At 41.2% G+C, this 113,721-nt stretch overlaps 1 protein-coding gene across 1 annotated transcript; it reads left to right on the top strand.

Moving 5' to 3' along the window:
- Positions 1–9,709: 9,709 nt before the first annotated feature.
- Positions 9,710–81,318, top strand: LOC147748898 (uncharacterized). Its single transcript, XM_086936495.1, has 54 exons — positions 9,710–9,832; positions 11,062–11,183; positions 12,413–12,535; positions 13,765–13,887; positions 15,117–15,238; positions 16,457–16,577; positions 17,807–17,928; positions 19,159–19,280; positions 20,499–20,619; positions 21,849–21,970; positions 23,201–23,322; positions 24,552–24,674; positions 25,904–26,026; positions 27,256–27,377; positions 28,596–28,716; positions 29,946–30,067; positions 31,298–31,419; positions 32,638–32,758; positions 33,989–34,110; positions 35,339–35,460; positions 36,690–36,809; positions 38,039–38,158; positions 39,388–39,509; positions 40,740–40,862; positions 42,092–42,213; positions 43,433–43,554; positions 44,785–44,906; positions 46,137–46,258; positions 47,489–47,609; positions 48,839–48,960; positions 50,191–50,311; positions 51,541–51,662; positions 52,882–53,003; positions 54,222–54,342; positions 55,572–55,693; positions 56,924–57,045; positions 58,264–58,384; positions 59,614–59,735; positions 60,966–61,086; positions 62,316–62,437; positions 63,668–63,789; positions 65,020–65,140; positions 66,371–66,491; positions 67,721–67,841; positions 69,071–69,191; positions 70,422–70,543; positions 71,773–71,893; positions 73,124–73,244; positions 74,473–74,594; positions 75,813–75,933; positions 77,162–77,284; positions 78,503–78,625; positions 79,855–79,978; positions 81,197–81,318. The coding sequence occupies exons 50-54, from the start codon at positions 75,823–75,825 to the stop codon at positions 81,259–81,261; spliced, it is 546 nt and encodes a 181-aa protein (XP_086792621.1). The 5' UTR covers positions 9,710–9,832; positions 11,062–11,183; positions 12,413–12,535; positions 13,765–13,887; positions 15,117–15,238; positions 16,457–16,577; positions 17,807–17,928; positions 19,159–19,280; positions 20,499–20,619; positions 21,849–21,970; positions 23,201–23,322; positions 24,552–24,674; positions 25,904–26,026; positions 27,256–27,377; positions 28,596–28,716; positions 29,946–30,067; positions 31,298–31,419; positions 32,638–32,758; positions 33,989–34,110; positions 35,339–35,460; positions 36,690–36,809; positions 38,039–38,158; positions 39,388–39,509; positions 40,740–40,862; positions 42,092–42,213; positions 43,433–43,554; positions 44,785–44,906; positions 46,137–46,258; positions 47,489–47,609; positions 48,839–48,960; positions 50,191–50,311; positions 51,541–51,662; positions 52,882–53,003; positions 54,222–54,342; positions 55,572–55,693; positions 56,924–57,045; positions 58,264–58,384; positions 59,614–59,735; positions 60,966–61,086; positions 62,316–62,437; positions 63,668–63,789; positions 65,020–65,140; positions 66,371–66,491; positions 67,721–67,841; positions 69,071–69,191; positions 70,422–70,543; positions 71,773–71,893; positions 73,124–73,244; positions 74,473–74,594; positions 75,813–75,822; the 3' UTR covers positions 81,262–81,318.
- Positions 81,319–113,721: the final 32,403 nt, after the last annotated feature.

The raw sequence follows: 113,721 nt of genomic DNA, 5'->3' as shown, positions 1-113,721 counted from the left end.
CTAATGGTGTACCATATCCTAACACAAATGAATTGAGAAGGGTTCACTGCCACTTGGCTGGCAAAAAGATCTATATATCTAGGTCCTAATGTATGTGCTACAGTTGTTTAGAGAGTGTTAGCAAGTGAGGCGTGGGATTCAAAAAAAGTATGGGATTTTAAAAACACAAATTGGGATTTGATTTTCTAATGAGCTGTTGATTTTCACAATAATATAGACTCCATACTATTGATCTGTTTACCCTTTATAAAAATTGTGCTAACAGTGGACTTTTCCATCTGCAGATTATACTGAATGGCCAGCAGTGGCAGTGTTTCACCACAGAATTTCTCTGCCTTGCCGAGACTGAAGAAAAAAAAAAAAAAGCAAGTCTTCCGGCATACGGCATCAATTCACCAAATTATATGGCAAGTAAAACTCACAATCATTCCTTTAGGCATTAAAAAGACGTTCACAGCATTTGAATTTCCTCATTACCTTCTAGTGGGAGCCTGTGCCTGAATATATTTTCTGTCAATAAGGAAGTAATATGGATCACATTGTGTTGGTCATGATAGTTAGCAAACCTTCAACACTACTAAAGCCTGCTTTAGATCCTGGTGCTAGCAATGTTCCCTTTGAGGAATTTGCTGCCTTTGAGGTTGAAATGCACTATCTCACTTTAGAACTATAGTGTTTCCTTCTCAAAGAACAAAACTCATTTAACCTTCCCCTGCACTTTGCATGTTGGGCTCTGATACTCCAGATGGATTGGTATTAGGGATAATCTCTATTTTTGTATCCCCAGCCCACTTTCAAAAAGGCCGCTATGCTTTAAGTGGTTCAGCATCCTTTACCATTCCCCCTCCTACTTGCCTTACAAACACGGATAGTAACCTACTGCATAACTTCTGAAATCTCATCCTCCTGTGTGGTCAGCTTCCACAAGGACAATTGGTCCACTGGTGCTCTGACGTCATAAATCTAAAGCAAGAATGTTGTCTGACCTGAGGGCCATTCTGTTGCCTAGCAAACGGACATCATAAAGCAAAAACAAGATGTTGTCTGACATGAGGGCCACTCTGTTGCCTATTCAGCAGTAGGATACATTCATCTTGGTAATTAAATGTGTAGTAGGGTAGACAGGATGCCCTACTGTAAACTAAGATGTTAAGATTAAAGAAATTGGCATTTTTTTAGACTTCTGAATTTGTGTGAAAGTGCGTTTGAGCATAAGGGTCTCAACTTTACTATTGCTGAACTGGTAGGAATTGGCTAAAATGAGGATGGTAAATATGCTATTCATCGTTTTTATTATTCTCATTAATTGTAACATAACCCTTCCGCTCTCAACTAATCAGCTGGCTTAATTGCTAATGGTGTACCATATCCTAACACAAATGAATTGAGAAGGGTTCACTGCCACTTGGCTGGCAAAAAGATCTATATATCTATGTCCTAATGTATGTGCTACAGTTGTTTAGAGAGTGTTAGCAAGTGAGGCGTGGGATTCAAAAAAAGTATGGGATTTTAAAAACACAAATTGGGATTTGATTTTCTAATGAGCTGTTGATTTTCACAATAATATAGACTCCATACTATTGATCTGTTTACCCTTTATAAAAATTGTGCTAACAGTGGACTTTTCCATCTGCAGATTATACTGAATGGCCAGCAGTGGCAGTGTTTCACCACAGAATTTCTCTGCCTTGCCGAGACTGAAGGAAAAAAAAAAAAGCAAGTCTTCCGGCATACGGCATCAATTCACCAAATTATATGGCAAGTAAAACTCACAATCATTCCTTTAGGCATTAAAAAGACGTTCACAGCATTTGAATTTCCTCATTACCTTCTAGTGGGAGCCTGTGCCTGAATATATTTTCTGTCAATAAGGAAGTAATATGGATCACATTGTGTTGGTCATGATAGTTAACAAACCTTCAACACTACTAAAGCCTGCTTTAGATCCTGGTGCTTGCAATGTTCCCTTTGAGGAATTTGCTGCCTTTGAGGTTGAAATGCACTATCTCACTTTAGAACTATAGTGTTTCCTTCTCAAAGAACAAAACTCATTTAACCTTCCCCTGCACTTTGCATGTTGGGCTCTGATACTCAAGATGGATTGGTATTGGGGATAATCTCTATTTTTGTATCCCCAGCCCACTTTCAAAAAGGCCGCTATGCTTTAAGTGGTTCAGCATCCTTTACCATTCCCCCTCCTACTTGCCTTACAAACACGGATAGTAACCTACTGCATAACTTCTGAAATCTCATCCTCCTGTGTGGTCAGCTTCCACAAGGACAATTGCTCTGACGTCATAAATCTAAAGCAAGAATGTTGTCTGACCTGAGGGCCATTCTGTTGCCTAGCAAACGGACATCATAAAGCAAAAACAAGATGTTGTCTGACATGAGGGCCACTCTGTTGCCTATTAAGCAGTAGGATACATTCATCTTGGTAATTAAATGAGTAGTAGGGTAGACAGGATGCCCTACTGTAAACTAAGATGTTAAGATTAAAGAAATTGGCATTTTTTTAGACTTCTGAATTTGTGTGAAAGTGCGTTTGAGCATAAGAGTCTCAACTTTACTATTGCTGAACTGGTAGGAATTGGCTAAAATGAGGATGGTAAATATGCTATTCATCGTTTTTATTATTCCCATTAATTGTAACATAACCCTTCCGCTCTCAACTAATCAGCTGGCTTAATTGCTAATGGTGTACCATATCCTAACACAAATGAATTGAGAAGGGTTCACTGCCACTTGGCTGGCAAAAAGATCTATATATCTATGTCCTAATGTATGTGCTACAGTTGTTTAGAGAGTGTTAGCAAGTGAGGCGTGGGATTCAAAAAAAGTATGGGATTTTAAAAACACAAATTGGGATTTGATTTTCTAATGAGCTGTTGATTTTCACAATAATATAGACTCCATACTATTGATCTGTTTACCCTTTATAAAAATTGTGCTAACAGTGGACTTTTCCATCTGCAGATTATACTGAATGGCCAGCAGTGGCAGTGTTTCACCACAGAATTTCTCTGCCTTGCCGAGACTGAAGAAAAAAAAAAAAAGCAAGTCTTCCGGCATACGGCATCAATTCACCAAATTATATGGCAAGTAAAACTCACAATCATTCCTTTAGGCATTAAAAAGACGTTCACAGCATTTGAATTTCCTCATTACCTTCTAGTGGGAGCCTGTGCCTGAATATATTTTCTGTCAATAAGGAAGTAATATGGATCACATTGTGTTGGTCATGATAGTTAACAAACCTTCAACACTACTAAAGCCTGCTTTAGATCATGGTGCTAGCAATGTTCCCTTTGAGGAATTTGCTGCCTTTGAGGTTGAAATGCACTATCTCACTTTAGAACTATAGTGTTTCCTTCTCAAAGAACAAAACTCATTTAACCTTCCCCTGCACTTTGCATGTTGGGCTCTGATACTCCAGATGGATTGGTATTAGGGATAATCTCTATTTTTGTATCCCCAGCCCACTTTCAAAAAGGCCGCTATGCTTTAAGTGGTTCAGCATCCTTTACCATTCCCCCTCCTACTTGCCTTACAAACACGGATAGTAACCTACTGCATAACTTCTGAAATCTCATCCTCCTGTGTGGTCAGCTTCCACAAGGACAATTGGTCCACTGGTGCTCTGACGTCATAAATCTAAAGCAAGAATGTTGTCTGACCTGAGGGCCATTCTGTTGCCTAGCAAACGGACATCATAAAGCAAAAACAAGATGTTGTCTGACATGAGGGCCACTCTGTTGCCTATTCAGCAGTAGGATACATTCATCTTGGTAATTAAATGTGTAGTAGGGTAGACAGGATGCCCTACTGTAAACTAAGATGTTAAGATTAAAGAAATTGGCATTTTTTTAGACTTCTGAATTTGTGTGAAAGTGCGTTTGAGCATAAGGGTCTCAACTTTACTATTGCTGAACTGGTAGGAATTGGCTAAAATGAGGATGGTAAATATGCTATTCATCGTTTTTATTATTCCCATTAATTGTAACATAACCCTTCCGCTCTCAACTAATCAGCTGGCTTAATTGCTAATGGTGTACCATATCCTAACACAAATGAATTGAGAAGGGTTCACTGCCACTTGGCTGGCAAAAAGATCTATATATCTATGTCCTAATGTATGTGCTACAGTTGTTTAGAGAGTGTTAGCAAGTGAGGCGTGGGATTCAAAAAAAGTATGGGATTTTAAAAACACAAATTGGGATTTGATTTTCTAATGAGCTGTTGATTTTCACAATAATATAGACTCCATACTATTGATCTGTTTACCCTTTATAAAAATTGTGCTAACAGTGGACTTTTCCATCTGCAGATTATACTGAATGGCCAGCAGTGGCAGTGTTTCACCACAGAATTTCTCTGCCTTGCCGAGACTGAAGGAAAAAAAAAAAAGCAAGTCTTCCGGCATACGGCATCAATTCACCAAATTATATGGCAAGTAAAACTCACAATCATTCCTTTAGGCATTAAAAAGACGTTCACAGCATTTGAATTTCCTCATTACCTTCTAGTGGGAGCCTGTGCCTGAATATATTTTCTGTCAATAAGGAAGTAATATGGATCACATTGTGTTGGTCATGATAGTTAACAAACCTTCAACACTACTAAAGCCTGCTTTAGATCCTGGTGCTTGCAATGTTCCCTTTGAGGAATTTGCTGCCTTTGAGGTTGAAATGCACTATCTCACTTTAGAACTATAGTGTTTCCTTCTCAAAGAACAAAACTCATTTAACCTTCCCCTGCACTTTGCATGTTGGGCTCTGATACTCAAGATGGATTGGTATTGGGGATAATCTCTATTTTTGTATCCCCAGCCCACTTTCAAAAAGGCCGCTATGCTTTAAGTGGTTCAGCATCCTTTACCATTCCCCCTCCTACTTGCCTTACAAACACGGATAGTAACCTACTGCATAACTTCTGAAATCTCATCCTCCTGTGTGGTCAGCTTCCACAAGGACAATTGCTCTGACGTCATAAATCTAAAGCAAGAATGTTGTCTGACCTGAGGGCCATTCTGTTGCCTAGCAAACGGACATCATAAAGCAAAAACAAGATGTTGTCTGACATGAGGGCCACTCTGTTGCCTATTAAGCAGTAGGATACATTCATCTTGGTAATTAAATGAGTAGTAGGGTAGACAGGATACCCTACTGTAAACTAAGATGTTAAGATTAAAGAAATTGGCATTTTTTTAGACTTCTGAATTTGTGTGAAAGTGCGTTTGAGCATAAGAGTCTCAACTTTACTATTGCTGAACTGGTAGGAATTGGCTAAAATGAGGATGGTAAATATGCTATTCATCGTTTTTATTATTCCCATTAATTGTAACATAACCCTTCCGCTCTCAACTAATCAGCTGGCTTAATTGCTAATGGTGTACCATATCCTAACACCAATGAATTGAGAAGGGTTCACTGCCACTTGGCTGGCAAAAAGATCTATATATCTATGTCCTAATGTATGTGCTACAGTTGTTTAGAGAGTGTTAGCAAGTGAGGCGTGGGATTCAAAAAAAGTATGGGATTTTAAAAACACAAATTGGGATTTGATTTTCTAATGAGCTGTTGATTTTCACAATAATATAGACTCCATACTATTGATCTGTTTACCCTTTATAAAAATTGTGCTAACAGTGGACTTTTCCATCTGCAGATTATACTGAATGGCCAGCAGTGGCAGTGTTTCACCACAGAATTTCTCTGCCTTGCCGAGACTGAAGGAAAAAAAAAAAGCAAGTCTTCCGGCATACGGCATCAATTCACCAAATTATATGGCAAGTAAAACTCACAATCATTCCTTTAGGCATTAAAAAGACGTTCACAGCATTTGAATTTCCTCATTACCTTCTAGTGGGAGCCTGTGCCTGAATATATTTTCTGTCAATAAGGAAGTAATATGGATCACATTGTGTTGGTCATGATAGTTAACAAACCTTCAACACTACTAAAGCCTGCTTTAGATCCTGGTGCTAGCAATGTTCCCTTTGAGGAATTTGCTGCCTTTGAGGTTGAAATGCACTATCTCACTTTAGAACTATAGTGTTTCCTTCTCAAAGAACAAAACTCATTTAACCTTCCCCTGCACTTGGCATGTTGGGCTCTGATACTCCAGATGGATTGGTATTAGGGATAATCTCTATTTTTGTATCCCCAGCCCACTTTCAAAAAGGCCGCTATGCTTTAAGTGGTTCAGCATCCTTTACCATTCCCCCCTCCTACTTGCCTTACAAACACGGATAGTAACCTACTGCATAACTTCTGAAATCTCATCCTCCTGTGTGGTCAGCTTCCACAAGGACAATTGGTCCACTGGTGCTCTGATGTCATAAATCTAAAGCAAGAATGTTGTCTGACCTGAGGGCCATTCTGTTGCCTAGCAAACGGACATCATAAAGCAAAAACAAGATGTTGTCTGACATGAGGGCCACTCTGTTGCCTATTCAGCAGTAGGATACATTCATCTTGGTAATTAAATGTGTAGTAGGGTAGACAGGATGCCCTACTGTAAACTAAGATGTTAAGATTAAAGAAATTGGCATTTTTTTAGACTTCTGAATTTGTGTGAAAGTGCGTTTGAGCATAAGGGTCTCAACTTTACTATTGCTGAACTGGTAGGAATTGGCTAAAATGAGGATGGTAAATATGCTATTCATCGTTTTTATTATTCCCATTAATTGTAACATAACCCTTCCGCTCTCAACTAATCAGCTGGCTTAATTGCTAATGGTGTACCATATCCTAACACAAATGAATTGAGAAGGGTTCACTGCCACTTGGCTGGCAAAAAGATCTATATATCTATGTCCTAATGTATGTGCTACAGTTGTTTAGAGAGTGTTAGCAAGTGAGGCGTGGGATTCAAAAAAAGTATGGGATTTTAAAAACACAAATTGGGATTTGATTTTCTAATGAGCTGTTGATTTTCACAATAATATAGACTCCATACTATTGATCTGTTTACCCTTTATAAAAATTGTGCTAACAGTGGACTTTTCCATCTGCAGATTATACTGAATGGCCAGCAGTGGCAGTGTTTCACCACAGAATTTCTCTGCCTTGCCGAGACTGAAGAAAAAAAAAAAAAAGCAAGTCTTCCGGCATACGGCATCAATTCACCAAATTATATGGCAAGTAAAACTCACAATCATTCCTTTAGGCATTAAAAAGACGTTCACAGCATTTGAATTTCCTCATTACCTTCTAGTGGGAGCCTGTGCCTGAATATATTTTCTGTCAATAAGGAAGTAATATGGATCACATTGTGTTGGTCATGATAGTTAACAAACCTTCAACACTACTAAAGCCTGCTTTAGATCCTGGTGCTAGCAATGTTCCCTTTGAGGAATTTGCTGCCTTTGAGGTTGAAATGCACTATCTCACTTTAGAACTATAGTGTTTCCTTCTCAAAGAACAAAACTCATTTAACCTTCCCCTGCACTTTGCATGTTGGGCTCTGATACTCCAGATGGATTGGTATTAGGGATAATCTCTATTTTTGTATCCCCAGCCCACTTTCAAAAAGGCCGCTATGCTTTAAGTGGTTCAGCATCCTTTACCATTCCCCCTCCTACTTGCCTTACAAACACGGATAGTAACCTACTGCATAACTTCTGAAATCTCATCCTCCTGTGTGGTCAGCTTCCACAAGGACAATTGGTCCACTGGTGCTCTGACGTCATAAATCTAAAGCAAGAATGTTGTCTGACCTGAGGGCCATTCTGTTGCCTAGCAAACGGACATCATAAAGCAAAAACAAGATGTTGTCTGACATGAGGGCCACTCTGTTGCCTATTCAGCAGTAGGATACATTCATCTTGGTAATTAAATGTGTAGTAGGGTAGACAGGATGCCCTACTGTAAACTAAGATGTTAAGATTAAAGAAATTGGCATTTTTTTAGACTTCTGAATTTGTGTGAAAGTGCGTTTGAGCATAAGGGTCTCAACTTTACTATTGCTGAACTGGTAGGAATTGGCTAAAATGAGGATGGTAAATATGCTATTCATCGTTTTTATTATTCCCATTAATTGTAACATAACCCTTCCGCTCTCAACTAATCAGCTGGCTTAATTGCTAATGGTGTACCATATCCTAACACAAATGAATTGAGAAGGGTTCACTGCCACTTGGCTGGCAAAAAGATCTATATATCTATGTCCTAATGTATGTGCTACAGTTGTTTAGAGAGTGTTAGCAAGTGAGGCGTGGGATTCAAAAAAAGTATGGGATTTTAAAAACACAAATTGGGATTTGATTTTCTAATGAGCTGTTGATTTTCACAATAATATAGTCTCCATACTATTGATCTGTTTACCCTTTATAAAAATTGTGCTAACAGTGGACTTTTCCATCTGCAGATTATACTGAATGGCCAGCAGTGGCAGTGTTTCACCACAGAATTTCTCTGCCTTGCCGAGACTGAAGGAAAAAAAAAAAAGCAAGTCTTCCGGCATACGGCATCAATTCACCAAATTATATGGCAAGTAAAACTCACAATCATTCCTTTAGGCATTAAAAAGACGTTCACAGCATTTGAATTTCCTCATTACCTTCTAGTGGGAGCCTGTGCCTGAATATATTTTCTGTCAATAAGGAAGTAATATGGATCACATTGTGTTGGTCATGATAGTTAACAAACCTTCAACACTACTAAAGCCTGCTTTAGATCCTGGTGCTTGCAATGTTCCCTTTGAGGAATTTGCTGCCTTTGAGGTTGAAATGCACTATCTCACTTTAGAACTATAGTGTTTCCTTCTCAAAGAACAAAACTCATTTAACCTTCCCCTGCACTTTGCATGTTGGGCTCTGATACTCAAGATGGATTGGTATTGGGGATAATCTCTATTTTTGTATCCCCAGCCCACTTTCAAAAAGGCCGCTATGCTTTAAGTGGTTCAGCATCCTTTACCATTCCCCCTCCTACTTGCCTTACAAACACGGATAGTAACCTACTGCATAACTTCTGAAATCTCATCCTCCTGTGTGGTCAGCTTCCACAAGGACAATTGCTCTGACGTCATAAATCTAAAGCAAGAATGTTGTCTGACCTGAGGGCCATTCTGTTGCCTAGCAAACGGACATCATAAAGCAAAAACAAGATGTTGTCTGACATGAGGGCCACTCTGTTGCCTATTAAGCAGTAGGATACATTCATCTTGGTAATTAAATGAGTAGTAGGGTAGACAGGATGCCCTACTGTAAACTAAGTTGTTAAGATTAAAGAAATTGGCATTTTTTTAGACTTCTGAATTTGTGTGAAAGTGCGTTTGAGCATAAGAGTCTCAACTTTACTATTGCTGAACTGGTAGGAATTGGCTAAAATGAGGATGGTAAATATGCTATTCATCGTTTTTATTATTCCCATTAATTGTAACATAACCCTTCCGCTCTCAACTAATCAGCTGGCTTAATTGCTAATGGTGTACCATATCCTAACACAAATGAATTGAGAAGGGTTCACTGCCACTTGGCTGGCAAAAAGATCTATATATCTATGTCCTAATGTATGTGCTACAGTTGTTTAGAGAGTGTTAGCAAGTGAGGCGTGGGATTCAAAAAAAGTATGGGATTTTAAAAACACAAATTGGGATTTGATTTTCTAATGAGCTGTTGATTTTCACAATAATATAGACTCCATACTATTGATCTGTTTACCCTTTATAAAAATTGTGCTAACAGTGGACTTTTCCATCTGCAGATTATACTGAATGGCCAGCAGTGGCAGTGTTTCACCACAGAATTTCTCTGCCTTGCCGAGACTGAAGAAAAAAAAAAAAAGCAAGTCTTCCGGCATACGGCATCAATTCACCAAATTATATGGCAAGTAAAACTCACAATCATTCCTTTAGGCATTAAAAAGACGTTCACAGCATTTGAATTTCCTCATTACCTTCTAGTGGGAGCCTGTGCCTGAATATATTTTCTGTCAATAAGGAAGTAATATGGATCACATTGTGTTGGTCATGATAGTTAACAAACCTTCAACACTACTAAAGCCTGCTTTAGATCATGGTGCTAGCAATGTTCCCTTTGAGGAATTTGCTGCCTTTGAGGTTGAAATGCACTATCTCACTTTAGAACTATAGTGTTTCCTTCTCAAAGAACAAAACTCATTTAACCTTCCCCTGCACTTTGCATGTTGGGCTCTGATACTCCAGATGGATTGGTATTAGGGATAATCTCTATTTTTGTATCCCCAGCCCACTTTCAAAAAGGCCGCTATGCTTTAAGTGGTTCAGCATCCTTTACCATTCCCCCTCCTACTTGCCTTACAAACACGGATAGTAACCTACTGCATAACTTCTGAAATCTCATCCTCCTGTGTGGTCAGCTTCCACAAGGACAATTGGTCCACTGGTGCTCTGACGTCATAAATCTAAAGCAAGAATGTTGTCTGACCTGAGGGCCATTCTGTTGCCTAGCAAACGGACATCATAAAGCAAAAACAAGATGTTGTCTGACATGAGGGCCACTCTGTTGCCTATTCAGCAGTAGGATACATTCATCTTGGTAATTAAATGTGTAGTAGGGTAGACAGGATGCCCTACTGTAAACTAAGATGTTAAGATTAAAGAAATTGGCATTTTTTTAGACTTCTGAATTTGTGTGAAAGTGCGTTTGAGCATAAGGGTCTCAACTTTACTATTGCTGAACTGGTAGGAATTGGCTAAAATGAGGATGGTAAATATGCTATTCATCGTTTTTATTATTCCCATTAATTGTAACATAACCCTTCCGCTCTCAACTAATCAGCTGGCTTAATTGCTAATGGTGTACCATATCCTAACACAAATGAATTGAGAAGGGTTCACTGCCACTTGGCTGGCAAAAAGATCTATATATCTATGTCCTAATGTATGTGCTACAGTTGTTTAGAGAGTGTTAGCAAGTGAGGCGTGGGATTCAAAAAAAGTATGGGATTTTAAAAACACAAATTGGGATTTGATTTTCTAATGAGCTGTTGATTTTCACAATAATATAGACTCCATACTATTGATCTGTTTACCCTTTATAAAAATTGTGCTAACAGTGGACTTTTCCATCTGCAGATTATACTGAATGGCCAGCAGTGGCAGTGTTTCACCACAGAATTTCTCTGCCTTGCCGAGACTGAAGGAAAAAAAAAAAAGCAAGTCTTCCGGCATACGGCATCAATTCACCAAATTATATGGCAAGTAAAACTCACAATCATTCCTTTAGGCATTAAAAAGACGTTCACAGCATTTGAATTTCCTCATTACCTTCTAGTGGGAGCCTGTGCCTGAATATATTTTCTGTCAATAAGGAAGTAATATGGATCACATTGTGTTGGTCATGATAGTTAACAAACCTTCAACACTACTAAAGCCTGCTTTAGATCCTGGTGCTTGCAATGTTCCCTTTGAGGAATTTGCTGCCTTTGAGGTTGAAATGCACTATCTCACTTTAGAACTATAGTGTTTCCTTCTCAAAGAACAAAACTCATTTAACCTTCCCCTGCACTTTGCATGTTGGGCTCTGATACTCAAGATGGATTGGTATTGGGGATAATCTCTATTTTTGTATCCCCAGCCCACTTTCAAAAAGGCCGCTATGCTTTAAGTGGTTCAGCATCCTTTACCATTCCCCCTCCTACTTGCCTTACAAACACGGATAGTAACCTACTGCATAACTTCTGAAATCTCATCCTCCTGTGTGGTCAGCTTCCACAAGGACAATTGGTCCACTGGTGCTCTGATGTCATAAATCTAAAGCAAGAATGTTGTCTGACCTGAGGGCCATTCTGTTGCCTAGCAAACGGACATCATAAAGCAAAAACAAGATGTTGTCTGACATGAGGGCCACTCTGTTGCCTATTCAGCAGTAGGATACATTCATCTTGGTAATTAAATGTGTAGTAGGGTAGACAGGATGCCCTACTGTAAACTAAGATGTTAAGATTAAAGAAATTGGCATTTTTTTAGACTTCTGAATTTGTGTGAAAGTGCGTTTGAGCATAAGGGTCTCAACTTTACTATTGCTGAACTGGTAGGAATTGGCTAAAATGAGGATGGTAAATATGCTATTCATCGTTTTTATTATTCCCATTAATTGTAACATAACCCTTCCGCTCTCAACTAATCAGCTGGCTTAATTGCTAATGGTGTACCATATCCTAACACAAATGAATTGAGAAGGGTTCACTGCCACTTGGCTGGCAAAAAGATCTATATATCTATGTCCTAATGTATGTGCTACAGTTGTTTAGAGAGTGTTAGCAAGTGAGGCGTGGGATTCAAAAAAAGTATGGGATTTTAAAAACACAAATTGGGATTTGATTTTCTAATGAGCTGTTGATTTTCACAATAATATAGACTCCATACTATTGATCTGTTTACCCTTTATAAAAATTGTGCTAACAGTGGACTTTTCCATCTGCAGATTATACTGAATGGCCAGCAGTGGCAGTGTTTCACCACAGAATTTCTCTGCCTTGCCGAGACTGAAGAAAAAAAAAAAAAAGCAAGTCTTCCGGCATACGGCATCAATTCACCAAATTATATGGCAAGTAAAACTCACAATCATTCCTTTAGGCATTAAAAAGACGTTCACAGCATTTGAATTTCCTCATTACCTTCTAGTGGGAGCCTGTGCCTGAATATATTTTCTGTCAATAAGGAAGTAATATGGATCACATTGTGTTGGTCATGATAGTTAACAAACCTTCAACACTACTAAAGCCTGCTTTAGATCCTGGTGCTAGCAATGTTCCCTTTGAGGAATTTGCTGCCTTTGAGGTTGAAATGCACTATCTCACTTTAGAACTATAGTGTTTCCTTCTCAAAGAACAAAACTCATTTAACCTTCCCCTGCACTTTGCATGTTGGGCTCTGATACTCCAGATGGATTGGTATTAGGGATAATCTCTATTTTTGTATCCCCAGCCCACTTTCAAAAAGGCCGCTATGCTTTAAGTGGTTCAGCATCCTTTACCATTCCCCCTCCTACTTGCCTTACAAACACGGATAGTAACCTACTGCATAACTTCTGAAATCTCATCCTCCTGTGTGGTCAGCTTCCACAAGGACAATTGGTCCACTGGTGCTCTGACGTCATAAATCTAAAGCAAGAATGTTGTCTGACCTGAGGGCCATTCTGTTGCCTAGCAAACGGACATCATAAAGCAAAAACAAGATGTTGTCTGACATGAGGGCCACTCTGTTGCCTATTCAGCAGTAGGATACATTCATCTTGGTAATTAAATGTGTAGTAGGGTAGACAGGATGCCCTACTGTAAACTAAGATGTTAAGATTAAAGAAATTGGCATTTTTTTAGACTTCTGAATTTGTGTGAAAGTGCGTTTGAGCATAAGGGTCTCAACTTTACTATTGCTGAACTGGTAGGAATTGGCTAAAATGAGGATGGTAAATATGCTATTCATCGTTTTTATTATTCCCATTAATTGTAACATAACCCTTCCGCTCTCAACTAATCAGCTGGCTTAATTGCTAATGGTGTACCATATCCTAACACAAATGAATTGAGAAGGGTTCACTGCCACTTGGCTGGCAAAAAGATCTATATATCTATGTCCTAATGTATGTGCTACAGTTGTTTAGAGAGTGTTAGCAAGTGAGGCGTGGGATTCAAAAAAAGTATGGGATTTTAAAAACACAAATTGGGATTTGATTTTCTAATGAGCTGTTGATTTTCACAATAATATAGACTCCATACTATTGATCTGTTTACCCTTTATAAAAATTGTGCTAACAGTGGACTTTTCCATCTGCAGATTATACTGAATGGCCAGCAGTGGCAGTGTTTCACCACAGAATTTCTCTGCCTTGCCGAGACTGAAGAAAAAAAAAAAAAAGCAAGTCTTCCGGCATACGGCATCAATTCACCAAATTATATGGCAAGTAAAACTCACAATCATTCCTTTAGGCATTAAAAAGACGTTCACAGCATTTGAATTTCCTCATTACCTTCTAGTGGGAGCCTGTGCCTGAATATATTTTCTGTCAATAAGGAAGTAATATGGATCACATTGTGTTGGTCATGATAGTTAACAAACCTTCAACACTACTAAAGCCTGCTTTAGATCCTGGTGCTAGCAATGTTCCCTTTGAGGAATTTGCTGCCTTTGAGGTTGAAATGCACTATCTCACTTTAGAACTATAGTGTTTCCTTCTCAAAGAACAAAACTCATTTAACCTTCCCCTGCACTTTGCATGTTGGGCTCTGATACTCCAGATGGATTGGTATTAGGGATAATCTCTATTTTTGTATCCCCAGCCCACTTTCAAAAAGGCCGCTATGCTTTAAGTGGTTCAGCATCCTTTACCATTCCCCCTCCTACTTGCCTTACAAACACGGATAGTAACCTACTGCATAACTTCTGAAATCTCATCCTCCTGTGTGGTCAGCTTCCACAAGGACAATTGGTCCACTGGTGCTCTGACGTCATAAATCTAAAGCAAGAATGTTGTCTGACCTGAGGGCCATTCTGTTGCCTAGCAAACGGACATCATAAAGCAAAAACAAGATGTTGTCTGACATGAGGGCCACTCTGTTGCCTATTCAGCAGTAGGATACATTCATCTTGGTAATTAAATGTGTAGTAGGGTAGACAGGATGCCCTACTGTAAACTAAGATGTTAAGATTAAAGAAATTGGCATTTTTTTAGACTTCTGAATTTGTGTGAAAGTGCGTTTGAGCATAAGGGTCTCAACTTTACTATTGCTGAACTGGTAGGAATTGGCTAAAATGAGGATGGTAAATATGCTATTCATCGTTTTTATTATTCCCATTAATTGTAACATAACCCTTCCGCTCTCAACTAATCAGCTGGCTTAATTGCTAATGGTGTACCATATCCTAACACAAATGAATTGAGAAGGGTTCACTGCCACTTGGCTGGCAAAAAGATCTATATATCTATGTCCTAATGTATGTGCTACAGTTGTTTAGAGAGTGTTAGCAAGTGAGGCGTGGGATTCAAAAAAAGTATGGGATTTTAAAAACACAAATTGGGATTTGATTTTCTAATGAGCTGTTGATTTTCACAATAATATAGACTCCATACTATTGATCTGTTTACCCTTTATAAAAATTGTGCTAACAGTGGACTTTTCCATCTGCAGATTATACTGAATGGCCAGCAGTGGCAGTGTTTCACCACAGAATTTCTCTGCCTTGCCGAGACTGAAGGAAAAAAAAAAAAGCAAGTCTTCCGGCATACGGCATCAATTCACCAAATTATATGGCAAGTAAAACTCACAATCATTCCTTTAGGCATTAAAAAGACGTTCACAGCATTTGAATTTCCTCATTACCTTCTAGTGGGAGCCTGTGCCTGAATATATTTTCTGTCAATAAGGAAGTAATATGGATCACATTGTGTTGGTCATGATAGTTAACAAACCTTCAACACTACTAAAGCCTGCTTTAGATCCTGGTGCTTGCAATGTTCCCTTTGAGGAATTTGCTGCCTTTGAGGTTGAAATGCACTATCTCACTTTAGAACTATAGTGTTTCCTTCTCAAAGAACAAAACTCATTTAACCTTCCCCTGCACTTTGCATGTTGGGCTCTGATACTCAAGATGGATTGGTATTGGGGATAATCTCTATTTTTGTATCCCCAGCCCACTTTCAAAAAGGCCGCTATGCTTTAAGTGGTTCAGCATCCTTTACCATTCCCCCTCCTACTTGCCTTACAAACACGGATAGTAACCTACTGCATAACTTCTGAAATCTCATCCTCCTGTGTGGTCAGCTTCCACAAGGACAATTGCTCTGACGTCATAAATCTAAAGCAAGAATGTTGTCTGACCTGAGGGCCATTCTGTTGCCTAGCAAACGGACATCATAAAGCAAAAACAAGATGTTGTCTGACATGAGGGCCACTCTGTTGCCTATTAAGCAGTAGGATACATTCATCTTGGTAATTAAATGAGTAGTAGGGTAGACAGGATGCCCTACTGTAAACTAAGTTGTTAAGATTAAAGAAATTGGCATTTTTTTAGACTTCTGAATTTGTGTGAAAGTGCGTTTGAGCATAAGAGTCTCAACTTTACTATTGCTGAACTGGTAGGAATTGGCTAAAATGAGGATGGTAAATATGCTATTCATCGTTTTTATTATTCCCATTAATTGTAACATAACCCTTCCGCTCTCAACTAATCAGCTGGCTTAATTGCTAATGGTGTACCATATCCTAACACAAATGAATTGAGAAGGGTTCACTGCCACTTGGCTGGCAAAAAGATCTATATATCTATGTCCTAATGTATGTGCTACAGTTGTTTAGAGAGTGTTAGCAAGTGAGGCGTGGGATTCAAAAAAAGTATGGGATTTTAAAAACACAAATTGGGATTTGATTTTCTAATGAGCTGTTGATTTTCACAATAATATAGACTCCATACTATTGATCTGTTTACCCTTTATAAAAATTGTGCTAACAGTGGACTTTTCCATCTGCAGATTATACTGAATGGCCAGCAGTGGCAGTGTTTCACCACAGAATTTCTCTGCCTTGCCGAGACTGAAGGAAAAAAAAAAAGCAAGTCTTCCGGCATACGGCATCAATTCACCAAATTATATGGCAAGTAAAACTCACAATCATTCCTTTAGGCATTAAAAAGACGTTCACAGCATTTGAATTTCCTCATTACCTTCTAGTGGGAGCCTGTGCCTGAATATATTTTCTGTCAATAAGGAAGTAATATGGATCACATTGTGTTGGTCATGATAGTTAACAAACCTTCAACACTACTAAAGCCTGCTTTAGATCCTGGTGCTAGCAATGTTCCCTTTGAGGAATTTGCTGCCTTTGAGGTTGAAATGCACTATCTCACTTTAGAACTATAGTGTTTCCTTCTCAAAGAACAAAACTCATTTAACCTTCCCCTGCACTTTGCATGTTGGGCTCTGATACTCCAGATGGATTGGTATTAGGGATAATCTCTATTTTTGTATCCCCAGCCCACTTTCAAAAAGGCCGCTATGCTTTAAGTGGTTCAGCATCCTTTACCATTCCCCCTCCTACTTGCCTTACAAACACGGATAGTAACCTACTGCATAACTTCTGAAATCTCATCCTCCTGTGTGGTCAGCTTCCACAAGGACAATTGGTCCACTGGTGCTCTGACGTCATAAATCTAAAGCAAGAATGTTGTCTGACCTGAGGGCCATTCTGTTGCCTAGCAAACGGACATCATAAAGCAAAAACAAGATGTTGTCTGACATGAGGGCCACTCTGTTGCCTATTCAGCAGTAGGATACATTCATCTTGGTAATTAAATGTGTAGTAGGGTAGACAGGATGCCCTACTGTAAACTAAGATGTTAAGATTAAAGAAATTGGCATTTTTTTAGACTTCTGAATTTGTGTGAAAGTGCGTTTGAGCATAAGGGTCTCAACTTTACTATTGCTGAACTGGTAGGAATTGGCTAAAATGAGGATGGTAAATATGCTATTCATCGTTTTTATTATTCCCATTAATTGTAACATAACCCTTCCGCTCTCAACTAATCAGCTGGCTTAATTGCTAATGGTGTACCATATCCTAACACAAATGAATTGAGAAGGGTTCACTGCCACTTGGCTGGCAAAAAGATCTATATATCTATGTCCTAATGTATGTGCTACAGTTGTTTAGAGAGTGTTAGCAAGTGAGGCGTGGGATTCAAAAAAAGTATGGGATTTTAAAAACACAAATTGGGATTTGATTTTCTAATGAGCTGTTGATTTTCACAATAATATAGACTCCATACTATTGATCTGTTTACCCTTTATACAAATTGTGCTAACAGTGGACTTTTCCATCTGCAGATTATACTGAATGGCCAGCAGTGGCAGTGTTTCACCACAGAATTTCTCTGCCTTGCCGAGACTAAAGGAAAAAAAAAAAAGCAAGTCTTCCGGCATACGGCATCAATTCACCAAATTATATGGCAAGTAAAACTCACAATCATTCCTTTAGGCATTAAAAAGACGTTCACAGCATTTGAATTTCCTCATTACCTTCTAGTGGGAGCCTGTGCCTGAATATATTTTCTGTCAATAAGGAAGTAATATGGATCACATTGTGTTGGTCATGATAGTTAACAAACCTTCAACACTACTAAAGCCTGCTTTAGATCCTGGTGCTAGCAATGTTCCCTTTGAGGAATTTGCTGCCTTTGAGGTTGAAATGCACTATCTCACTTTAGAACTATAGTGTTTCCTTCTCAAAGAACAAAACTCATTTAACCTTCCCCTGCACTTTGCATGTTGGGCTCTGATACTCCAGATGGATTGGTATTAGGGATAATCTCTATTTTTGTATCCCCAGCCCACTTTCAAAAAGGCCGCTATGCTTTAAGTGGTTCAGCATCCTTTACCATTCCCCCCTCCTACTTGCCTTACAAACACGGATAGTAACCTACTGCATAACTTCTGAAATCTCATCCTCCTGTGTGGTCAGCTTCCACAAGGACAATTGGTCCACTGGTGCTCTGATGTCATAAATCTAAAGCAAGGATGTTGTCTGACCTGAGGGCCATTCTGTTGCCTAGCAAACGGACATCATAAAGCAAAAACAAGATGTTGTCTGACATGAGGGCCACTCTGTTGCCTATTAAGCAGTAGGATACATTCATCTTGGTAATTAAATGAGTAGTAGGGTAGACAGGATGCCCTACTGTAAACTAAGATGTTAAGATTAAAGAAATTGGCATTTTTTTAGACTTCTGAATTTGTGTGAAAGTGCGTTTGAGCATAAGGGTCTCAACTTTACTATTGCTGAACTGGTAGGAATTGGCTAAAATGAGGATGGTAAATATGCTATTCATCGTTTTTATTATTCCCATTAATTGTAACATAACCCTTCCGCTCTCAACTAATCAGCTGGCTTAATTGCTAATGGTGTACCATATCCTAACACAAATGAATTGAGAAGGGTTCACTGCCACTTGGCTGGCAAAAAGATCTATATATCTATGTCCTAATGTATGTGCTACAGTTGTTTAGAGAGTGTTAGCAAGTGAGGCGTGGGATTCAAAAAAAGTATGGGATTTTAAAAACACAAATTGGGATTTGATTTTCTAATGAGCTGTTGATTTTCACAATAATATAGACTCCATACTATTGATCTGTTTACCCTTTATAAAAATTGTGCTAACAGTGGACTTTTCCATCTGCAGATTATACTGAATGGCCAGCAGTGGCAGTGTTTCACCACAGAATTTCTCTGCCTTGCCGAGACTGAAGGAAAAAAAAAAAAGCAAGTCTTCCGGCATACGGCATCAATTCACCAAATTATATGGCAAGTAAAACTCACAATCATTCCTTTAGGCATTAAAAAGACGTTCACAGCATTTGAATTTCCTCATTACCTTCTAGTGGGAGCCTGTGCCTGAATATATTTTCTGTCAATAAGGAAGTAATATGGATCACATTGTGTTGGTCATGATAGTTAACAAACCTTCAACACTACTAAAGCCTGCTTTAGATCCTGGTGCTTGCAATGTTCCCTTTGAGGAATTTGCTGCCTTTGAGGTTGAAATGCACTATCTCACTTTAGAACTATAGTGTTTCCTTCTCAAAGAACAAAACTCATTTAACCTTCCCCTGCACTTTGCATGTTGGGCTCTGATACTCAAGATGGATTGGTATTGGGGATAATCTCTATTTTTGTATCCCCAGCCCACTTTCAAAAAGGCCGCTATGCTTTAAGTGGTTCAGCATCCTTTACCATTCCCCCTCCTACTTGCCTTACAAACACGGATAGTAACCTACTGCATAACTTCTGAAATCTCATCCTCCTGTGTGGTCAGCTTCCACAAGGACAATTGCTCTGACGTCATAAATCTAAAGCAAGAATGTTGTCTGACCTGAGGGCCATTCTGTTGCCTAGCAAACGGACATCATAAAGCAAAAACAAGATGTTGTCTGACATGAGGGCCACTCTGTTGCCTATTAAGCAGTAGGATACATTCATCTTGGTAATTAAATGAGTAGTAGGGTAGACAGGATGCCCTACTGTAAACTAAGTTGTTAAGATTAAAGAAATTGGCATTTTTTTAGACTTCTGAATTTGTGTGAAAGTGCGTTTGAGCATAAGAGTCTCAACTTTACTATTGCTGAACTGGTAGGAATTGGCTAAAATGAGGATGGTAAATATGCTATTCATCGTTTTTATTATTCCCATTAATTGTAACATAACCCTTCCGCTCTCAACTAATCAGCTGGCTTAATTGCTAATGGTGTACCATATCCTAACACAAATGAATTGAGAAGGGTTCACTGCCACTTGGCTGGCAAAAAGATCTATATATCTATGTCCTAATGTATGTGCTACAGTTGTTTAGAGAGTGTTAGCAAGTGAGGCGTGGGATTCAAAAAAAGTATGGGATTTTAAAAACACAAATTGGGATTTGATTTTCTAATGAGCTGTTGATTTTCACAATAATATAGACTCCATACTATTGATCTGTTTACCCTTTATAAAAATTGTGCTAACAGTGGACTTTTCCATCTGCAGATTATACTGAATGGCCAGCAGTGGCAGTGTTTCACCACAGAATTTCTCTGCCTTGCCGAGACTGAAGGAAAAAAAAAAAGCAAGTCTTCCGGCATACGGCATCAATTCACCAAATTATATGGCAAGTAAAACTCACAATCATTCCTTTAGGCATTAAAAAGACGTTCACAGCATTTGAATTTCCTCATTACCTTCTAGTGGGAGCCTGTGCCTGAATATATTTTCTGTCAATAAGGAAGTAATATGGATCACATTGTGTTGGTCATGATAGTTAACAAACCTTCAACACTACTAAAGCCTGCTTTAGATCCTGGTGCTAGCAATGTTCCCTTTGAGGAATTTGCTGCCTTTGAGGTTGAAATGCACTATCTCACTTTAGAACTATAGTGTTTCCTTCTCAAAGAACAAAACTCATTTAACCTTCCCCTGCACTTTGCATGTTGGGCTCTGATACTCCAGATGGATTGGTATTAGGGATAATCTCTATTTTTGTATCCCCAGCCCACTTTCAAAAAGGCCGCTATGCTTTAAGTGGTTCAGCATCCTTTACCATTCCCCCTCCTACTTGCCTTACAAACACGGATAGTAACCTACTGCATAACTTCTGAAATCTCATCCTCCTGTGTGGTCAGCTTCCACAAGGACAATTGGTCCACTGGTGCTCTGACGTCATAAATCTAAAGCAAGAATGTTGTCTGACCTGAGGGCCATTCTGTTGCCTAGCAAACGGACATCATAAAGCAAAAACAAGATGTTGTCTGACATGAGGGCCACTCTGTTGCCTATTCAGCAGTAGGATACATTCATCTTGGTAATTAAATGTGTAGTAGGGTAGACAGGATGCCCTACTGTAAACTAAGATGTTAAGATTAAAGAAATTGGCATTTTTTTAGACTTCTGAATTTGTGTGAAAGTGCGTTTGAGCATAAGGGTCTCAACTTTACTATTGCTGAACTGGTAGGAATTGGCTAAAATGAGGATGGTAAATATGCTATTCATCGTTTTTATTATTCCCATTAATTGTAACATAACCCTTCCGCTCTCAACTAATCAGCTGGCTTAATTGCTAATGGTGTACCATATCCTAACACAAATGAATTGAGAAGGGTTCACTGCCACTTGGCTGGCAAAAAGATCTATATATCTATGTCCTAATGTATGTGCTACAGTTGTTTAGAGAGTGTTAGCAAGTGAGGCGTGGGATTCAAAAAAAGTATGGGATTTTAAAAACACAAATTGGGATTTGATTTTCTAATGAGCTGTTGATTTTCACAATAATATAGACTCCATACTATTGATCTGTTTACCCTTTATACAAATTGTGCTAACAGTGGACTTTTCCATCTGCAGATTATACTGAATGGCCAGCAGTGGCAGTGTTTCACCACAGAATTTCTCTGCCTTGCCGAGACTAAAGGAAAAAAAAAAAAGCAAGTCTTCCGGCATACGGCATCAATTCACCAAATTATATGGCAAGTAAAACTCACAATCATTCCTTTAGGCATTAAAAAGACGTTCACAGCATTTGAATTTCCTCATTACCTTCTAGTGGGAGCCTGTGCCTGAATATATTTTCTGTCAATAAGGAAGTAATATGGATCACATTGTGTTGGTCATGATAGTTAACAAACCTTCAACACTACTAAAGCCTGCTTTAGATCCTGGTGCTAGCAATGTTCCCTTTGAGGAATTTGCTGCCTTTGAGGTTGAAATGCACTATCTCACTTTAGAACTATAGTGTTTCCTTCTCAAAGAACAAAACTCATTTAACCTTCCCCTGCACTTTGCATGTTGGGCTCTGATACTCCAGATGGATTGGTATTAGGGATAATCTCTATTTTTGTATCCCCAGCCCACTTTCAAAAAGGCCGCTATGCTTTAAGTGGTTCAGCATCCTTTACCATTCCCCCCTCCTACTTGCCTTACAAACACGGATAGTAACCTACTGCATAACTTCTGAAATCTCATCCTCCTGTGTGGTCAGCTTCCACAAGGACAATTGGTCCACTGGTGCTCTGATGTCATAAATCTAAAGCAAGGATGTTGTCTGACCTGAGGGCCATTCTGTTGCCTAGCAAACGGACATCATAAAGCAAAAACAAGATGTTGTCTGACATGAGGGCCACTCTGTTGCCTATTAAGCAGTAGGATACATTCATCTTGGTAATTAAATGAGTAGTAGGGTAGACAGGATGCCCTACTGTAAACTAAGATGTTAAGATTAAAGAAATTGGCATTTTTTTAGACTTCTGAATTTGTGTGAAAGTGCGTTTGAGCATAAGGGTCTCAACTTTACTATTGCTGAACTGGTAGGAATTGGCTAAAATGAGGATGGTAAATATGCTATTCATCGTTTTTATTATTCCCATTAATTGTAACATAACCCTTCCGCTCTCAACTAATCAGCTGGCTTAATTGCTAATGGTGTACCATATCCTAACACAAATGAATTGAGAAGGGTTCACTGCCACTTGGCTGGCAAAAAGATCTATATATCTATGTCCTAATGTATGTGCTACAGTTGTTTAGAGAGTGTTAGCAAGTGAGGCGTGGGATTCAAAAAAAGTATGGGATTTTAAAAACACAAATTGGGATTTGATTTTCTAATGAGCTGTTGATTTTCACAATAATATAGACTCCATACTATTGATCTGTTTACCCTTTATAAAAATTGTGCTAACAGTGGACTTTTCCATCTGCAGATTATACTGAATGGCCAGCAGTGGCAGTGTTTCACCACAGAATTTCTCTGCCTTGCCGAGACTGAAGGAAAAAAAAAAAAGCAAGTCTTCCGGCATACGGCATCAATTCACCAAATTATATGGCAAGTAAAACTCACAATCATTCCTTTAGGCATTAAAAAGACGTTCACAGCATTTGAATTTCCTCATTACCTTCTAGTGGGAGCCTGTGCCTGAATATATTTTCTGTCAATAAGGAAGTAATATGGATCACATTGTGTTGGTCATGATAGTTAACAAACCTTCAACACTACTAAAGCCTGCTTTAGATCCTGGTGCTTGCAATGTTCCCTTTGAGGAATTTGCTGCCTTTGAGGTTGAAATGCACTATCTCACTTTAGAACTATAGTGTTTCCTTCTCAAAGAACAAAACTCATTTAACCTTCCCCTGCACTTTGCATGTTGGGCTCTGATACTCAAGATGGATTGGTATTGGGGATAATCTCTATTTTTGTATCCCCAGCCCACTTTCAAAAAGGCCGCTATGCTTTAAGTGGTTCAGCATCCTTTACCATTCCCCCTCCTACTTGCCTTACAAACACGGATAGTAACCTACTGCATAACTTCTGAAATCTCATCCTCCTGTGTGGTCAGCTTCCACAAGGACAATTGGTCCACTGGTGCTCTGATGTCATAAATCTAAAGCAAGAATGTTGTCTGACCTGAGGGCCATTCTGTTGCCTAGCAAACGGACATCATAAAGCAAAAACAAGATGTTGTCTGACATGAGGGCCACTCTGTTGCCTATTCAGCAGTAGGATACATTCATCTTGGTAATTAAATGTGTAGTAGGGTAGACAGGATGCCCTACTGTAAACTAAGATGTTAAGATTAAAGAAATTGGCATTTTTTTAGACTTCTGAATTTGTGTGAAAGTGCGTTTGAGCATAAGGGTCTCAACTTTACTATTGCTGAACTGGTAGGAATTGGCTAAAATGAGGATGGTAAATATGCTATTCATCGTTTTTATTATTCCCATTAATTGTAACATAACCCTTCCGCTCTCAACTAATCAGCTGGCTTAATTGCTAATGGTGTACCATATCCTAACACAAATGAATTGAGAAGGGTTCACTGCCACTTGGCTGGCAAAAAGATCTATATATCTATGTCCTAATGTATGTGCTACAGTTGTTTAGAGAGTGTTAGCAAGTGAGGCGTGGGATTCAAAAAAAGTATGGGATTTTAAAAACACAAATTGGGATTTGATTTTCTAATGAGCTGTTGATTTTCACAATAATATAGACTCCATACTATTGATCTGTTTACCCTTTATAAAAATTGTGCTAACAGTGGACTTTTCCATCTGCAGATTATACTGAATGGCCAGCAGTGGCAGTGTTTCACCACAGAATTTCTCTGCCTTGCCGAGACTGAAGAAAAAAAAAAAAAAGCAAGTCTTCCGGCATACGGCATCAATTCACCAAATTATATGGCAAGTAAAACTCACAATCATTCCTTTAGGCATTAAAAAGACGTTCACAGCATTTGAATTTCCTCATTACCTTCTAGTGGGAGCCTGTGCCTGAATATATTTTCTGTCAATAAGGAAGTAATATGGATCACATTGTGTTGGTCATGATAGTTAACAAACCTTCAACACTACTAAAGCCTGCTTTAGATCCTGGTGCTAGCAATGTTCCCTTTGAGGAATTTGCTGCCTTTGAGGTTGAAATGCACTATCTCACTTTAGAACTATAGTGTTTCCTTCTCAAAGAACAAAACTCATTTAACCTTCCCCTGCACTTTGCATGTTGGGCTCTGATACTCCAGATGGATTGGTATTAGGGATAATCTCTATTTTTGTATCCCCAGCCCACTTTCAAAAAGGCCGCTATGCTTTAAGTGGTTCAGCATCCTTTACCATTCCCCCTCCTACTTGCCTTACAAACACGGATAGTAACCTACTGCATAACTTCTGAAATCTCATCCTCCTGTGTGGTCAGCTTCCACAAGGACAATTGGTCCACTGGTGCTCTGACGTCATAAATCTAAAGCAAGAATGTTGTCTGACCTGAGGGCCATTCTGTTGCCTAGCAAACGGACATCATAAAGCAAAAACAAGATGTTGTCTGACATGAGGGCCACTCTGTTGCCTATTCAGCAGTAGGATACATTCATCTTGGTAATTAAATGTGTAGTAGGGTAGACAGGATGCCCTACTGTAAACTAAGATGTTAAGATTAAAGAAATTGGCATTTTTTTAGACTTCTGAATTTGTGTGAAAGTGCGTTTGAGCATAAGGGTCTCAACTTTACTATTGCTGAACTGGTAGGAATTGGCTAAAATGAGGATGGTAAATATGCTATTCATCGTTTTTATTATTCCCATTAATTGTAACATAACCCTTCCGCTCTCAACTAATCAGCTGGCTTAATTGCTAATGGTGTACCATATCCTAACACAAATGAATTGAGAAGGGTTCACTGCCACTTGGCTGGCAAAAAGATCTATATATCTATGTCCTAATGTATGTGCTACAGTTGTTTAGAGAGTGTTAGCAAGTGAGGCGTGGGATTCAAAAAAAGTATGGGATTTTAAAAACACAAATTGGGATTTGATTTTCTAATGAGCTGTTGATTTTCACAATAATATAGACTCCATACTATTGATCTGTTTACCCTTTATAAAAATTGTGCTAACAGTGGACTTTTCCATCTGCAGATTATACTGAATGGCCAGCAGTGGCAGTGTTTCACCACAGAATTTCTCTGCCTTGCCGAGACTGAAGAAAAAAAAAAAAAAGCAAGTCTTCCGGCATACGGCATCAATTCACCAAATTATATGGCAAGTAAAACTCACAATCATTCCTTTAGGCATTAAAAAGACGTTCACAGCATTTGAATTTCCTCATTACCTTCTAGTGGGAGCCTGTGCCTGAATATATTTTCTGTCAATAAGGAAGTAATATGGATCACATTGTGTTGGTCATGATAGTTAACAAACCTTCAACACTACTAAAGCCTGCTTTAGATCCTGGTGCTAGCAATGTTCCCTTTGAGGAATTTGCTGCCTTTGAGGTTGAAATGCACTATCTCACTTTAGAACTATAGTGTTTCCTTCTCAAAGAACAAAACTCATTTAACCTTCCCCTGCACTTTGCATGTTGGGCTCTGATACTCCAGATGGATTGGTATTAGGGATAATCTCTATTTTTGTATCCCCAGCCCACTTTCAAAAAGGCCGCTATGCTTTAAGTGGTTCAGCATCCTTTACCATTCCCCCTCCTACTTGCCTTACAAACACGGATAGTAACCTACTGCATAACTTCTGAAATCTCATCCTCCTGTGTGGTCAGCTTCCACAAGGACAATTGGTCCACTGGTGCTCTGACGTCATAAATCTAAAGCAAGAATGTTGTCTGACCTGAGGGCCATTCTGTTGCCTAGCAAACGGACATCATAAAGCAAAAACAAGATGTTGTCTGACATGAGGGCCACTCTGTTGCCTATTCAGCAGTAGGATACATTCATCTTGGTAATTAAATGTGTAGTAGGGTAGACAGGATGCCCTACTGTAAACTAAGATGTTAAGATTAAAGAAATTGGCATTTTTTTAGACTTCTGAATTTGTGTGAAAGTGCGTTTGAGCATAAGGGTCTCAACTTTACTATTGCTGAACTGGTAGGAATTGGCTAAAATGAGGATGGTAAATATGCTATTCATCGTTTTTATTATTCCCATTAATTGTAACATAACCCTTCCGCTCTCAACTAATCAGCTGGCTTAATTGCTAATGGTGTACCATATCCTAACACAAATGAATTGAGAAGGGTTCACTGCCACTTGGCTGGCAAAAAGATCTATATATCTATGTCCTAATGTATGTGCTACAGTTGTTTAGAGAGTGTTAGCAAGTGAGGCGTGGGATTCAAAAAAAGTATGGGATTTTAAAAACACAAATTGGGATTTGATTTTCTAATGAGCTGTTGATTTTCACAATAATATAGACTCCATACTATTGATCTGTTTACCCTTTATAAAAATTGTGCTAACAGTGGACTTTTCCATCTGCAGATTATACTGAATGGCCAGCAGTGGCAGTGTTTCACCACAGAATTTCTCTGCCTTGCCGAGACTGAAGGAAAAAAAAAAAAGCAAGTCTTCCGGCATACGGCATCAATTCACCAAATTATATGGCAAGTAAAACTCACAATCATTCCTTTAGGCATTAAAAAGACGTTCACAGCATTTGAATTTCCTCATTACCTTCTAGTGGGAGCCTGTGCCTGAATATATTTTCTGTCAATAAGGAAGTAATATGGATCACATTGTGTTGGTCATGATAGTTAACAAACCTTCAACACTACTAAAGCCTGCTTTAGATCCTGGTGCTTGCAATGTTCCCTTTGAGGAATTTGCTGCCTTTGAGGTTGAAATGCACTATCTCACTTTAGAACTATAGTGTTTCCTTCTCAAAGAACAAAACTCATTTAACCTTCCCCTGCACTTTGCATGTTGGGCTCTGATACTCAAGATGGATTGGTATTGGGGATAATCTCTATTTTTGTATCCCCAGCCCACTTTCAAAAAGGCCGCTATGCTTTAAGTGGTTCAGCATCCTTTACCATTCCCCCTCCTACTTGCCTTACAAACACGGATAGTAACCTACTGCATAACTTCTGAAATCTCATCCTCCTGTGTGGTCAGCTTCCACAAGGACAATTGCTCTGACGTCATAAATCTAAAGCAAGAATGTTGTCTGACCTGAGGGCCATTCTGTTGCCTAGCAAACGGACATCATAAAGCAAAAACAAGATGTTGTCTGACATGAGGGCCACTCTGTTGCCTATTAAGCAGTAGGATACATTCATCTTGGTAATTAAATGAGTAGTAGGGTAGACAGGATGCCCTACTGTAAACTAAGTTGTTAAGATTAAAGAAATTGGCATTTTTTTAGACTTCTGAATTTGTGTGAAAGTGCGTTTGAGCATAAGAGTCTCAACTTTACTATTGCTGAACTGGTAGGAATTGGCTAAAATGAGGATGGTAAATATGCTATTCATCGTTTTTATTATTCCCATTAATTGTAACATAACCCTTCCGCTCTCAACTAATCAGCTGGCTTAATTGCTAATGGTGTACCATATCCTAACACAAATGAATTGAGAAGGGTTCACTGCCACTTGGCTGGCAAAAAGATCTATATATCTATGTCCTAATGTATGTGCTACAGTTGTTTAGAGAGTGTTAGCAAGTGAGGCGTGGGATTCAAAAAAAGTATGGGATTTTAAAAACACAAATTGGGATTTGATTTTCTAATGAGCTGTTGATTTTCACAATAATATAGACTCCATACTATTGATCTGTTTACCCTTTATAAAAATTGTGCTAACAGTGGACTTTTCCATCTGCAGATTATACTGAATGGCCAGCAGTGGCAGTGTTTCACCACAGAATTTCTCTGCCTTGCCGAGACTGAAGGAAAAAAAAAAAGCAAGTCTTCCGGCATACGGCATCAATTCACCAAATTATATGGCAAGTAAAACTCACAATCATTCCTTTAGGCATTAAAAAGACGTTCACAGCATTTGAATTTCCTCATTACCTTCTAGTGGGAGCCTGTGCCTGAATATATTTTCTGTCAATAAGGAAGTAATATGGATCACATTGTGTTGGTCATGATAGTTAACAAACCTTCAACACTACTAAAGCCTGCTTTAGATCCTGGTGCTAGCAATGTTCCCTTTGAGGAATTTGCTGCCTTTGAGGTTGAAATGCACTATCTCACTTTAGAACTATAGTGTTTCCTTCTCAAAGAACAAAACTCATTTAACCTTCCCCTGCACTTTGCATGTTGGGCTCTGATACTCCAGATGGATTGGTATTAGGGATAATCTCTATTTTTGTATCCCCAGCCCACTTTCAAAAAGGCCGCTATGCTTTAAGTGGTTCAGCATCCTTTACCATTCCCCCTCCTACTTGCCTTACAAACACGGATAGTAACCTACTGCATAACTTCTGAAATCTCATCCTCCTGTGTGGTCAGCTTCCACAAGGACAATTGGTCCACTGGTGCTCTGACGTCATAAATCTAAAGCAAGAATGTTGTCTGACCTGAGGGCCATTCTGTTGCCTAGCAAACGGACATCATAAAGCAAAAACAAGATGTTGTCTGACATGAGGGCCACTCTGTTGCCTATTCAGCAGTAGGATACATTCATCTTGGTAATTAAATGTGTAGTAGGGTAGACAGGATGCCCTACTGTAAACTAAGATGTTAAGATTAAAGAAATTGGCATTTTTTTAGACTTCTGAATTTGTGTGAAAGTGCGTTTGAGCATAAGGGTCTCAACTTTACTATTGCTGAACTGGTAGGAATTGGCTAAAATGAGGATGGTAAATATGCTATTCATCGTTTTTATTATTCCCATTAATTGTAACATAACCCTTCCGCTCTCAACTAATCAGCTGGCTTAATTGCTAATGGTGTACCATATCCTAACACAAATGAATTGAGAAGGGTTCACTGCCACTTGGCTGGCAAAAAGATCTATATATCTATGTCCTAATGTATGTGCTACAGTTGTTTAGAGAGTGTTAGCAAGTGAGGCGTGGGATTCAAAAAAAGTATGGGATTTTAAAAACACAAATTGGGATTTGATTTTCTAATGAGCTGTTGATTTTCACAATAATATAGACTCCATACTATTGATCTGTTTACCCTTTATACAAATTGTGCTAACAGTGGACTTTTCCATCTGCAGATTATACTGAATGGCCAGCAGTGGCAGTGTTTCACCACAGAATTTCTCTGCCTTGCCGAGACTAAAGGAAAAAAAAAAAAGCAAGTCTTCCGGCATACGGCATCAATTCACCAAATTATATGGCAAGTAAAACTCACAATCATTCCTTTAGGCATTAAAAAGACGTTCACAGCATTTGAATTTCCTCATTACCTTCTAGTGGGAGCCTGTGCCTGAATATATTTTCTGTCAATAAGGAAGTAATATGGATCACATTGTGTTGGTCATGATAGTTAACAAACCTTCAACACTACTAAAGCCTGCTTTAGATCCTGGTGCTAGCAATGTTCCCTTTGAGGAATTTGCTGCCTTTGAGGTTGAAATGCACTATCTCACTTTAGAACTATAGTGTTTCCTTCTCAAAGAACAAAACTCATTTAACCTTCCCCTGCACTTTGCATGTTGGGCTCTGATACTCCAGATGGATTGGTATTAGGGATAATCTCTATTTTTGTATCCCCAGCCCACTTTCAAAAAGGCCGCTATGCTTTAAGTGGTTCAGCATCCTTTACCATTCCCCCCTCCTACTTGCCTTACAAACACGGATAGTAACCTACTGCATAACTTCTGAAATCTCATCCTCCTGTGTGGTCAGCTTCCACAAGGACAATTGGTCCACTGGTGCTCTGATGTCATAAATCTAAAGCAAGGATGTTGTCTGACCTGAGGGCCATTCTGTTGCCTAGCAAACGGACATCATAAAGCAAAAACAAGATGTTGTCTGACATGAGGGCCACTCTGTTGCCTATTAAGCAGTAGGATACATTCATCTTGGTAATTAAATGAGTAGTAGGGTAGACAGGATGCCCTACTGTAAACTAAGATGTTAAGATTAAAGAAATTGGCATTTTTTTAGACTTCTGAATTTGTGTGAAAGTGCGTTTGAGCATAAGGGTCTCAACTTTACTATTGCTGAACTGGTAGGAATTGGCTAAAATGAGGATGGTAAATATGCTATTCATCGTTTTTATTATTCCCATTAATTGTAACATAACCCTTCCGCTCTCAACTAATCAGCTGGCTTAATTGCTAATGGTGTACCATATCCTAACACAAATGAATTGAGAAGGGTTCACTGCCACTTGGCTGGCAAAAAGATCTATATATCTATGTCCTAATGTATGTGCTACAGTTGTTTAGAGAGTGTTAGCAAGTGAGGCGTGGGATTCAAAAAAAGTATGGGATTTTAAAAACACAAATTGGGATTTGATTTTCTAATGAGCTGTTGATTTTCACAATAATATAGACTCCATACTATTGATCTGTTTACCCTTTATAAAAATTGTGCTAACAGTGGACTTTTCCATCTGCAGATTATACTGAATGGCCAGCAGTGGCAGTGTTTCACCACAGAATTTCTCTGCCTTGCCGAGACTGAAGGAAAAAAAAAAAAGCAAGTCTTCCGGCATACGGCATCAATTCACCAAATTATATGGCAAGTAAAACTCACAATCATTCCTTTAGGCATTAAAAAGACGTTCACAGCATTTGAATTTCCTCATTACCTTCTAGTGGGAGCCTGTGCCTGAATATATTTTCTGTCAATAAGGAAGTAATATGGATCACATTGTGTTGGTCATGATAGTTAACAAACCTTCAACACTACTAAAGCCTGCTTTAGATCCTGGTGCTTGCAATGTTCCCTTTGAGGAATTTGCTGCCTTTGAGGTTGAAATGCACTATCTCACTTTAGAACTATAGTGTTTCCTTCTCAAAGAACAAAACTCATTTAACCTTCCCCTGCACTTTGCATGTTGGGCTCTGATACTCAAGATGGATTGGTATTGGGGATAATCTCTATTTTTGTATCCCCAGCCCACTTTCAAAAAGGCCGCTATGCTTTAAGTGGTTCAGCATCCTTTACCATTCCCCCTCCTACTTGCCTTACAAACACGGATAGTAACCTACTGCATAACTTCTGAAATCTCATCCTCCTGTGTGGTCAGCTTCCACAAGGACAATTGCTCTGACGTCATAAATCTAAAGCAAGAATGTTGTCTGACCTGAGGGCCATTCTGTTGCCTAGCAAACGGACATCATAAAGCAAAAACAAGATGTTGTCTGACATGAGGGCCACTCTGTTGCCTATTAAGCAGTAGGATACATTCATCTTGGTAATTAAATGAGTAGTAGGGTAGACAGGATGCCCTACTGTAAACTAAGTTGTTAAGATTAAAGAAATTGGCATTTTTTTAGACTTCTGAATTTGTGTGAAAGTGCGTTTGAGCATAAGAGTCTCAACTTTACTATTGCTGAACTGGTAGGAATTGGCTAAAATGAGGATGGTAAATATGCTATTCATCGTTTTTATTATTCCCATTAATTGTAACATAACCCTTCCGCTCTCAACTAATCAGCTGGCTTAATTGCTAATGGTGTACCATATCCTAACACAAATGAATTGAGAAGGGTTCACTGCCACTTGGCTGGCAAAAAGATCTATATATCTATGTCCTAATGTATGTGCTACAGTTGTTTAGAGAGTGTTAGCAAGTGAGGCGTGGGATTCAAAAAAAGTATGGGATTTTAAAAACACAAATTGGGATTTGATTTTCTAATGAGCTGTTGATTTTCACAATAATATAGACTCCATACTATTGATCTGTTTACCCTTTATAAAAATTGTGCTAACAGTGGACTTTTCCATCTGCAGATTATACTGAATGGCCAGCAGTGGCAGTGTTTCACCACAGAATTTCTCTGCCTTGCCGAGACTGAAGGAAAAAAAAAAAGCAAGTCTTCCGGCATACGGCATCAATTCACCAAATTATATGGCAAGTAAAACTCACAATCATTCCTTTAGGCATTAAAAAGACGTTCACAGCATTTGAATTTCCTCATTACCTTCTAGTGGGAGCCTGTGCCTGAATATATTTTCTGTCAATAAGGAAGTAATATGGATCACATTGTGTTGGTCATGATAGTTAACAAACCTTCAACACTACTAAAGCCTGCTTTAGATCCTGGTGCTAGCAATGTTCCCTTTGAGGAATTTGCTGCCTTTGAGGTTGAAATGCACTATCTCACTTTAGAACTATAGTGTTTCCTTCTCAAAGAACAAAACTCATTTAACCTTCCCCTGCACTTTGCATGTTGGGCTCTGATACTCCAGATGGATTGGTATTAGGGATAATCTCTATTTTTGTATCCCCAGCCCACTTTCAAAAAGGCCGCTATGCTTTAAGTGGTTCAGCATCCTTTACCATTCCCCCCTCCTACTTGCCTTACAAACACGGATAGTAACCTACTGCATAACTTCTGAAATCTCATCCTCCTGTGTGGTCAGCTTCCACAAGGACAATTGGTCCACTGGTGCTCTGATGTCATAAATCTAAAGCAAGGATGTTGTCTGACCTGAGGGCCATTCTGTTGCCTAGCAAACGGACATCATAAAGCAAAAACAAGATGTTGTCTGACATGAGGGCCACTCTGTTGCCTATTAAGCAGTAGGATACATTCATCTTGGTAATTAAATGAGTAGTAGGGTAGACAGGATGCCCTACTGTAAACTAAGATGTTAAGATTAAAGAAATTGGCATTTTTTTAGACTTCTGAATTTGTGTGAAAGTGCGTTTGAGCATAAGGGTCTCAACTTTACTATTGCTGAACTGGTAGGAATTGGCTAAAATGAGGATGGTAAATATGCTATTCATCGTTTTTATTATTCCCATTAATTGTAACATAACCCTTCCGCTCTCAACTAATCAGCTGGCTTAATTGCTAATGGTGTACCATATCCTAACACAAATGAATTGAGAAGGGTTCACTGCCACTTGGCTGGCAAAAAGATCTATATATCTATGTCCTAATGTATGTGCTACAGTTGTTTAGAGAGTGTTAGCAAGTGAGGCGTGGGATTCAAAAAAAGTATGGGATTTTAAAAACACAAATTGGGATTTGATTTTCTAATGAGCTGTTGATTTTCACAATAATATAGACTCCATACTATTGATCTGTTTACCCTTTATAAAAATTGTGCTAACAGTGGACTTTTCCATCTGCAGATTATACTGAATGGCCAGCAGTGGCAGTGTTTCACCACAGAATTTCTCTGCCTTGCCGAGACTGAAGGAAAAAAAAAAAAGCAAGTCTTCCGGCATACGGCATCAATTCACCAAATTATATGGCAAGTAAAACTCACAATCATTCCTTTAGGCATTAAAAAGACGTTCACAGCATTTGAATTTCCTCATTACCTTCTAGTGGGAGCCTGTGCCTGAATATATTTTCTGTCAATAAGGAAGTAATATGGATCACATTGTGTTGGTCATGATAGTTAACAAACCTTCAACACTACTAAAGCCTGCTTTAGATCCTGGTGCTTGCAATGTTCCCTTTGAGGAATTTGCTGCCTTTGAGGTTGAAATGCACTATCTCACTTTAGAACTATAGTGTTTCCTTCTCAAAGAACAAAACTCATGTAACCTTCCCCTGCACTTTGCATGTTGGGCTCTGATACTCCAGATGGATTGGTATTAGGGATAATCTCTATTTTTGTATCCCCAGCCCACTTTCAAAAAGGCCGCTATGCTTTAAGTGGTTCAGCATCCTTTACCATTCCCCCTCCTACTTGCCTTACAAACACGGATAGTAACCTACTGCATAACTTCTGAAATCTCATCCTCCTGTGTGGTCAGCTTCCACAAGGACAATTGGTCCACTGGTGCTCTGACGTCATAAATCTAAAGCAAGAATGTTGTCTGACCTGAGGGCCATTCTGTTGCCTAGCAAACGGACATCATAAAGCAAAAACAAGATGTTGTCTGACATGAGGGCCACTCTGTTGCCTATTCAGCAGTAGGATACATTCATCTTGGTAATTAAATGTGTAGTAGGGTAGACAGGATGCCCTACTGTAAACTAAGATGTTAAGATTAAAGAAATTGGCATTTTTTTAGACTTCTGAATTTGTGTGAAAGTGCGTTTGAGCATAAGGGTCTCAACTTTACTATTGCTGAACTGGTAGGAATTGGCTAAATGAGGATGGTAAATATGCTATTCATCGTTTTTATTATTCCCATTAATTGTAACATAACCCTTCCGCTCTCAACTAATCAGCTGGCTTAATTGCTAATGGTGTACCATATCCTAACACAAATGAATTGAGAAGGGTTCACTGCCACTTGGCTGGCAAAAAGATCTATATATCTATGTCCTAATGTATGTGCTACAGTTGTTTAGAGAGTGTTAGCAAGTGAGGCGTGGGATTCAAAAAAAGTATGGGATTTTAAAAACACAAATTGGGATTTGATTTTCTAATGAGCTGTTGATTTTCACAATAATATAGACTCCATACTATTGATCTGTTTATCCTTTATAAAAATTGTGCTAACAGTGGACTTTTCCATCTGCAGATTATACTGAATGGCCAGCAGTGGCAGTGTTTCACCACAGAATTTCTCTGCCTTGCCGAGACTGAAGGAAAAAAAAAAAAGCAAGTCTTCCGGCATACGGCATCAATTCACCAAATTATATGGCAAGTAAAACTCACAATCATTCCTTTAGGCATTAAAAAGACGTTCACAGCATTTGAATTTCCTCATTACCTTCTAGTGGGAGCCTGTGCCTGAATATATTTTCTGTCAATAAGGAAGTAATATGGATCACATTGTGTTGGTCATGATAGTTAACAAACCTTCAACACTACTAAAGCCTGCTTTAGATCCTGGTGCTTGCAATGTTCCCTTTGAGGAATTTGCTGCCTTTGAGGTTGAAATGCACTATCTCACTTTAGAACTATAGTGTTTCCTTCTCAAAGAACAAAACTCATTTAACCTTCCCCTGCACTTTGCATGTTGGGCTCTGATACTCAAGATGGATTGGTATTGGGGATAATCTCTATTTTTGTATCCCCAGCCCACTTTCAAAAAGGCCGCTATGCTTTAAGTGGTTCAGCATCCTTTACCATTCCCCCTCCTACTTGCCTTACAAACACGGATAGTAACCTACTGCATAACTTCTGAAATCTCATCCTCCTGTGTGGTCAGCTTCCACAAGGGCAATTGGTCCACTGGTGCTCTGACGTCATAAATCTAAAGCAAGAATGTTGTCTGACCTGAGGGCCATTCTGTTGCCTAGCAAACGGACATCATAAAGCAAAAACAAGATGTTGTCTGACATGAGGGCCACTCTGTTGCCTATTCAGCAGTAGGATACATTCATCTTGGTAATTAAATGAGTAGTAGGGTAGACAGGATGCCCTACTGTAAACTAAGATGTTAAGATTAAAGAAATTGGCATTTTTTTAGACTTCTGAATTTGTGTGAAAGTGCGTTTGAGCATAAGGGTCTCAACTTTACTATTGCTGAACTGGTAGGAATTGGCTAATATGAGGATGGTAAATATGCTATTCATCGTTTTTATTATTCCCATTAATTGTAACATAACCCTTCCGCTCTCAACTAATCAGCTGGCTTAATTGCTAATGGTGTACCATATCCTAACACAAATGAATTGAGAAGGGTTCACTGCCACTTGGCTGGCAAAAAGATCTATATATCTATGTCCTAATGTATGTGCTACAGTTGTTTAGAGAGTGTTAGCAAGTGAGGCGTGGGATTCAAAAAAAGTATGGGATTTTAAAAACACAAATTGGGATTTGATTTTCTAATGAGCTGTTGATTTTCACAATAATATAGACTCCATACTATTGATCTGTTTACCCTTTATAAAAATTGTGCTAACAGTGGACTTTTCCATCTGCAGATTATACTGAATGGCCAGCAGTGGCAGTGTTTCACCACAGAATTTCTCTGCCTTGCCGAGACTGAAGGAAAAAAAAAAGCAAGTCTTCCGGCATACGGCATCAATTCACCAAATTATATGGCAAGTAAAACTCACAATCATTCCTTTAGGCATTAAAAAGACGTTCACAGCATTTGAATTTCCTCATTACCTTCTAGTGGGAGCCTGTGCCTGAATATATTTTCTGTCAATAAGGAAGTAATATGGATCACATTGTGTTGGTCATGATAGTTAACAAACCTTCAACACTACTAAAGCCTGCTTTAGATCCTGGTGCTAGCAATGTTCCCTTTGAGGAATTTGCTGCCTTTGAGGTTGAAATGCACTATCTCACTTTAGAACTATAGTGTTTCCTTCTCAAAGAACAAAACTCATTTAACCTTCCCCTGCACTTTGCATGTTGGGCTCTGATACTCAAGATGGATTGGTATTGGGGATAATCTCTATTTTTGTATCCCCAGCCCACTTTCAAAAAGGCCGCTATGCTTTAAGTGGTTCAGCATCCTTTACCATTCCCCCTCCTACTTGCCTTACAAACACGGATAGTAACCTACTGCATAACTTCTGAAATCTCATCCTCCTGTGTGGTCAGCTTCCACAAGGGCAATTGGTCCACTGGTGCTCTGACGTCATAAATCTAAAGCAAGAATGTTGTCTGACCTGAGGGCCATTCTGTTGCCTAGCAAACGGACATCATAAAGCAAAAACAAGATGTTGTCTGACATGAGGGCCACTCTGTTGCCTATTCAGCAGTAGGATACATTCATCTTGGTAATTAAATGAGTAGTAGGGTAGACAGGATGCCCTACTGTAAACTAAGATGTTAAGATTAAAGAAATTGGCATTTTTTTAGACTTCTGAATTTGTGTGAAAGTGCGTTTGAGCATAAGGGTCTCAACTTTACTATTGCTGAACTGGTAGGAATTGGCTAATATGAGGATGGTAAATATGCTATTCATCGTTTTTATTATTCCCATTAATTGTAACATAACCCTTCCGCTCTCAACTAATCAGCTGGCTTAATTGCTAATGGTGTACCATATCCTAACACAAATGAATTGAGAAGGGTTCACTGCCACTTGGCTGGCAAAAAGATCTATATATCTATGTCCTAATGTATGTGCTACAGTTGTTTAGAGAGTGTTAGCAAGTGAGGCGTGGGATTCAAAAAAAGTATGGGATTTTAAAAACACAAATTGGGATTTGATTTTCTAATGAGCTGTTGATTTTCACAATAATATAGACTCCATACTATTGATCTGTTTACCCTTTATAAAAATTGTGCTAACAGTGGACTTTTCCATCTGCAGATTATACTGAATGGCCAGCAGTGGCAGTGTTTCACCACAGAATTTCTCTGCCTTGCCGAGACTGAAGGAAAAAAAAAAGCAAGTCTTCCGGCATACGGCATCAATTCACCAAATTATATGGCAAGTAAAACTCACAATCATTCCTTTAGGCATTAAAAAGACGTTCACAGCATTTGAATTTCCTCATTACCTTCTAGTGGGAGCCTGTGCCTGAATATATTTTCTGTCAATAAGGAAGTAATATGGATCACATTGTGTTGGTCATGATAGTTAACAAACCTTCAACACTACTAAAGCCTGCTTTAGATCCTGGTGCTAGCAATGTTCCCTTTGAGGAATTTGCTGCCTTTGAGGTTGAAATGCACTATCTCACTTTAGAACTATAGTGTTTCCTTCTCAAAGAACAAAACTCATTTAACCTTCCCCTGCACTTTGCATGTTGGGCTCTGATACTCCAGATGGATTGGTATTAGGGATAATCTCTATTTTTGTATCCCCAGCCCACTTTCAAAAAGGCCGCTATGCTTTAAGTGGTTCAGCATCCTTTACCATTCCCCCTCCTACTTGCCTTACAAACACGGATAGTAACCTACTGCATAACTTCTGAAATCTCATCCTCCTGTGTGGTCAGCTTCCACAAGGACAATTGGTCCACTGGTGCTCTGACGTCATAAATCTAAAGCAAGAATGTTGTCTGACCTGAGGGCCATTCTGTTGCCTAGCAAACGGACATCATAAAGCAAAAACAAGATGTTGTCTGACATGAGGGCCACTCTGTTGCCTATTCAGCAGTAGGATACATTCATCTTGGTAATTAAATGTGTAGTAGGGTAGACAGGATGCCCTACTGTAAACTAAGATGTTAAGATTAAAGAAATTGGCATTTTTTTAGACTTCTGAATTTGTGTGAAAGTGCGTTTGAGCATAAGGGTCTCAACTTTACTATTGCTGAACTGGTAGGAATTGGCTAAAATGAGGATGGTAAATATGCTATTCATCGTTTTTATTATTCCCATTAATTGTAACATAACCCTTCCGCTCTCAACTAATCAGCTGGCTTAATTGCTAATGGTGTACCATATCCTAACACAAATGAATTGAGAAGGGTTCACTGCCACTTGGCTGGCAAAAAGATCTATATATCTATGTCCTAATGTATGTGCTACAGTTGTTTAGAGAGTGTTAGCAAGTGAGGCGTGGGATTCAAAAAAAGTATGGGATTTTAAAAACACAAATTGGGATTTGATTTTCTAATGAGCTGTTGATTTTCACAATAATATAGACTCCATACTATTGATCTGTTTACCCTTTATACAAATTGTGCTAACAGTGGACTTTTCCATCTGCAGATTATACTGAATGGCCAGCAGTGGCAGTGTTTCACCACAGAATTTCTCTGCCTTGCCGAGACTAAAGGAAAAAAAAAAAAGCAAGTCTTCCGGCATACGGCATCAATTCACCAAATTATATGGCAAGTAAAACTCACAATCATTCCTTTAGGCATTAAAAAGACGTTCACAGCATTTGAATTTCCTCATTACCTTCTAGTGGGAGCCTGTGCCTGAATATATTTTCTGTCAATAAGGAAGTAATATGGATCACATTGTGTTGGTCATGATAGTTAACAAACCTTCAACACTACTAAAGCCTGCTTTAGATCCTGGTGCTAGCGATGTTCCCTTTGAGGAATTTGCTGCCTTTGAGGTTGAAATGCACTATCTCACTTTAGAACTATAGTGTTTCCTTCTCAAAGAACAAAACTCATTTAACCTTCCCCTGCACTTTGCATGTTGGGCTCTGATACTCCAGATGGATTGGTATTAGGGATAATCTCTATTTTTGTATCCCCAGCCCACTTTCAAAAAGGCCGCTATGCTTTAAGTGGTTCAGCATCCTTTACCATTCCCCCCTCCTACTTGCCTTACAAACACGGATAGTAACCTACTGCATAACTTCTGAAATCTCATCCTCCTGTGTGGTCAGCTTCCACAAGGACAATTGGTCCACTGGTGCTCTGATGTCATAAATCTAAAGCAAGAATGTTGTCTGACCTGAGGGCCATTCTGTTGCCTAGCAAACGGACATCATAAAGCAAAAACAAGATGTTGTCTGACATGAGGGCCACTCTGTTGCCTATTAAGCAGTAGGATACATTCATCTTGGTAATTAAATGAGTAGTAGGGTAGACAGGATGCCCTACTGTAAACTAAGATGTTAAGATTAAAGAAATTGGCATTTTTTTAGACTTCTGAATTTGTGTGAAAGTGCGTTTGAGCATAAGAGTCTCAACTTTACTATTGCTGAACTGGTAGGAATTGGCTAAAATGAGGATGGTAAATATGCTATTCATCGTTTTTATTATTCCCATTAATTGTAACATAACCCTTCCGCTCTCAACTAATCAGCTGGCTTAATTGCTAATGGTGTACCATATCCTAACACAAATGAATTGAGAAGGGTTCACTGCCACTTGGCTGGCAAAAAGATCTATATATCTATGTCCTAATGTATGTGCTACAGTTGTTTAGAGAGTGTTAGCAAGTGAGGCGTGGGATTCAAAAAAAGTATGGGATTTTAAAAACACAAATTGGGATTTGATTTTCTAATGAGCTGTTGATTTTCACAATAATATAGACTCCATACTATTGATCTGTTTACCCTTTATAAAAATTGTGCTAACAGTGGACTTTTCCATCTGCAGATTATACTGAATGGCCAGCAGTGGCAGTGTTTCACCACAGAATTTCTCTGCCTTGCCGAGACTGAAGAAAAAAAAAAAAAAGCAAGTCTTCCGGCATACGGCTTCAATTCACCAAATTATATGGCAAGTAAAACTCACAATCATTCCTTTAGGCATTAAAAAGACGTTCACAGCATTTGAATTTCCTCATTACCTTCTAGTGGGAGCCTGTGCCTGAATATATTTTCTGTCAATAAGGAAGTAATATGGATCACATTGTGTTGGTCATGATAGTTAACAAACCTTCAACACTACTAAAGCCTGCTTTAGATCCTGGTGCTAGCAATGTTCCCTTTGAGGAATTTGCTGCCTTTGAGGTTGAAATGCACTATCTCACTTTAGAACTATAGTGTTTCCTTCTCAAAGAACAAAACTCATTTAACCTTCCCCTGCACTTTGCATGTTGGGCTCTGATACTCCAGATGGATTGGTATTAGGGATAATCTCTATTTTTGTATCCCCAGCCCACTTTCAAAAAGGCCGCTATGCTTTAAGTGGTTCAGCATCCTTTACCATTCCCCCTCCTACTTGCCTTACAAACACGGATAGTAACCTACTGCATAACTTCTGAAATCTCATCCTCCTGTGTGGTCAGCTTCCACAAGGACAATTGGTCCACTGGTGCTCTGATGTCATAAATCTAAAGCAAGAATGTTGTCTGACCTGAGGGCCATTCTGTTGCCTAGCAAACGGACATCATAAAGCAAAAACAAGATGTTGTCTGACATGAGGGCCACTCTGTTGCCTATTAAGCAGTAGGATACATTCATCTTGGTAATTAAATGAGTAGTAGGGTAGACAGGATGCCCTACTGTAAACTAAGATGTTAAGATTAAAGAAATTGGCATTTTTTTAGACTTCTGAATTTGTGTGAAAGTGCGTTTGAGCATAAGAGTCTCAACTTTACTATTGCTGAACTGGTAGGAATTGGCTAAAATGAGGATGGTAAATATGCTATTCATCGTTTTTATTATTCCCATTAATTGTAACATAACCCTTCCGCTCTCAACTAATCAGCTGGCTTAATTGCTAATGGTGTACCATATCCTAACACAAATGAATTGAGAAGGGTTCACTGCCACTTGGCTGGCAAAAAGATCTATATATCTATGTCCTAATGTATGTGCTACAGTTGTTTAGAGAGTGTTAGCAAGTGATGCGTGGGATTCAAAAAAAGTATGGGATTTTAAAAACACAAATTGGGATTTGATTTTCTAATGAGCTGTTGATTTTCACAATAATATAGACTCCATACTATTGATCTGTTTACCCTTTATAAAAATTGTGCTAACAGTGGACTTTTCCATCTGCAGATTATACTGAATGGCCAGCAGTGGCAGTGTTTCACCACAGAATTTCTCTGCCTTGCCGAGACTAAAGGAAAAAAAAAAAAGCAAGTCTTCCGGCATACGGCATCAATTCACCAAATTATATGGCAAGTAAAACTCACAATCATTCCTTTAGGCATTAAAAAGACGTTCACAGCATTTGAATTTCCTCATTACCTTCTAGTGGGAGCCTGTGCCTGAATATATTTTCTGTCAATAAGGAAGTAATATGGATCACATTGTGTTGGTCATGATAGTTAACAAACCTTCAACACTACTAAAGCCTGCTTTAGATCCTGGTGCTAGCAATGTTCCCTTTGAGGAATTTGCTGCCTTTGAGGTTGAAATGCACTATCTCACTTTAGAACTATAGTGTTTCCTTCTCAAAGAACAAAACTCATTTAACCTTCCCCTGCACTTTGCATGTTGGGCTCTGATACTCCAGATGGATTGGTATTAGGGATAATCTCTATTTTTGTATCCCCAGCCCACTTTCAAAAAGGCCGCTATGCTTTAAGTGGTTCAGCATCCTTTACCATTCCCCCCTCCTACTTGCCTTACAAACACGGATAGTAACCTACTGCATAACTTCTGAAATCTCATCCTCCTGTGTGGTCAGCTTCCACAAGGACAATTGCTCTGACGTCATAAATCTAAAGCAAGAATGTTGTCTGACCTGAGGGCCATTCTGTTGCCTAGCAAACGGACATCATAAAGCAAAAACAAGATGTTGTCTGACATGAGGGCCACTCTGTTGCCTATTAAGCAGTAGGATACATTCATCTTGGTAATTAAATGAGTAGTAGTGTAGACAGGATGCCCTACTGTAAACTAAGATGTTAAGATTAAAGAAATTGGCATTTTTTTAGACTTCTGAATTTGTGTGAAAGTGCGTTTAAGCATAAGAGTCTCAACTTTACTATTGCTGAACTGGTAGGAATTGGCTAAAATGAGGATGGTAAATATGCTATTCATCGTTTTTATTATTCCCATTAATTGTAACATAACCCTTCCGCTCTCAACTAATCAGCTGGCTTAATTGCTAATGGTGTACCATATCCTAACACAAATGAATTGAGAAGGGTTCACTGCCACTTGGCTGGCAAAAAGATCTATATATCTATGTCCTAATGTATGTGCTACAGTTGTTTAGAGAGTGTTAGCAAGTGAGGCGTGGGATTCAAAAAAAGTATGGGATTTTAAAAACACAAATTGGGATTTGATTTTCTAATGAGCTGTTGATTTTCACAATAATATAGACTCCATACTATTGATCTGTTTACCCTTTATAAAAATTGTGCTAACAGTGGACTTTTCCATCTGCAGATTATACTGAATGGCCAGCAGTGGCAGTGTTTCACCACAGAATTTCTCTGCCTTGCCGAGACTGAAGAAAAAAAAAAAAAGCAAGTCTTCCGGCATACGGCATCAATTCACCAAATTATATGGCAAGTAAAACTCACAATCATTCCTTTAGGCATTAAAAAGACGTTCACAGCATTTGAATTTCCTCATTACCTTCTAGTGGGAGCCTGTGCCTGAATATATTTTCTGTCAATAAGGAAGTAATATGGATCACATTGTGTTGGTCATGATAGTTAACAAACCTTCAACACTACTAAAGCCTGCTTTAGATCCTGGTGCTAGCAATGTTCCCTTTGAGGAATTTGCTGCCTTTGAGGTTGAAATGCACTATCTCACTTTAGAACTATAGTGTTTCCTTCTCAAAGAACAAAACTCATTTAACCTTCCCCTGCACTTTGCATGTTGGGCTCTGATACTCCAGATGGATTGGTATTAGGGATATTCTCTATTTTTGTATCCCCAGCCAACTTTCAAAAAGGCCGCTATGCTTTAAGTGGTTCAGCATCCTTTACCATTCCCCCCTCCTACTTGCCTTACAAACACGGATAGTAACCTACTGCATAACTTCTGAAATCTCATCCTCCTGTGTGGTCAGCTTCCACAAGGACAATTGGTCCACTGGTGCTCTGATGTCATAAATCTAAAGCAAGAATGTTGTCTGACCTGAGGGCCATTCTGTTGCCTAGCAAACGGACATCATAAAGCAAAAACAAGATGTTGTCTGACATGAGGGCCACTCTGTTGCCTATTAAGCAGTAGGATACATTCATCTTGGTAATTAAATGAGTAGTAGGGTAGACAGGATGCCCTACTGTAAACTAAGATGTTAAGATTAAAGAAATTGGCATTTTTTTAGACTTCTGAATTTGTGTGAAAGTGCGTTTGAGCATAAGAGTCTCAACTTTACTATTGCTGAACTGGTAGGAATTGGCTAAAATGAGGATGGTAAATATGCTATTCATCGTTTTTATTATTCCCATTAATTGTAACATAACCCTTCCGCTCTCAACTAATCAGCTGGCTTAATTGCTAATGGTGTACCATATCCTAACACAAATGAATTGAGAAGGGTTCACTGCCACTTGGCTGGCAAAAAGATCTATATATCTATGTCCTAATGTATGTGCTACAGTTGTTTAGAGAGTGTTAGCAAGTGAGGCGTGGGATTCAAAAAAAGTATGGGATTTTAAAAACACAAATTGGGATTTGATTTTCTAATGAGCTGTTGATTTTCACAATAATATAGACTCCATACTATTGATCTGTTTACCCTTTATACAAATTGTGCTAACAGTGGACTTTTCCATCTGCAGATTATACTGAATGGCCAGCAGTGGCAGTGTTTCACCACAGAATTTCTCTGCCTTGCCGAGACTAAAGGAAAAAAAAAAAAGCAAGTCTTCCGGCATACGGCATCAATTCACCAAATTATATGGCAAGTAAAACTCACAATCATTCCTTTAGGCATTAAAAAGACGTTCACAGCATTTGAATTTCCTCATTACCTTCTAGTGGGAGCCTGTGCCTGAATATATTTTCTGTCAATAAGGAAGTAATATGGATCACATTGTGTTGGTCATGATAGTTAACAAACCTTCAACACTACTAAAGCCTGCTTTAGATCCTGGTGCTAGCAATGTTCCCTTTGAGGAATTTGCTGCCTTTGAGGTTGAAATGCACTATCTCACTTTAGAACTATAGTGTTTCCTTCTCAAAGAACAAAACTCATTTAACCTTCCCCTGCACTTTGCATGTTGGGCTCTGATACTCCAGATGGATTGGTATTAGGGATAATCTCTATTTTTGTATCCCCAGCCCACTTTCAAAAAGGCCGCTATGCTTTAAGTGGTTCAGCATCCTTTACCATTCCCCCCTCCTACTTGCCTTACAAACACGGATAGTAACCTACTGCATAACTTCTGAAATCTCATCCTCCTGTGTGGTCAGCTTCCACAAGGACAATTGGTCCACTGGTGCTCTGATGTCATAAATCTAAAGCAAGAATGTTGTCTGACCTGAGGGCCATTCTGTTGCCTAGCAAACGGACATCATAAAGCAAAAACAAGATGTTGTCTGACATGAGGGCCACTCTGTTGCCTATTAAGCAGTAGGATACATTCATCTTGGTAATTAAATGAGTAGTAGGGTAGACAGGATGCCCTACTGTAAACTAAGATGTTAAGATTAAAGAAATTGGCATTTTTTTAGCCTTCTGAATTTGTGTGAAAGTGCGTTTGAGCATAAGGGTCTCAACTTTACTATTGCTGAACTGGTAGGAATTGGCTAAAATGAGGATGGTAAATATGCTATTCATCGTTTTTATTATTCCCATTAATTGTAACATAACCCTTCCGCTCTCAACTAATCAGCTGGCTTAATTGCTAATGGTGTACCATATCCTAACACAAATGAATTGAGAAGGGTTCACTGCCACTTGGCTGGCAAAAAGATCTATATATCTATGTCCTAATGTATGTGCTACAGTTGTTTAGAGAGTGTTAGCAAGTGAGGCGTGGGATTCAAAAAAAGTATGGGATTTTAAAAACACAAATTGGGATTTGATTTTCTAATGAGCTGTTGATTTTCACAATAATATAGACTCCATACTATTGATCTGTTTACCCTTTATACAAATTGTGCTAACAGTGGACTTTTCCATCTGCAGATTATACTGAATGGCCAGCAGTGGCAGTGTTTCACCACAGAATTTCTCTGCCTTGCCGAGACTAAAGGAAAAAAAAAAAAGCAAGTCTTCCGGCATACGGCATCAATTCACCAAATTATATGGCAAGTAAAACTCACAATCATTCCTTTAGGCATTAAAAAGACGTTCACAGCATTTGAATTTCCTCATTACCTTCTAGTGGGAGCCTGTGCCTGAATATATTTTCTGTCAATAAGGAAGTAATATGGATCACATTGTGTTGGTCATGATAGTTAACAAACCTTCAACACTACTAAAGCCTGCTTTAGATCCTGGTGCTAGCAATGTTCCCTTTGAGGAATTTGCTGCCTTTGAGGTTGAAATGCACTATCTCACTTTAGAACTATAGTGTTTCCTTCTCAAAGAACAAAACTCATTTAACCTTCCCCTGCACTTTGCATGTTGGGCTCTGATACTCCAGATGGATCGGTATTAGGGATAATCTCTATTTTTGTATCCCCAGCCCACTTTCAAAAAGGCCGCTATGCTTTAAGTGGTTCAGCATCCTTTACCATTCCCCCCTCCTACTTGCCTTACAAACACGGATAGTAACCTACTGCATAACTTCTGAAATCTCATCCACCTGTGTGGTCAGCTTCCACAAGGACAATTGGTCCACTGGTGCTCTGATGTCATAAATCTAAAGCAAGAATGTTGTCTGACCTGAGGGCCATTCTGTTGCCTAGCAAACGGACATCATAAAGCAAAAACAAGATGTTGTCTGACATGAGGGCCACTCTGTTGCCTATTAAGCAGTAGGATACATTCATCTTGGTAATTAAATGAGTAGTAGGGTAGACAGGATGCCCTACTGTAAACTAAGATGTTAAGATTAAAGAAATTGGCATTTTTTTAGACTTCTGAATTTGTGTGAAAGTGCGTTTGAGCATAAGAGTCTCAACTTTACTATTGCTGAACTGGTAGGAATTGGCTAAAATGAGGATGGTAAATATGCTATTCATCGTTTTTATTATTCCCATTAATTGTAACATAACCCTTCCGCTCTCAACTAATCAGCTGGCTTAATTGCTAATGGTGTACCATATCCTAACACAAATGAATTGAGAAGGGTTCACTGCCACTTGGCTGGCAAAAAGATCTATATATCTATGTCATAATGTATGTGCTACAGTTGTTTAGAGAGTGTTAGCAAGTGAGGCGTGGGATTCAAAAAAAGTATGGGATTTTAAAAACACAAATTGGGATTTGATTTTCTAATGAGCTGTTGATTTTCACAATAATATAGACTCCATACTATTGATCTGTTTACCCTTTATAAAAATTGTGCTAACAGTGGACTTTTCCATCTGCAGATTATACTGAATGGCCAGCAGTGGCAGTGTTTCACCACAGAATTTCTCTGCCTTGCCGAGACTGAAGGAAAAAAAAAAAGCAAGTCTTCCGGCATACGGCATCAATTCACCAAATTATATGGCAAGTAAAACTCACAATCATTCCTTTAGGCATTAAAAAGACGTTCACAGCATTTGAATTTCCTCATTACCTTCTAGTGGGAGCCTGTGCCTGAATATATTTTCTGTCAATAAGGAAGTAATATGGATCACATTGTGTTGGTCATGATAGTTAACAAACCTTCAACACTACTAAAGCCTGCTTTAGATCCTGGTGCTAGCAATGTTCCCTTTGAGGAATTTGCTGCCTTTGAGGTTGAAATGCACTATCTCACTTTAGAACTATAGTGTTTCCTTCTCAAAGAACAAAACTCATTCAACCTTCCCCTGCACTTTGCATGTTGGGCTCTGATACTCCAGATGGATTGGTATTAGGGATAATCTCTATTTTTGTATCCCCAGCCCACTTTCAAAAAGGCCGCTATGCTTTAAGTGGTTCAGCATCCTTTACCATTCCCCCTCCTACTTGCCTTACAAACACGGATAGTAACCTACTGCATAACTTCTGAAATCTCATCCTCCTGTGTGGTCAGCTTCCACAAGGACAATTGGTCCACTGGTGCTCTGACGTCATAAATCTAAAGCAAGAATGTTGTCTGACCTGAGGGCCATTCTGTTGCCTAGCAAACGGACATCATAAAGCAAAAACAAGATGTTGTCTGACATGAGGGCCACTCTGTTGCCTATTCAGCAGTAGGATACATTCATCTTGGTAATTAAATGTGTAGTAGGGTAGACAGGATGCCCTACTGTAAACTAAGATGTTAAGATTAAAGAAATTGGCATTTTTTTAGACTTCTGAATTTGTGTGAAAGTGCGTTTGAGCATAAGGGTCTCAACTTTACTATTGCTGAACTGGTAGGAATTGGCTAAAATGAGGATGGTAAATATGCTATTCATCGTTTTTATTATTCCCATTAATTGTAACATAACCCTTCCGCTCTCAACTAATCAGCTGGCTTAATTGCTAATGGTGTACCATATCCTAACACAAATGAATTGAGAAGGGTTCACTGCCACTTGGCTGGCAAAAAGATCTATATATCTATGTCATAATGTATGTGCTACAGTTGTTTAGAGAGTGTTAGCAAGTGAGGCGTGGGATTCAAAAAAAGTATGGGATTTTAAAAACACAAATTGGGATTTGATTTTCTAATGAGCTGTTGATTTTCACAATAATATAGACTCCATACTATTGATCTGTTTACCCTTTATAAAAATTGTGCTAACAGTGGACTTTTCCATCTGCAGATTATACTGAATGGCCAGCAGTGGCAGTGTTTCACCACAGAATTTCTCTGCCTTGCCGAGACTCAAGGAAAAAAAACAAAGCAAGTCTTCCGGCATACCGCATCAATTCACCAAATTATATGGCAAGTAAAACTCACAATCATTCCTTTAGGCATTAAAAAGACGTTCACAGCATTTGAATTTCCTCATTACCTTCTAGTGGGAGCCTGTGCCTGAATATATTTTCTGTCAATAAGGAAGTAATATGGATCACATTGTGTTGGTCATGATAGTTAACAAACCTTCATCACTACTAAAGCCTGCTTTAGATCCTGGTGCTAGCAATGTTCCCTTTGAGGAATTTGCTGCCTTTGAGGTTGAAATGCACTATCTCACTTTAGAACTATAGTGTTTCCTTCTCAAAGAACAAAACTCATTTAACCTTCCCCTGCACTTTGCATGTTGGGCTCTGATACTCCAGATGGATTGGTATTAGGGATAATCTCTATTTTTGTATCCCCAGCCCACTTTCAAAAAGGCCGCTATGCTTTAAGTGGTTCAGCATCCTTTACCATTCCCCCCTCCTACTTGCCTTACAAACACGGATAGTAACCTACTGCATAACTTCTGAAATCTCATCCTCCTGTGTGGTCAGCTTCCACAAGGACAATTGGTCCACTGGTGCTCTGATGTCATAAATCTAAAGCAAGAATGTTGTCTGACCTGAGGGCCATTCTGTTGCCTAGCAAACGGACATCATAAAGCAAAAACAAGATGTTGTCTGACATGAGGGCCACTCTGTTGCCTACTAAGCAGTAGGATACATTCATCTTGGTAATTAAATGAGTAGTAGGGTAGACAGGATGCCCTACTGTAAACTAAGATGTTAAGATTAAAGAAATTGGCATTTTTTTAGACTTCTGAATTTGTGTGAAAGTGCGTTTGAGCATAAGAGTCTCAACTTTACTATTGCTGAACTGGTAGGAATTGGCTAAAATGAGGATGGTAAATATGCTATTCATCGTTTTTATTATTCCCATTAATTGTAACATAACCCTTCCGCTCTCAACTAATCAGCTGGCTTAATTGCTAATGGTGTACCATATCCTAACACAAATGAATTGAGAAGGGTTCACTGCCACTTGGCTGGCAAAAAGATCTATATATCTATGTCATAATGTATGTGCTACAGTTGTTTAGAGAGTGTTAGCAAGTGAGGCGTGGGATTCAAAAAAAGTATGGGATTTTAAAAACACAAATTGGGATTTGATTTTCTAATGAGCTGTTGATTTTCACAATAATATAGACTCCATACTGTTGATCTGTTTACCCTTTATAAAAATTGTGCTAACAGTGGACTTTTCCATCTGCAGATTATACTGAATGGCCAGCAGTGGCAGTGTTTCACCACAGAATTTCTCTGCCTTGCCGAGACTGAAGGAAAAAAAAAAAGCAAGTCTTCCGGCATACGGCATCAATTCACCAAATTATATGGCAAGTAAAACTCACAATCATTCCTTTAGGCATTAAAAAGACGTTCACAGCATTTGAATTTCCTCATTACCTTCTAGTGGGAGCCTGTGCCTGAATATATTTTCTGTCAATAAGGAAGTAATATGGATCACATTGTGTTGGTCATGATAGTTAACAAACCTTCAACACTACTAAAGCCTGCTTTAGATCCTGGTGCTAGCAATGTTCCCTTTGAGGAATTTGCTGCCTTTGAGGTTGAAATGCACTATCTCACTTTAGAACTATAGTGTTTCCTTCTCAAAGAACAAAACTCATTCAACCTTCCCCTGCACTTTGCATGTTGGGCTCTGATACTCCAGATGGATTGGTATTAGGGATAATCTCTATTTTTGTATCCCCAGCCCACTTTCAAAAAGGCCGCTATGCTTTAAGTGGTTCAGCATCCTTTACCATTCCCCCTCCTACTTGCCTTACAAACACGGATAGTAACCTACTGCATAACTTCTGAAATCTCATCCTCCTGTGTGGTCAGCTTCCACAAGGACAATTGGTCCACTGGTGCTCTGACGTCATAAATCTAAAGCAAGAATGTTGTCTGACCTGAGGGCCATTCTGTTGCCTAGCAAACGGACATCATAAAGCAAAAACAAGATGTTGTCTGACATGAGGGCCACTCTGTTGCCTATTCAGCAGTAGGATACATTCATCTTGGTAATTAAATGTGTAGTAGGGTAGACAGGATGCCCTACTGTAAACTAAGATGTTAAGATTAAGAAATTGGCATTTTTTTAGACTTCTGAATTTGTGTGAAAGTGCGTTTGAGCATAAGGGTCTCAACTTTACTATTGCTGAACTGGTAGGAATTGGCTAAAATGAGGATGGTAAATATGCTATTCATCGTTTTTATTATTCCCATTAATTGTAACATAACCCTTCCGCTCTCAACTAATCAGCTGGCTTAATTGCTAATGGTGTACCATATCCTAACACAAATGAATTGAGAAGGGTTCACTGCCACTTGGCTGGCAAAAAGATCTATATATCTATGTCCTAATGTATGTGCTACAGTTGTTTACAGAGTGTTAGCAAGTGAGGCGTGGGATTCAAAAAAAAGTATGGGATTTTAAAAACACAAATTGGGATTTGATTTTCTAATGAGCTGTTGATTTTCACAATAATATAGACTCCATACTATTGATCTGTTTACCCTTTATAAAAATTGTGCTAACAGTGGACTTTTCCATCTGCAGATTATACTGAATGGCCAGCAGTGGCAGTGTTTCACCACAGAATTTCTCTGCCTTGCCGAGACTGAAGGAAAAAAAAAAAAGCAAGTCTTCCGGCATACGGCATCAATTCACCAAATTATATGGCAAGTAAAACTCACAATCATTCCTTTAGGCATTAAAAAGACGTTCACAGCATTTGAATTTCCTCATTAACTTCTAGTGGGAGCCTGTGCCTGAATATATTTTCTGTCAATAAGGAAGTAATATGGATCACATTGTGTTGGTCATGATAGTTAACAAACCTTCAACACTACTAAAGCCTGCTTTAGATCCTGGTGCTAGCAATGTTCCCTTTGAGGAATTTGCTGCCTTTGAGGTTGAAATGCACTATCTCACTTTAGAACTATAGTGTTTCCTTCTCAAAGAACAAAACTCATTTAACCTTCCCCTGCACTTTGCATGTTGGGCTCTGATACTCAAGATGGATTGGTATTAGGGATAACCTCTATTTTTGTATCCCCAGCCCACTTTCAAAAAGGCCGCTATGCTTTAAGTGGTTCAGCATCCTTTACCATTCCCCCTCCTACTTGCCTTACAAACACGGATAGTAACCTACTGCATAACTTCTGAAATCTCATCCTCCTGTGTGGTCAGCTTCCACAAGGACAATTGCTCTGACGTCATAAATCTAAAGCAAGAATGTTGTCTGACCTGAGGGCCATTCTGTTGCCTAGCACACGGACATCATAAAGCAAAAACAAGATGTTGTCTGACATGAGGGCCACTCTGTTGCCTATTCAGCAGTAGGATACATTCATCTTGGTAATTAAATGAGTAGTAGGGTAGACAGGATGCCCTACTGTAAACTAAGATGTTAAGATTAAAGAAATTGGCATTTTTTTAGACTTCTGAATTTGTGTGAAAGTGCGTTTGAGCATAAGAGTCTCAACTTTACTATTGCTGAACTGGTAGGAATTGGCTAAAATGAGGATGGTAAATATGCTATTCATCGTTTTTATTATTCCCATTAATTGTAACATAACCCTTCCGCTCTCAACTAATCAGCTGGCTTAATTGCTAATGGTGTACCATATCCTAACACAAATGAATTGAGAAGGGTTCACTGCCACTTGGCTGGCAAAAAGATCTATATATCTATGTCCTAATGTATGTGCTACAGTTGTTTACAGAGTGTAAGCAAGTGAGGCGTGGGATTCAAAAAAAAGTATGGGATTTTAAAAACACAAATTGGGATTTGATTTTCTAATGAGCTGTTGATTTTCACAATAATATAGACTCCATACTATTGATCTGTTTACCCTTTATAAAAATTGTGCTAACAGTGGACTTTTCCATCTGCAGATTATACTGAATGGCCAGCAGTGGCAGTGTTTCACCACAGAATTTCTCTGCCTTGCCGAGACTGAAGGAAAAAAAAAAAAGCAAGTCTTCCGGCATACGGCATCAATTCACCAAATTATATGGCAAGTAAAACTCACAATCATTCCTTTAGGCATTAAAAAGACGTTCACAGCATTTGAATTTCCTCATTACCTTCTAGTGGGAGCCTGTGCCTGAATATATTTTCTGTCAATAAGGAAGTAATATGGATCACATTGTGTTGGTCATGATAGTCAACAAACCTTCAACACTACTAAAGCCTGCTTTAGATCCTGGTGCTAGCAATGTTCCCTTTGAGGAATTTGCTGCCTTTGAGGTTGAAATGCACTATCTCACTTTAGAACTATAGTGTTTCCTTCTCAAAGAACAAAACTCATTTAACCTTCCCCTGCACTTTGCATGTTGGGCTCTGATACTCAAGATGGATTGGTATTAGGGATAACCTCTATTTTTGTATCCCCAGCCCACTTTCAAAAAGGCCGCTATGCTTTAAGTGGTTCAGCATCCTTTACCATTCCCCCTCCTACTTGCCTTACAAACACGGATAGTAACCTACTGCATAACTTCTGAAATCTCATCCTCCTGTGTGGTCAGCTTCCACAAGGACAATTGCTCTGACGTCATAAATCTAAAGCAAGAATGTTGTCTGACCTGAGGGCCATTCTGTTGCCTAGCACACGGACATCATAAAGCAAAAACAAGATGTTGTCTGACATGAGGGCCACTCTGTTGCCTATTCAGCAGTAGGATACATTCATCTTGGTAATTAAATGAGTAGTAGGGTAGACAGGATGCCCTACTGTAAACTAAGATGTTAAGATTAAAGAAATTGGCATTTTTTTAGACTTCTGAATTTGTGTGAAAGTGCGTTTGAGCATAAGAGTCTCAACTTTACTATTGCTGAACTGGTAGGAATTGGCTAAAATGAGGATGGTAAATATGCTATTCATCGTTTTTATTATTCCCATTAATTGTAACATAACCCTTCCGCTCTCAACTAATCAGCTGGCTTAATTGCTAATGGTGTACCATATCCTAACACAAATGAATTGAGAAGGGTTCACTGCCACTTGGCTGGCAAAAAGATCTATATATCTATGTCCTAATGTATGTGCTACAGTTGTTTAGAGAGTGTTAGCAAGTGAGGCGTGGGATTCAAAAAAAGTATGGGATTTTAAAAACACAAATTGGGATTTGATTTTCTAATGAGCTGTTGATTTTCACAATAATATAGACTCCATACTATTGATCTGTTTACCCTTTATAAAAATTGTGCTAACAGTGGACTTTTCCATCTGCAGATTATACTGAATGGCCAGCAGTGGCAGTGTTTCACCACAGAATTTCTCTGCCTTGCCGAGACTGAAGAAAAAAAAAAAAGCAAGTCTTCCGGCATACGGCATCAATTCACCAAATTATATGGCAAGTAAAACTCACAATCATTCCTTTAGGCATTAAAAAGACGTTTACAGCATTTGAATTTCCTCATTACCTTCTAGTGGGAGCCTGTGCCTGAATATATTTTCTGTCAATAAGGAAGTAATATGGATCACATTGTGTTGGTCATGATAGTTAACAAACCTTCAACACTACTAAAGCCTGCTTTAGATCCTGGTGCTAGCAATGTTCCCTTTGAGGAATTTGCTGCCTTTGAGGTTGAAATGCACTATCTCACTTTAGAACTATAGTGTTTCCTTCTCAAAGAACAAAACTCATTCAACCTTCCCCTGCACTTTGCATGTTGGGCTCTGATACTCCAGATGGATTGGTATTAGGGATAATCTCTATTTTTGTATCCCCAGCCCACTTTCAAAAAGGCCGCTATGCTTTAAGTGGTTCAGCATCCTTTACCATTCCCCCTCCTACTTGCCTTACAAACACGGATAGTAACCTACTGCATAACTTCTAAAATCTCATCCTCCTGTGTGGTCAGCTTCCACAAGGACAATTGGTCCACTGGTGCTCTGACGTCATAAATCTAAAGCAAGAATGTTGTCTGACCTGAGGGCCATTCTGTTGCCTAGCAAACGGACATCATAAAGCAAAAACAAGATGTTGTCTGACATGAGGGCCACTCTGTTGCCTATTCAGCAGTAGGATACATTCATCTTGGTAATTAAATGTGTAGTAGGGTAGACAGGATGCCCTACTGTAAACTAAGATGTTAAGATTAAAGAAATTGGCATTTTTTTAGACTTCTGAATTTGTGTGAAAGTGCGTTTGAGCATAAGGGTCTCAACTTTACTATTGCTGAACTGGTAGGAATTGGCTAAAATGAGGATGGTAAATATGCTATTCATCGTTTTTATTATTCCCATTAATTGTAACATCACCCTTCCGCTCTCAACTAATCAGCTGGCTTAATTGCTAATGGTGTACCATATCCTAACACAAATGAATTGAGAAGGGTTCACTGCCACTTGGCTGGCAAAAAGATCTATATATCTATGTCCTAATGTATGTGCTACAGTTTTTTAGAGAGTGTTAGCAAGTGAGGCGTGGGATTCAAAAAAAGTATGGGATTTTAAAAACACAAATTGGGATTTGATTTTCTAATGAGCTGTTGATTTTCACAATAATATAGACTCCATACTATTGATCTGTTTACCCTTTATAAAAATTGTGCTAACAGTGGACTTTTCCATCTGCAGATTATACTGAATGGCCAGCAGTGGCAGTGTTTCACCACAGAATTTCTCTGCCTTGCCGAGACTCAAGGAAAAAAAAAAAAGCAAGTCTTCCGGCATACGGCATCAATTCACCAAATTATATGGCAAGTAAAACTCACAATCATTCCTTTAGGCATTAAAAAGACGTTCACAGCATTTGAATTTCCTCATTACCTTCTAGTGGGAGCCTGTGCCTGAATATATTTTCTGTCAATAAGGAAGTAATATGGATCACATTGTGTTGGTCATGATAGTTAACAAACCTTCAACACTACTAAAGCCTGCTTTAGATCCTGGTGCTAGCAATGTTCCCTTTGAGGAATTTGCTGCCTTTGAGGTTGAAATGCACTATCTCACTTTAGAACTATAGTGTTTCCTTCTCAAAGAACAAAACTCATTTAACCTTCCCCTGCACTTTGCATGTTGGGCTCTGATACTCCAGATGGATTGGTATTAGGGATAATCTCTATTTTTGTATCCCCAGCCCACTTTCAAAAAGGCCGCTATGCTTTAAGTGGTTCAGCATCCTTTACCATTCCCCCCTCCTACTTGCCTTACAAACACGGATAGTAACCTACTGCATAACTTCTGAAATCTCATCCTCCTGTGTGGTCAGCTTCCACAAGGACAATTGGTCCACTGGTGCTCTGATGTCATAAATCTAAAGCAAGAATGTTGTCTGACCTGAGGGCCATTCTGTTGCCTAGCAAACGGACATCATAAAGCAAAAACAAGATGTTGTCTGACATGAGGGCCACTCTGTTGCCTACTAAGCAGTAGGATACATTCATCTTGGTAATTAAATGAGTAGTAGGGTAGACAGGATGCCCTACTGTAAACTAAGATGTTAAGATTAAAGAAATTGGCATTTTTTTAGACTTCTGAATTTGTGTGAAAGTGCGTTTGAGCATAAGAGTCTCAACTTTACTATTGCTGAACTGGTAGGAATTGGCTAAAATGAGGATGGTAAATATGCTATTCATCGTTTTTATTATTCCCATTAATTGTAACATAACCCTTCCGCTCTCAACTAATCAGCTGGCTTAATTGCTAATGGTGTACCATATCCTAACACAAATGAATTGAGAAGGGTTCACTGCCACTTGGCTGGCAAAAAGATCTATATATCTATGTCATAATGTATGTGCTACAGTTGTTTAGAGAGTGTTAGCAAGTGAGGCGTGGGATTCAAAAAAAGTATGGGATTTTAAAAACACAAATTGGGATTTGATTTTCTAATGAGCTGTTGATTTTCACAATAATATAGACTCCATACTATTGATCTGTTTACCCTTTATAAAAATTGTGCTAACAGTGGACTTTTCCATCTGCAGATTATACTGAATGGCCAGCAGTGGCAGTGTTTCACCACAGAATTTCTCTGCCTTGCCGAGACTGAAGGAAAAAAAAAAAAGCAAGTCTTCCGGCATACGGCATCAATTCACCAAATTATATGGCAAGTAAAACTCACAATCATTCCTTTAGGCATTAAAAAGACGTTCACAGCATTTGAATTTCCTCATTACCTTCTAGTGGGAGCCTGTGCCTGAATATATTTTCTGTCAATAAGGAAGTAATATGGATCACATTGTGTTGGTCATGATGGTCAACAAACCTTCAACACTACTAAAGCCTGCTTTAGATCCTGGTGCTAGCAATGTTCCCTTTGAGGAATTTGCTGCCTTTGAGGTTGAAATGCACTATCTCACTTTAGAACTATAGTGTTTCCTTCTCAAAGAACAAAACTCATTTAACCTTCCCCTGCACTTTGCATGTTGGGCTCTGATACTCAAGATGGATTGGTATTAGGGATAACCTCTATTTTTGTATCCCCAGCCCACTTTCAAAAAGGCCGCTATGCTTTAAGTGGTTCAGCATCCTTTACCATTCCCCCTCCTACTTGCCTTACAAACACGGATAGTAACCTACTGCATAACTTCTGAAATCTCATCCTCCTGTGTGGTCAGCTTCCACAAGGACAATTGCTCTGACGTCATAAATCTAAAGCAAGAATGTTGTCTGACCTGAGGGCCATTCTGTTGCCTAGCACACGGACATCATAAAGCAAAAACAAGATGTTGTCTGACATGAGGGCCACTCTGTTGCCTATTCAGCAGTAGGATACATTCATCTTGGTAATTAAATGAGTAGTAGGGTAGACAGGATGCCCTACTGTAAACTAAGATGTTAAGATTAAAGAAATTGGCATTTTTTTAGACTTCTGAATTTGTGTGAAAGTGCGTTTGAGCATAAGAGTCTCAACTTTACTATTGCTGAACTGGTAGGAATTGGCTAAAATGAGGATGGTAAATATGCTATTCATCGTTTTTATTATTCCCATTAATTGTAACATAACCCTTCCGCTCTCAACTAATCAGCTGGCTTAATTGCTAATGGTGTACCATATCCTAACACAAATGAATTGAGAAGGGTTCACTGCCACTTGGCTGGCAAAAAGATCTATATATCTATGTCCTAATGTATGTGCTACAGTTGTTTAGAGAGTGTTAGCAAGTGAGGCGTGGGATTCAAAAAAAGTATGGGATTTTAAAAACACAAATTGGGATTTGATTTTCTAATGAGCTGTTGATTTTCACAATAATATAGACTCCATACTATTGATCTGTTTACCCTTTATAAAAATTGTGCTAACAGTGGACTTTTCCATCTGCAGATTATACTGAATGGCCAGCAGTGGCAGTGTTTCACCACAGAATTTCTCTGCCTTGCCGAGACTGAAGGAAAAAAAAAAAGCAAATCTTCCGGCATACGGCATCAATTCACCAAATTATATGGCAAGTAAAACTCACAATCATTCCTTTAGGCATTAAAAAGACGTTCACAGCATTTGAATTTCCTCATTACCTTCTAGTGGGAGCCTGTGCCTGAATATATTTTCTGTCAATAAGGAAGTAATATGGATCACATTGTGTTGGTCATGATAGTTAACAAACCTTCAACACTACTAAAGCCTGCTTTAGATCCTGGTGCTAGCAATGTTCCCTTTGAGGAATTTGCTGCCTTTGAGGTTGAAATGCACTATCTCACTTTAGAACTATAGTGTTTCCTTCTCAAAGAACAAAACTCATTCAACCTTCCCCTGCACTTTGCATGTTGGGCTCTGATACTCCAGATGGATTGGTATTAGGGATAATCTCTATTTTTGTATCCCCAGCCCACTTTCAAAAAGGCCGCTATGCTTTAAGTGGTTCAGCATCCTTTACCATTCCCCCTCCTACTTGCCTTACAAACACGGATAGTAACCTACTGCATAACTTCTAAAATCTCATCCTCCTGTGTGGTCAGCTTCCACAAGGACAATTGGTCCACTGGTGCTCTGACGTCATAAATCTAAAGCAAGAATGTTGTCTGACCTGAGGGCCATTCTGTTGCCTAGCAAACGGACATCATAAAGCAAAAACAAGATGTTGTCTGACATGAGGGCCACTCTGTTGCCTATTCAGCAGTAGGATACATTCATCTTGGTAATTAAATGTGTAGTAGGGTAGACAGGATGCCCTACTGTAAACTAAGATGTTAAGATTAAAGAAATTGGCATTTTTTTAGACTTCTGAATTTGTGTGAAAGTGCGTTTGAGCATAAGGGTCTCAACTTTACTATTGCTGAACTGGTAGGAATTGGCTAAAATGAGGATGGTAAATATGCTATTCATCGTTTTTATTATTCCCATTAATTGTAACATAACCCTTCCGCTCTCAACTAATCAGCTGGCTTAATTGCTAATGGTGTACCATATCCTAACACAAATGAATTGAGAAGGGTTCACTGCCACTTGGCTGGCAAAAAGATCTATATATCTATGTCCTAATGTATGTGCTACAGTTTTTTAGAGAGTGTTAGCAAGTGAGGCGTGGGATTCAAAAAAAGTATGGGATTTTAAAAACACAAATTGGGATTTGATTTTCTAATGAGCTGTTGATTTTCACAATAATATAGACTCCATACTATTGATCTGTTTACCCTTTATAAAAATTGTGCTAACAGTGGACTTTTCCATCTGCAGATTATACTGAATGGCCAGCAGTGGCAGTGTTTCACCACAGAATTTCTCTGCCTTGCCGAGACTCAAGGAAAAAAAAAAAAGCAAGTCTTCCGGCATACGGCATCAATTCACCAAATTATATGGCAAGTAAAACTCACAATCATTCCTTTAGGCATTAAAAAGACGTTCACAGCATTTGAATTTCCTCATTACCTTCTAGTGGGAGCCTGTGCCTGAATATATTTTCTGTCAATAAGGAAGTAATATGGATCACATTGTGTTGGTCATGATAGTTAACAAACCTTCAACACTACTAAAGCCTGCTTTAGATCCTGGTGCTAGCAATGTTCCCTTTGAGGAATTTGCTGCCTTTGAGGTTGAAATGCACTATCTCACTTTAGAACTATAGTGTTTCCTTCTCAAAGAACAAAACTCATTTAACCTTCCCCTGCACTTTGCATGTTGGGCTCTGATACTCCAGATGGATTGGTATTAGGGATAATCTCTATTTTTGTATCCCCAGCCCACTTTCAAAAAGGCCGCTATGCTTTAAGTGGTTCAGCATCCTTTACCATTCCCCCCTCCTACTTGCCTTACAAACACGGATAGTAACCTACTGCATAACTTCTGAAATCTCATCCTCCTGTGTGGTCAGCTTCCACAAGGACAATTGGTCCACTGGTGCTCTGATGTCATAAATCTAAAGCAAGAATGTTGTCTGACCTGAGGGCCATTCTGTTGCCTAGCAAACGGACATCATAAAGCAAAAACAAGATGTTGTCTGACATGAGGGCCACTCTGTTGCCTACTAAGCAGTAGGATACATTCATCTTGGTAATTAAATGAGTAGTAGGGTAGACAGGATGCCCTACTGTAAACTAAGATGTTAAGATTAAAGAAATTGGCATTTTTTTAGACTTCTGAATTTGTGTGAAAGTGCGTTTGAGCATAAGAGTCTCAACTTTACTATTGCTGAACTGGTAGGAATTGGCTAAAATGAGGATGGTAAATATGCTATTCATCGTTTTTATTATTCCCATTAATTGTAACATAACCCTTCCGCTCTCAACTAATCAGCTGGCTTAATTGCTAATGGTGTACCATATCCTAACACAAATGAATTGAGAAGGGTTCACTGCCACTTGGCTGGCAAAAAGATCTATATATCTATGTCATAATGTATGTGCTACAGTTGTTTAGAGAGTGTTAGCAAGTGAGGCGTGGGATTCAAAAAAAGTATGGGATTTTAAAAACACAAATTGGGATTTGATTTTCTAATGAGCTGTTGATTTTCACAATAATATAGACTCCATACTATTGATCTGTTTACCCTTTATAAAAATTGTGCTAACAGTGGACTTTTCCATCTGCAGATTATACTGAATGGCCAGCAGTGGCAGTGTTTCACCACAGAATTTCTCTGCCTTGCCGAGACTGAAGGAAAAAAAAAAAGCAAGTCTTCCGGCATACGGCATCAATTCACCAAATTATATGGCAAGTAAAACTCACAATCATTCCTTTAGGCATTAAAAAGACGTTCACAGCATTTGAATTTCCTCATTACCTTCTAGTGGGAGCCTGTGCCTGAATATATTTTCTGTCAATAAGGAAGTAATATGGATCACATTGTGTTGGTCATGATAGTTAACAAACCTTCAACACTACTAAAGCCTGCTTTAGATCCTGGTGCTAGCAATGTTCCCTTTGAGGAATTTGCTGCCTTTGAGGTTGAAATGCACTATCTCACTTTAGAACTATAGTGTTTCCTTCTCAAAGAACAAAACTCATTCAACCTTCCCCTGCACTTTGCATGTTGGGCTCTGATACTCCAGATGGATTGGTATTAGGGATAATCTCTATTTTTGTATCCCCAGCCCACTTTCAAAAAGGCCGCTATGCTTTAAGTGGTTCAGCATCCTTTACCATTCCCCCTCCTACTTGCCTTACAAACACGGATAGTAACCTACTGCATAACTTCTGAAATCTCATCCTCCTGTGTGGTCAGCTTCCACAAGGACAATTGGTCCACTGGTGCTCTGACGTCATAAATCTAAAGCAAGAATGTTGTCTGACCTGAGGGCCATTCTGTTGCCTAGCAAACGGACATCATAAAGCAAAAACAAGATGTTGTCTGACATGAGGGCCACTCTGTTGCCTATTCAGCAGTAGGATACATTCATCTTGGTAATTAAATGTGTAGTAGGGTAGACAGGATGCCCTACTGTAAACTAAGATGTTAAGATTAAAGAAATTGGCATTTTTTTAGACTTCTGAATTTGTGTGAAAGTGCGTTTGAGCATAAGGGTCTCAACTTTACTATTGCTGAACTGGTAGGAATTGGCTAAAATGAGGATGGTAAATATGCTATTCATCGTTTTTATTATTCCCATTAATTGTAACATAACCCTTCCGCTCTCAACTAATCAGCTGGCTTAATTGCTAATGGTGTACCATATCCTAACACAAATGAATTGAGAAGGGTTCACTGCCACTTGGCTGGCAAAAAGATCTATATATCTATGTCCTAATGTATGTGCTACAGTTGTTTAGAGAGTGTTAGCAAGTGAGGCGTGGGATTCAAAAAAAGTATGGGATTTTAAAAACACAAATTGGGATTTGATTTTCTAATGAGCTGTTGATTTTCACAATAATATAGACTCCATACTATTGATCTGTTTACCCTTTATAAAAATTGTGCTAACAGTGGACTTTTCCATCTGCAGATTATACTGAATGGCCAGCAGTGGCAGTGTTTCACCACAGAATTTCTCTGCCTTGCCGAGACTCAAGGAAAAAAAACAAAGCAAGTCTTCCGGCATACCGCATCAATTCACCAAATTATATGGCAAGTAAAACTCACAATCATTCCTTTAGGCATTAAAAAGACGTTCACAGCATTTGAATTTCCTCATTACCTTCTAGTGGGAGCCTGTGCCTGAATATATTTTCTGTCAATAAGGAAGTAATATGGATCACATTGTGTTGGTCATGATAGTTAACAAACCTTCAACACTACTAAAGCCTGCTTTAGATCCTGGTGCTAGCAATGTTCCCTTTGAGGAATTTGCTGCCTTTGAGGTTGAAATGCACTATCTCACTTTAGAACTATAGTGTTTCCTTCTCAAAGAACAAAACTCATTTAACCTTCCCCTGCACTTTGCATGTTGGGCTCTGATACTCCAGATGGATTGGTATTAGGGATAATCTCTATTTTTGTATCCCCAGCCCACTTTCAAAAAGGCCGCTATGCTTTAAGTGGTTCAGCATCCTTTACCATTCCCCCCTCCTACTTGCCTTACAAACACGGATAGTAACCTACTGCATAACTTCTGAAATCTCATCCTCCTGTGTGGTCAGCTTCCACAAGGACAATTGGTCCACTGGTGCTCTGATGTCATAAATCTAAAGCAAGAATGTTGTCTGACCTGAGGGCCATTCTGTTGCCTAGCAAACGGACATCATAAAGCAAAAACAAGATGTTGTCTGACATGAGGGCCACTCTGTTGCCTACTAAGCAGTAGGATACATTCATCTTGGTAATTAAATGAGTAGTAGGGTAGACAGGATGCCCTACTGTAAACTAAGATGTTAAGATTAAAGAAATTGGCATTTTTTTAGACTTCTGAATTTGTGTGAAAGTGCGTTTGAGCATAAGAGTCTCAACTTTACTATTGCTGAACTGGTAGGAATTGGCTAAAATGAGGATGGTAAATATGCTATTCATCGTTTTTATTATTCCCATTAATTGTAACATAACCCTTCCGCTCTCAACTAATCAGCTGGCTTAATTGCTAATGGTGTACCATATCCTAACACAAATGAATTGAGAAGGGTTCACTGCCACTTGGCTGGCAAAAAGATCTATATATCTATGTCCTAATGTATGTGCTACAGTTGTTTAGAGAGTGTTAGCAAGTGAGGCGTGGGATTCAAAAAAAGTATGGGATTTTAAAAACACAAATTGGGATTTTATTTTCTAATGAGCTGTTGATTTTCACAATAATATAGACTCCATACTATTGATCTGTTTACCCTTTATAAAAATTGTGCTAACAGTGGACTTTTCCATCTGCAGATTATACTGAATGGCCAGCAGTGGCAGTGTTTCACCACAGAATTTCTCTGCCTTGCCGAGACTCAAGGAAAAAAAACAAAGCAAGTCTTCCGGCATACCGCATAAATTCACCAAATTATATGGCAAGTAAAACTCACAATCATTCCTTTAGGCATTAAAAAGACGTTCACAGCATTTGAATTTCCTCATTACCTTCTAGTGGGAGCCTGTGCCTGAATATATTTTCTGTCAATAAGGAAGTAATATGGATCACATTGTGTTGGTCATGATAGTTAACAAACCTTCAACACTACTAAAGCCTGCTTTAGATCCTGGTGCTAGCAATGTTCCCTTTGAGGAATTTGCTGCCTTTGAGGTTGAAATGCACTATCTCACTTTAGAACTATAGTGTTTCCTTCTCAAAGAACAAAACTCATTTAACCTTCCCCTGCACTTTGCATGTTGGGCTCTGATACTCCAGATGGATTGGTATTAGGGATAATCTCTATTTTTGTATCCCCAGCCCACTTTCAAAAAGGCCGCTATGCTTTAAGTGGTTCAGCATCCTTTACCATTCCCCCCTCCTACTTGCCTTACAAACACGGATAGTAACCTACTGCATAACTTCTGAAATCTCATCCTCCTGTGTGGTCAGCTTCCACAAGGACAATTGGTCCACTGGTGCTCTGATGTCATAAATCTAAAGCAAGAATGTTGTCTGACCTGAGGGCCATTCTGTTGCCTAGCAAACGGACATCATAAAGCAAAAACAAGATGTTGTCTGACATGAGGGCCACTCTGTTGCCTACTAAGCAGTAGGATACATTCATCTTGGTAATTAAATGAGTAGTAGGGTAGACAGGATGCCCTACTGTAAACTAAGATGTTAAGATTAAAGAAATTGGCATTTTTTTAGACTTCTGAATTTGTGTGAAAGTGCGTTTGAGCATAAGAGTCTCAACTTTACTATTGCTGAACTGGTAGGAATTGGCTAAAATGAGGATGGTAAATATGCTATTCATCGTTTTTATTATTCCCATTAATTGTAACATAACCCTTCCGCTCTCAACTAATCAGCTGGCTTAATTGCTAATGGTGTACCATATCCTAACACAAATGAATTGAGAAGGGTTCACTGCCACTTGGCTGGCAAAAAGATCTATATATCTATGTCATAATGTATGTGCTACAGTTGTTTAGAGAGTGTTAGCAAGTGAGGCGTGGGATTCAAAAAAAGTATGGGATTTTAAAAACACAAATTGGGATTTGATTTTCTAATGAGCTGTTGATTTTCACAATAATATAGACTCCATACTATTGATCTGTTTACCCTTTATAAAAATTGTGCTAACAGTGGACTTTTCCATCTGCAGATTATACTGAATGGCCAGCAGTGGCAGTGTTTCACCACAGAATTTCTCTGCCTTGCCGAGACTGAAGGAAAAAAAAAAAGCAAGTCTTCCGGCATACGGCATCAATTCACCAAATTATATGGCAAGTAAAACTCACAATCATTCCTTTAGGCATTAAAAAGACGTTCACAGCATTTGAATTTCCTCATTACCTTCTAGTGGGAGCCTGTGCCTGAATATATTTTCTGTCAATAAGGAAGTAATATGGATCACATTGTGTTGGTCATGATAGTTAACAAACCTTCAACACTACTAAAGCCTGCTTTAGATCCTGGTGCTAGCAATGTTCCCTTTGAGGAATTTGCTGCCTTTGAGGTTGAAATGCACTATCTCACTTTAGAACTATAGTGTTTCCTTCTCAAAGAACAAAACTCATTTAACCTTCCCCTGCACTTTGCATGTTGGGCTCTGATACTCCAGATGGATTGGTATTAGGGATAATCTCTATTTTTGTATCCCCAGCCCACTTTCAAAAAGGCCGCTATGCTTTAAGTGGTTCAGCATCCTTTACCATTCCCCCCTCCTACTTGCCTTACAAACACGGATAGTAACCTACTGCATAACTTCTGAAATCTCATCCTCCTGTGTGGTCAGCTTCCACAAGGACAATTGGTCCACTGGTGCTCTGATGTCATAAATCTAAAGCAAGAATGTTGTCTGACCTGAGGGCCATTCTGTTGCCTAGCAAACGGACATCATAAAGCAAAAACAAGATGTTGTCTGACATGAGGGCCACTCTGTTGCCTACTAAGCAGTAGGATACATTCATCTTGGTAATTAAATGAGTAGTAGGGTAGACAGGATGCCCTACTGTAAACTAAGATGTTAAGATTAAAGAAATTGGCATTTTTTTAGACTTCTGAATTTGTGTGAAAGTGCGTTTGAGCATAAGAGTCTCAACTTTACTATTGCTGAACTGGTAGGAATTGGCTAAAATGAGGATGGTAAATATGCTATTCATCGTTTTTATTATTCCCATTAATTGTAACATAACCCTTCCGCTCTCAACTAATCAGCTGGCTTAATTGCTAATGGTGTACCATATCCTAACACAAATGAATTGAGAAGGGTTCACTGCCACTTGGCTGGCAAAAAGATCTATATATCTATGTCCTAATGTATGTGCTACAGTTGTTTAGAGAGTGTTAGCAAGTGAGGCGTGGGATTCAAAAAAAGTATGGGATTTTAAAAACACAAATTGGGATTTGATTTTCTAATGAGCTGTTGATTTTCACAATAATATAGACTCCATACTATTGATCTGTTTACCCTTTATAAAAATTGTGCTAACAGTGGACTTTTCCATCTGCAGATTATACTGAATGGCCAGCAGTGGCAGTGTTTCACCACAGAATTTCTCTGCCTTGCCGAGACTGAAGAAAAAAAAAAAAGCAAGTCTTCCGGCATACGGCATCAATTCACCAAATTATATGGCAAGTAAAACTCACAATCATTCCTTTAGGCATTAAAAAGACGTTCACAGCATTTGCATTTCCTCATTACCTTCTAGTGGGAGCCTGTGCCTGAATATATTTTCTGTCAATAAGGAAGTAATATGGATCACATTGTGTTGGTCATGATAGTTAACAAACCTTCAACACTACTAAAGCCTGCTTTAGATCCTGGTGCTAGCAATGTTCCCTTTGAGGAATTTGCTGCCTTTGAGGTTGAAATGCACTATCTCACTTTAGAACTATAGTGTTTCCTTCTCAAAGAACTAAACTCATTTAACCTTCCCCTGCACTTTGCATGTTGGGCTCTGATACTCCAGATGGATTGGTATTAGGGATAATCTCTATTTTTGTATCCCCAGCCCACTTTCAAAAAGGCCGCTATGCTTTAAGTGGTTCAGCATCCTTTACCATTCCCCCTCCTACTTGCCTTACAAACACGGATAGTAACCTACTGCATAACTTCTGAAATCTCATCCTCCTGTGTGGTCAGCTTCCACAAGGACAATTGGTCCACTGGTGCTCTGATGTCATAAATCTAAAGCAAGAATGTTGTCTGACCTGAGGGCCATTCTGTTGCCTAGCAAACGGACATCATAAAGCAAAAACAAGATGTTGTCTGACATGAGGGCCACTCTGTTGCCTATTAAGCAGTAGGATACATTCATCTTGGTAATTAAATGAGTAGTAGGGTAGACAGGATGCCCTACTGTAAACTAAGATGTTAAGATTAAAGAAATTGGCATTTTTTTAGACTTCTGAATTTGTGTGAAAGTGCGTTTGAGCATAAGAGTCTCAACTTTACTATTGCTGAACTGGTAGGAATTGGCTAAAATGAGGATGGTAAATATGCTATTCATCGTTTTTATTATTCCCATTAATTGTAACATAACCCTTCCGCTCTCAACTAATCAGCTGGCTTAATTGCTAATGGTGTACCATATCCTAACACAAATGAATAGAGAAGGGTTCACTGCCACTTGGCTGGCAAAAAGATCTATATATCTATGTCCTAATGTATGTGCTACAGTTGTTTAGAGAGTGTTAGCAAGTGAGGCGTGGGATTCAAAAAAAGTATGGGATTTTAAAAACACAAATTGGGATTTGATTTTCTAATGAGCTGTTGATTTTCACAATAATATAGACTCCATACTATTGATCTGTTTACCCTTTATAAAAATTGTGCTAACAGTGGACTTTTCCATCTGCAGATTATACTGAATGGCCAGCAGTGGCAGTGTTTCACCACAGAATTTCTCTGCCTTGCCGAGACTGAAGGAAAAAAAAAAAGCAAGTCTTCCGGCATACGGCATCAATTCACCAAATTATATGGCAAGTAAAACTCACAATCATTCCTTTAGGCATTAAAAAGACGTTCACAGCATTTGAATTTCCTCATTACCTTCTAGTGGGAGCCTGTGCCTGAATATATTTTCTGTCAATAAGGAAGTAATATGGATCACATTGTGTTGGTCATGATAGTTAACAAACCTTCAACACTACTAAAGCCTGCTTTAGATCCTGGTGCTAGCAATGTTCCCTTTGAGGAATTTGCTGCCTTTGAGGTTGAAATGCACTATCTCACTTTAGAACTATAGTGTTTCCTTCTCAAAGAACTAAACTCATTTAACCTTCCCCTGCACTTTGCATGTTGGGCTCTGATACTCCAGATGGATTGGTATTAGGGATAATCTCTATTTTTGTATCCCCAGCCCACTTTCAAAAAGGCCGCTATGCTTTAAGTGGTTCAGCATCCTTTACCATTCCCCCTCCTACTTGCCTTACAAACACGGATAGTAACCTACTGCATAACTTCTGAAATCTCATCCTCCTGTGTGGTCAGCTTCCACAAGGACAATTGGTCCACTGGTGCTCTGACGTCATAAATCTAAAGCAAGAATGTTGTCTGACCTGAGGGCCATTCTGTTGCCTAGCAAACGGACATCATAAAGCAAAAACAAGATGTTGTCTGACATGAGGGCCACTCTGTTGCCTATTAAGCAGTAGGATACATTCATCTTGGTAATTAAATGAGTAGTAGGGTAGACAGGATGCCCTACTGTAAACTAAGATGTTAAGATTAAAGAAATTGGCATTTTTTTAGACTTCTGAATTTGTGTGAAAGTGCGTTTGAGCATAAGAGTCTCAACTTTACTATTGCTGAACTGGTAGGAATTGGCTAAAATGAGGATGGTAAATATGTTATTCATCGTTTTTATTATTCCCATTAATTGTAACATAACCCTTCCGCTCTCAACTAATCAGCTGGCTTAATTGCTAATGGTGTACCATATCCTAACACAAATGAATAGAGAAGGGTTCACTGCCACTTGGCTGGCAAAAAGATCTATATATCTATGTCCTAATGTATGTGCTACAGTTGTTTAGAGAGTGTTAGCAAGTGAGGCGTGGGATTCAAAAAAAGTATGGGATTTTAAAAACACAAATTGGGATTTGATTTTCTAATGAGCTGTTGATTTTCACAATAATATAGACTCCATACTATTGATCTGTTTACCCTTTATAAAAATTGTGCTAACAGTGGACTTTTCCATCTGCAGATTATACTGAATGGCCAGCAGTGGCAGTGTTTCACCACAGAATTTCTCTGCCTTGCCGAGACTGAAGGAAAAAAAAAAAGCAAGTCTTCCGGCATACGGCATCAATTCACCAAATTATATGGCAAGTAAAACTCACAATCATTCCTTTAGGCATTAAAAAGACGTTCACAGCATTTGAATTTCCTCATTACCTTCTAGTGGGAGCCTGTGCCTGAATATATTTTCTGTCAATAAGGAAGTAATATGGATCACATTGTGTTGGTCATGATAGTTAACAAACCTTCAACACTACTAAAGCCTGCTTTAGATCCTGGTGCTAGCAATGTTCCCTTTGAGGAATTTGCTGCCTTTGAGGTTGAAATGCACTATCTCACTTTAGAACTATAGTGTTTCCTTCTCAAAGAACAAAACTCATTTAACCTTCCCCTGCACTTTGCATGTTGGGCTCTGATACTCCAGATGGATTGGTATTAGGGATAATCTCTATTTTTGTATCCCCAGCCCACTTTCAAAAAGGCCGCTATGCTTTAAGTGGTTCAGCATCCTTTACCATTCCCCCCTCCTACTTGCCTTACAAACACGGATAGTAACCTACTGCATAACTTCTGAAATCTCATCCTCCTGTGTGGTCAGCTTCCACAAGGACAATTGGTCCACTGGTGCTCTGATGTCATAAATCTAAAGCAAGAATGTTGTCTGACCTGAGGGCCATTCTGTTGCCTAGCAAACGGACATCATAAAGCAAAAACAAGATGTTGTCTGACATGAGGGCCACTCTGTTGCCTATTAAGCAGTAGGATACATTCATCTTGGTAATTAAATGAGTAGTAGGGTAGACAGGATGCCCTACTGTAAACTAAGATGTTAAGATTAAAGAAATTGGCATTTTTTTAGACTTCTGAATTTGTGTGAAAGTGCGTTTGAGCATAAGAGTCTCAACTTTACTATTGCTGAACTGGTAGGAATTGGCTAAAATGAGGATGGTAAATATGCTATTCATCGTTTTTATTATTCCCATTAATTGTAACATAACCCTTCCGCTCTCAACTAATCAGCTGGCTTAATTGCTAATGGTGTACCATATCCTAACACAAATGAATTGAGAAGGGTTCACTGCCACTTGGCTGGCAAAAAGATCTATATATCTATGTCCTAATGTATGTGCTACAGTTGTTTAGAGAGTGTTAGCAAGTGAGGCGTGGGATTCAAAAAAAGTATGGGATTTTAAAAACACAAATTGGGATTTGATTTTCTAATGAGCTGTTGATTTTCACAATAATATAGACTCCATACTATTGATCTGTTTACCCTTTATAAAAATTGTGCTAACAGTGGACTTTTCCATCTGCAGATTATACTGAATGGCCAGCAGTGGCAGTGTTTCACCACAGAATTTCTCTGCCTTGCCGAGACTGAAGAAAAAAAAAAAAAGCAAGTCTTCCGGCATACGGCATCAATTCACCAAATTATATGGCAAGTAAAACTCACAATCATTCCTTTAGGCATTAAAAAGACGTTTACAGCATTTGAATTTCCTCATTACCTTCTAGTGGGAGCCTGTGCCTGAATATATTTTCTGTCAATAAGGAAGTAATATGGATCACATTGTGTTGGTCATGATAGTTAACAAACCTTCAACACTACTAAAGCCTGCTTTAGATCCTGGTGCTAGCAATGTTCCCTTTGAGGAATTTGCTGCCTTTGAGGTTGAAATGCACTATCTCACTTTAGAACTATAGTGTTTCCTTCTCAAAGAACAAAACTCATTTAACCTTCCCCTGCACTTTGCATGTTGGGCTCTGATACTCCAGATGGATTGGTATTAGGGATAATCTCTATTTTTGTATCCCCAGCCCACTTTCAAAAAGGCCGCTATGCTTTAAGTGGTTCAGCATCCTTTACCATTCCCCCTCCTACTTGCCTTACAAACACGGATAGTAACCTACTGCATAACTTCTGAAATCTCATCCTCCTGTGTGGTCAGCTTCCACAAGGACAATTGGTCCACTGGTGCTCTGACGTCATAAATCTAAAGCAAGAATGTTGTCTGACCTGAGGGCCATTCTGTTGCCTAGCAAACAGACATCATAAAGCAAAAACAAGATGTTGTCTGACATGAGGGCCACTCTGTTGCCTATTCAGCAGTAGGATACATTCATCTTGGTAATTAAATGTGTAGTAGGGTAGACAGGATGCCCTACTGTAAACTAAGATGTTAAGATTAAAGAAATTGGCATTTTTTTAGACTTCTGAATTTGTGTGAAAGTGCGTTTGAGCATAAGGGTCTCAACTTTACTATTGCTGAACTGGTAGGAATTGGCTAAAATGAGGATGGTAAATATGCTATTCATCGTTTTTATTATTCCCATTAATTGTAACATAACCCTTCCGCTCTCAACTAATCAGCTGGCTTAATTGCTAATGGTGTACCATATCCTAACACAAATGAATTGAGAAGGGTTCACTGCCACTTGGCTGGCAAAAAGATCTATATATCTATGTCCTAATGTATGTGCTACAGTTGTTTAGAGAGTGTTAGCAAGTGAGGCGTGGGATTCAAAAAAAGTATGGGATTTTAAAAACACAAATTGGGATTTGATTTTCTAATGAGCTGTTGATTTTCACAATAATATAGACTCCATACTATTGATCTGTTTACCCTTTATAAAAATTGTGCTAACAGTGGACTTTTCCATCTGCAGATTATACTGAATGGCCAGCAGTGGCAGTGTTTCACCACAGAATTTCTCTGCCTTGCCGAGACTGAAGGAAAAAAAAAAAGCAAGTCTTCCGGCATACGGCATCAATTCACCAAATTATATGGCAAGTAAAACTCACAATCATTCCTTTAGGCATTAAAAAGACGTTCACAGCATTTGAATTTCCTCATTACCTTCTAGTGGGAGCCTGTGCCTGAATATATTTTCTGTCAATAAGGAAGTAATATGGATCACATTGTGTTGGTCATGATAGTTAACAAACCTTCAACACTACTAAAGCCTGCTTTAGATCCTGGTGCTAGCAATGTTCCCTTTGAGGAATTTGCTGCCTTTGAGGTTGAAATGCACTATCTCACTTTAGAACTATAGTGTTTCCTTCTCAAAGAACAAAACTCATTTAACCTTCCCCTGCACTTTGCATGTTGGGCTCTGATACTCCAGATGGATTGGTATTAGGGATAATCTCTATTTTTGTATCCCCAGCCCACTTTCAAAAAGGCCGCTATGCTTTAAGTGGTTCAGCATCCTTTACCATTCCCCCCTCCTACTTGCCTTACAAACACGGATAGTAACCTACTGCATAACTTCTGAAATCTCATCCTCCTGTGTGGTCAGCTTCCACAAGGACAATTGGTCCACTGGTGCTCTGATGTCATAAATCTAAAGCAAGAATGTTGTCTGACCTGAGGGCCATTCTGTTGCCTAGCAAACGGACATCATAAAGCAAAAACAAGATGTTGTCTGACATGAGGGCCACTCTGTTGCCTATTAAGCAGTAGGATACATTCATCTTGGTAATTAAATGAGTAGTAGGGTAGACAGGATGCCCTACTGTAAACTAAGATGTTAAGATTAAAGAAATTGGCATTTTTTTAGACTTCTGAATTTGTGTGAAAGTGCGTTTGAGCATAAGAGTCTCAACTTTACTATTGCTGAACTGGTAGGAATTGGCTAAAATGAGGATGGTAAATATGCTATTCATCGTTTTTATTATTCCCATTAATTGTAACATAACCCTTCCGCTCTCAACTAATCAGCTGGCTTAATTGCTAATGGTGTACCATATCCTAACACAAATGAATTGAGAAGGGTTCACTGCCACTTGGCTGGCAAAAAGATCTATATATCTATGTCCTAATGTATGTGCTACAGTTGTTTAGAGAGTGTTAGCAAGTGAGGCGTGGGATTCAAAAAAAGTATGGGATTTTAAAAACACAAATTGGGATTTGATTTTCTAATGAGCTGTTGATTTTCACAATAATATAGACTCCATACTATTGATCTGTTTACCCTTTATAAAAATTGTGCTAACAGTGGACTTTTCCATCTGCAGATTATACTGAATGGCCAGCAGTGGCAGTGTTTCACCACAGAATTTCTCTGCCTTGCCGAGACTGAAGAAAAAAAAAAAAGCAAGTCTTCCGGCATACGGCATCAATTCACCAAATTATATGGCAAGTAAAACTCACAATCATTCCTTTAGGCATTAAAAAGACGTTTACAGCATTTGAATTTCCTCATTACCTTCTAGTGGGAGCCTGTGCCTGAATATATTTTCTGTCAATAAGGAAGTAATATGGATCACATTGTGTTGGTCATGATAGTTAACAAACCTTCAACACTACTAAAGCCTGCTTTAGATCCTGGTGCTAGCAATGTTCCCTTTGAGGAATTTGCTGCCTTTGAGGTTGAAATGCACTATCTCACTTTAGAACTATAGTGTTTCCTTCTCAAAGAACAAAACTCATTTAACCTTCCCCTGCACTTTGCATGTTGGGCTCTGATACTCCAGATGGATTGGTATTAGGGATAATCTCTATTTTTGTATCCCCAGCCCACTTTCAAAAAGGCCGCTATGCTTTAAGTGGTTCAGCATCCTTTACCATTCCCCCTCCTACTTGCCTTACAAACACAGATAGTAACCTACTGCATAACTTCTGAAATCTCATCCTCCTGTGTGGTCAGCTTCCACAAGGACAATTGGTCCACTGGTGCTCTGACGTCATAAATCTAAAGCAAGAATGTTGTCTGACCTGAGGGCCATTCTGTTGCCTAGCAAACGGACATCATAAAGCAAAAACAAGATGTTGTCTGACATGAGGGCCACTCTGTTGCCTATTCAGCAGTAGGATACATTCATCTTGGTAATTAAATGTGTAGTAGGGTAGACAGGATGCCCTACTGTAAACTAAGATGTTAAGATTAATGAAATTGGCATTTTTTTAGACTTCTGAATTTGTGTGAAAGTGCGTTTGAGCATAAGGGTCTCAACTTTACTATTGCTGAACTGGTAGGAATTGGCTAAAATGAGGATGGTAAATATGCTATTCATCGTTTTTATTATTCCCATTAATTGTAACATAACCCTTCCGCTCTCAACTAATCAGCTGGCTTAATTGCTAATGGTGTACCATATCCTAACACAAATGAATTGAGAAGGGTTCACTGCCACTTGGCTGGCAAAAGATCTATATATCTATGTCCTAATGTATGTGCTACAGTTGTTTACAGAGTGTTAGCAAGTGAGGCGTGGGATTCCAAAAAAGTATGGGATTTTAAAAACACAAATTGGGATTTGATTTTCTAATGAGCTGTTGATTTTCACAATAATATAGACTCCATACTATTGATCTGTTTACCCTTTATAAAAATTGTGCTAACAGTGGACTTTTCCATCTGCAGATTATACTGAATGGCCAGCAGTGGCAGTGTTTCACCACAGAATTTCTCTGCCTTGCCGAGACTGAAGGAAAAAAAAAAAAGCAAGTCTTCCGGCATACGCCATCAATTCACCAAATTATATGGCAAGTAAAACTCACAATCATTCCTTTAGGCATTAAAAAGACGTTCACAGCATTTGAATTTCCTCATTACCTTCTAGTGGGAGCCTGTGCCTGAATATATTTTCTGTCAATAAGGAAGTAATATGGATCACATTGTGTTGGTCATGATAGTTAACAAACCTTCAACACTACTAAAGCCTGCTTTAGATCCTGGTGCTAGCAATGTTCCCTTTGAGGAATTTGCTGCCTTTGAGGTTGAAATGCACTATCTCACTTTAGAACTATAGTGTTTCCTTCTCAAAGAACAAAACTCATTTAACCTTCCCCTGCACTTTGCATGTTGGGCTCTGATACTCAAGATGGATTGGTATTAGGGATAATCTCTATTTTTGTATCCCCAGCCCACTTTCAAAAAGGCCGCTATGCTTTAAGTGGTTCAGCATCCTTTACCATTCCCCCTCCTACTTGCCTTACAAACACGGATAGTAACCTACTGCATAACTTCTGAAATCTCATCCTCCTGTGTGGTCAGCTTCCACAAGGACAATTGCTCTGACGTCATAAATCTAAAGCAAGAATGTTGTCTGACCTGAGGGCCATTCTGTTGCCTAGCAAACGGACATCATAAAGCAAAAACAAGATGTTGTCTGACATGAGGGCCACTCTGTTGCCTATTAAGCAGTAGGATACATTCATCTTGGTAATTAAATGAGTAGTAGGGTAGACAGGATGCCCTACTGTAAACTAAGATGTTAAGATTAAAGAAATTGGCATTTTTTTAGACTTCTGAATTTGTGTGAAAGTGCGTTTGAGCATAAGAGTCTCAACTTTACTATTGCTGAACTGGTAGGAATTGGCTAAAATGAGGATGGTAAATATGCTATTCATCGTTTTTATTATTCCCATTAATTGTAACATAACCCTTCCGCTCTCAACTAATCAGCTGGCTTAATTGCTAATGGTGTACCATATCCTAACACAAATGAATTGAGAAGGGTTCACTGCCACTTGGCTGGCAAAAAGATCTATATATCTATGTCCTAATGTATGTGCTACAGTTGTTTAGAGAGTGTTAGCAAGTGAGGCGTGGGATTCAAAAAAAGTATGGGATTTTAAAAACACAAATTGGGATTTGATTTTCTAATGAGCTGTTGATTTTCACAATAATATAGACTCCATACTATTGATCTGTTTACCCTTTATAAAAATTGTGCTAACAGTGGACTTTTCCATCTGCAGATTATACTGAATGGCCAGCAGTGGCAGTGTTTCACCACAGAATTTCTCTGCCTTGCCGAGACTGAAGGAAAAAAAAAAAGCAAGTCTTCCGGCATACGGCATCAATTCACCAAATTATATGGCAAGTAAAACTCACAATCATTCCTTTAGGCATTAAAAAGACGTTCACAGCATTTGAATTTCCTCATTACCTTCTAGTGGGAGCCTGTGCCTGAATATATTTTCTGTCAATAAGGAAGTAATATGGATCACATTGTGTTGGTCATGATAGTTAACAAACCTTCAACACTACTAAAGCCTGCTTTAGATCCTGGTGCTAGCAATGTTCCCTTTGAGGAATTTGCTGCCTTTGAGGTTGAAATGCACTATCTCACTTTAGAACTATAGTGTTTCCTTCTCAAAGAACAAAACTCATTTAACCTTCCCCTGCACTTTGCATGTTGGGCTCTGATACTCCAGATGGATTGGTATTAGGGATAATCTCTATTTTTGTATCCCCAGCCCACTTTCAAAAAGGCCGCTATGCTTTAAGTGGTTCAGCATCCTTTACCATTCCCCCTCCTACTTGCCTTACAAACACGGATAGTAACCTACTGCATAACTTCTGAAATCTCATCCTCCTGTGTGGTCAGCTTCCACAAGGACAATTGGTCCACTGGTGCTCTGACGTCATAAATCTAAAGCAAGAATGTTGTCTGACCTGAGGGCCATTCTGTTGCCTAGCAAACGGACATCATAAAGCAAAAACAAGATGTTGTCTGACATGAGGGCCACTCTGTTGCCTATTCAGCAGTAGGATACATTCATCTTGGTAATTAAATGTGTAGTATGGTAGACAGGATGCCCTACTGTAAACTAAGATGTTAAGATTAAAGAAATTGGCATTTTTTTAGACTTCTGAATTTGTGTGAAAGTGCGTTTGAGCATAAGGGTCTCAACTTTACTATTGCTGAACTGGTAGGAATTGGCTAAAATGAGGATGGTAAATATGCTATTCATCGTTTTTATTATTCCCATTAATTGTAACATAACCCTTCCGCTCTCAACTAATCAGCTGGCTTAATTGCTAATGGTGTACCATATCCTAACACAAATGAATTGAGAAGGGTTCACTGCCACTTGGCTGGCAAAAGATCTATATATCTATGTCCTAATGTATGTGCTACAGTTGTTTACAGAGTGTTAGCAAGTGAGGCGTGGGATTCCAAAAAAGTATGGGATTTTAAAAACACAAATTGGGATTTGATTTTCTAATGAGCTGTTGATTTTCACAATAATATAGACTCCATACTATTGATCTGTTTACCCTTTATAAAAATTGTGCTAACAGTGGACTTTTCCATCTGCAGATTATACTGAATGGCCAGCAGTGGCAGTGTTTCACCACAGAATTTCTCTGCCTTGCCGAGACTGAAGAAGAAAAAAAAAAAGCAAGTCTTCCGGCATACGGCATCAATTCACCAAATTATATGGCAAGTAAAACTCACAATCATTCCTTTAGGCATTAAAAAGACGTTCACAGCATTTGAATTTCCTCATTATCTTCTAGTGGGAGCCTGTGCCTGAATATATTTTCTGTCAATAAGGAAGTAATATGGATCACATTGTGTTGGTCATGATAGTTAACAAACCTTCAACACTACTAAAGCCTGCTTTAGATCCTGGTGCTAGCAATGTTCCCTTTGAGGAATTTGCTGCCTTTGAGGTTGAAATGCACTATCTCACTTTAGAACTATAGTGTTTCCTTCTCAAAGAACAAAACTCATTTAACCTTCCCCTGCACTTTGCATGTTGGGCTCTGATACTCAAGATGGATTGGTATTAGGGATAATCTCTATTTTTGTATCCCCAGCCCACTTTCAAAAAGGCCGCTATGCTTTAAGTGGTTCAGCATCCTTTACCATTCCCCCTCCTACTTGCCTTACAAACACGGATAGTAACCTACTGCATAACTTCTGAAATCTCATCCTCCTGTGTGGTCAGCTTCCACAAGGACAATTGCTCTGACGTCATAAATCTAAAGCAAGAATGTTGTCTGACCTGAGGGCCATTCTGTTGCCTAGCAAACGGACATCATAAAGCAAAAACAAGATGTTGTCTGACATGAGGGCCACTCTGTTGCCTATTAAGCAGTAGGATACATTCATCTTGGTAATTAAATGAGTAGTAGGGTAGACAGGATGCCCTACTGTAAACTAAGATGTTAAGATTAAAGAAATTGGCATTTTTTTAGACTTCTGAATTTGTGTGAAAGTGCGTTTGAGCATAAGAGTCTCAACTTTACTATTGCTGAACTGGTAGGAATTGGCTAAAATGAGGATGGTAAATATGCTATTCATCGTTTTTATTATTCCCATTAATTGTAACATAACCCTTCCGCTCTCAACTAATCAGCTGGCTTAATTGCTAATGGTGTACCATATCCTAACACAAATGAATTGAGAAGGGTTCACTGCCACTTGGCTGGCAAAAAGATCTATATATCTATGTCCTAATGTATGTGCTACAGTTGTTTAGAGAGTGTTAGCAAGTGAGGCGTGGGATTCAAAAAAAGTATGGGATTTTAAAACTACAAATTGGGATTTGATTTTCTAATGAGCTGTTGATTTTCACAATAATATAGACTCCATACTATTGATCTGTTTACCCTTTATAAAAATTGTGCTAACAGTGGACTTTTCCATCTGCAGATTATACTGAATGGCCAGCAGTGGCAGTGTTTCACCACAGAATTTCTCTGCCTTGCCGAGACTGAAGAAAAAAAAAAAAAAGCAAGTCTTCCGGCATACGGCATCAATTCACCAAATTATATGGCAAGTAAAACTCACAATCATTCCTTTAGGCATTAAAAAGACGTTTACAGCATTTGAATTTCCTCATTACCTTCTAGTGGGAGCCTGTGCCTGAATATATTTTCTGTCAATAAGGAAGTAATATGGATCACATTGTGTTGGTCATGATAGTTAACAAACCTTCAACACTACTAAAGCCTGCTTTAGATCCTGGTGCTAGCAATGTTCCCTTTGAGGAATTTGCTGCCTTTGAGGTTGAAATGCACTATCTCACTTTAGAACTATAGTGTTTCCTTCTCAAAGAACAAAACTCATTTAACCTTCCCCTGCACTTTGCATGTTGGGCTCTGATACTCCAGATGGATTGGTATTAGGGATAATCTCTATTTTTGTATCCCCAGCCCACTTTCAAACAGGCCGCTATGCTTTAAGTGGTTCAGCATCCTTTACCATTCCCCCTCCTACTTGCCTTACAAACACGGATAGTAACCTACTGCATAACTTCTGAAATCTCATCCTCCTGTGTGGTCAGCTTCCACAAGGACAATTGGTCCACTGGTGCTCTGATGTCATAAATCTAAAGCAAGAATGTTGTCTGACCTGAGGGCCATTCTGTTGCCTAGCAAACGGACATCATAAAGCAAAAACAAGATGTTGTCTGACATGAGGGCCACTCTGTTGCCTATTAAGCAGTAGGATACATTCATCTTGGTAATTAAATGAGTAGTAGGGTAGACAGGATGCCCTACTGTAAACTAAGATGTTAAGATTAAAGAAATTGGCATTTTTTTAGACTTCTGAATTTGTGTGAAAGTGCGTTTGAGCATAAGAGTCTCAACTTTACTATTGCTGAACTGCTAGGAATTGGCTAAAATGAGGATGGTAAATATGCTATTCATCGTTTTTATTATTCCCATTAATTGTAACATAACCCTTCCGCTCTCAACTAATCAGCTGGCTTAATTGCTAATGGTGTACCATATCCTAACACAAATGAATTGAGAAGGGTTCACTGCCACTTGGCTGGCAAAAAGATCTATATATCTATGTCCTAATGTATGTGCTACAGTTGTTTAGAGAGTGTTAGCAAGTGAGGCGTGGGATTCAAAAAAAGTATGGGATTTTAAAAACACAAATTGGGATTTGATTTTCTAATGAGCTGTTGATTTTCACAATAATATAGACTCCATACTATTGATCTGTTTACCCTTTATAAAAATTGTGCTAACAGTGGACTTTTCCATCTGCAGATTATACTGAATGGCCAGCAGTGGCAGTGTTTCACCACAGAATTTCTCTGCCTTGCCGAGACTGAAGAAAAAAAAAAAAAAAGCAAGTCTTCCGGCATACGGCATCAATTCACCAAATTATATGGCAAGTAAAACTCACAATCATTCCTTTAGGCATTAAAAAGACGTTCACAGCATTTGAATTTCCTCATTACCTTCTAGTGGGAGCCTGTGCCTGAATATATTTTCTGTCAATAAGGAAGTAATATGGATCACATTGTGTTGGTCATGATAGTTAACAAACCTTCAACACTACTAAAGCCTGCTTTAGATCCTGGTGCTAGCAATGTTCCCTTTGAGGAATTTGCTGCCTTTGAGGTTGAAATGCACTATCTCACTTTAGAACTATAGTGTTTCCTTCTCAAAGAACAAAACTCATTTAACCTTCCCCTGCACTTTGCATGTTGGGCTCTGATACTCCAGATGGATTGGTATTAGGGATAATCTCTATTTTTGTATCCCCAGCCCACTTTCAAAAAGGCCGCTATGCTTTAAGTGGTTCAGCATCCTTTACCATTCCCCCTCCTACTTGCCTTACAAACACGGATAGTAACCTACTGCATAACTTCTGAAATCTCATCCTCCTGTGTGGTCAGCTTCCACAAGGACAATTGCTCTGACGTCATAAATCTAAAGCAAGAATGTTGTCTGACCTGAGGGCCATTCTGTTGCCTAGCAAACGGACATCATAAAGCAAAAACAAGATGTTGTCTGACATGAGGGCCACTCTGTTGCCTATTAAGCAGTAGGATACATTCATCTTGGTAATTAAATGAGTAGTAGGGTAGACAGGATGCCCTACTGTAAACTAAGATGTTAAGATTAAAGAAATTGGCATTTTTTTAGACTTCTGAATTTGTGTGAAAGTGCGTTTGAGCATAAGAGTCTCAACTTTACTATTGCTGAACTGGTAGGAATTGGCTAAAATGAGGATGGTAAATATGCTATTCATCGTTTTTATTATTCCCATTAATTGTAACATAACCCTTCCGCTCTCAACTAATCAGCTGGCTTAATTGCTAATGGTGTACCATATCCTAACACAAATGAATTGAGAAGGGTTCACTGCCACTTGGCTGGCAAAAAGATCTATATATCTATGTCCTAATGTATGTGCTACAGTTGTTTAGAGAGTGTTAGCAAGTGAGGCGTGGGATTCAAAAAAAGTATGGGATTTTAAAAACACAAATTGGGATTTGATTTTCTAATGAGCTGTTGATTTTCACAATAATATAGACTCCATACTATTGATCTGTTTACCCTTTATAAAAATTGTGCTAACAGTGGACTTTTCCATCTGCAGATTATACTGAATGGCCAGCAGTGGCAGTGTTTCACCACAGAATTTCTCTGCCTTGCCGAGACTGAAGAAAAAAAAAAAAAGCAAGTCTTCCGGCATACGGCATCAATTCACCAAATTATATGGCAAGTAAAACTCACAATCATTCCTTTAGGCATTAAAAAGACGTTCACAGCATTTGAATTTCCTCATTACCTTCTAGTGGGAGCCTGTGCCTGAATATATTTTCTGTCAATAAGCAAGTAATATGGATCACATTGTGTTGGTCATGATAGTTAACAAACCTTCAACACTACTAAAGCCTGCTTTAGATCCTGGTGCTAGCAATGTTCCCTTTGAGGAATTTGCTGCCTTTGAGGTTGAAATGCACTATCTCACTTTAGAACTATAGTGTTTCCTTCTCAAAGAACAAAACTCATTTAACCTTCCCCTGCACTTTGCATGTTGGGCTCTGATACTCCAGATGGATTGGTATTAGGGATAATCTCTATTTTTGTATCCCCAGCCCACTTTCAAAAAGGCCGCTATGCTTTAAGTGGTTCAGCATCCTTTACCATTCCCCCTCCTACTTGCCTTACAAACACGGATAGTAACCTACTGCATAACTTCTGAAATCTCATCCTCCTGTGTGGTCAGCTTCCACAAGGACAATTGGTCCACTGGTGCTCTGACGTCATAAATCTAAAGCAAGAATGTTGTCTGACCTGAGGGCCATTCTGTTGCCTAGCAAACGGACATCATAAAGCAAAAACAAGATGTTGTCTGACATGAGGGCCACTCTGTTGCCTATTCAGCAGTAGGATACATTCATCTTGGTAATTAAATGTGTAGTAGGGTAGACAGGATGCCCTACTGTAAACTAAGATGTTAAGATTAAAGAAATTGGCATTTTTTTAGACTTCTGAATTTGTGTGAAAGTGCGTTTGAGCATAAGGGTCTCAACTTTACTATTGCTGAACTGGTAGGAATTGGCTAAAATGAGGATGGTAAATATGCTATTCATCGTTTTTATTATTCCCATTAATTGTAACATAACCCTTCCGCTCTCAACTAATCAGCTGGCTTAATTGCTAATGGTGTACCATATCCTAACATTAATGAATTGAGAAGGGTTCACTGCCACTTGGCTGGCAAAAAGATCTATATATCTATGTCCTAATGTATGTGCTACAGTTGTTTAGAGAGTGTTAGCAAGTGAGGCGTGGGATTCAAAAAAAGTATGGGATTTTAAAAACACAAATTGGGATTTGATTTTCTAATGAGCTGTTGATTTTCACAATAATATAGACTCCATACTATTGATCTGTTTACCCTTTATAAAAATTGTGCTAACAGTGGACTTTTCCATCTGCAGATTATACTGATGGATCACATTGTGTTGGTCATGATAGTTAACAAACCTTCAACACTACTAAAGCCTGCTTTAAATCCTGATGCTAGCAATGTTCCCTTTGAGGAATTTGCTGCCTTTGAGGTTGAAATGCACTATCTCACTTTAGAACTATAGTGTTTCCTTCTCAAAGAACAAAACTCATTTAACCTTCCCCTGCACTTTGCATGTTGGGCTCTGATACTCCAGATGGATTGGTATTAGGGATAATCTCTATTTTTGTATCCCCAGCCCACTTTCAAAAAGGCCGCTATGCTTTAAGTGGTTCAGCATCCTTTACCATTCCCCCTCCTACTTGCCTTACAAACACGGATAGTAACCTACTGCATAACTTCTGAAATCTCATCCTCCTGTGTGGTCAGCTTCCACAAGGACAATTGGTCCACTGGTGCTCTGACGTCATAAATCTAGAGCAAGAATGTTGTCTGACCTGAGATCCACTCTGTTGCCTAGCAAACGGACATCATAAAGCAAAAACAAGATGTTGTCTGACATGAGGGCCACTCTGTTGCCTATTAAGTAGTAGGATACATTCATCTTGGTAATTAAATGAGTAGTAGGGTAGACCGGATGCCCTACTGTAAACTTAGATGTTAAGATTAAAGAAATTGGGCATTTTTTTAGACTTCTGAATTTGTTTGAACGTACGTTTGAGCATAAGTCTCAACTTTACTATTGCTGAACTGGTAGGAATTGGCTAAAATGAGGATGGTAAGTATGCTATTCATCGATTTTTATTATTCCCATTAACTGTAGCATATCCATTCCTCTCAACTTATCAGCTGGCTTAATTGCTAATGTTGTACCATATCCTAACACAAATGAATTGAGAAGGGTTCACTGTCACTTGGCTGGCAAAAAGATCTATATATCTATGTCCTAATGTATGTGCTACAGTTGTTTAGAGAGTGTTAGCAAGTGAGGCGTGGGATTCAAAGAAGTATGGGAGGTTAAAAACACAAATTGGGATTTGATTTTCTAATGAGCTGTTGATTTTCACAATAATATAGACTCCATAGTATTGATCTGTTTACCCTTTATAAAAATTGTGCTAGCAGTGGACTTTTCCATCGGCAGATTATACTGAATGGCCAGCAGTGGCAGTGTTTAACCACAGAATTTCTCTGCCTTTCTGAGACTGAAGAAAAAAAAAGCAAGTCTTCCGGCATACGGCATCATTTGACCAAATTATATGGTAAGTAAAACTCACAATCATTCCTTTAGGCATTAAAAAGACGTTCACAGCATTTGAATTTCCTCATTACCTTCTAGTGGGAGCCTTTGCCTGAATATATTTTCTGTCAATAAGGAAGTAATATGGATCACATTGTGTTGGTCATGATAGTTGACAAACCTTCAACATTACTAAAGCCTTCTTCAGATCCTGGTCTTAGCAATGTTCCCTTTGAGGAATATTGTGCCTTGTGAGGTTGAAATGCACTATCTCACTTTAGAACGATAGTGTTTCGTTCTCACACAACAAAACTCATTTAACCTTCCCCTGCACTTTGCATGTTGGGCTCTGATACTCAAGATGGATTGGTATTAGGGATAATCTCTATTTTTGTATCCCCAGCCACTTTCAAAAAGGCCCCTATGCTTTAAGTGGTTCAGCATCTTTTACCACTCCCCCTCCTACTTGCCTTACAAACACGGATAGTAACCTACTGCATAACTTCTGAAATCTCATCCTCCTGTGTGGTCAGCTTCCACAAGGACAATTGGTCCACTGGTGCTCTGACGTCATAAAGCTAAAGCAAGAATGTTGTCGGACTGGAGGGCCACTCTGTTGCCTAGCAAGCTGACATCATAAAGCAAAAACAAGATGTTGTCTGACATGAGGGCCACTCTGTTGCCTATTAAGCAGTAGGATACATTCATCTTGGTAATTAAATGAATAAAATCAATATATGCAGTTCCCTCGTCTTTCTTAACAGTCTCAGACTTCTTGTTGACTCGCCGCAACCTCTTTGGTGCCAGAAGTCCCCCCAAGTCCACTCCTTGCTCAGAGGCAGTAGTCGCCTTATTGTTTTTATTAGATCCAAGGGTCGGGTTGCTGGAGCTAAGGCAAATGGCATCTGAAACCTTTAGAACTTCCTCCAGAACTCCTTCTCAGGTTTTTGGGTGCCCATGTCTGTGGGTTTTCCCAGCCGAGTGGCAGCGAGGCCACCCAAATCCAAGGAAAGTCTTCTTTCCCTTCTATTTCTTTTGAAATGTCCCCCAGTTTTCGCCAGAAAAATGTCAATGGCTGCATGTTTCATGCCAGATGGGAAACTCACATGAGCTGCTTTCCTCTTCCCAATTGTGCCAATTTCGTAAGGCCCTTTAGATATTTTAAAGCACAACAGGGACTAGATCAGCCACAATAATCAGGTTCCCAATGACCAAGTACTCACTGTAAGTGCTTCAGCCACAAACTGATCCTCACATGGCACCCCATTAATTAACCAGGCTATTCCAATGATAATTAATTGCCTGAATCCATATGCGCCAACCAAAGACCCAAAGGACCAAGGGACCAGGCCTAGCCCAACCTCGGTCAGCCACGGATAGGCACACACAGCCTGCCCTTGGCCCAGGCACACCTGGGCACATCCCATGCTGCAGGAGCCTCGAGCTGCAGGCGACGCACCTCCCAGCACATGAGTGATGCTGATTTTGTGCAAGCAATGCTCGGGCTTAGAGTCTCCTATCCCTCTTCCTGCCGATACCGGGAACACCAAAGAAAAGGACCATTATCTATTCACCTCGTTGGCTGGTAAATGTTTGACACACAATTTCTAACAGTCAGGCCGATAATCACACAAACCTAGAAGTTGCTGACTCCTGTTCCAATAGCAACGTGGCGGGCTAAGCTCTTGTTAATATATGCATTCAAAAAACAAATACAAATGATATTGGAGGTGATAAGTGAGAAACAATGGGCGCCATTTTGAACTTTGTTTAGCGCCCTGGAAGCTAACGCAGTGTTTTGGGTTAGATATCAGAGTATTGGAGAGGTCAAGTGTATGCCATGAGTAGTGCTTATGGAACGTCCTGGGATGCTGACTGCATAATTTGATGCACGCCCTGCTAAATGCAACCCACATTTTTTGTTTACCACTTTGATTCTGGTCTAAAGTTGAAGGTTACTTTCTTGACACTAATTTAATACTTGGAAATGCACCATCTTGACCAAAGTCGCAGCCGCTGCAGGTAAGAGCGGTGGGGCAGTGGGGCCTGCTAGGGGGGAGTTTGAGAGACGACCACAAGGGAACATTAAATAAATATTTGATTTACCCTCTTCGTTGTCTCTCGAAATCCCCCCAGCCGGCCCACCGCTCTTACTTGCAGTGGCTGCGGCTGCCCATATATACACTAATGTTCTAATGACAATGTTTAATCACTGCACCAAATAAATGCAAAATAAAATTGTTAAAAAGCAAAAAAAAACCACCACATATTCTTTTATTATATGTAAGCAAAATAATGGAATTGGGTCTCTCTAAACCTACAAGGGGAATAGACACGCAAATATAAAAAAAAAATAGAGAAACCCCTTTTGCCTTATACTACTCACTTGATGAAACCCAAAAAATCATTTACTGCATCAAAGCAATTCAATTGTAATTTTAGTGATATTTAATCATCAAGTGTTTTGAGACAAGTAAGACAGAAACTGCATTTCTAATAAATATATCCCAGCTTTTAATAAAATCATTTACATATTCCCTTTAATGAAGGACGTGTACCAGCCCCCATGTAAAAAAAGGTTTTTCAGAAATATCGTCCATTTTCATAAAAACTCTCTAAAGCAATTCAAGCATTGTAACATCCAACCTTATTAGTAGCAGTACACATTGTACCCTTTCTTGGGGATATTTAATAGATCAATTTGATGTTGGAAGAATGGCTATGACATCCCATTTCTCCTTCCAACAGAATCCTTTCAACAAATTTTGGAACATAGTTGCTCCTGTCAACAAATTCTGGAATATAGTCGTTTCTGACTCAATGTTGACGGATTTCAATCTTTAGAGTTATTAACCCCTTCGCTGCGGCGGGATTTCACCGCAGCGCTAAGGGGGCGGGGGGGGGGGGGCGAGCAGCGCTCGCATGCTCGTGACGGAGCCGCTCCTTCACGAGCCGCGGTTGAGCTGTGCTCATGACGGAGCGGTTCCGTCATGGCCCTGCCCGCTCCATGGAACGTCCAGCGCAGGCGCTGAATTCGCGCCACGCAGGCGCGCCGAGCGGGCCATGACGGAACCGCTCCGTCATGAGCACAGCTCAACCGAGGCTCATGACGGAGCGGCTCCGTCATGATCATAGAAGGGGTTAAAAATATTACAAACTGCAATTTCTACAGCGTAATGGGAAACGTATGTTAATAAGCCACCAACCCCCCCTTTGTATTGTTTAGGATCCTCCATAAGTGACTAGACTGACAAGCCTTGTGAAGCACTACCATTCTTTGGAGTGGTACTTAACCTTGCAAATTCAAGGCAGGGATTTAAGATCGCAAGTCAGAATTGCATGAACATGGTGAAGCTATTCAACCACCCAGAAATACTGTCTAATAACATACAGAAATCCAGCACTGGCTGTACCAGAGGATGGTGAAAACGTCCTTATTTGTGAGTTACTAAAAATATTATGAACTGCCATTACCACAATGCAATGAGGAACTTGTGCTGATATGCCAGTAATGTGACACCATGCCCCAATTATTTTTAAGGCTCTTTCGGGCAAGACTAGGCTGAGGAGCCATTGTTTGCACCTGCCGACTTTAAAGCGATGCTTAACCTCAAGCAGGATTTCAGTCTCCCAAATGTGACCTGATACTTCTTGTTGAAGATGGGTCACTCAGAAACAGCTGTCCAGAAGTAACAGCAGTGACTGAACCAACTATCGGTGACCACTTTCTTACTTGTGAAGTTATTACAATATTATAAACTGCACTTACCCCCATGCAGTGGGAAACTTATGCAGAAATGCCAGCAGTGGACTCCTCCAGCTATTTTTAAGACTCCTGCAGGAGGGATTTAGCAGATGAGACTTGGATTGCACCTGTGTTCTTTGGAGCAGTGCATGAGGTAGTGAAACACATGCAGCACTTCAAACACCCTGAATCTTTACTGCTATTTTCCTTGGCAGATGCGTAATAACTCCAAAAGGTGTGCTCAGAAATGCACAGAAATACCAGCAGAGGTTGTACCAACTAATAATGAACAGTTCATACTTCTAAGGTTTTTGTTGTTGTTGTTTTTTTTCTCCAAATTTCTTTATTGCGGTTTTCAAGGTTCACTTCACATGACAGCACAGTGATACTTTTACAGACAACTACGGTCAGCAAAAGTTACAATCCCTGTACATCGGCAAGTAGTCAAATTTGAATCGCCTTTGAAGCTTATACCGAACCAACAATTAGAACAAACTTTGGCAGCACCAACCATATGAACTTTTAAATGAGTCCTCCCTAACGCCTCCCCTCCCCCCCTTCCGGACCCACCCATCCAAAGGATTCACCAACAACATTTCCATCATGGGTATCCCCCCATTCCTCTCTCCGACTAGGGGATGTGGTCCCCATATGACTAACTTCAGATGACCCTATCTGTGTAGAATGCGGGGAGCTCCTCCCTATCTCCTGGACCATTAGCCCCCATGCCTGCAACACTTCTGGGAGTTTGGCATCCCTCCTAGGGCGACGTATGTGTCCCTCCTCCACTATTGCCCATTCCCTCAGATCCGCTTTCCAGTTCATTACCACTGGCCCATTCTGTGTCAGCCAGTGAATTGCTATTCATCGTCTGGCTGTAACAAGTCCTAACATCAGGAATTTCCTGCTGGTTTTACGTTTCGGGTCCCGTGGAATCAGTCCAAGGAGACCCCTACGTATCTCCAGGGCCACTCTCCATCCTGTTATTCTATGTAAGCCCTCTAGGACCGCGCCCCGCCCCTTTCTTCATTCTGTACCCTCCCCGCTCCCGCCTCCCAGCCCCCCCCTCGCACTTGGCCATATATGGCGACCGTGCGACGCAGGTGAGTGTGACCTAGTTAGGACACCCCCCGCGCCGCACGGCCACCAGCTGCTGCGAGTGCCTCCCCGCCTACCTGCCTCTCTGCTCTGACCGCCGCCGCGTGACCACGCCCCCTGCCATCGAGCGGCGTGGTCTGTGCTCGCTTTCCTGCATTGTACCACTGTAATTGTATTAATTGTCTTTTGTTCCAAATTGTATTCTGTCCCCCCTATTGCCTGTTTGCCTGTTATTTTGTTGGTTGCCCCCGTCTCATCCCTCCCCGCTCCCCGCTTCCCGCCACCGCCGCTAACCCCGCCCCTTTCTTCATTCTGTACCCTCCCCGCTCCCAGCTGCTCCGCCCCCCCCTCACACTTCGCCATATATGGCGACCGTGCGAACGCGCAGCGGTCACACGCAGCGGGCGCGCCGATTGTGCGCCAAAGGCGCGCCAAAGGTAAGCCCGTCTACGCCCGTCCGCGCCTGGACCGCGCCCATGGCCAGGACCCCTGGCCCTTGAGGACCCCTGCCCACCCGCTTGACGTACACCGCCGCCTCCCTCCACGCACTCAACACCGGCCGAATCCCAGGATGCTGCCGAGCCACCCCACGACGCACCCACGGACCCTTCAGCTGCCACGCCTGCAAGTTCACCTGCATCCGGACCTGCCCTGCATCAGCACCCGCCAAACCGAACACCAGCAACAACCACCTCAAGTGCATCCTGCTCAACACCCGCTCCGTCCACAGGCACGCCATCGAACTCTGGAACCTCCTCGACACCACAGCCCCTGACGTTGCCTTCCTCACATCGCCATCGCCATCCCAGAGGGATACAAGATCACCCGGAGGGACTGCTCCGCCAACCAGATGGGAGGAGGCATCGCCGTCATCCACAGGGACACCATCCGCATCACGACCTACACCGACGACACCCTGACAACCGCCGAACACCTGCACTTCCAGATCCGCACCGACCCGAAGACCACTCTCAGAGGCACCCTGATCTACCGTCCCCCGGGACCACGCACACAATTCAGCGAGGACATCGCCGACTTCATCAGCCCGCACGCCCTCCCCTCCACTGACTACATCCTCCTGGGGGACCTCAACTTCCACCTGGAGAACAACAGCGACCGCAACACCATCACCCTGCTCGACAACCTCGCCAACCTCGGACTCAAGCAACTGGTGTCCACCCCCACCCACCTCGCCGGACACACACTCGACGCCATCTTCTCATCCAGCAAAGACATCGCCTTCAGCCACGCCACAGGACTCCACTGGACGGACCACAGCTGCGCCCATTTCACCTTTAAAAGAACGACGATCACTGCCGACCAGCTCGCCGCTTCCCTGAGCCAGCACCCTCCTGCCAGCTCAGCGAACCCCAGCCAGGCCGCAGACAACCTCACGAAGTGGATCAGCAACTGCGCAGACGAACTCGGCCCTCTGAGGACCCCGCCCAGCAGACCCGCCAGCAAGAAAGCCCCATGGTTCACCGACGAACTCAAGAGCTCCAAGAAGAACTGCTGAGCCCTCGAGAAAGTCTGGAGAAGGGAACCAACACCGGACAACTTGACCACCCTCAAGCATGCCACCCGGAAGCACCACCAACTGATCCGCGCCGCCAAGAAAACTGCATTCAAAGACCGGCTGGACAACAACGCACACAACTGCAAGAAACTCTTCAACATCGTGAAAGAGCTCTCCAACCCCAACGCCGGAAACAACGACATCACCCCATCGCAAGACCTCTGCAACTCCCTCGCCTCCTACTTCCACAACAAGATCGCGACATACACAACAGCTTCAGCATCCAACCGACGCACGCCACGACCACAGCAACGCCGCCCACCACCACCATCCGCGCCTGGACTCTGATCAGCACCGAAGACACCGTCCGCATGATTAACTCCGTCCACTCCGGATCTCCGACCGACCCCTGCCGTCACCACGTCTTCAACAAGGCCGACGCTGTCATCGCACCCCACCTGTGGGACATTATCAACACCTCCTTCGACACCGCCACCTTCCCTGAGAGCTGGAAGCACGCCGAACTCAGCGCTCTACTCAAGAAACCTACAGCAGACCCCACCGAACTCAAGAATTACCGCCCCATCTCGCTCCTCCCGTTTCCAGCCAAAGTCATCGAGAAGACCGTCAACAAACAGCTGGCCGCCTTCCTCGAGACGAACGGATCCCTCGACCCCTCACAGTCTGGCTTCCGAGCCAACCACAGCACCGAGACCGCCCTCATCGCCGCCACCGACGACATCCGAGCCCTGATGGACAACGGAGAAACAGCGGCCCTCATCCTCCTAGACCTCTCTGCGGCATTCAACACTGTCTGCCACCGCACCCTAGTGCAGCGCCTCAGCAACGTCGGAATCCAGGAGAAGGCACTGGAATGGATCGTCTCCTTCCTCGACGGAAGAACACAGAGAGTCCGCCTACCACCGTACAAGTCAGAGGCCACCGAAGTCATCTGCGGCGTCCCTCAAGGATCCTCGCTGAGCCCCACCCTCTTCAACGTCTACATGAGCCCCCTCGCGGCCATCGCACGCCAACACAACCTCAACATAATCTCCTACGCCGACGACACCCAGCTGATCCTCTCCCTGACCAACGACCCCGCCGCCGCCAGAGCCAACCTGCACGAAGGGATGAAAGATGTAGCCGAGTGGACGACGACCAGCCGCCTGAAACTGAACTCAGACAAGACGGAGGTCCTCATCCTGGGCTCCTCGCCCTCCGCCTGGGACGACTCCTGGTGGCCCCCCGCCCTGGGCACCGCACCCAAACCGACGGACCTCGCACGCAACCTGGGCTTCATCCTGGACTCTTCCCTCTCCATGACCAGACAAGTCAACGCCGCCTCCTCGTTGTGCTTCAACATCCTGCGCATGCTACGGAAGATCTTCTGGTGGATCCCCACGGAGACCAGGAAGACAGTCACCCAGGCCCTCGTCACCAGCCGACTGGACTACAGCAACGCCCTCTACGCCGGAACCACCGCCAAGCTCCAGAAGAGACTCCAGCGGATCCAGAACGCCTCAGCCAGACTCATCCTCGACATCCCACGAAACAGCCACATCTCCGGACACCTGAGAGACCTGCATTGGCTCCCCGTCAACAAAAGAATCACCTTCCGTCTCCTCACCCTCACCCACGCACACAAAGCCCTACACGATCTATGCCCGAGCTACCTCAACAACCGAATCAACTTCTACGCTCCCAAACGCCACCTCCGATCAGCCAGCCACGCCCTCGCCGCCGTCCCACGCATCCGAAGAGCAACAACAGGAGGAAGGTCCTTCTCCTACCTGGCCGCCAAGACCTGGAACTCCCTCCCGGCCGACCTGCGCTTGACCCAAGACCACCTATCCTTCAGGAAGAAGCTCAAGACCTGGCTGTTCGAGCAGTAACGGCACCCCCCCCCCCCAAGCGCCTTGAGACCCTACGGGTAAGTAGTGCGCTCTATAAATGTCTTTGATTGATTGATTGATATATCTGCATCATTGGGCACAACCAAACCATATGTGGGAAATCTGCTTGTGCATAGTGGCATCTGGAGCACCTATGATCCCTCGAGGTATCTATGACATGGAGGCGTTTGGGTGAGAGATAAGTCATGTGAACCATGTTGTATTGTATCTGTTTAAATCTGTTGGAGACTACCACTTTACGTATCCCCGTGAATCTTTTCCCAGTCTCGTTGTGTAATCTCTTGAGGGCTCACCTCCCGCCATCTATCTTCTATTTTGAGAGGTGCGCATTTTCTGTCCTCCCGCAACGTCCTGTATAGAAGTGTGACCAGCTTCCATCCTCCCGCCATAGCTATCATTGTGACTAGAGTATGTGTGTTGTCAGGGGCGTCTGGAAATGTAGGCCATAGTTGTCGCGCCGTTGCCGCTATTTTGGCATGTTGCAAAAATTGCCTCTGTCCCAGCTCGAAAGAGTCTACTGCTTCTTGGTATGTTATGAACTATTGTTCGGGATAGAGGTCCGCCAACATAAGACAGCCTCCTGCCTTCCACTTGTCAGTAGACATGACCCGGTCAATGAGCGCAAAAGGCGGCATCAGCCAGAAATCGGCTTCCGGGGCAAACGGTTGTACCTGTATAAGCCATCTAACCACCCTAGCCCAGATGGCAGCCATTAGTCGGCCCAGTGGAGGGCACTGGACTCGCCGCCCCTTCGTATACCAAAGAAGAGCACCCATCTGATGACCCCCCATATGTGTCCGCCAGGATTGACCGTTCCCACGAGGGGTCCGTATCAAGCCAGGCCACGGCGTGCTGTAATTGGGACGCAAAATAATAAAGTTCAAGGGCAGGGATTTCTAGACCGCCTCTACCCCAGGTACGTTTCATTACTTCTAGGCTCACCTGACACCGTTTACCGTTGCACAGTAGTTGAACCAGCATAGCATCAAGGTCCCGAAGGACCTGGTGCGGGATTTCAAAGAACGAGCCCTGCATTGTGTAAAGACAACAAGGCAGCATCACCATTTTAATCAAGGCGATCTTCCCCATCAACGAGAGCCGGGGGTGTTCCAGAAGTCAATACTGCTGCAGAGACCCTCATACTTGTAAGTTACTTAAAATATAAGAAAATGGTGGTATCCTTGAGCATTAAGACAAGGGGTGTACTAGTGTTTGTGGATGTAAGAGTAGTATTCTAAGAATGTGGGAAGTAAGGTTCTAGAGAAGGAATTGGAAGGCAGAGGAATTAGCAGGCAGTTGAGGCATTTCCTTAATATCCTAATAGAACATTGGATCCTGTAGTAATTCAAAGTAGTATGAAGCTTGGATCAACGCCTGAACACCGCAAGGGAAACAAGACTCTGGAATCGCAAGTGTGGAATTTGAAGGTGTTGACAGACTATCATGACGTTGCATGTTTGTGCTTGTTAGTACATACTTCAATCTGTGGATGGGTCACATGCTGTGCGAGGTTTTATTTGTGCGTTTGAGCTCTCTTGCCCCCAATTATCTTTTGTTGAAGGTCTTGCGCCCACATTAATTGCTTGTCGGGTGCCTCACGTGTGGTCAGGAGTGTAACATCGAACTTGCTGTTTTTCGAGTTCAATCCTCTCACTGAGCCTCAAGTCTGTTCTCTTTGTATTGTGCAATAACCACACTCCAAGCTGATATTTGAAGCATAAAAGGCCATTTTATTACAACAAGGTTGCAACAGTTAAACTTTATTAACAATGCATCCCTGCAAACAGATAACTTTATCATAACCATACCTCTCATTCTCCCTAGCCATTCACAAACCATCTCACCTGTTTCACTCTGTTACCACTCAAGAACTTGTCACCCTCTTCCTTTCTATGTATTATTATTCCTTCCTTGGAACTGTCCCTTTAATAAACGTCCTCCCTCCTCATTGGGCTCAGAGTCGCCATGTGATAGGGGTGTTCCTATATCTAATGCACCTAAAGCAACATTGAATTGCTTGGCTTTGAAGATACATGTTTCAGGATTCCTTGCTGGAGTAGCTCGCTATTTCCCCCGTATCTGAACTTTCTTCTATTCAGCTCAATGTACACCGGCTGCCGAGAGCATCTCCATGCCCAAAACTGCAGGAGCAGTTTTCCTTGACTTCTCTCTCATTGTGGTGTATGGCTGCCGCTGTAAATAACGCCATGTCCAAATACTGCAGGAGCAATTTCTTTGTTTTCCTCTCTCATCGCAGTGCTCTGTTGCCCCCTTGAACACCGCAACAACAGTTACGGCAGGAGCGGTTAACTTTGTTCTCTCCCATTTCGGTGTACGGCCCCTGCCGCAAACACCGCAACGCATCCTAAGGGACCTCAGGAGTGGTTCCTTTTGGGTTTTTTCCCTTCTCGGTGTACCACCCCAGCCATAAACACCACGACGCATAATCAGGGACTGCTGGAGAAGCTCCTTTTATTTTCTCTCCTTCCTGGTGCCCGGCCCGTGCAGGTTTCTTCGCAACACTTGACACTCATACCACAGGAGTGAATCCTTTTGTTTCTTCCCCTTCTCAGTGTACGGCCCCAGCCATGAACACCGCAATGCATTCCCAGGGACTGCAGGAGCGGTTCCTTTTATTTTTTCTCCTTCCTGGTACCTGGCTCGTGCAGCTTCTTTCACAACATTTGACACACATACCGCAGGAGTGGTTCTCTTTTATTTTCAGGTTTCTCCTCAACACCCAGTCTTTGCAATACTGCTCTGCCTGACAGGAAGTGTTCTCCTACTACCTGAGGTATTTCCTTTTCCTTTGCCTTCTATATATATATTGGGTTCAGTGCACTGGCTTACTGGACTTTTAGGCTGTTTTCTTTCCTTTACCTTTACTTGGTAAAGGAATCAACTCTTCCAAGAATATCCTCATTGGGATCTTTAAAAGATTCATCTGTGGTGAGTGAATGATATACTTTTCTTCTGAACACAACGTAGTAAAGGTCCTCTTTACCTGTTGTATACACTACCCCATTGTTTCTTGATTCTCAAATCTCCTTCTTTTGTATTTTCCAGACAGTGGTCCTCCCTTGCAACACCAATATTCTACCAAAGCAAATTTCAACCTCAACCATCCTCAACAGGAAACTCTGTTACCCACAGGCATTGTCCTCTTCTTACTCAGGCCTGTTGGGTTTATCCGCTTCCCTTTCCCCTTAAGATCAATTGCTCATCCTGCTACTATCAGTGTGGAGGGTTGGTCTGGAGTGAGAGGGGGGCTTTCTCTGTTTCCGCGGTTCTGGTGTTCAGGTGAGTGAGATTGTGACACACTCCTCCTCTTTCACTCTGTGACCTCCTTCATATGCCCATTCTCCCCTGTCACTTGCCCTCCAAACAACCTCTCATGAATTTCTTCTGTGCTAATTGCATCCTGCGCCCTGCAATCAATCACCTGTGTACCCTTCCCACCGAGGAGTGGATCCACCCTTATGTGACTTTCCACCCCTTCAAAGTATTGCCCCCAGGTAACGTCTGTAAGATGGTTAACTGACCCACCCCCACAGTTCCTGTGCACCTTTCACCACCTTCAGTACTCCCTGCGACACCAAATAGACCAATTCCATAGCTTACGAATCACATCTCCATCATGTTGTAATCGTTTCCCACCCACGAAAGGTGCACCCCATTATCCCTGAACAATAATGGCTCCTCCAACCTAAGACCCACATGGGCAAACACCTCAATGTCCTTTGGCTGGCAAAAAATCCTCATCGCCCTATTCAACTTTCTGCTGGCCTTATCAATGGCTGCATGCTTGACAGCCCCCCTCCATACTTTGTAAGGTACAAACTCAGTCCATATTAGGCATGTTCCAGCAAAAATCCTCTTGAACGCTTCCGAATCCCTCTGCAAGTGCTGCAGTAGTGACAGTCCTGACTAACGCACTAGATCGTTTTCTCCCAGGTGTATCACCAGCATGTCTGGGCAGCCCCTCGGTGGTACCATTCTCGTCAACCAAGGCAATAAAGTTCCCCATTGCATTCCCCCTTTTCCCCACCAAAAGACTTTGTGGTGACTGCTCTTCAAACCCAGGCTGCGTCCATACACCTGCTGGTCCACATATTTTGGCTGCCAGTGGATGATCCAGGTAACCGTCTTGGTTCGCGGGCCATTCACCACGGAGGAATGCAATACCCAAGAGTTGTCTTCTACAATGAAATCATTTACGAACCCCGCTTCTGGCCAAGATAAGTGATGAATCATTCTGAACTCCCCGAGCTGTTTTTTAGGCACCACCCTAAAGGCGATATGATAAAGTACTCCATGCACCATTCTGTGAATGGGCCAGCAATTTTGCCTTACTCCACTTCCTTTCTCAATTTTGCTGGTACCACCTGTGGCAATTCCTTAGCTGATTTCAAATTGCCTGCACATATACGCCCCCATGGACCCTGGTATCCTACCCGGAAGCCCTCGATAAATCTCATCTGTATCCTTAGCACCTCATCCTTGTTAGGGTAAATCGAGAGCCAGGGGGCCATGGCCTCAATCCTAACTGGGGTAAAGGCCCTTCGGCCCAGACTGCCCCCATCCTTTAGTGGCCCTCCAATATTCCGCTGGGGTGGCTAGAATAAAACACTGTGCCAGTGGATGTCTCCCCCCGCTTTTGGAGCATTTGTGCTGAAACTTACATGGGTGTCTGAAAAAAAATCTTTTATTAAAGTTCCAACATGCCCCCGTGGTGGCCTCCGCCTGTTATGTTGTCAAACCTAACCCTCCTGCCCAAAATCTTGACCTTCCTGCTACATGCTGTGCAGGACGCACCTGAAAGGAGTGATACATCACTGCCAGGCCACTCGCCGTATGCGTGGATGCCGAGGATTGTGTAGAGGACACCCACTGCACCCATAGCTCCTGATCTACCTTTCCCCAAGTTTATCAGGGTTGATGCTGACCCTGAATTCTTCATCATAACTCAGCCAGGCAGAACCCCCAAAGTGCATTACGGATAATTTCCATGTATTTCAGTTAGGTAATAGCTCTATCCTGGTGCTTCTCACAGTAGCTATTGGCATATATTCGGAAAGCTGGGTTCTACTTTTCCATGCTAATAGGCACTCTCGGTCTTCTTGTCAACTCCCACTCTTCTTTTGAGCCCTCCTTCACCTGTATCTCTCTATGTAATAATTTGAAAATGTAGAAATATTTGTGCTTCCATGTGCTACTTTTAGTTTTTTTCTGATAAATGTGATCCTAATGGCATCGCCAGCAATACGTATGGCAACTTCTTGTGGTGCTTATCGTCAGGTTTCTCCTCCTTCCTCTCATTCCCTTCTAGCTTGGTGCCTAGACACTGGTGCCTACTAAAGACTTAGCGCAACTTTCTTCCCTGTCCAGCACAGGCGCCGCAGCTTCACCTGTATATACTGACAAATCCCTAACTGTCCCCTCACCCACTCTCACTGACCTGCAGGATTTCCCCTTTGCCTCCTTGACACACCAATCCAATTCCGTCCACCAATCCCCTTTACCTGAGAGTCCGCCTTGGACCTCCACGTCCTTATCCCATCTGCTACGTTTCTTCTGCCCCACGGGTTTTGACTTGTCCTTGGCCACACTTGACTCCTGTAAAACACCAATCTTCCTGGTTGACTTCTCCGTTGCCCCAGAGCCTCCCAGCCTCATCAAGCACTTCTCCTTCCCATTCATAGCTCTCATGCCCGTAATTCAGCACTGTTAGAATTGGGGTCTCTAGTTGGCACAGGTTGGTACCTGTGACAAATAGGGACCCTCTCCTCTAGTCAGAGTAAGGGGGATTACACTGCTAAAATAACCCCTGCTCACCCTCTAGGTAGTGTGGCACGAGCAGTCAAGACTTATTTCAGAGGCGGTGTAAGTTAAGCATTTGTGACCACATACAGTAACCCAGTGACAACACTACAAATGGACACCACACAAGGTTTTACATAAAAAATAAGTATTTTACATAGTTACCAATAAACGACCAAAAGAATCCACAGTACTATTAGATGTCAAGAGTTCTGGTTAAAAGGCTTAAATCAAGGTTCTGTACAAGTCGGTAGCCTTGTCCGGCTACAGCGTTGGTGAAATACCAGAGAGTCTAACAAATCCAGCTGACTGTGTTGGTCCGGGCCCACTTAAATGTCAACAGACCTAGTCACAGTACCTTTTACTTGGGACGGCCGGCACGGATGTTGGTCATACCAGTTCAATTCGGTGTGGCGAGGCATTGCACGTCGGTGTCCTTCCAGTCGTGGTGCAGGCTACGGCTCGGTGACGGCATCAGGACGGAGTCGGTGAGCACAGAGCTTGCGTTGTTCGAGGCGGACGTTGCTTGATGCAGTGCCTACAGCACACAGGGCCAGTCGTGAGAGTCGGTCACAGCTTCCTGCCTCTGTAGCCACTTGTTTCCAGCAGTAATTCACAAAGGCTGGTGAAGTCCACTGGTCCTGGGACTTCGGACAGGGGGCAAGCTCTCTTCCAAGCCCTTGGAGATCTTTGCACAAGTTGAAAGTAAAGTCCAAAAAGTCCTTTCTACTCTTTTTGGCAGTCAGGCAACCACTGCAGGCCAATCCCCCAAGCAGCACTTCAGCTTGGGAATAGTCTCTCCTCAGTCTTCTTCAGGTTCCTTCTCCTCAGCAAAGGTTTCGTCTTGTAAGTCCAGAAGTGATCTAATTTCTTGGGATCAGGGTCCCAATACTTATACCCCAAAATCCTTTGTTCTCTGAGGGGAGAACGGCCTGCGCCCAGTTCAAGCCAATTCTGAAGCACTCTGTTTACGAGACTTCTCCTTTCCTTTAACAGTGCAGGGCAAGAGCATCAGACGGCCCACAGGAGGTGGAGCCAGCATTGTGGAAGGCAAGTACAGTCCTGGAGCACTTTGTTGACAGTCTTCCTTCTCTTCTTTCAGTGTGCAGGGCAGAGACATCATGCACACCACAGGGGGTGGAGCCGGCATTGTAGAGGGAAGGCCCAGCCCTATTCAGGTCCCAGGTTCAACTCCTCCCTCCCATCTAGATGCAGATATCTCCATTCACCACCGGGTGGCCCCAGCCTGTCTCCTGGAATCCCCCAGCCCTGTCACTACAAACCCAGACAAAGGAATACACAACCTAGCAGAGGCAGGCTGAAATGGTTCGGCAAGCAAATACCTACTTTCTAAAAGTAGTAGTTGCAAACACAGAATATTAAAATAAACTTCACTAAAAGATGTATTTTTATATTCTGAGTCCAGGCATACTAAACTTGAATTTCTACCATGTTCTCTGAGCCTGTTAGGATTATAAAGTGTAACAATTCTAACAGCCCATTCTGGCCTATGGAGAACAGGTAGCCTTGCAATAGTGAAAAACGAAAATGGATGTAATTCACTATTAGGACATGCCACACACATCAGGGCTTGTCCTACCTTATACTTACAATGCACCCAGCCCTTGGGCCTACCATAGGGGTGACTGATATGGCGAAAAGGGAAGGCTTAGGGACTGGCAAGTGGGTGCACTTGCTCAGTCAGCATGACAGTACCAGACTGCACACAGGCTCTGCAATGGCAGATATTAGATATATTTTACAAGGCCGCTTCTGTGGGTGGCACAACCAGTGCTGCAAGCCCACTAGCAGCATTTGAATTTACACACCCTGGGCACACTCAGTGCACTGTACTAGGGTCTGACAAGTAAACCAAATATCCAATCATGGAACCACTAATCAATACATCAATTTAAAGTAGGGAGCACTCGCACTGTGGCACTGGACAGCAGTGGCACACTGCCCAAAGCATCTAACACCAGCAAAAACACATGAGGCAACAGCAAAAAAATGGAAGGGAAACCCACGCCAATGGTGCCAGATCTAACACATGTCCCCTCCAGCTGAAATGTGGGGAGAACTACCCTACATCCTAGGAGTTCCCATCACTAAGGCGGAAAAATCTGGACAGACCAGCGTTGGTGTGTTCTGTACCAGGGCGGTGCTCCACCGTAAAGTCCATACCCTGTAGGGAAATGGACCACCTCAACAGCTTTGGATTCTCACCCCTCATCTACATCAACCATCTGAGGGGCCTGTGGTCTGTCTGAACCCGGAACTGAATCCCAAACAGGTATGGTCTCAGCTTCTTTAGTGCCCAGACCACAGCAAATGCCTCGCGCTCAATAGCACTCCATCTCTGTTCCCATGGAAGTAACCTCCTACTGATGAAGGCTACAGGTTGATCTAGGCCCTCATCATTAATCTGTGACAAAACTGCCCCCACACCATGCTCTGAAGCGTCTGTTTGAACGATGAACTCTTTGGAGAAGTTGGGTGCCAGGAGCACGGGTGCCGTACACATGGCAGCTTTCATGGCCTCAAAAGCTTTCTGACAGGTGTCAGTCCAAATCACTTTCTTGGACTGCTTCCTGGAAGTCAGCTATGTCAAGGCTGCAACAATGTTTCCATACCCCTTGACAAACCTCCTGTAGTACCCTGTGAGTCCTGAAAAGGCCCTCACCTCTGTCTGGGTTTTGGGGGGTTCCCAAGCCAGAATGGTTTCAATCTTGAGTTGTAGGGGTGCCACCGAGCCGCTCCACACTTGGTGTCCCAAGTACACCACAGAACCCTTCCCGATCTGGCACTTACTCGCCTTGATCGTGAGGCCTGCCTTGCGCAGTGCCAACAACACTTCCCAGAGGTGGCGCAGATGTTCCTCCCAAGTGACACTGAACACTGCGATGTCATCCAGGTAGTTGGCACTGAACTCATCCAGTCCAACCAACACCTGGTTGACAACCTCTGAACGGTGGCAGGGGCATTCTTCATCCCAAAGGACATAACATGGAACTGGAAATGCCCATCTGGTGTGGAGAATGCCGACCTCTCCTTTGCCCCATCAGTCAAGGCAATCTGCCAGTACCCAGACATCCAGTGAAACGTGTGGAGGTACAGTGCAGCCCCTAACCGATCAATGAGCTCATCAGCTCTGGGGATGGGGTGCGCGTCGGTCTTCGTGACCAAATTGAGCCCTCAGTAGTCCACACAGAACAGGAGTTTGGGTGTGGCACCCAGCGCTGCAGCCTTAATAGGACTAATTAGGACTGTGCCCCCCCCCCCCCCACAGTGCTGGCTCCACCCCCTGTGGTGCATCTGATGTCTATGCCCTGCACACTGAAAGAAGAGAAGGAAGACTGGCAACAAAGTGCTCCAGGACTGTACTTGCCTTCCACAATGATGGCTCCACCTCCTGTGGGGCATCTGATGTGCCTCGCCTGCGCTGTGAAAGGAAAGGAGAAGTATGGTAAACAGAGTGCTTCTGAACTGGTTTGGACTGGGCACATGCCCCTCTCCCCTCAGAGAACAAAGGATTTTGGGGTATAAATATTGGGACCCTGATCCCAAGAAATTCGATCACTTCTGGACTTACAAGACTAAATCTCTGCTGAGGAGAAGGAACCTGAAGAAGCTGAGGAGAGACTATTCCCAAGCTGAAGTGCTGCTTGGGGGATTGGCCTGCAGTGGTTGCCTGACTGCCAAAGAGAGGAGAAAGGACTTTGTGGACTTTACTTTCAACTTGTGCAAAGATCTCCAAGCGGAATGGTTCAGAAAGGGAACGAAGAGAGAAGGGAGAAGAAGGATCCTGTGAATTTGACAGAAACATCGCAGTAAACTAAAGGACCAATATACTTTACTCTGAAAACCATACAATAAAAGAAAGATACCATACAGGAAGAGTATAACTTGTTTTTATATCAACTAGGGACGTGGCCTCCTTTATCACATTTAGTGCCGAAACCCGGGAACCTGTCCATTTGACTGACAAAATGGAGAACCTTATCCAGCACGTCATAAGGGGCCAGGAAAAATTGGAGTGGGCCGTAGAGCGACATGTGACCTCTGCCCAAGCTGATCGAGATTTGTTTTAAAGCTTCAATGACACAACAGATCGACTGTTTTCAGAGGATGATAGAGAAAGAAGACGGGGTAGGACCGAAACTACTCACCCAGCCAAGCAGCCAAACAGGATATCCCGGTGTCGCTCTTCAGAAATACAGTCCCGGAGAAGATACTGCTGCTTTCCTATTAAATTTTGAATGCGCAGCCAGAGCAAAATGGCCATTCTTCCTTGATCCCTTGTTGACTGGGGAGGCACAAGCAGTATACCAAGTCGCTAATCCTACTGGTGCAGCCACCTATAAGGATATTAAGGAAATAATCCTAGATCATTTGGGTTTGGACCAAGAAGCATATAGGGTGCGCTTTTGGAAAGAAAAAGGTGCTCCCGGGGATAACCCAAAGACACTATCCTTTAAATAAATTGAAAGTGGCTGCTAATAAGGGTCTTAGGCCACAAGAGAATAGTAAAGAGGACATTATGAACCTGATCTATTTAGAACAGTACTTAGAGGCCCTACCCTACTCAACCCAGCAATGGCTCAGACAGCAACCCCATCTCACAGTTGAGCAGGCCGTTTAAATGGCAACAACCTTCGCTAGGGCCCAACCAAAACCCATTTCCATGGAAACAGGAAGACATGTACTTGCGTCGTCAGTACAAGAGAAGGGAGAAAAAAGAAACCCCAAGGTGTGGGTAGAACCACATAAAGCCCAGACCTTTAAGACAGAGTTCCCACCGGTGAAGGGCCCCTAATGTTTTGATTGTGGGGAATGGGGCCATATAACCAGACTCTGCCCACGAAAGAAACAAACCGAGGAACCAATGGACATAAGTAATGTACCCCAATCCCTTTTATATACCAAATAACTTGGTTCTTACTTCTACGTAAGTCTATTGATCAACGAGGAGAAAGTCACTGCTTTTTTGGACTCAGGGTGTCACCAATCGGTAGTACACAAGATCATGATAAAACCTTCCCAAATACTTTCCTGTATGAAGGTACCCATCTGATGTGTTCATGGAGACATCAAACCATATCCCTTAGCCGAAATACAAGTGAAAACTGTGAAGGGAATGGAGATGAAGGTGAAAGTAGGGGTCATTAACAGACTTCCTGAGAAGGTTATATTAGGACCTGACAACCCCATTTTTCTTAGGCTTATTACCGAGCAGCTACAGTATAGACCCCATGAACCAAAACCCAACTCCACCTTCCTCACTCAGGCCCCATGGAGATCTGATAGGAGTTTTCAATATGCCCAAACCCAAGATCCTACACTAAAAGGAGCCTGGCAACAAGCAAAAGATCCCCCTGCTTCTCATAAGATAACTTACCCCCATTTCCTCATACAACATGAATTGTATCATATAGGAAAACAAGGAGAAGCCCCTGATTAGTTGTGCCACAATCATTCCATGAACTGGTACTCTTTTAGGCCCATGCCCATCTCCTTGCCGTACATTCGGTAGCACAGAAAACCACACAAACTGTTCAAAGATACTTTTATTGGCCTGGAATCTATGCACATATAGTCAAGTATTGTCAAGTGTGTGTGAGGTCTGTCAGAAGAGGCATCCTTTTAGACCCCCCTCCCGTCCCTTTACAACCCCTCCCAATAATAGGGAAACCCTTTAACAGAGTTGGCACGGACCTTATAGGTCCTCTCCCTCGACCTAAAAAAAGGAACCTGTATGCTTTAGTTATAGTGGACTATGCAACAAGGTATCCAGAGGCCTTTGCTTTAAGAGCCCCCACCACGACCAACATCTGTGACCGGTTGATGGACCTTTTTTTCAGAGTCAGGTTCTCGCAAGAGATCCTTACGGATCAAGGGACTCCTTTTGTGTCTTGTCTTATGCGCCACATTTGAAAGACCCTTGGTATCACCCATATAAGAACATCAGTGTACCACCCACAAATGGATGGGTTATTTAAAAGGTATATACACTACACTGAAATTGACCCTCAAAAAGATGCTTTCACCCGAAGGTAGGGATGGGATCTCCTTTAACCCCCGCGCTCTCTTTGTTATCCAGAGCCAAAAACAAAGCAGTCTTAGAACTTCTCCCTTTGAACGTCTATATGGGAGACGGGCACAAACCCTGTTAGAGAAGACAAGAGAAGCTTGGGAACAAGAAAAACCCGAAGATACCCTAAACTTGTTAGATTAAACATAAGGATTAAAAACTTGCCTAAGCAAGCTCAGGGAATTTGCCTACACTAACTAGCACGACCCGTGGCACCGCGTAGATCGAGTACGCCATGGTAACCCGGATTCTTAATGTTGTGAGACGGCATTAGCGTCCCACGTGACCCCGTCAGAGGACGTCCTCGCATATCCCGCGCACGTCCCAAGGTCTATGGGAAATGTAGTTTTAAGAGCCAATACCACTCCGTGTACAGGGTTCGAGACTTCTATGAACGCTGTCACGTTCCCAATGGTGTGACATAGTATATCAAATAATGAGGTGTTATTTACTAATACTCCCTATTTTGCCCCAGAACCAAGAATGTTAATGGAAGGGGAGAGCTGTATCAGGAAATCAAATTCGCTGATAGATCGTAGGAAAAAAGATTGTAAACGGGAGTGTACCTAATGACAGGGGTTCGATTCCCCTATGGCAACTTCCCTTTGTTGGCAATTGTTATGTGCATATTTAGTTAAAAAAACACACCCTATATCCCATATTCCATCCTAAGTCTTAAAATAAGATTAGGTAGGTAGAACTTAGCGATCGGCTGACTACGGAGACGTAGGTTCCCGATCAACCAAAAATAGGAGGCAAAAAATGCTCATTGTTAAACTTAGATCCCCCAGCTAGTAATACAAGTCAGACCCTGAAAGGTGTATGATGCTTAAAAGTCTCATACGTCAGCTCTTTTTCATATGAGTCAACATGTACACGAGTTCCAAAAGGGGAAACACTAATAGTATATCAATAATTACCCCTCAGTGGAATCTCATACATCAGTTCTTCTTCACAAAAGTAAACCTGTACAGGAGTGCCAAAAAGGGAAAGCGCTCATAGTAGATAAGCCATTCCCCCTCCATAAAGTTAGCAAAGGACATCCCTCTCATTCACTCATGGCTCAACATCGGCCACTAGGCAGATGCTGGTGTAAGTTATACTAAGCGCTTGAATGTATTCTAAAATCCTAAAGGGTTATGTATGACAGCTAGGCCCATTTGGTTCTAAGGCCAGACCCTCATGCTGGAACTGGCTAATTAGTGTGTCGGAAAGCATTAGCTTCATCGCTGAATAGGGAACTATTGTCTACTCAGCGCCTGCCAGGGGATATCGTCATTCAATCCTACCAGATGGCTCTTCAGTCGATACACCCCTCTTTGCTCCCTCCGGAGCAACAGATTCTGATCGTCTGCTTGATATCTCCCTAGTTGAATTTTTTCTATAACAGTCCACTCCAGATCATCTATACCATGTATTTTTTCCTGGAAGTGGGCTGTGAGTCGAGTATTGGTCTTCCCGCATCTGATGGTGCTGCGATGTTCAGTGATTCTCACACAAACCTTCCTACTTGTCATCCCCACATACCTTAATTGGCAAGGGCATGTGATCAAGTATATAACCCCCTGGGAATTGCAGTTGGTATGAGATCTCTGTTCCCAGGGGGTGCGAAGGCCAAGGTCAATGGTTTTGGAATTATGTGTGAGATGGCAGACACTACATGAACCACACCTCGTGTGGCCAATCAATCTAGGTAGACCTGGTAGTGTGTTGGTCTCCCTCACTCCCCCCAGATCCCTGGGTCTGGTGTGTACCAGTAAATCTTTTAGATTTTGGCTACGTCTGAATGAAAAAAATGGTGGTGGAATGTTCATTCCCCCGGTGTTCAGGATTTTCCAGTTATGCATGACCAAGCGTTTTATATGGTGTGAAGCCGTATTAAATGTTGACACAAAAACTGGCTTATTCATTTCAGGTTTAACAGTTTTCACAAGTAATGACTCTCGATTGGTATTGAGGGCCCTTTTTTTTTAGCCTTTTTGATTATTCTAGGTGGGTACCCTCTTTGCTGGAGTTTATTTGTCAGTACCTCTGATTCGGCTTGGAAATCTTCTGTTTCTGAACAATTTCGCCGGATCCGGAAGAATTGTCCCACAGGTAAATTCTCCCGCAGGGAGCGAGGGTGGAAGCTCCCAAATTCCAATAAGGAATTCTTATCCGTAGATTTGTGAAACACCTTTGTCTTTAGGGTACCATTAGAGGGTTCAATCACAAGGTCCAGGAAAGGTAATTGTGTTTTAGTGACTGTGGAGGTGAAATGCAAGAAGGGATTTTGGGCGTTGAGCCATTCCAAGAAGTGATCTACTGATGGTTTATCACCCCTCCAGATTATTAGGACGTCATCAATGTAGCGACGCCATAATCGCAGGTTGTTGGTCCACGGTCCGTTGACATCCAAGATAGTCATTTGCTCAAAAGCGCCTACATATAGCCCTGCCAGGCTGGGGGCGAAAACGCTCCCCATTGAGGTCCATGGGTTTGAAGGTAGATGGACCCCTCAAATTCGAAAAAGTTCCTGGTTAAGGCAATTTCGGCCAAATGTAGGATGAAGGTCTGCGGTGTTTGATATGGCCACTTCCGTTCAAAAAGTAATGTTTCCAAAACCCTGAGGGTTTCCCGCTGTGGAATGTTTGTATATAGGGCTTCGATGTCAAGCCCTATTAGGGATTCCTCCTCAGGGTTGAACGGTATTTCCTTCAATAGATTCAGTACATCTAAAGTGTCCCTTAGATAAGTGGGTAGATTTTGAACCATGGGTTTCCGGTAGAAATCACAAAACTCCGAGAGGGGTTCCAGCAGGACAAGTGTGAAATTTTACCTTTAAACACGTTATACCAGAAACACCTCTTTAATCATTCTGGTGTCTCTTGGCAACCTTCTAAGATCAAGTATCTAGGACTTTGGTTTGCTCCTCTACTATCTGATACTCTCAAAATAAACTTTGACTACATCACCAAAAAATTGAATGCTGCCATTACTCGATGGAACCCCCTTTTTTATCTTGGTGGAGCAGTCTGGACTCATTAAAAATGATGTTATCACCACTTATATTATACACTGTCTCCATGAGCCCTATTCATATTCTTGACTATTATTTTAAAGAAATTGATTCTATCCTTCTTAAATTCCAGTGGAAAGGTAAACATTCTTGTATAGCTTTTTCCTCATTGAAGGACAAACCTAATGGTGGCCTTTGATTCCCTGATTTTAAAACGTATCCTCGCGCTTTTTCACTAAAACAAGCGACCCAATGGATCTCCACTGATCTTACTTTTTATCCCCCTTTTTGGCTAAAAATAGAATCTACTCTCATTCTCCTTTTGATTTCCAAGAAATCTTCGCCGTTACATCTAGTTTGGCCTCTCTAAGCTCCCCTATAATTTCCCACTCCCGTAATCTCCTGTTTCCTTTTCTGTCCTCTTCCTACCCTTCCAGTAGTTCCATTCATCCTCAACCTATTTGGCATAATAAACTCCTTCAGATTCATAATCGTCCTATATATTGGAAGTCTTAGAATTCAAAAAGCCTAAATTTGGTTTCTCAACTTACATCCGATAACCAACCTCTTCCCTTTTCTGTTCTCCAATCTCAATTTTTTCTACCTTCATCTTCTCGTTCACAGTATAATTTTCTGTATCCTGTTCTCGTTCAATACCTTCAATCTTTACCCTCTGCCAATGATTTACCACCACATCTAAAAAATGCATCCTCTGCATTGGACCACTCTCCTTCCGCCTCCTTTCTGTGTAAATCCCTTCAATTTTCTTTAGATAGACACAGGCCATTTCAGATTTGCATACTCAGCACCTGAACTGGTCTCCCATAGTGTTTCATACATTTAAATTTTGCCTGAAAAATCAAGTTACCATCTTTGATCTAAGTTTCAGACTAAATATGTAGGGAATTAATAATTCCTTGGATATTTGGAGCACATACCCTTCCATTCTTTAAAGAATTAAACTGAAGTTTAAATTGAATTTGCCATGAGCAACTGATAAAGGTCTTTAATGGCCAGAGAGATGAGGGCTTGTATTGTGATTACATAGGCACTCTAGATTTATTTTTGAGGCTCTGCAGCATGGATAATATTGCCCTGGCTACTTACCGGTAATCTTCATTATTCCAAGTCCTGGTCTTCCTGGATGCAGTCCTGAGTCCCGGCCTCCCACCCGGGCATGGAGGTTGACTATGTCCTGTTTTCTTATGGCTTTTGGTATGGGTGTTACAGGAAGTGCTTTGTTTGCTACTCCCTTTTGTGGTGGCTCATGGGTAATGGGCTTATTACAAGAAACAGGGGTCCTAAGGGGTAGTAATGCAACAAACAATAGTAATATAGACAACAATAAGTACTATATTTACTCCCAACCCAGCCGGGTAAGGAGTATTTTATTTTCAAGAATGACAAAAAGATAAATTGACCTAGAGGGGGTCAGTTATGAACATTAAAATGGGGTACAATCCTGTACCTATCCCAAGAAAGTAGAAAAACCATAGGTTGAGAGAAAGATAAGTAAAAGGAAAAAGTTTTTACAGGCAAGTAGAAATTTCCTTGGAGCCAGAGGATGGCTTGCGATTTAAATCAATAATTCCGCAAATCACAACCAACAGTGTAACAATTGAGTATTTAACAAGAGATTAAATGTCACACTATCTTCAGCGTCAACGTTTCGATCCCTAAAGCTCCTAATAATTATGGGATCATCATCAGGACTATTTTATATCAAAGCCTGTTTGCAAAATGAACGCCTGTGGAAGTAAGGAAGAGAAGAAAAAAATGGAAAAACAATATAAGGCATTCGCCTGAAATCAGGAAGTTGAAAGCATTCAGCAGGGTCCATGCACAAGTTACCGGCAACACTTGGCTACATCTCAAAGTGAATTTATCCGGGATAACGGTGAATTGTGCTGTTGTGTCGTGTATATTATATACATCATTGCGTTTTGGCGCAGTGAGAAAACGGCGCAGTGACTGAGTGATATGGTGGTCAGACATTTCTTGTTTTGGTTCTTGTGGTGCTCATTCGAGATGGTGACACGTGGGTGATTTGAAGTGCCTGTAGTAGTGGTGAACCCGTGGGTTGAGGGGTATTTTCCGGTTAAAATTGGAGGGAGTTGCAATTATCGTGGATACCGTGAGGTGATGAGTGAACGATGGTTCAATCTGCCAAGTCCAGTGGGGGCTTGGTATGGCGTGACCTTGTTTGCGTATTTTCCGAGTATTAATAAGGTGTTTCAGAGCCAGGGCTGATTACCTTCACGTATCCAGTTTCAGGATCGTGATAGCGTAATTGGTTCTTCTGCAGAGGAGTATTTCCTTTTCCTTTTTGGTCTAGGGGAGGGGTCCTACAGCGTTAAGGAAAGGTATTGCCATTAATAGGATCATGGTTCTACTGTTAATAATAGCGCATGACCAGCAGGACAGAATGAAGCTTTCCTTGCTTCAGATGGAAGCAGCGGCGAGTGAAATTTAGGCTAGCAGTAATTATTTCTTAAATTCAAGGGAGTCAGTTTTCTCCCTCGGTTTTGTCCGCAGGCTCGTTTCTAGAATGGAGAATAATTACATTTAGTATGGCTCCTTGTATTGTGAGTGAGGATGTGAAGGGGTCGGAACGTGTGGGGGGCCGCCGGCTGAGGCTTACCTTGCTTCAATGGGAAGCAGCGCCGGCTGAATGGGGGATATATCCTTAGTTTAAAGGAGTCAATGGGCTCCTTCCGTCGGTCCGCCCGCTTGATGCTAAATTAAAAGGTAATCAATAATCAGCATTTAGAAAGACTTTCCGTCATGGAGTTTGAGTATCCGAATGGGAAGGGGCCAGTCTTACCTCACTTCTCGATGGAAGCGGTGGTGGGTTGGAGGAGAGAAACACGATGGTCTTCTCCCTCTTCTGTGGCAGCGCGATACCGCTGTAAGAGTGTGCTTCCTTGGTGGGCAATTGAAGCCGGCAGGGCACGAAATTGAAAAAGGACTGGGCATGGCTTCCTGGTTTTGGCAGCCATGATTGAGTGGTGGCCATAGGGTGAAATTAAAGAGGGACTAAACACGGGTCCCCGGTGTTTAGCGGCCATGATGGAGTGGTGAGGGAGCCACTGAGTGATGTTACAGTAGCCAAGGTGTGGTAGACGAAGAATTTTCGTCAGTGAATTTAAAGGGGCCTGTGAGGGCCTATAGTGCATATCAAGTGCTCAACACCGTGAGAAGTGCCATATCAATACACATCCAATTCTTAAAGCAATTTTTCACAAAACAAAACCATGATAATAAAATTACAATTGTTCAGTTTTTGCAGTTTTCTATACATCTCAAATTGTTTCCGGTTTTGTGGTACTGAAATGGAGTAACCTCTGAGAAACATTACTGCTGGTTGTACATTCCTGTACATTTTAGATTAGTGATGTCCAGTCCTCCGTGCGGTTCAGTCCATTTCGGATAGAGTCCAACAATATTATACACTTCAGCTCTTCTCTGTTAAGGAGGCTGGACATGCTGCCCCCTCTCTGGGGAAGTTTCAATGCCTTTAAGACAGTCCAGCGAATGTCGTCCTCGTCATGATTTGCCTCCAGGAAATGTTCCACCAGTGGGGCATTTGGCGTGCGACATCTGATGCGGCTCCTATGTTGGCATACGCGGGTTTTGATTTTTTGTGAGGTTTGGCCAACATAATTTTTGTTGCATGGGCATTGGATGAGATAAATTACGTTGCTTGTATTGCAGTTGGTGAGTGTGTTACATTTAAAAGTGACATTGTTAAACACAAACGTTTTACCCTCAATTGTTAGATTACAAACTGTACAGCCACCACATTTGACATGTCCAACTATGGGGGTAATGGGGCCATCTTGAACCTTTTGGGTTTCAGCTAGGGAATTTGTTCTGCCAGAAAGGACAAGTATCATGTGTAAGTTCTGCATCCTGGAAGATCGACAAGGAGGTAATGGAATCATTATGTAATAATAACTCACATGCCCAGGTCAAATCCATACAGTGTGGGAGTCAGGGCAGCAGGAGGATCCTTCTCAATATCATGGGATTGAGGAAACATCATCTGGGGAGAACATGACGGCCGGAAGCTAACGGCCGTGACGGAGCTCCACCCCCAAAGTATGGCGTTTCGCGCTGAGCTAGCATAGCTCACTTTCAGTGGTGAATCTGCAGCTCCTTGGTTTTCTCCCCTGTCTCTTTTGTTTCTGTCCTCGATCTGCGGACGAAGAGTGGTGGAAAATGGTGCTGTGAGCAGGGGAAGCTCCTTTTGTATCATATCGGACCGCATTGACTCTGTGGAGCCTCCTTGATACCTGCGAGCGGAGCGGATGGTCCGAGGTGGAGACGGTCTACCAGCATAGCCGGCGTGGTTTAGAGAACTCGGCGCCGTCAGGCACTGGCGGCCGAGCCCTGGAAGGCTGATTCCGGGATTAGGTGGACCTAACAGATCAGCAGGACAGAAGGCATACTGAGATGCCGGTGCGGTAAGGTTCTCCTCCCCCGGTAAGACGTCAGTAGTAGCTAGGTTCTTTTGTAATGCCGGAATCAGCAAGAGGTTAGACGCTACAGTAAACATCTCCCCCCTATTAGTCAGCAGGGGTACGGGGACTGTTAATAACGGGTACATTCCGGATACTGTAGATATCTCTAAGCTTACCCCTATCTATAAGATACAGGGCATACACGGCAAAAACCGGGACCGGGGCTGGGCCTCCTGTATGGAGGAGAGTGATCATAGCGCTGTCAGCTTACAGCCTAAAAACCACCCAGGCAGTCGTGGTTGTACATTAGATACCTCCATTTCTCGGACGGGGTCACTCGCTACACCCTCCGAATTCAGCTTGCAAATATTGTATCAATACCCCTAAAAACATCTATCTCCCCGCCTGTGATACAGCTTAAGGCTATTGCTAGGAAAGGCAGGGGGGAATTGCAGTGGGATGGACACTCCCCCAGGTAAAGGGAAAAGTAAGAAGAAAAAAACAGGCTGTATACCTGGTGGTACATCTGCCCCACCTAAAGTTAAACCATCGTTGAAATCCTATTACAAGGTCCTATCCTCCGGGCTTACAGATAAAGGCAGAAAGATGGCAGCAACTACCACCGTATGCACCACAAGCACTACAAGCATCACAAGCAATGTGCCCATAAGCAATACAGCGGATGCAACCTCTGTAGGAGCCCCAATTACCAGCATAATCATGCCTCCTATACCCAGTCCATCTAGTTTATTACCGCAGCTTTCTTCATCCCCCGTACAAGATATAGTACATCCATCGGTAGAGCTGTCAAACAGTTTCTCCGCTTTGGCTATTCAAGACATTGTGCAGGATGATGAGGCTAGCTTGAGAGATGGGGCCTGCACATTAGGGGAAGAAGGTCCCCCTATAGCCAATGTTACTCCTAAAGATAAAATCCCTATAATGTCAGCTTCTGGAACATTGGCTGTAGGGTTAAAAGAGGACATTGGAAAACGGTTCACTATTTTGGAAGCAAATCAGAACGCTATCCAGGCCTCCTGTGACGCCCTCGCCCGGAAAGTTGAGGAGGTTGCATCAAGGACGGATGCATTGGAAGTGGAGCTGCCAAAAATTAATGAGGCTCTAGGTACCTCTACGGCTGCAATGGATAAACTCACTCAGCAGAATCGGGAGATGCGGGATGACATTGAGAGGCTCGAAAACCATCAAGAAAGAACAATTTAAAATTTCTGAACGTTCCCGAAGATCTCGAAGGAAGTGACATCAAGGAATTTATAGTGGCAATTTTAAAAACAACAGTACTAAAGGACTCCCCTGATGTGGACTCAGATCTATTAGCCGATATCCAGAGGGTCCACCGTGACCCATATAGGCGGGACCCAGGGAAGGAGTGCCCTAAAAAAATTCTGGTGAATTTTCTTACTTATGCCACCAAAGAAAGGATCCTATCTCTGGCCCTTAAAACAGCTCCATAAAATCATCCTCTTTCTCCAGTCCATTCACGTTTATGATCCGCTCGGATGTCCCTCACATAACAGCTACAAAACAGTGGGAGTTGGGTAAGAGAGTGGCAATATTTAACTCTTTGGGGGCCGGTGCCCAGCTGAAGTTCCCCGCATCGCTTCGTGTTATGTGGAGTAATCATATGCACAATATACGTCAGGTTGAGGATGCCGATAACCTGATTGAAAAGATAAGGGCAGGGAGTGAAGGGGGAAGTAGGATGACCATGCAGGTAGTTGGCCGGTAGGGGGGTCTGGGGTGTAGCTAAAAATCTTTGTTTCTTTTTTTGTATTTTTTAATTTTTTTTAATTTTTTCTCTTCAGAGATTTGTTGGTCCAGTAACTGGACATATAGATACTCTTAGCCTAAACTTCACATGTATTACACATATTTTCTGCTGTATTCACCACAGACACTTAGCAATTTTGTGAATTCACATGTATTATATTTGAACCATACACTTTGGGGGGGCTACCGTCTAAGAGCATATGCTCAGGAAGAATGGGAGGGTTCTCAAGGGAAGGAAGTGCGTTCAGGGGTCATGGGGGGAGTGGGGTGGGGGGGACACGATGGGGAGTCTGGGAAAAAAAAGGAAAATTAAGTTCTCATTCCACACTAGCTTGCAGGAAGACCCTATTGACTATATGGGGTGCTGGGCGAGAGGTAAGGAGATCACTCAATGACCAACAATAAGATATCTTATATCTCCTGGAACGTTAACAGGCTTCGCTGTCCTAGAAGACGAAGGTTGATCCTGAAGTATATTGAACAATCCCCTGCCAAAATAGTTCTCCTCCAAGAAACTCACTTAAGTCTCA

The sequence above is a fragment of the Lissotriton vulgaris genome, chromosome 1_1 (assembly GCF_964263255.1).
Source record: "Lissotriton vulgaris chromosome 1_1, aLisVul1.2, whole genome shotgun sequence".
NCBI classification, from domain to species: domain Eukaryota; kingdom Metazoa; phylum Chordata; class Amphibia; order Caudata; family Salamandridae; genus Lissotriton; species Lissotriton vulgaris.
This window is presented reverse-complemented; position numbering and strand designations above follow the sequence as displayed.

Bases quoted from the DNA above. Each gene is read 5' to 3' on its own strand.
- LOC147748898 (XM_086936495.1), top strand. From the start codon at position 75,823: ATGGCCAGCAGTGGCAGTGTTTCACCACAGAATTTCTCTGCCTTGCCG. The intron at 77,285-78,502 runs GCAAGTAAAACT...TTCCATCTGCAG, and splicing joins TCAATTCACCAAATTATATG to ATTATACTGAATGGCCAGCA. The intron at 78,626-79,854 runs GCAAGTAAAACT...TTCCATCTGCAG, and splicing joins TCAATTCACCAAATTATATG to ATTATACTGAATGGCCAGCA.